Source organism: Impatiens glandulifera, unplaced genomic scaffold (genome assembly GCF_907164915.1).
Source record: "Impatiens glandulifera unplaced genomic scaffold, dImpGla2.1, whole genome shotgun sequence".
Classification (NCBI taxonomy): Eukaryota; Viridiplantae; Streptophyta; class Magnoliopsida; order Ericales; family Balsaminaceae; genus Impatiens; species Impatiens glandulifera.
Window position 1 is genome coordinate 50,363 of NW_025919457.1, and position 144,179 is coordinate 194,541.

Below are 144,179 nucleotides of genomic sequence, written 5' to 3' on the forward strand. Positions count from 1 at the left end.
AAAATATTATAATCTAATGAATATTATAGAATTTATAGGTGATTAATACTAATAATAGCACTATATTTACACTATTAAATTTTATTTTAATATAATAAGATGTTGTATTAAAATAAATTTTATCTTATTTAATAAATATATATAATCTATTATATAAGAATAAAATTAGAAACATAAAAAAAAAGTCTTGTACATTTTACTAAATAGAAACTTACATAGAAGATTAGATTGTATACAAATTAGAGTTATATGCAAGCAGGCCCAGCCCAAAGTTTGGGCCTAATTGATTTTTTTTTATATTTAACTTGTATAAAGTAATATAGTTTAGTTATTTGAATATTTTAACATCACCATTTATATAAAATATTTTTAATTTTTCTTAAAGGGTTCCGTGGAGGTAATGTTAATTTTATTACTAAATTATATTAAAATATTTATTAATTATTTTTTAAATAACAAAACACATTTCATTAATCCATTTAATTAGAAAAAAAAAGCAAAATCTAATAGTAAGATCAATAAAAACACCTTAACATTAATTGTCATATCTTATCCAAAATCTTATAAAAGATTGCAATCATTTATTTAAAAAAAAGAAAAGTTTGACCACATTTTTGGTGGCTTGTATTATTCTATATGAGCAAAATATTCACTCTTATAACTCCTTATTGAAATATATATATTTTTCTAATATGTGTCCACATAAAATTGACAAGTTAAATAAATAAATAATTTTATTAAAGATTGTCCTCTATATTCTCAATCGCCATCCCCATGATGCCAATGTCATCTCACATTTAACATTAACAACCCTAACATCATCATCGTACCCATCATATGGCCGTTTCAAGTTTAATTACAAAGCAGAAAAAAATACTATTTTAAATAGACCTTATTTGACTAATTTTTTTAAGTGTGAAAAGATATATTTTACTTCTCTTTCGGAGTGTAACTAATCACCGCGAGTCAAATACATAACTCGTAAACACACTTAACTAATTAACCAGGCAAATGAAACTTGTCGTCTTGCGGTTTCGAAACCAGGACAGAACCTCCAGAAATGATGTGATATTCCGCTCTTGTTGTTGCTAAGTTAGAAGAATGAATTATTTTTATTTAAAATTATGTATATGAAATTAGGAAGAGAGTATAATTGAACATGTTTTATTTAGGACTTATATATGTTCAAGTTGTGGTATAGAAATTGACTAATTAAGATAATCAATCAGATTGATCTTTTATGGATATTATTGTTAAATTGTTTAACCAATGTATATTATATTAATGATCTGCTTATCCAATTAAACGATTTTGATGACATTAGAATTGCATCATATAACTTTTTAATATGATAGAAAAAATATTGTTATTAATTATAAAGTTAAGTTAAATAAATTAAATTATAAAGCATTTATTACAAAATTAGTTAAATAAAATAAAATGAATAATAAAGATTAGATCTAAGTGAAATGTGGTATGGATACCAATTTTAAAAAGCTAACTAAAGTGTTTAACATGATTTTGTTTTGAAATTTCATTAATAAAAAAGAGAGAAGTATCTAGTGGTACTAAGAATCGGATAAGAGACTTGATAAGAGACTAGAGGTCATGCGGTTCAATTTCAACTAAAACGTTTTTGAATGAAAACTCGAAAACGAAGTCATTATTTTGACGTGTGCTTTTTAATTTAAAAAAATAAAAAAAAGAAGAGGTATACAGTTCATATCTAATTTAAAATAAAATAATTAAAAATAAATAAATTATATACTTCATTGCAATTTTTTTAAGTGAGTTAATATAGAGAGGGAGGGGACAGAGAGAAAAGAAAAAAAAAATTGTTATTTTTTTAACAAAATAAATTGTGTGTACGATTCGTTTTTGTTCAAAATTTTTTTTTCAAATTCTCTCTCAATCATTATCTATTATTGGAAGTTATATAACTAAAACATTAAAATTAATATTTTATAAAATGATTTTATAACATATATTTAAAGAATATTCAAAATAATTTTATAAAAACTCTTTTAAAAAAATAATTAAATAAAAGTGTGTATTGAATATCGAGACTTGTTTCGCTCACTCCACTAACATTAGTAACTATTATTCATAAATAATATTAATAGTTTTTTATGGTACCGATATGAAAAGACCAAATTAATTGTATTTAAATGGTGCACTGTTTTTTACTGCACTATTTGTATTAAGTAACACATATATATAATATTAAATAATTTGATTGTCCCTAATAAAGTGATAATGTGCATGTTTCCAAAATATGAAGTTTTATTTAGATCAAGACATGGAAGAATGGGGAAATGTGCTTCTTTTTCCTTGCTCCACCTTTCATTTAGCTAAAAAAAAATCTCCTTTCCTAACAAATTAAAATAAACATTGCAACAACTAATTGTGCATGCACACTTAAAAGTTGAGAATTTTAATAATTTAATCTAAAACTAATGAATAGTTTATATAATCACATTTGATGTAATAATGTGAAAAGGTTAGTTTGATAGTTTCCATGTGGTGTGAACATTTTACCATTTGTTTGTTAAGATGATTCCGTTGATTATCGTTGAAAGTAGGGTTTTGAGTCAAATATTTTATCAAATATCTCGTGTTTTTGAATAAAGAGCTATTAATGGTGGACTTCTTACGAATGATAAGTGTATTAATAAATGTTATATTATGTTGAGTCGTTGTCGTAATGTGACACGAGAAGGTTGAATCGACAATTCATTTACTGCATTGTCGATGAATGGTTAGTATCTGAAGTTTTTTGGTGAAGTACTATGCGTCTATGATTCATTAGGTGATGTTCGAGTCTGTGGGTAATTGTTGAGTAATTTAAATTGATGAATGATAGACCTACATATTTAGGTTATTATCTTAATCTTTTTCTGGTGGACTATTTAATTAAAAAAAAATTTATTAAATTTTTAATATTTGTAGTCATTTAGAGCTTAGTTAAAGGCTTTTTTTTAAATAAAACTTAGTTTTTATCTCAAAACTCATATATCTTATTAATCATCAAATAAAATAATTTTATAATTTTAAATATCAAAATTACCTCTAATTTTATCTCTTCTCTCTAAATTATTCTTCTCTCACTTACAATATATCCTCTAAAATTAAAAGGTAAATTAGTGTTCAAATTTTAAAAACCAATTTTTTTTTAATTTTTATCAAATAAGAGTTTTTAGGATAAAACTCAAATAAAATTAAAAAAATTATTTTCTCAAACAATCTCTTATAACGGTTTATTCATAATAATAATAATTCACCATTTTTTTATATTCTTCTAGAAAAACGGTTAAAGATAATTTTTTTTTATATTTTTTTACATACGAAGACTAAAAGTAAGTGAATGTAAAAATATAAATATATATAGTTATTTACGTCATCCGTGAATAAGCAAAAATAATAATTACAAAATGACAAAAATGGAAGAGATGCTGCTAGGAGAGAACGAAGCGGTGCGAGGATAATTTTTTTTTTTAATAAAACATATAGAGGAATTAGATTATAAATCCTGTTTTGTTCAATTATTATTGATCTTTGATTAATTATTATAATATATATATATATATATAATAAAATAACTTTTTTTTTACATATTATTGAATTTATATAGGAAAGTATCTAAGAAACTATAACTTACAAAAATAACATTAAATAATTATAATATATAAAGTTCCAATCTAATTTAATTGAACAAAAACAATAAATGCACATTTGATTTCTCATGCAACTTTACATCAAAATGCACATTATTGCATGGAAAGAAAAAAAATACAGGATGGGACTGATTTAGTGCATCTATTTCTTATGGGGACTACTTAATTTATTAATTATCAACCTTTCTCAAACATAAACCCCACCCTTTTAATTTCTTATCTACTTTATTTTACATCATAATTGTGTAAGTCCTAGATCGATACCAACTTGTCAAGTCCCAGATCGATCCCAACTTGTCAATAATCATAGTAGTTGTATTATTCGTATTATTCATATTTGATTTATTATGATTTTTTTTTCTTTCTATTTGTTCTAAAATGTTGGTGAAGTCGGTCGGAGAATTATTTGTTCTTTTTAAATATTTACAAGCTCGATCCGTTGAGTAACATGTTATTTTTTTTCTTATTTTTATATTTTTTTAGTATTTTTAAAGTCATATTTTGTCTATTTGTTTAAATAATTTGTATCATTTTTAATAAAATGAATTATTTTCAAATATATATAGATGGATTTAAAAAGTAGAGTTAGGTGGATTTGAATAAAATGAAAAGGAAATTATAGATAAACAAGTGGATCAATATTAGTCTGATTATTTTGAGAATTAAAAAAAGACTAAATAATGAATTAGATAGAAAAACGATGAATAATGTCACGTTTCTACCATTAAATCGTTTCTACTATTAAAAAGAATTGGTGACTATTAAAATGTTGCTTAGAAAATAGAGATTTTCACAAAAGTTAGAAACATTTTTTTTACATGATAAAAAACAGCATAAAGTATTAACATGGATAAATAAATTATTGAGTTTGGTACAAAGTGAAGTGGGGTTGCCCTAGTGGAGGGTGTATGTTGAGTGCCTTATCCCATGTAATGTTTGACTATAATTGTGTATATACATCCAGTTAGATCTCTCATCTAATTAATGCATCCTAATAAAAAAAAAAGGGTTCTTTATCAACTCTGTCTTCAATGTTTTTTTTGTAAAAAATGGATGAGAAAGTTAAGGTTTTGGTCCCTAAGTTCAAACTAATGTACATTTTAGGATCCAATTGTTGTACATATTTAAAATAAACAAGTTAATCTATAATAGATCCACCGATTATATTTAATTTTAAAAAATTAACACTACCCACTTCAATTTAAGTGGTTATTAGACTGTCCCTTCATCATAATATATAAATTAAATGTATATATAGAGATTTGGCAAGGTCAGGTTATTGCAGAAACTAGGTTAGTAGAAGACAAAAAAAAAAACAGAGAGCTGATAATAAAAGAGAAATATATAATGTTGGTTAGTGAAGACAATCAAACAATAAGCATCTACTAATATTGCTTCACAGATTTAGAAAGATTCGTCCAATTATTGCTACTTTTATAGGATAATTATGTACTTGTCAGATTACTACGAGAAAATCGGTAAATTTATTTACGCAAGATATAACAAAATTCAGTTAACAAATCTCCAAATCTCCGAAAAATAGTTAATTATATCGATTTTTAAATGAATAATGGTCAAATTAATTCTATGTTATAAAAACTTTGTTTATAGAAATACATAAAAAATTATAAACTAAATTATTAGTCTTAAACCTACTAAAACCTTCAAACAAATTAAAATATAAACAAAAACAAATAAATACCTGATTGGAAATAATTATAATTATCTCTTTTATATATTTTTTTAAAATAAAATAGAGTTAGTATGACAACCCCACAACCATGACCTCCGCTTAAACTTAAAGCGTTTTCAGATTGAATTGAATCCGTGATCTTTTTGTCTCTTAAACCTTAGTGGGTTTCTAGAAGAAAATGTATATTATATTTAGCTTATTTGATGACATTATACGTAAAGTTATTTGTAATATTGTTAGTTAAGTTTTCTTTTAATGTACGAAGATAACATTATTCATACAATTATGACCTTAACTTTAACTTAAAACATTCTAGGTAAGAATCGAACACATCACATATATTTTTATTTTATAAATTACTCTTGTCATTTGAGCTATTGAGTTAGTTAAATGTATTTTTTTTAAATATAAATTTGTCTATTAAGGACGATTTGATATTTAGTTAATTTTAGGTGACATGGATTAACTATTTTGTTTGTGATGGAATTATTGTTATTATATATAGTTATAGTGTATTTTTCTATTTAATTTAATATGAAATTAAAACATAATAAGATAATAAATAAATAGAATCATAATATATGTTTACATCTGAAACACTAAAGAAATAATGTTATCAGAATTGACATTGATTCTGTAGGCGATCCATAATTATATATATAAAAAATCAATGGAATATTTGAAGATTAGATTAGATTAGATTAATTAAGCATAAAATATAAATTAATTACTAATTAACAAAATTGTGTCATATATCTGAATCTGACCACCTAGAAGACCAAACCGATCATGCTATTTTTAATTTGTTTTTATTAATGAGTAATATATTATTAGTAAAATATCTCCTTTTATTATGTAATTAAACAAATCTAACGAGATTCACGGCCCCGATTAATTAATCCATTATTGTTCTTTTTCACAAACATGTTTTTTTCTTTTTAATTAATGATGCTAGTCGCATCAGACAGATAAAAATAGACAAAGAATGCTTGTCCCATGTTCTAATGTAACATATATATAAATAATATCATGCCCCAATCTTTCAAAAGTGGGATCTTAACTAATATACATTTTTTGTTTTTTTTATGGGCCTAATAATTTAGTCGCGGAATAAAATTTTGGATTATATTTATTAATTTGAGAATATTAAATCTTCTCTTTAAATAGTCCATAAAAAAAGAGTGCACTTAAAAAGAGTAATGAGATCATCCATCAAGTTCACATTCTTAACAGATATCACTTGAGACGATATCAGACTAATGGCGTTGTAAATAGTCATTATCGATTGTCTATAGTTGTCGAAAGTTCTCCGATTTTGTTTCAGCCAAATAATCCATAAAAAAGTAATGGAGATAAAAACTATCGTATTACCTCATCGAGACTTTCCAACAAATGCTAATAAAGATTGACATATTAAATTAGGGTCAATTTCTTATTATTCTAGTTGAGGCTAATCAAAGGTAAAACATACAAATAAAAAAATAATATAAAAAATGGATATGTATCTAAATGATTTGCTATGCATTATTATTCTTCCTTGTCCCATCTATTCAACTATATATTACAACAGTAAAAGCAAAAGTGGAAAAGTTGCCCTTTTAGTTCAAATTTAAATATCTTCTTGTTACAAAACATTATTATTATTATTATTATTATTATTATTATTAGATGTTGTCTCATATCTTCATTGGAGAGAAGAGGAGAAGAAAAAATATAAACTTTGTTATATTTACTTTATATTTAAATAATTTATTATTTTTAAATTGTAATCACACACATCACAAGGTAATACATTCATCAAATTAAGCATATAAATTATAAACGAGCCCTAAGTATATTTAATTTTATTTATTTATAAATGACATTATTTAATAGCTTATTACTACGTAATTGTTTAATATATATTATATTAAAAAAATTACTTGCTCGATTCATGGCGGGTGGGTCCTGCCCATAGTACTATAGCGGTGCTAAGAGAAATCCTTTTTATGGGGTCCAATTTTTATGATCATCACATGGTTTGATCATTTGCATCTTAGGGTTTGTTTGTTTCATGTCATTATTTTAGATATTTTTAAATAAAGTAATTATATCACCATGCTATATATTTAACCCAATATCAAACAAGGCCTTACATGTATTTTTAATACTTTACAAGTGGTGTTCATTACTCCACATTGAAAAAATGGGAATAATCGGCTTATATTAAAAAAAGGGGGAAATTTTAAGAGATATAAATAAATAAAATTATATAAATTTCATTTTAAAAGATTAAACTTTTTTCCCACCAATTGTTTTTTACCATCCTAATTAATTCAAACAAGCCCCACTTTTACCCTTCTTGATTCTTCTACCCTCTTCCATTTCTATTTAATTTCTTATTCAATTATACATTTAAATCTAAGAGCTCGTTTGATGTTTAATGTTTAAGGTTTGTTATTTAATATAACTTTGTAACAAATAATTATACTTTTTCTTTTAAAAATCATGTATATTAAAAATGGAAAAAAATCGTTTAAACACAACGACAAAACATGACATTAAATAAAAAAATATAAAAAAAGAAAAACAGTACTTAATCAGTTATCGAGCTCATAAATCCACGAGAATAACGATTAACTCCGCGACAGACTCTACGGACTTTCCAGAAGGAATATCAGAAAATATCATAATAAGAGTATTACGAATGATACGCATTAGACGACTACAATCATTGAAAATTCGACAATTTCTCTCTAACCAGATAGTCCACCAAAAAAAAATTAGGATGGTAACCCAAATATGTAGGTCTTTCATATCATCCGTATCAATCCAAACTTCTTAGCAACTACTTAAAGATTCGGACATCACCAATGAATCCTAATAATACTCCATAAAAAACTCCAATACTAGTCATTCATCGACAATGCAAAAATAAGTAAATTGCTGATTCAACATATTCTTGACACATACGACTAACCATAATACAATTTTTTTCATGCACATATCATCTGTTAAAATTCCACTATTAATAACGTTCCGTCCAAAGAACAAGATCTTGGATGAAATATTTGACTCCCAAAATTTTTCTCAACCAAAATTATATGGAATCATTTTATCGAACAATTTGTAGCAATGCCCCCACATGAAACTATTATATCTTGTCAACGCATAATGTTTTGTTCAGACGGTGACATTTGTTTGCGTCCTACCAAAAGTAAACTTTATTATGTGACAAAGTCTCCATAATGTTTAATCTCCTTTTATATCTAACTCGGTTAGCGAAACCACTAAATTGATTATCAAATTATTATACTATCATTAACTTAAATGATTTTTTTAATTGAGTTGAATGGTGTAGCTACCAAAATCCCTTTTAAATATCATCCAATTCTAAGTAAGAAATGCATTTTATATATATATATATGTAAGATCTTTACCACTTAAATACAAATCAAGATTCTAAAAGCATTGCAACCACAATTTATTAAAAATGTATAAAACATACATAATCTATTACAAAACAAGAATAATTTCAAATAATATTCTTTATAAGCCAAACAAAACTTAATAATTTTATTATGACCGACTTCTTCAATAGTCCCTTATCCATTTCATTCCAACAAGACAAACTCACATGGAACCGTCTCAATTTTCAAATACATTACCTTTTTCTTATTTGAAATTAGATGTAACACTTATTTAAACATGATCTAAGATATTATATATATAAAAAGTGGACTATCATCATTTTATTTATATAACAACTAAAATCTCCATTATCCCTTGATCCATTTCCACATTTTCCAACACAAGGTCTTGTTTGTTTCAATAATATTGCATGAGAAAACAAACCCTAAAAGCATATCTATATTCTATATATACCAAAGCTTGAACAGTCCAAAGAGTGGTCAAATTATCTTTCTATCATCATGCCCACTTTACACCTCCTCCTCCTCTCCCTTCTCTGCATTATTTCTGTCAATGCGGCGGCGCCGGCGCCGGCGAAAAAGATCGGCGACGGCTACCGTCTCACCTCCATAGAAAAACTGCCAGATGGAGCCCTAATTGCTCTTCTTCAAGTCAATAACAAGACCAATATCTACGGTCCAGATATCCCCAATTTACAACTCTATGTCAAGTAAGCAAAAAAATGATAAAAAAACTAATCTTTACATTCATTTTTCAAAAAATACAATTGTAATCTCAACCGTTGAATACAGGTACGAAACGAACGAGAGATTAAGGGTCCACGTCACCGATGCAGATAAACCCAGATGGGAAGTTCCATACGATCTTCTTCCCCGTGAACCACCGGTGCCGTTGAAGAAAACAATCGGACGGTCGATGAAAAAAACCCAACTTTTATCACCGTCGGATGAGTATTCAAGTTCGGAGTTAATATTCAGCTACGTACCAAACCCATTTGGATTCGCTGTGAAAAGGAAATCCGACGGTCAGATTTTGTTCAATTCGAGTGCGGAGAAATCAGACCCGTATAATAATCTCGTGTTTAAAGATCAATATCTCGAGATATCTACGAGATTACCAACTGATGCTTCTCTTTATGGACTTGGTGAAAATACACAACCGAATGGTATAAAGTTGAATCCAAACGATCCCTATACACTTTACACAACGGATGTTTCTGCCATTAATTTGAACACCGACTTATATGGGTCTCATCCTGTGTATATGGATTTAAGGATGGTGGGAAATGACGCTTTTGCCCATGCTGTTTTGTTGCTAAACAGTAATGGTATGGATGTTTTCTATAGAGGGAATTCATTGACTTATAAAGTTATTGGGGGTGTTTTCGACTTTTACTTCTTTTCGGGACCTACACCTTTGAATGTTGTTGATCAGTACACTTCTCTTATTGGCAGACCTGCCCCTATGCCTTATTGGTCCTTGGGTAAGTTTTTCATTTTTTTACTGTTTTGTTTTTACTTTTACAGTTACATGAAGTTTAATTATAGATAATTTACAACCATTTTCAAATAATCAAACTAGGCCTGATTTAGAGAGGTACAATGGGTTTTGTAGGGGTAGTAGAAAAAAAAAGTGTAAGAAAATGACCCACAAGACAAGAAACAGGGGAGGGTCATTGATTAGTTGGTATTGAATTATTAAAGAAAGTTAAGGGCATGACAGATGGTTGTAGGGTCATATGATGTTCCTAATATGGATTCTTGTTTAGTTGATGATCACTCAATTATTAAACCAAACATAATTAATAGTTACAATATTTAGATAATACAATAGATATTCTTAACTTAAGTTGAGATGTTTGCAATATTACAATTGTGTTGTATTGTTTTTGTACATTAGGTTTAAAAGATTATCATTTATATCATATTTCATTGACTAATCTTTCAAAATATTGCAGGATTCCATCAATGTAGGTGGGGATACCGTAATTTATCGGTGGTGGAAGATGTGGTCGAGAGTTACAAGAAAGCGAAGATCCCACTCGACGTTATATGGAACGACGACGATCACATGGATGCCCACAAGGATTTTAGTCTCAACGAGACCGCGTATCCTCGACCAAAACTCTTGGCTTTTCTAGACAAGATTCATGCACGAGGGATGAAGTATATTGTCATAATTGATCCCGGAATTGGTGTTAACAAAAACTATGGTGTCTACCAAAGGGGTCTTGCTAACGATGTTTTCATTAAGTATCAAGGAAAGCCTTTTCTAGCGCAAGTTTGGCCGGGGGCGGTTAATTTCCCTGATTTCCTCAATCCTAAGACGGTTGATTGGTGGGTAGATGAAATCAAGCGTTTTCATGAGCTTGTACCCGTGAATGGACTTTGGATTGACATGAACGAGGTTTCGAACTTTTGCGACGGTTTATGCACGATTCCAAAGGGAAGGCAATGCCCTACTGGTTACGGTCCAGGTTGGATTTGTTGTTTGGATTGCAAGAACATAACGAAAACACGATGGGACGATCCGCCTTACAAGATAAACGCTTCGGGTTCTCAAGTGTTAATTGGATACAAAACTATAGCCACTAGTGCCACACACTATAACGGGGTACTCGAATATGATGCTCATAGTATTTACGGGTTCTCGCAATCCGTTGCCACTCACAAAGGTCTTCTCGCTATCGAGGGAAAACGCCCTTTTATACTATCCCGATCCACATTTGTTGGTTCGGGTCACTATGTTGCTCATTGGACGGGTGATAACAAGGGTACTTGGAAGAATCTAAAGTACTCGATTCCCACTATGCTCAACTTTGGTATCTTCGGTGTACCGATGGTGGGATCGGATATATGCGGTTTCTATCCAGCCCCGACGGAAGAGCTATGCAACCGTTGGATCGAGCTAGGCGCTTTCTATCCATTCTCAAGGGATCATGCAAACTTCTTCTCGCCAAGACAAGAGCTTTATCAATGGAAATCCGTGGCCATATCGGCTAGAAACGCATTAGGTATGAGGTACAAGCTTCTCCCATACTTGTATACTTTGACATACGAGGCTCACGTCACGGGCGCGCCTATCGCTCGACCATTGTTCTTCTCGTTCCCAAACATAACCGAGGTTCACGGTCTAAGCACACAATTTCTATTGGGAAAAAGCCTCATGGTTTCCCCTGTTCTCAACAAGGCTAAAACGGTTGTCAAGGCATTGTTCCCTCCCGGGACATGGTATAGTCTATTCGACATGACGCAGGCTTTCATAACGAAAGAACCACACTACCTCACACTCGACGCGCCTCTACACGTGATCAATGTCCATCTTTATCAAAACACAATCCTCCCCATGCAGAGGGGAGGATTGATTTCGAAGGAAGCAAGAATGACACCTTTTAGCCTTGTGGTGACTTTCCCATCCGGAGCCACCTCGGGCGAGGCTAAAGGAAGCCTATATCTAGACGATGATGAACTTCCCGAGATGAAACTAGGAAATGGATACTCCACTTACATAAACTTCTACGCAGCCGCGGATAATGGGATGGTTAAGATATGGTCGGATGTTCAAGAGAGTAAATACGCGTTGGAGAAAGGGTGGATTATCGAGAAGGTGACGGTTTTGGGATTGAAGGGGATTGGAGGATCGGTTGGGATCGAGGTCGAGGGTGAGGAAGTTGTGGAGATGTCGGGATTGCAGTTAAGCGAGGAAGATCATATATTTCCGAGTAAACTTGAAGATGGTTCGGATAAGGTGAAGAGCAAGATGGTGGAGATAAAAGGTTTGGAATTGGCATTGGGCAAGAAGTTTACAATGTCATGGAAAATGGAATGATAGGTAAAGAGAGTGATGAGTGATTAAAGATTTGCTCATCCTTCTTTAACATGCTTTTGCTTTCATTGAGGGTTTAGGAGGGTTAGGGTTTATTACATTTTGTTGTTGTTGATGCTCATGTTTCTTCCTGTTTTTCAACATTAATAAACACTTTCTTCCATTCTAGTCTTGTTACAAATGCAAATCATAGTCATGTGTGATAATAGAATGTTCCTACCTTAATGAAACTTTAGGAAATGAATAACAACAAATATAACACTTTAATTAAAAAATAATCTCTGGAGTAGAATACATATGAGTAAAGCCAATTTGCTCGAATCGATTAAATTCGATTATGTATTTAAAGAATTTATAAATTTGAGCTCGATTCGAAAAATTGAACTAAAATTAAATTTTTTGAAGAAATTATTTATTATAAATTTTAAGTTTTAATTTAAAATAATATATTATTTATTATCCGGTTCGAAAAAATTCGATAAACCCTTGAACAAGTATTAATGAATTCGAGCTCGACTCGAACTTTGTTAATGTAAAACTCAAAGCCCTAAGTTGGAGTTATAATAGGGATTGTGCTAATTGTTTTCAAAATATAAATTTAGGTTTAAAATATATAATTATAAATTTAAGTGAACATTTGGAGATGAAAAAAAACACATCTTCCTAATGCCCTTATGTTTTGAGTCTTTTGACAAGTAAAAGAAGAAGAGGCTGATCTCTCTTAGTTGGGCCTTGTGCCTCATAAAAGATTGGGCCTTGAATAATAATTTTTTCAGCCTAAGGTCTAGTTATTTGATTTCCAAATTAAATATGATTGTTTAAAAGAAAAAGGCTCAAAGGTTTTCAAAGTTAGCAAAAAAAAAAACATATTATCACGGTTATATATAACACTTCTTATCTGATAATTTTTTAAAAAAAAAAAAAGTCTAACAAACTCTCACTTGTGATTTACAAAATTGTTTAACAAAGTTTAGTATTTGAATTTTTTTTTAAATAAAGATAGTTTCATATTTGATTTAATATTTTGAAAATTTTAATATAAAAAATTAAAGAATGGTAGAATAATGATTTATTTAAAAAAATAAAATAAAATAAATTACATTGAACAAGCTATTCATTTGATATGACAATTAACAACCATCACTGCTCCTAGGTTGATTGTGTTGCTTAGGGCTTGATTGATGTGAGGTTATTTTATGATAATATGATTTTCTTGAAAAATAAAATGTTTGGTTTTGATTTGATTTGGGATTATTTGAATAAAATCTGAATTATAATTTCAATTTTTTGTTTGATAAAAAAATGGTTAAATTTATTCAAATGTTATTTTATAAATTAAGTTTAAGTTTTATATATAAATATATTAAAGGTAATTTAGTGTTGTACCTTCAAATTGAGTTATTTGAAAAATTAGATTTCTGTGAAATTTTATTATTTGATATTATTTTTAAAAAATTATATATTTAAAAATTAATTTGATAAATATAAAGTAATAATATTTTAAACTTTTAATTGATAATTTAGATAATAAAAATATATATAATCTAAATATTTTTATTATTTAAATTGCTAAATATAAATAATTTAAATATATATAATCTAAAGTTGGATCTTGTTTGAGAAAGTTGTTTGTTGGGTTTATCAAATTTTCTTCTAAAAGATCTTGTTTGATAATATTTATAAAAAAATAGTATTTTTTGGTTAAAATAACAAATCATCTTTTTTAATTTTTCTCTCATTTATTTTGGGTTAATAAAGGTTAATTTTAATATTTTAATAGATAAAAAATTGATTGAATTTAAGGTAAAAAATTAAAAATAACTTAAAAACCTAAAGATGGTTTTATTTTTACCTGTTATCACATAATAATTATCATTAATATATCATATTGCATATACCTTTAAAAAAATTGAGTTTATGGATTATTGTTTTGAAGTTAAAAAGGAGCTAGGATTTTGGTAACAATTTATGAGGAAACTAAGGTGTTAAGCTTTAACTTAATGAATCTAGGAAGCACTTTTAGAATCATTTTGTTAGTAAAGGGAATTTAGGGTTTATACAAGTTATCCCTTCTTACATTATTACTTTATTAAAACTCAAAATATTTACTTTTTTATGCAATTATAATGGGTCAAATAACATTCAAAGAAAATTATCTAGATACAAAGAAACTAGAACAATGAGTTTTAAAGATTTTAAATTTCGTAACAAAACACCTTTTAACAAAACATCCATGTAGACTATTTAATGATAATGATAATTTGTGAACAAAATCTCTAGAAGGACTTTTTAATGGGGGAATCTATGTGCATTGCAACAAAAAAAAAATAATTTATAATATAATTTTATTGGGAAGAGACTTACATGTTAAAATTGACCTTGGAAAGTGGAGAATGGCAAATCGATTAAGGTCACGTGATTACCCTTCAAAAGTTGATTTAGCCTAAAAGATGACATGTTGATGCATCACTTCTTGTGAGTGATTTCATCAACAATAATAGTCAGAACCTAAAAGAGCTCATCTTGAACTTGTTTTTGGGTCGGAATCGAGTTGGTGGGTTGAGTTCATAGGTTAGCGAGTTCAGTGATATTAACTTAATTTATTTAGTAATTAGGGTCAAACTCTCTAACCTTAACCTAATAATGACTCGATGACCTAATTCAATTTAAACCTAACCCGATAAATTAACATAATAATTTTATTTCAGGTAAAATGACATAATCACAAAATAACCATCAAATTACATCATAAATCCATTTGAAAAAAAAAAATTGTTCTGAGTACGGGAGGGAAAACACAAAACCTTACCATGCATATATATAAAATAAAAATTGTAAACATGTTTACGATCTACTTTGAGTAATTTCATATTAATTTGATTTTGACATATTTATTAATTAGGTTAAACAAGTCGACCTAATTTCAACCCGAACTCAAACATACATTACTTTATCCTAATTTTTTAATTCAATTCGAGTCGTGTTTTCGCGTCAGATCAGAAAATGCTAACCTAGACATGTCATTCTTACAATGGAGGAGAAAAACATTCTTGTTTGGCACAATTTTATTCTTCTTCTTTTTCCAGGTGGATCCCAACTTTTAGAAGTTTTTCTAGAAAACTAAATATTAAAAAGGAAAGAAAAATTTATAGGAAAAACTTTGCCAAAATAGAATTATGAGCACAAAGAACTTGAGAAATGACATGTTTTGGATGATCCTAATTATTATTTCTATTATGGGGAGATTAAATCGTGTAGCATATTTGACATACCAAAAGAATAAGAGTCCTAATTTGTTTCCCCTATATCCTTTCAAACTATGTTGAACCCAATCTGAGAATGACAAAAAAAAGATAACAAAATATAATGGTGGGTGAATAAGCTAGGCAATTGACAAATATTTGCAGGGCTAAGCCAACAACACCTGGAATAATTTACAACTTAAATAACCAAGCCAAGCAAAGTGGAAAAATAAATGGAAGAAATTTAATTGTGATGTGACAATTAATCAATTATGAAAAGATACATTAGTTGCTTGTGTGCTAACACTATTGGGTGAGAATCATTTTAGGACAAATCTAAAAAATTGAAGTCATTTCTCAAGTTTGTGATGTAGCTTTGGCCATTTTTGATTGGGTAATTCTTGTAGTTAGCATAGAACTATAAAGTGTCATTTTTAAATTATTTTTTATTAAACTTTACAATTATAAAAGTGATACATATTTGCCCTGGTAAATTAGAAAAGATTTGTTATTATTCCTTTCTTAGTTGATTATAAATAAAATAATAATTTGAATTCAGCTTCAATTTTGTTATAAAAGAGTGTAATCCTCACGCCATTGTCAATCTAGTTGAAAGTAACTTTATCAACCCAATTAATCTACAGTAACCTCAATAAAGATTTATTTTGTATTATTTTAATTTGAATAAAATATAATATGCATCCTAATAAATAAGAGTTATTTAGATATTTAGGAAGATCCCAATATATTGTTACAACGTTACGTTTTAATCAAATTTGGTATTAAATTTAAAATATAAAGTGTTATTAGCCTAATTGGTTAAAGAGTTATACTTAAATTGTTAAGTTGCGAGTTCAAAATATACTTATAGCATTTTTAATTTAATTTTTAACCGTTTTATATTTATGGACGGGTCAACCCAGAATCCAACCCAAATATCTATTTACTCTTATATATTTCTAAATTAACTATATCTCTCGACCCCGGCAATCCGAAAACTTTCAAAATTAAGCATTATTATTATTATTATATATATATATATATATATATATATATATATTAATTTTTTGAATTTCAAATATCAAAATTTTATTATTAAAAAAAAGATTTAAAATTTATTATAATTAATTTCTTTTACAGAAAAAATATATAAAGAGGATTTTAATTAGTATTTCAGTTAATGTAATTGTTGAATGGAAAATAATCAAAATATGACATGATTTGAGTTTAGAGATTTTTTATTTATATCTTAGTTATTGGTCTCTTACATACTAATTATTGTCATTTTTGAATTACATTAGTTATTATTTAGTTAAAATAATTAAAATCTCATTAGTTAAAAAAAATGTTAAAGTTATTTGTTGTAGATGATTTTTTTAATAATATATAATTATTTAAAAATAAGTTAATTGCTTGTGATTTGGAAGAAGTTGAGTATTTTTGGTACTATATTAATATTTAATGATAAATATTTTTTTAATAAATATATATATATATATATTAATATTTTAATTAATAAATTAAGTTAATTAATCGATAAAAAAAAGTGAAATAATATTTAATTATTTTAGAACTATTTAAAAAATCTCAACTTAAATTTTACTAAAAATATGTTTAATTATAATTTAAAAAAAAAATAGTTTTTTTTATCGATTAAACATCAAAATACTCTTAAATTTATCTCTCGATAATTTATTTTAAAATAATTAAATAAAAAAATATATTTTTTTATTTTAATCGATAAAAATAATAATTAAATTAATTAATTTTTGATTAAGTTTTAAATAAAAATATTTTAAAAACCCAAAACTCAAACAAGCTCTAATAGATACTTGAAACTTAGGTTTTGGAGTGAGTGCTTTACAATTAAATATAATATATAACATTATTAAAGAGTAATTCAGTCCATTAATCTAAATAAATTATATATATTTTAATCTTCAAACTTGATTGACCTAAATTATTTAAAATTATTTTTAAATAATCCATATATCAAATATCATATATAAATATATAAACGCGGAACGTTATAACAATATATTTTTATTCGTGTGCATCGCACCACGATATAGGCGCAAACGGAATTATTGGTAAGATGGCTGATGAAAATATCAAAGAGAGTGGTGACAGATCCAAAGAGAAAAGCGATCAACTTAAACAAAGTAATAAAAAATTTGACCGGTGGTGATTGGTTGAAGCTCGAGTAGGTAACCACTCCCTTCTCAGGGAACCGCGTACATGAGACTTCCGCATCATACGACTCCGTTCCGAGCTTTCCTCGTCGGCCCTTGTCATTAGACCACTATCTCCTAGTTTCAATAATAACATTTAAACTTAACTAAAATAAATTTAAAATAAAGTGTATGTTAACAATTTGTTCTAAAATTTATAATAATATATTTGTAGTAGAGGAATTTAAAATGTAAATATTATTTCAGGATATCAAACATGTCCCTAGATATTGAGCCACATTGGGAGTCGGAAAGAAGTCAAATGGGGCCACAAAGAAAGAAGGGACAGGATGAGATGAGTCATGAATGGGAAAGTTACAGCTGTTCGACACTTGTCCTTCCCGCCCAATTACGTGTCTCAACCAACTTCTTTCTTTTTTCGCGGGAAATATTAATGTTATTGGCGGGAATTATAATCAGATCCTCCTCTTCCGGGTCCCACTTTCTATCTTTTCTTAGGACCCACCACACTCCAATTTTTTATTTTTTATTTTAAAGAAAAATCATGACCTTAGAGCTTAAAGCTTGTTTCATTCATTTATCAAATAAGGGCATATTAGTAATCTTGAATTTTCTAATTTATACTCTTTATTGGGATCGATTTGGATTTCGAATAATTTTTTTAACATTTACAATTTAGGACTCATTATTTAAAATTGGACAAAAACAATATTTTATTTTAACAGTTTCAAACACAATTAATTTAATAGTCATCTTTGTTTTGACCAACAGCTACAGAGCAGGAGTTGAGTTTTGACCGATATTTTTAAAATTTAATTCAAAATCCACCCATGTATCCCAGTTTAAATAGTCGGCTTAACAAAAAGTTATTAGTTCGATTCTATCTAAAAGGACGGACTCGAACCCATAAACTTAGGGTTAGTATCCACATCACCATTTATTGTCGTTAGGCTAGAATACGATATATATTTAAAATTTTAATAACATTTGTTCGGTCACTATAGTTCTATCCTAGCTCGAGACATTTTCAAAAGAGTCATTATTTATAGCGAAATGAGAATTTATTTGTTGAAATTGAGTAGAGTTTATTTATAAATGATATGTCGATAATTAATAAGTTGATGAGGTTTAAAACAAATAAGACAAAAATTCTTCATGTATATAAGTTACTAATTCATATATTTAAATAAATTATGAAATTATGAAATTTGAAATAAGAATTGAAATATCAACCAGCTATCCAATTTAATAATTTGGTCATAAACATGTATATAAGTTAGATTCTAAAATAATGAGATTAAACAAAAGGAAATCCAACAAATGATAATTAATTAATTAAACTATTTTTTTACTTAGTACTTATTATTAAATTATTATTATTTTTGTAAGCAGGAAGGGATGCGCATGGTCATGGTGTCACGTGACCATTGTCGTGATAACTGACAAAGCATCTTGTGGGAGGTGGAGGGACGACCAATGACCATACCATACATATAACTTTAAAATATTTAATTTCTTTATTTAAAAAAAATAATTTGATTCAATAAGTTACTAAATCATAAATTTAAATAAAACCCAAATGTCACTCAACTTCAAATATTTATTTGTTTTATTTAAAAAAGACAACAAAAAGTGAATATGATGTTTCATTGTCTAATAAATATATACAAACAATACTTTAAAACATTATTAAAACGTATCAAGGCATATATCTTTTGTGTTTTAATATCGATGACAAAACAGGCTTTGCAATAATATATAAGATTATTGATGTACTTATGTACTCTATAATAATAATAATTATTATTATAAAGTTATTTAAATTTGGTCATGTACGGATATTTGCTTGCACATGTATTGTCTAAAAAATAATAATCGTTTACTTATATATATAGCTCAAACCCTTGTCACGTGGTCTGCTATTCTTCATTTTTTTTCTGTATTGTTTAAGTTTCATTATTGCCCTAGATATATCTTCACTAAATCATAAAAAAATAAAAAAATAAAATTGATGCTATTGACTCATTCAGATAAAATTAATAAATTGATATCATTTTTTTATTCTTTCTAAAGATTTTTATGCAAATGGAATTACTAATGTTTTTTATTTGATGATTGACATTTCTTAGTTTATAAAGTTGATGAAACATTTTAAAATAATTTATTGGTATGTTTGGTGACCTAATAAAGTTATTTTTTTTCTTTACAATTATTATAATAAAGAGCAAAATATTGCTAACAAAATAAGACAGCAAAATATGTTTACATATTATACATGTAAAAATAAATGAATATTTTTGTTATTAAAAGTAATTAAAACCCTAATTCTTAAATGGAGCTATATTTAAACGGTCAAAACTACTAATGGGTATTTATAATTAGTGATAATAAATAAATGAATAAATATATAAAAAAAAACATACGTACGTGGGGACCAAGTATATCTTAGCGGTTACATAAAAAAAGGAATATTTATTATTTATCATTTTCCAATCCACGACCGTTTTGTTGAATAAATATTAATTATCTAATTTATTTACTTGAAGGCCAAGTATCATACTTCAGTGGCAAAACTGTAATTTCGGAATAAAAAATCTATTTCACACTCATATAATTTAAAAAAATAAATTATAACTCCAATGATTTATTACAAAACTTGATGAATAATAGAGAATAATAATTAATGGAAATAATTGAAATAAAAATTATTCACTTTTATGCTAATTTTATTTTAAAATAATATCATACATCCCGTGAGAGAGGACATGAATAATAAAAACTAATAATTTTTTTGCAGGTATATATATATGTTTTTTATATAAACAAATATTAAAAACAATAAAATAAAATCCAATTAACATGAAATATGCATGAGATGGTGGATGGGAGGGGCCAGAGACGGTATGGTGGTACTGCATGCCAGCTCAACTCATTACTTTTCACCAGCCGGATTTCAAATTAAAAATTAAATTAATTAATTTTTTTACCACACATGAAATCTTTCCAACCATGATAAATGCTGTCCCCTTCCCTTTAATGCGTTTTTTTGACCGTTCAGTAAAAAGTAAAAAAAAGAGGAGAGAGAAAGAGATGTGAAAGGACAGCCGTGAAAGAGTAGATGAGAGAGAGAAACGGCAAGGGAAAAGGTAAGCGACGAATTAATTGTTGCCCAACGAAATTTCCTTTTTCTTTTTTTCATTATTTATCTTTTAACTAAATCTTTCTTATTTTAAATCACGTTTTTTTTTAATATAAGTACATAGTAGAACTTTCACTATATATATATTTTTTAATTTTTTTTATCATTTAGTTTTGTGTGTGGGTAGGAAGTTATCCCAAGCTCATGACCTACACCTCAAGAGCTAGTTAATTTTACCATAAATTCAATTATCAATCAATCATTATATTAATTGAACAAAATACCATTATTTTTTATTTTTATAATTTCATTACTTAAAAAAAATAGTATTTTTTCAATTATGTCAGTCTGCACTTTTATAAAAATAACACATTAAACGAATTAAAACAACTTAAAACTGTTATAAATAAAAATAAAATTGTGACTATTAATGTTTTAAAAACAACTCTGATTAATGTAACTAAGTTGGTAGAAGTATATGGTCTTTTAACTTCTTTTTTTCAATATTTTTGTTGTCTTAAATACATACAATATTAATATTTTGAGATTATTTGAAAACTAAAATTTAGTCAATTTTTTTTTTAAAAAATACTAGCTCATTAGACTTATTTACTAAAATACCCAATAATCATGACTTGTAACTTAGAATTTTTAATAGTTTTTTTTATTTTTATTTTTTTGTCAAAAATTACTACGGTGTATATTTTAAAAATGGTTTTAAAATGATATTTGAGGTCCTGTTTTCGAGCTCGTTAAACGACAAATTCGGTTTGTCTAATTAAATTACTAAGGTAGATTTGGGCTATACTTGCGATGATTAGTCACATTTTAAAAACACATTTTTTTCATATAAATATGAATGAATGTTATTTTGTTAAAGATTATGTGATTGAAATAAATGAATTTTTTTTAATATATATATATATTTTTTTGTCTGAAAAATAAATAAGATGTAATAAAAATTGGTTAATAAATTCTTTATTCTCTCTATTTTTGAGATCTGCGTCCCTCTTCAACTGCTGCTGTAGCTCTTCTTGAGCAGTCTCTCTCTCTTTATTATTTCATTTTCTCTCTCTATATCTGTCTCTATTATTTATATCTATCTATATATATACACACGACTCCTCCATTCTCAGTCGGTTCGGTTGCAGTCTATATCACTGCTCTACGGAGTCGATATTAATATTAACTATAATCGCCAATCTTTGTCATCTTCTTCACTGAGAAATTGCAGCCGTAGATTCCTAATCCCTTTCTCTGTTCATCACTCTTCTTCTCCAGACTGCTTTTACCCCATTTCTAGGGTAGTAGATAGATCCGCTGGTTGAGGTATTTCAACATTTATGTCTGTGAAATCTCCCTTGAACCTCTGTTTTTCGATTAACACATCTTCTTCACCTGTTTCGATGCGTTTGAGGTAAGGCAGATTTCATTTTCTGATTTTTGTTCAATTGTTTTTGGTGGGTATTGATTGATTTGTTATGGGTATTCTTTATTTTGCAGGATTTCATCTGGATTCAAGTGTTTTGGTGGATTTCATCATATAAAGCGATTCTTCTATCTCTTCTTGTTCTTAAGAGGGCCTTTAATTTGACTCTCTATTTCAGTTTCTTTCCGATTTTTAGATCTCTTCTCTTCTATTCCATTTTGTTTATTCTCTTTCAAACTTACTGAAAATGCCTTTACCGTTGAAGCGTTGTAAATCTTCGAAAAAACCTAACAACATTCCATTTGGGGACGAAATGATGAGGAAAATAAGAGTGATTTGTTACGATCCATATGCTACTGATACGTCTGATATTGAAACTGATGCTAAGAGAATCGTTCGTGAGATTACAATCCCATTTCGTGGTGTTTTTAATCAGTGTAAATCTACTGATATTGAAACGTCTTCCCATGATAGTAACCATGATTTAAAAGCTTTATCTAATAAGAAGATGAAAAGGGTATCATCAGGGAAGAAGACGATGATGAATTCATCAAAATACAGAGGAGTTAGACAAAGGAGATGGGGAAAATGGGCTGCTGAAATACGAGACCCGATTCAAGGTAAGAGAGTATGGCTTGGAACTTATAACACTGCTGAAGATGCATCAAATGCTTACAATAAGAAACGCCTTGAGTTTGAATCAATGGTTTCTGCTGGAAACCGTCCCGGCTTATCTTCTCCGGCGACTATCTCCGACGATTCCTTTAACAGTAACAATATCTGGGTTTCTGCTTCCGAGACTGATAAGGATGATTTTGCAGAGGATCTTGCTCTAGAGCTAATGGGTTTTGATGATCTTGATCTGCCGAAATCTGTTAATGATTCTGCTTCTGCTGCTGCTGTTGTTGATGCTGATGGGTTCATTGAAGAACCTCTTGGTGTTCAATTTGGTGACGAAATGGGGTTCGATTCGATGCTGTTAACTGATTTCGGGCCTTTGTTTGATGATTTTGGAGATGTTTGTGACATGAATCTTGGTGGGTTTGAAGATTGTGATGAGGCGAATGATCTTCTTCCGGTTTTCGATTTTGAGATTGGGAATGATGAACTTTCATGGGCTGATTGTGAAAACTTGAATATCGCATGCCTTTAGAAGTTTTGGTAGTTATTATTATTATTATTATTATTAGGTTATATATATATTATATATATAGTTGTTGAAATAGATTTTGTGATCTCAAGAACATGATGAAATTTGTTGTTCTTGAGATTGGTAAGTTTTGTTTGGTGTTTTTTTGATAATGAGTCTGAAATTTCCGTTTTAGAAAGAAAGAGAGTCAAATATTTGTTCTAATTACTATTATAATTTCTATTAGTAAAAAGAAAAGTTAATGTTATTAATGAATGCAGTTATTTTTGTATGGAATTTACTTTTGTTATTTATATTGGTCTTAATTGGGTTAGATTCTTGTAAAAGTTATTTTTACTGGTATTTAACTGAAAAATCCGGTAATATAATTTAATGAAGCTATCAATCTAACACCATCTCTGAAATTCAGACAAGGTATTTAAAATATTAACAAAAAAGATAAAATATATATATATATATATATATATATATATATAATTAATTAAAAAGATTAAAATAATATAATTGACAAGGTCTTGTTTAGATTTTAATTATTTTAATAGTTTTGTTGGCTATGAAAAATTAAAATATTGAGGATATAAATTATATATGTTTTATAATTTTGTGTAAAAAAAAAATATATATATATATTTCATCCCTCCCTTGTATTTATATATATTATTTTAATATTTATTTTATTTTTTATTATTATTATTAATTAGATTTAAATTAATAAAAAACGTAATCACCATATAAATATTTTGTAATTAAATAATAATGCTATATAATTATATAAGTTTTTTATTTTTATATATATAATTTTACTTTAATGTATACACAAATATCCTATATCTGGAGTATTGTATATTTAACCAAACTAGACCAAACGTCCCCTTAGAGTTATTTATGTTGTAAAAATATTAATATTTAATTAAAAAAAAATCAATTTAAAATTTAAGAAAGAAAATGATAAGGTAGACACCATATTGGTTGGTGTAAGCAAAGTAATTATAGGAGTTAGGAGTGAGCTGTAGTTATTAAATTAAATAAATCCAAATAAATTTTATAACATAATTTTTTCGACACAATAAAAAACATTGGAATTATTATTAATTAAGAATTTCAACTAATCATTGTCTTATTAGAGTTTGTTTCATCTTGGATTATTTTGAATTTTGTCTTATTAAATTTATTTCTTATTTTTTATTAAATTAATAATTTCGTACCAATTCTTATTCTTAATGTATCTATTACATTAAAATAATACTCTCAATTGACGTGGTCATAAATTTTTGTAATATCTAATTTGACAAAAACATATTTATCGAATCTTAAATTAACTAAGTCTATGCACTAATTAAATATTAATACGAGGAGAATTTGATGAACGTCATCTAATTAATATACATGACCGTCTTTAACACCCTCTAAAACATGTTGACAAAATATTTTGCGACAATCTTATAGAAATACGAAAGTAGCCTAATAGACTTAAAATTTTTCACATCAATAGTACCTTAAGCTTTACGAATAAGACATATTAAAGTAGAGTTTCAAAACTCTGGTCAAATGATGAAAAACTATAAAAATGATCAATTACTTTCGTTATTCAAGTCTTAAAAAATGTCACGCCTTCTTAAAAAAAGTCAAAGTAAACTCGTTGTATCCCAACGTTTTATCACTTACGCACTCTTAATGGCCTCCAAACATATCATTTTGTTGTACTAATTGGATCAAAAGTAATATCATTCGATTTAGGTATGATCTTAAATGACTCCTAAACAAACCCTTATATAACTTAGTAATTCTCGTAGAGATTTTTAGTTCACTATCTTTAACTTTTTCCTTGATCGAGATCAAATTAATCACATTATTTATTTATTGATTGAGCGTTAGATATTCTATGGAAAAATTTGATATTTCTATCTCCAACTCTTAACTATGTACCTCTATTTCGCTGATTTGCCTCAATTTCTTCCTCAATACACATATCAAACAACATAAACAATGTGAATCCGAGAACTAACCTTCTAATTAGAGAATTCACAAATCCCCTCGATCTCATTAATGACATTAATTTTATTACACAAGTCATTTATTTTAACACAAAATAACTTAAGATTTCTCATAAACTAACTTTTAAACGTTTCCATAAATTCCTTAAACTTAAAAAAAATAAAAAAATAATGAGTATAATAATTTGTTTTTATAAAACTAAAAGAATCCAAGAAGAAACAAGCTGTAAACAAGTGCGACCTCTGATTTTTGTCCAAAATCTAGGCACATTTTGTAGGACCCAATTTAATTAGTCCAATGTTAGAAAACAGTCCCATCCATGGGAAATTTCGATATTTCAATATAAAAAAGTCACATAATTTAAAATTTTAAAGTTTAAATAAACAAATTTACATTGTTCAATTTGTCTCTTTTTAAATAACCCATAACTCATAATTAAATAACCCATAACCCTTTATCTCAAATTCCAATTGGGTAGACTAGATCTTGCTTCCTCTAATTTCCTATTAAATAGGAAACATTTTTTAACTCTAGTTTAACATGATATACACAATTGTACATACTTAAACTGCATTTTTATTAATTTTTCTATAATACATTGTTTTATTTAAAATTAAAAGAAATATAATAATTGAAATGATACATTGCTGAGATTTCACGAAAACGTGATAGGGGATAACAATTGTCTGCTCTGCTAAAGGGGACCCTATGCCAGTTGGAAATTTGACATAAATTTTCTCATGAATGCCAAACAAACATGTCTCATCAACCACTAATCTTTTCTTTCCATCACCAAATTCCCACATGTTGGATTATTTGAAAAAAAAAAAAATCAAATTTTGAATTATAAATTTGGACAGAATGGTTGTTTATACATTAAATTTGGGTTAATTTTTATCAAACAAGAACTTTGAATTGTGATATCTAAAATTTAAACTATCGTCATTTTAGTTAATTTAAACACATGAAACCGTTGGTCTTCTTAATTTATCTAAAACATTAGATCCAAAGCTAGAGCTGGTTTTGAGAAGAAAAAAATTAATTTACTTAAAAATTATATTTTAATAAATCTTAACGTGTTATTGTTAAATAAAATAATATTTTAAAATATATTTTAATTATATATATCAACAAATTTAATAATATTAGTTCGTTTCATCTCAACTCTCCACTCTAACTTAGAGTGTTTTCAAACAGAGATATCATGATTAGTTATAAGCAAAGTTATTTTGATTAATTTGTTGATTAAAAAGTCTAAATATTTGTTTAGAAATAATATAATAATCCAAGAGCAGTTTGGCTAGTTTTGTTCAAAATTTTACTAATCTAAACAAGAATAGCTTTAAATTCCTTTTTGTGTTGAAAATTTTGAGTTACTTGAAATTATTTATGTATACATTATATAAATATATAATAAAATACATTATTTCTTAAAATTATTTGAATTGACGATGGTGGGGTGGGTAAAATACATTATATCCGACCCTGAACTCGATGGATGTCTCTATTTATAACTCAATCCCCGATTCGTCGGATACTCAATCCCCGACGGACAACTCGTTACCCGAATAAAGTGTGAATTATATTTATTATTTTTTAAACCTACCAAATTTTAAATAATTATTATATTTCTTAAATATTAAATAATTATTATATTTATTATGATCATCTAAAATTTTATTTTATGAAAAAATTGATTAATTGAAATAATTTTGTTAAATTATTAAAATATATTTATGTATTAAAAATTTAAATTTTATAAAATAATAACATTTTGATATTTTTTGGATTGTTAAAATGATATTAATTAATAAATTGATTTTCTACAAATATTATTATTTTAAATTTTTTAATTTATATAAAAAATGATAAAAATCGTTTCAACACAACGAAAAAGCATGACATAAAAAAACGTTATTTAATATGTTATCGAGTTTAAATACTCGAGAAAAACGATTAACTACCCGACAAACTCTATTATTTTCCATAACAAATCTTATAAAGTACAATGATAATATCATAATTTAATATATCAAACATAATTTAATCTATTTTTGCATAAATAACGTTACTCAATTTAATAAAATATATTTATTAAATAAGTTGTTCAAATAATCCTATACCTAAGAAGTTCGAAATAATCAACCATTTATCAAACTAGTTCTAAAGCAATTATGTGATAATGTGAGAGAGACTACTTACATATTTTTAGTTCGACAATCAAAACATTTAATTGTTTCACCTAACACTAACAACTCACTTAAAAATGTAAGCTCAATCTCAAGATCAAATTTAAGAGCTATAAAGTCCTTATGGAAACAAACTATCCTAGAACAAGTACAAGTCATAACTCCTACCATACCATGTTTGGAAGAAAAACAACTATAAATCTACCATTCTTACTTTTATTTTAAAAATATTAAAAACATCAAATTTTAAAAACTAACTCATTTATCGAGGCAATGACAGTAAACAATTCAAGTCGAGCTCGAGCTCGGCTCGATTAAGTATTTTTTTAGTTCAACTCAAACTCAAGAATGAACAAGTTTATAAATTTGAGCTCGAGCTTAACTCAAATATTTACCTAAAAATTCGGCTAAATTCGAAAAGCTTGAACTAAAATTAAATTTTCAAATATTTGTGAAGAAAAAATATTTATCTTAAATTTTATGTTTTAATATTAAAATAAAAAAATATTATTTATTATCATGCTCGAAAAAGCTCGACAAGGCATCGAACAAGTATTATCAGGGTCGACCCCTTGGGCTAGGGCAGCCCATCCCTAGAGCAACCCATTTAATAAATAAAATATGATAGTTAGTTAAATTTATTGAATTTTTAATTATAAAATATTGTAGCATAATGGTCAAAAATAAAAATAATGAATTTTTATAAGGTTATGTGCCCAAATTTCACTCAAAACAATATTTTTTTTTGTCAATATTTTAAATTAGACCTTTGACAACAAATAAATTTCATTTTTTTTTCTAATAAGGGCTGGGCAGCCCAAAATTTAGAGCAGACTCTGAGTATTATATGAGCTCGAGCTCGACTCGAATTTGGTCAAAGTTAAACTTAAGTCGAGCTTTACTGAGAGGCTCACAAGCTCATTTGCAGCCCTAAACATATATATAAATAGATAAATAAATAAAGTTTGGAAATAATTAGACACAAAATTTGATTTTCTTTAATGATTATTTTTCTTCTGAGTATGTAATTTAAATTTTAATTTAGATGAGTTAATATAAAACGGAATATTTTCAATATTCTTTACTCTGTTTTTTTGTTTTTGTTTAAAACCTCATTAATAATTTAAATCAAATAATTATTGCAAATGATTAAATGTGATTCAAATCTGTACATAGAAAATTCTCATTTTATATATGCTCTATAATAAAGTATTATTGCTGCATACACTTTTGGTTTAGGTCTTCAAGGAACATGGATTTTATAAATGATTGTTAGGTTAAGATACCATTGACATTAGCTTGTGTGTGTCCCATCTGTAAATAAAATCTCCTAGATCGAAACATTGGTCAACATTAAATATATGCAATGAGAACCGTCCAATTAATTATAATATTAAAAAAAAAAAAGATGATTTTTTTTTTTTCATTTTAAATAATGTGAAAGTGGTTCAATACAATGAATGATTTGATTTTGATTTAGTCTTAATTGATCACTCGTGTCAAAGAGTGCACACAAAGTCTTCTCATGTTTTGGAATTTTAATTAGCACTTTCACAAGTTAATAAATTTATAAATCGTACATGAAATATATTTTATTATTATTTTGATTCATTCAAAACTTTTTGGAGGCATAGAATAATACTAGATAAACTGACTTCTTTTTTAACTCAGGTAGAATGTGAAAGAAAGATCAATCAGAACAAAAGGTTGTCTTCTCCAGTAGTTCCACAACTATTACCGTGGTTGTTGCCAACGGGGATCTTCCATTCCGAAAGGTTATTGGGTCGGCTCTGATGCTGAGAGCTAATGCAATGGTTTAAGGGTTCACGCCATATCGATATAAGGTTCTGATACAAAAAAAATTAAATTTAAATTGGATTACAAGTGAGATGAATGTATGCCTCTAAAATTAGGTTCACGCCGTATCGATCTAAGGTTATAAATATTATTCATTCAATAAATTATATTAGTTTAATCTAATTTCCTTGTTAGAACTGATCAATCAAATAGCTTTTATTTAATTTTAACACAATCAAACTAGAAGACGTTTAATAGTCTCTTATGGTACCATCATAATTACACATTGAATCTTATTAATAATAGAAGCCACCACCTTACAATGTCATTGAATCCCATTAATAATAGAAACCACCACCTTACAATGCAAAACAAGTTCGAATGTTGTATTGTCCGCCTCATAACGCATACGACCTCATAACGCATACGACCGACATTTGACATTTTGAACATAGACATCATATACGTTGGTATTAGGGGTTGGATTTATGTTTATATGTTAGAGCCCACTCTAAAATGTTATTTGTCACGACACCCTAATTTTATTTTTTATTTTTTAAATTTAATTTACTAATTTTTCTCTAATTCTAATAAGATGACAAAACTTACGTTCATCTACTGGTTTTATTCATAATTGTTTTTTAAGTCTATCTTGAAATCTAATTCCTAGATCCATCCCTAGTTGATATGGATTTAAGAACACTATTAATAAGGAATAATCATTTTTTTTTAAAACGATATCTCCTTCCACATATATAGACCACATCCTCAACATTTTGTGATAAACTCATCCCAGGGCTCCTTATTTATGCTTTTGGCTATGAACCGAAATAAAAAAATAAAACTATGTATTTAATGTAAAATATATATTAGACTTGTTTGAAAATAGGGAATTAAAGTGAAGCTGAATTTTAATGAACAAATGTTATTAAATTTGTTAATACAAATAATTATCTAAAAATCAAAACATTATTTCATCTAAATCAATATTTCAACCAGATATTCACTGTTTCAAACATAGTCAATATGTATTTATCATTCATCCTACATTAAACAAGTTTTAAATATGTGGTCAAATGAGAAATGTTTCATTTTCCAATTGTCACAATAACAAATTGAAACCTCTGAAGCCCATTATAACCAGTCCCACAACTCACAACGGTTCTTTAAGGATTGTAAGAAAGAAATTTAACTATAGGCCTTATTTGGATGATTCTATTTTTATTATAGAAGAAAACAATTTACCTGAAATTTGGATCAGCCATTAAAAGAAGCCCAATATTTTAAATTTTAAATTTGTACAATGGACTAAATGAGCCCAATATGTATAATTTTATACTGGGCTTATTCTTCTAAAATAATCTATAGTGGATAGGCCCAATAAAAAATGGTTTAATTTGCTGGCCATTATCTCCCATAAACTCCCAATAGTCTCTCATGGTACAATCATAATTACACATTGAATCCTATTAATAATAGAAGTTACCACCCCTTACAATGCCATTGAATCACATTAATATTAGAAACCACCACCTTACAATGCAAAACAAGTTAGAATGTTGTATTGTTCGCCTCGTAACACAAATGACATTTTGAACATAGACATCATATACGTCGCTACGTCACTATTAGAGACGTATCTATGTTAAGGCTCAGATGAGCTTCAACCCACCCCGAAAAGATTTTTTTTTGTGGTTGAAATGTGACATAACTTTATAATTTTTTATTTATTTTAATTTAATTCATTATTTATTTTTCTAGTTCTAGAAAAAAGATAAAATTTATGTTTATCTACTCGTTTATCCATAATTTCTTAAACCCAATTCAATTTTTTTCAAGCCCAACTAAACTCTAATTCATAGATTCAAGAACAATATTATTAAGGATCAACCATTTGGACAGCTATCTCTCCTTCCGAGTGAGGATATGTTGTCACCAAAGATTGTCCCATTTGTTGTCTTTGAGATCAAAACGATGTCATTTTGATAAATAAGACAAATAAAAAATTATATATAACATTTTATTTTAATATTCAATTTTCTCTTTTCTCCTTCCACTTTTTTTTTCTTCTTTTTAGCAAGTGAAACTGTCTCTTGGGATACAGGTCATTCTCTCCATTTTGTGATAAACTCATCCTAGGGAATCCTTATTTATGCTTTGCCTATGATCCCAAATAAAATAATAATAATTTTTTTTTTGTGTGTCCATAATGAAAAATACATATTATTGTCAAATAATCTTTACATTAAACAACCTTTAAATATGTGATCAAATAAGAAATGCTTAGTTTTCCATATCAAAATTTAAAACTTCTAAAGCCCATTATAACCAGTCCACAAACTCACCATGTTCCTTATTTGAATGATTCTATTTTCATTAATTAAGAAAACAATTGGTCTGAAATTTGGACCAGACATAAAAACCTAATATTATGTTTTACTTCTAGAATGATCTAAAGATTCATAGGCCCAATAAAACAATTCGCTGGCATATTCGAAAGCATAAGTTGGCACGTGTTAAGTTATCTGGCTTGTATACAAGGCCAATCCTTTTCTTTGTCAGAGTTTATCTCCTTCTTTCATCTTCATCTTCTTCTTTCAAGTTCATCATCATTTCTCACTAATTCATATATATGATCATCATGTATATTTATATCTAATCTAACCCATATCTCTCTGTATATATATATATGTTGTATATTTAGATCTGTATATGTATAGGTACTGTTGTAATCTTTACATTAACCCTAACCCTAGACTTGTGATTTCTTATTCTTCTCACTAGTTTCTCTGTTTATATATCTGATTTCTCTAGTACTAATCTATTATGAGGAAAGTTCGAGTTATCTGCAGCGATCCATATGCAACAGATTCCTCCTCTGACGAAGATTGCGAGAAACCCAATTCCAATCCCAATCGAATAGCTAAATTGCCGAAAAGAATTGTCTATCGCATCGATCTAGATCTATCCTCAAATGGGTCTGCTGAATCTGACAACAATATGAAGCGTAAGGAGCGGAAGAAGGTGGATCGGAGCGATGGCGATGGGAAGGGGATTAGAGGTGTTCGTCGTCGACCTTGGGGGAAATGGGCTGCGGAGATCCGTGATCCCTTTAAAAAGGTTCGACTTTGGTTGGGGACTTTCGATACGGCTGAGGAGGCGCAGAATGCTTATGTTGCTAAGGTGGTTGAATTTGCTGCTAGACGTAGGGCTGAAGCTGATTTGGATGAGAAGTCTCGAACTGCTGTATCGCCTTCGTCTGTTCTTGAAAACGCGGTGATTGATGGAGGAGATGAGGATGTGAAGATTGATAATAAGAAGAGCCATGAACAGATCAAATTTGAAGAGAATCCGTTATGGCAGCTTGGTTCAATTGTTTGCATGATTGACTTGTTGGGTGATTTTAACAACATTGATGATCTGACAATTCGCGATATTGAGAAGAATTTGGCGGCTAACAAAAGTGTTTGAATTGGGTAATTCGTGTACTGTGAATATCAATCAACGTAGCTAATGATGAAGGATTATTCAATTTCTTATCGGCTATTCAACTTTGTTAACTATCTTAGGATCCATTTTCATTTGATTTTAGGAAAATACAAAAAAAATTGTTTATCATGTTCTTGTTGTAGTTTTCATTTTTTATACTGTTGTTGAAGAAGAAGAACCTTTGTTCTCTTTTATGCAATTCATAGGTTTTAACTCCATTGATGCTTCTGAATTAGTTTGATTCATGATCTGATTTGCTTGTATACATACAATTTGCTGTTGTTGTTCTTTAATGATTGATGAATAATGAAATTCATGATTGTGTTTATTCTTGTATAGAAGATTATACCATAAATGTTGATCTCAAATAGGTTAGGTTATTCAGATTGAGCTATGAGGAAGAACTAACATGGGTTAGCTTTATTTTTTGTTTTTAGTTAAGGTTAGGTAGTTTGATTTGGTTATGTGGTTAATTGGATTCCTTTTCTATCTAAATAGTTAAAGTGTCGTAGATTTTTCATGACCTGTCATTGGCCAAACTTCGGGTTTGATTTTTTGTCGACCTAACTTTGAATCATGTTAGTTTGGCATTTCCAATTTTTGGTATGACAGGGTTTAAAGATCTTTATGTTTTGTTTCATGTCTTGTTCGATTATTACTAAGAATCGCGGTGAGTGGATCGTGTTAGCATTATCTCGAGATGTTTATCCTTATTTTGATTGGTTTAGAAAAAAGAGAAAAAATAATGAATTTGTGTAGAAGAGAAGATCATCACGTTCTTCCAACTTGATTTCCTATTTTACTTTGACACGGCCCATTTTTGAAGGCTTAGAACATATGTTTTGAATTTTGATTGTTTTATAATTTAAATGTTACTTCCACGCATTTACCTCCTAATATAACATAACATTTAGTACTTACCAAAGACTTGTCTGAAAATAAGGATTTGATTTTTTTATTGGTTAATTAAAAATATATTATTTAAAATTTAACAAAAAAATAAAGTAAGAATTTTAGTTGATAAATTAAATAATATTATAATAAAAATAGTTGTGATATGATAAATAAATAGTTTTTAAAAATTTGTGTAGAATCTGAATCGGAGAGGAGAATGCGTTTACAATCCCGTCCCATTTTTACTTCGTGGATATTTTAATAATATTCTTGCTTAGTTTGATTTCGAGTAGCATCATTTAAATAAAAATAAAAATTATACAATAAAATTATATAAACGATTTTTTAAATATAATATCTATTTTAATAATGTATATTGAAACTTTATATTATTATAAATAATAAACTTACAATTATTATAAAATATAATAAATAAATATATTAATGATTTTATATATTTAATTATGTTTATTGTGTTCGGGGCAGAATTATGTGAGATCGGGCATATGATACAAATATCATCACCGTTCCATCCCCGGTTAACTATCGGTTAAATCGGGGAAATTATACAATAAAATTATATAAACGATTTTTTTAATATAATATCTATTTTAATAATGTATATTGAAACTTTATATTATTATAAATAATAAACTTACAATTATTGTAAAATATAATAAATAAATATATTAATGATTTTATATATTTAATTATGTTTATTGTGTTCGGGGCAGAATTATGTGAGATCGGGCATATAATACAAATATCATCACCGTTCCATCCCCGGTTAACTATCGGTTAAATCGGGGAAAAATCGCCCCAACCGGAACAATTAAGTTTGATTACACATTGCGATTTCAAATTGTCATCCTTACCTACAAATCCCATATCAATTCAAATAACTTATTTCTTTTCAATCATCCAATCACACATTTATATATTAGTTTTATTCATAATTTTCCTATTATTTTTTAAAGCTTATTTTAATTGTTTTTTTAAATCCACCTTAACTCAAATTCTTAAATTTCATTCTTAATTTTTAAAATTTTTTTTTTTAGAGTTTATTGATATTTTATCTTTCAAGTATATAAGATAGAAAAAGAGAGAAAATATATTAAATAAAAAAAATATGAATAATGTGTTAAATTTTGAATAAAAAAAAAACAAAATAAAATTATTAAAGTGAATGGATATTAGATTTTTTATACTTTTTTATTATGTCAACAACCAACCAATCATGTTTTGTTTTATATTTTCTTATTCCTTGAAAATTTATATTAAACTATATATATTGCGTCATTTGACCAACATCTCTTTCGTCTTTATTATTGTGATCTCCTTATCCTTTTCTGGACCTTGTTTAATTACAAATTCAATAATATGTATACAAATAACATAATTTAATTATTCTATTGAGATGTTTTACTTTTTAAATAGCAGATAACAAATAAGGTTATTTAGACATAATTAGTTGATTTTTCTTAAAAAATTAATGATAATTGATGATTTTAAAGAGGTAATAATTTTTTTAAGTAAAAAGACGATGTAATAATTGATGAAATTAATAATAAAATGATGTTTGATTTGTTTGGAGTTATTTCGATAAGCTAAACGAAATAAAACCCTAATATACAAACATAAAATTACAAATTAGTTATTTTCAAGAAAAATAATTTTTTCCTATAATATATTTCAAATTAAATCCTCTAAAAAATAGTTGACCACTCCACCAATATCTAAAAAGTGAAATGTACGAACCTAGATCTCTAGATTGTCAATTGCTCTTATCTACTGATCCTAAACTGGATAATAAAACTATTAATAATATGAAGATTTTTTCTTAAAATTAAGCTAAAATATTTTAATAAAAACTGAACATATATAATTTACTATATAAGACTATTTTTTAGTTAATAGTATTAAAAATACTACTACCTTCCTAATCTCTTGGTGGACAAATTTTCAGTAAATATAAATTATCTCATCTTATTTATTTTAATTTATTTGTAATAGTTAAAAAAAAACATATATTTTTTATTTTTTTATTTTTTCTAGATAAAACTTTAATATTATCAAAGCATTTGTTTTCAATTGGTCATAGTCATAAGCATGGACCTCAATTTAACAAATAATTAATTAATGTGGCCATGAGCACAATAATAATAATAATAATAAATTAATAAAATAAAATAAAGGTCAATAATTGTATCCGATGGGTTGATATAACCTCCATTTTTCTGCCCTATACTTTTAAGAAACAATATCAATATACTTCATAAACAATAAGAGAACAACACAAATGAATAAATATTAAGTTAATTCAAAAATCTATTCCATATTTAATTAATCATTGGTAGAAGAAATCTAAGCAATGTAGCATTGATAATTAACAAATTGTTTTTTTTTTTCAAAAGCGAATTAAAATCTTGTCTTTCCATATGCCTGTTATTTTTCGTGTGATTATATTTTGACGATTTCAGGCACTTGAACAGGATAGCGATGGATACAATCGATCCAAGGGCTATCATCTTCTGGTTCGTCGATAGTTTTAATGCATTTCCATATGGCACTATTACACTTGAATCCACTCCCAAATCCTATTTGCCACACTCTATCTCCTTTCTTCATCCTCCCTTTAGCCTCGGTGTAGCTGAGCTCGTACCAAATGGAGGACGACGATGTATTTCCAAACCGATGCAAAGTCATTCTCGATGCCTCCACATCCTCCCCCGTCAACTTTAGTCTCGTTTGTAGCTCGTCGATAACTGCTCTCCCACCAGCATGGATGCAAAAATGCTCGAACGCCTTCTTGAAATTTGGTATGTAAGGCTTCACCTATATAGGTAAAATTTGCATATTATGTAAATGCATTTTGGACAAATGGGAGTGGAAACCACACATATAAAGAGTAAAATCTTAACCATGTTTGAAAAAAAAAAACATTACACCTTTTCACCATTATAAGTACAAACATTTCTTTTAAGTGTCACAAAAAGTATTAATTGTTCACACTAACATATTATATTATATTAAATGTATTTTGAACCATTTGCACTCATGCTATTATTATTTTTTAAATGAGATGCTTTTTCAGAGACTAATCCATACTAGTACAACAAATCTAAATAAATACAAATTCTAACCATGTTTGTAAAAATATTTCGCTTGGTTGTACTAACCTTTATCTTAAAAACCTTTCGACGTATAAGTGTGACCAAAAAGTATAATTGCTCCGATATCGGAAGGACCATTGGCCCGACTGTCGCAATATTACTCTTCAAAGCCTCACTAGCCATTTTCACCAAATCTTTCGATAGTGAAATTCCTAGTTTGCCCTCGTCATCTTCCTCCTCAAAGGCACATCGATACGCCCCGTCATGAGACCCTTTATGAGTCCGCACAAGCCGAGTCAACCTATACTTGGCTATGTTTAGCCCTGACGAACAATTCGTTAGGAGCAGAGCAGCACCGCCCAACCGAAATAAGCAGTTGGGCAGCATCATGGAACGGTCATTGCCCATGTAACAATTTGGTGTGATAATCTCAGTGCTAACAATCAAAGCATATGAATTGGGCCGAACCCGAAGTAAATCTTGGGCTAGGCCCACAGATATCAAGCCCGCACTACAGCCCATACCCGAAAGATCAAAACACTTAACATTACTTCTCATCTTATACCTATTAACCAACATCGAAGAGAACGATGGTATAGGATTAAAAAGGCTACAATTCACGATCAAAACGTCGATAATCTCGATCAAGATCCCGGTTTTCTTGATCAAAGAATCAACCGCGGAGAATATGACTAACTCTGTTTCTTCTCTGGCATAGACCATGTTTGGTTCGGGTGGAATGTAATGGATCGCGGGTGGTAAGGAAGTTTCCTCACCTAGACCGGATCTTTCGAGGATCTTGAGCTGAAAATCGATGGTTTGAGGTTGAGAATGCATTATCAAGTTGGCATGTTCCATGAAAGTTGCATAGGGGACACGACATGTCCATGGAGGTTTGAAACATGCGTGGTTTATGAGATAGACGGCGGATGATTGCCTTGTGATGAGGTGAATGGCGGCGGAGGAAATGAGGAGGAGGAGAGAAATGTTTTTGATGTTTTGGGTAAGGGATGATGTTAGAATGATGGATAGAAGAATGAAAAAGGAGGAAATTTGGTTGATGATTAAGAATTGGTAAATTTGTTTTGAGTAGTACTTGAGCTTGATGGAAATGGAGATTTCTGGCATTTTCTCTCTTTTGTGTATGAGAAAGGAAAACAGGGAGAGATTGCATGTGGAGAGTGATAATGAAGGAAAGGGGCAGAGCATTTAAAGTGGTAGAAGAGGAACCAATGGTATTAAATGAATATAGTAAATTTATATGAAAATGAAAACACTTGTTTTTCACAAATATACATATGGTAAAAAGTTGATTTAAATGAGATAAAATTTTAGAGTTTGTTATCTTTAGTGGGAAACAAATGGTTGAACTATCTTCGAGGATGCAATGCGATTAAAGGATATCGATCAATTGTTTGGAATGTGTTTTGTTAGGAGAAATTATATGAGTTTAACCAATAAAACTTCATTACTTTGTGTGGGGATGTGATTAATCATGTGATTTTAGTTCTAACTAATAATGGATTTCTTATAATGGTAAATCATGTTGGATGTTCTTCAATGAGGAGGAGACAGACCCCTTATATTGTTTGAATTGTAAGGGTGTTGCTGGTATTAGTAATTTTCTTTGAGCATGAATAATATGTCATATAGGGAACCATTTATTGTGTTAGAAATATATACCAGGTGACTAGACTTGTGAGTTTTAGACAATAAACTTATATATATACATTTTTTTTTAATTGAGACTGTTGTTGTCGCAAAACGAATCAACATTATGACTATGGTGGGTTTAAGCACATAAAAAAAATATTAAAGAAAAGAAGTTAAATTACTCTCTAATTTTATAGTTTCTTAAATCCAATGCTGATGAAATATTTATTTAATATTTACATTTTATTTTTAAGCACACCAACTATTTTATTAAGCTCACCATAAATATTTATAAGCCTATTCAAACTTCAAATCCTAATTTCGTTTCATTGATGAGATGATATGATAACCAACTTATTTGATGGAGAAACTCGATAATTTTTTTTTAGTAAGATCATAACAAAAACAATCGTATTATTATTTATCTTCTACATCCACATGGTCTTTGAAGGTTTGAATATAACAAATTTTATATTGATTTTTCATATTTACAAATATTTAAAGTTAAAAGCCATGAGAAAATGTTAGGGATTCATGCTAACTACTTGTAGCTAAAAAATTAAAATATAGTTGAAGTATAAATTATAAACACTTAATAAATGAAGAGGTTGTGAATATTTAAGCTCTGCCCGGGGGATTACAAAATAATGGAGTCACAACTACCTTTTAGAACTTATCACCAATTTGTTAAATTAAAATTCCAAAGTAATTTTCCTTTTCTCTTTTTTTGCAATGAAAAATATGATTAATATGAAAGTTACCATATTTGTTTGATTGGAATATAATTATTATTGGGATTCATTTTATATTTTTGTTGTAAAAATAATTTCGAATTATATTTATTCTCTTAAAAACCACCCTTATACTTTGACATATCTTAATTTGTTGTTTATATGTTAACTTTAATTTTATTTTTGATAGGATATTTTTTTGGCCCATATTCTTTTATGTGATGTAATTTGTTCTTTTTAAACAAATGATTTTGCTTTGAATATAATATAAAAACGAATGGCTTAGTTATATATAGGTCAAATTATGAATCATTTATTTAAAGTTCAATGAGCAATTGTGTTTTTACTTTTCTTAATTTTCTTTGTAATTGTTTTTGTTTTTGCTTCCTTTATTTATTTATTATTGTGATTTGAAAAAATATATAAAGATGGTCGAATTAAACATATTTAAATTTTAAAGTATAACTTGTTGCGAAGGTGACGTTTCTGTAACAAATTTAAAAAAATTATCAAAAACATTTAAATATTTTATTTGTTGAAAAACGAATTCAACGGTCAAATATTAATTATTGTGAAAACAGGAAGGGGGTCCATTTAGAGTCAGAGAAATCTATTTACTGAAGCAAAATTTATAGCGGTAGATTTAATATTATTGATTTTTCTGTCATTTTATTTTATTTTATTAATTTGTAATTATATTTAAGAAATAGATTGAATATACAAATTATAAAGTAAGTTAAAAGTCGAGTTAATTTAGTTCATGCATCCATCCAAAATAAAGAAAATCAATTATTTTCTGGCTAATCTTTAGGCCATTTCAATTAAAGGTGTGTTATAAAAATTATAAACAAGATAAAAACATGATTCTTTATCTAGTTAAAATTGGCTTAGAATGTATGATTTTAATATAGTCCATATTTAAAATATTGAGTTAATTTATAAAATTTTATGAATCTATAAATTAATTTGATTTTATACAAGCAAAGTGAATTTGTATTTATAAATTAAAAATTAAATTATTATTTATTTAAATATGATTTTTTTAATTATTATTTTTGTAATTTATTTTTTATTTTTTAAATTAATTATATATTAATAATAATTAATATTCTTTTGATATAAATATTTATAATTTAAAATAAATTTTTAATTTTACACGCTTACAAGTTAATAACATTTAAAAAAAAATATTAATTTTGAATGTATTGATTATGTCCATCATGATAGTTAAAATGTTAAGATTTCAAATATAGACTAATTAATTTAATTATGTAAATTCATAAATCAGTTAAAAAAATTATTTTTTTTAGAACGTTGTTCTGCAACTCCTTCGTAGTGCGATTAATGCCCTCGGGTTAAACACATAACCCACAAATCTACCCAACCAATTAATTAAATGAGCGAAACTTGTTGTTTGACGGACTCGAACCTAAGACTTCAGAGAGGCTACAAACATAGGTTAATGGTTAACCACCTTCTTTTGTCGCTAGGCGGGAATTTTATTTTAAATTTACAATCACACACATTACAATTTTATAAAGTAAAATAAATTTATAATTATAATTTCTTTTCAAAAATATTACAAATTGTTATTGTAACTATACTTTTTTTTTCTTTCTTAAAATATTTGTCAACCGAATTATTAGGAGGGACAATTTGGGTTAGTTTCGGGTTGACGAATTTGGTTCGGTTCAGTCGGTTTATTCGGTTTGCTCGGTTTAAAAAATAACTAACCTTATAATTTATAAAACAGTTCGAATTTTTTATAATTTTTAATTTATTAAAGACGTTGTCTTGGGTACTCTATTTAAAATAATGTTAGTTGGGCTTCGATTCTAAATCTCAAATTTAATTTTTATAATGAAATTTTTTAAAACCTTAACCACAAATAAAAGTAAGCGAAACCTCTCTACAAAACAACAACATAAATATAAAAAAATATTATTAGCTATTATTAACTTCAAATATTGTGATTTATTAGTGAAAAAAAAGTTTATATGCAAATAAATGAGGATGAGGAGCCTACTTCTCTCTCATCCACACAAAAAATTACCCCAAACCCAAAAATATAACTTATCGGTTCGGTCGGTGGTTCGATTTGACAAACAATAAACCGACAAACCGAACCGAAAGACTTCGGTTCAAGCTATTTCAAATCGTCGGTTTTTCGGTTGATCGGTTCAGTTTGTTTTCAGTTCGGTTTCAGGCAGTTTGGTTCAGTTCTAGGCGGTTCGGTTGGTTTATTTACATGCCTAGGTCTACTGGCTTCTAGGACAACAGGCCCATTCACACAGGCTATCATGTGTGAGGCCTACAGACTTTGGAACATCAGGCCCTTTCGTTCCTAAATATGTTAGATATTGTATGCAAGGACAATTTAGATGAATTGATCAATGATATTTTGTATTGATTCATTATAGACATGAGATTAATTTATATAATAATCAGTTTCAATCTTGTAAATTGGATTATCATATACTTCTTTTTTTAAAGGCTGGTAGTCTATAAGTTTATAAGTTTATGTTATTCTCCGGGTAATATATATGACAACTAAAGATTTCTTTTTTTAAAATAAAAAATTAACATATTATATAAATGAGTTCGAATCTTCACCTATAAATTATTTAAAAAATATATATTTATTTTGAAAATTAAAATAAGCCTATTATGTTTACTATTTCAAAGTTCGTGTTAAAACTTAATAGTTGTACAATTTCACCTTACAAAAATTTGAAAATTTGTGAATTCTTTTCAATAATTATTTTGATAAAGAATTGACAAGTTCTATTTATTTAAGATGACATGATTTTGATTGATGAATCTAGAGGTGTTTTTTATTTGTGATTTTTATATAATTTGCAATAAGGGACAAATTTATGTAGAATTACTATGTTTAAGCCCTGACAAAAGTAAAATGTAAAATTTATATTAAATATTGATGTATCTAATTTAATAGTGATTTTTAAGATAAATTGTATAAATTCAGCACTCATTTTGTTTCTCACCAAATACATTTTACTTAAAAAAAACTTATATAAAGTTATAGCCCTCCCATACAATATAAATATTTATTTATTTGTGATTGTTACACAAATAAGAGAATGCCTTGTGCTTGATGAATATGAGAAATAAGACATTTTCATTTAATAACAGTAAACACAATATACCATATATAAGATCCAAAACATACAATTCAATATTATTCAAACATTGACATGACAATTATAAGTGTCACTCAAATTTAAGAAGTCTTTAACTAAGAGGTGAATGTATATGGATCTAATAAAAATTATTTATCATATTAGACTATTTCAAAAAAATAAAACAAAATTCTTTTTAACATTATCTCTGAAGTAATTAATGAATATATTGCAAACACAAACCGACCTTAGCTCAGTTGGTAGAGCGGAGGACTGTAGTAGTTGTAAGCTGTTATCCTTAGGTCACTGGTTCGAATCCGGTAGGTCGGAATATATTTTGCAATTTGGATACTTGGGTCAGATTGTGGGTTGACCCGTTTTAAAATTTAAAATGGTTAAAAATAAAATTAAAAATGTTAGATGTATGTTTCGAACTTGCAACTTAACAAAAATAAATACAACCTTTTACTAACTAGACTACTAAGACTTTATATTTTAAATTCAACACTGATATAAATTCAATTTTTTAACTAACTAATATATAATGATGTTGAGTAAATGGATACTTGGGTCGGATTGTGGATTGACCCACCCATAAACTTAAAACGGTTAAAAATAAAATTAAAAATGTTATTCGTAATTTTTTTTCACGGTTTTTTATATTATTACTCGTGCAAATGCACGGGTTAAATGCTAGTTGATATTATAACTATATATTTTTTGTTTCTTTAATTATTTGTCAACCTAATTATTATGGGTGACAATTCGGGTCAGTTTTATGTTGGTGGGTTCGTTTTAACAGATTAACGTGTTGAACGATACTAACCTGAACTTGACTTGTTTAGTAGTTCGTGTCAAAATCTCTAACATAAACTTGACTTGTTTATTTGTGATTGACCTGAACCCGACCCGATTGTCCCGATTGTCCCGATTTAATTAACTCAATTCGAACTTAACTCGATGTAATTAATTCATGTCTCTCTGCTTTAAATTAAAATGACATCAACACAAAACAAAAACAAACTAAATCATCAATCCTATTAAAAAAAGCTTACAAAAAAATAAGTGAGTGAATACTAAGTAGAAAAGAAAAACACAAAATTAAACAAAAAAAACTTGTAAACGGATTATCGGATCTACTTTGAGTCATTTCAGGTCGACCCAGTTTTAAACTGTTTATTAGGTCGACTTAATTTTCACTAAAACAAAAAAGAAATACATGAACCTAACATGATTTTTTCGTATTCGATTTGGGTCGTGTTTTCGCGTCGAAATTCAAAATTATCAGGCCCATTCGTTTCCTAAATGTCTTAACTTGTTATTTTTGTTTATCTTGGTCAAAAAACAGTTTGCAGGTTAATTTAGTTAAACTCTTAAATTAGGTAAGTTTATGTGTGAAGATTCGAATCCACTTTTCTATCTTAGCGCCAATAAGAGGTGAATATTCCCAGTCTCCTTAAAAAATCTTGAGTTCGAACTCGTCATGCGACAAATTCTACAGCGAGTTAAATGGGTAAAAGTGTATCTGCAGGCTATGTGCTTAACTCTCTTGCGACCTCATTTTTTTTTAATTATGACTGTCTTAGTCAACATCCATTTATATCAATCCAAACATAACCTTATAAGTTTGACATGCACTAAGAAATGTGGATGCTTGTGTATGTTTTTGCACATACTTTTATTAGTTTGGTTGATTCATTCAAATCTATGAACTACATCTTGCAAAAAAAAAAAAAAATTAAAAACTTTGAAGATTTCTCATTAGAATTGAGATAAAACCAACATAGTTATAAAAATGAACACCCGTTTGTTTAAATGGTTAATCGATGTATCAATCCAACCATTAAGCAAACAAAGTGAATACTTTTCTTCAAAAATCCCATTCCATAGAATAGATACCCTATAAATTATAATAATACCCACATTTCCAATAACTAACCTTGGTCATAATTAATATATGCCTTGTAAATTTATACACGGCTAGACATTCCAATGTTGGAACTCATTCGATTCGATTTATGAGCTGCTGCTGCCTGCTGATTCGTAACCTTTGTGAAATACATGTAATAGTACACATTCAGAACCATCGTCGCAACCACAAACACCGCACCTGCTATAAATACACCCTTTCGTAATGTATCGCAAGAGAAATCGTGAGCGTAGATAATGTCCCTGTACTTTGTGTGGTACGCGTTCTTCTTTGCTCCTGCTATTAGACAAGCTTCCGCCACGATGAATGTGGCCCTGCCCAATATTGTACCCAATTTCGTTAAATTTTCATCAAATTGTCTTGTTCAAAAATAAACACATGAGAAACAAACCATCAATTTTTCTAGAAACAAAAAATCCAATAACCATGTTCTTGGAGATCAGGGTTTTATCCCCAGGGAGGCTAGCACAACCCCATAACCATGACACCCATTTAAATCAAAACATTTTTTTAGTAGGAATCGAACCTAAAATTGTCACTTTACTACTCTAATAGGTAATGAATTTCTCATTCTATGTCTATCTAAGTTTTGCTTCTAAACTTGATCTCACCTAGGATCCAAATCAAAGTGTTACAAAATTGGTATGTTATGTTTGGGCATTTTGTTGTTAGCCCAAACTTAACCTAGTTGATTTCCTATTGAAACAATGTAACCCTGATTTCTAATCAAGTTGAATGAAAGCTCTCTATATACATACATACACATAAACAATGATCACAAGATTTGTTCAATCATTAAAACTAAAAGCATTATCCAATCTCACCATGATGAAATGAAGTAGATAATGGTCCAAGCCCGGTTTCCCCCTGGAGCCAATGGTCTTCCAAAGCACATACACTTGGTTATGCCCATTACAAGTGATTCACTGCTCAGAAGGAAGAGGAATCCGCCTACGCCATATCCAGTTGCCACATCCGAGCTGTAAACGCAGTATGTGGTGTTTGTGCGCTCATCATTTCTCAATGTTCCCTGTTTCAAGCAAAATCTAAACTTAAGAATTAGATTATTATGCCCTATATATAATCCTATTATGCATCTTTCAATCAAACAGATATGTAAGATCTGATGAGGGTAGATACACAATTTGATTAACGAGAACATAAATCTAAACTGTTGCACTTAATCAATGAAGAGAATCGTTAACTCCTTGGAGAATTACTCAAATCATAACTAGTGAATTTCATAAATGATGAATGATTTCAATCAAATGTAAAGCAGAATCTAAGGAGAATTACTCAAATCATAACTAGTGAATTTCATAAATGATGAATGATTTCAATCAAATGTAAAGCAGAATCTAAACTTAAGAATTAGATGATTATAACCTATATATAATTTTATTATGCATCCTTTTAATCAAACAGATATATCTTCTAAATAGTTTGACTGATGAGGTAACAAGTAATTTAAAATCAGTATCTAAGAGACGAGATAGATACACAATTTCATTGTTAACTCCGTGGAGAATTACTAGAATTACATCTCATCATCTGTACAAGATGAACAATGAAGGAATAACGAGATCATGAATGCAAACTGATGAACTCAACCAATCAATGAAGAGACTTGTTAACTCCGTGGAGACTTACTAGCATTACATTTCATCATCAGTACAAGATGAACAACGAGGGAATAACGAGATCATGAATATAATCCTATATGCATCCTTTTAATCAAACAGATATGTAATATCTTCATCAGCTAAATAGAATTGTATGATGAGGTAACACGTAATTTAAAATCAGTATCTAAGAGACTGAGATAGATACACAATTTCATCGTTAACTCAGAGACTTACTAGCATTACAAGATGTAAAATGAAGGAATAACGAGATCATGAATGTATACTGTTGAACTCAATCAATCAATGAAGAGACTCGTTAACTCAGAGAATTACTAGCATTGCATTTCATTATCTGTATATGATGAACAATGAAGGAATAACTTGATCATGAATGTAAACTGTTGCACTCAATCAATTAAGAGAATCGTGGAGACTTACTAGAATTACATTTCATCAGTACAAGATGAACAATGAAGGAATAACGAGATCATGAATGCAAACTGTTGAACTCAATCAATCAATGAAGAGACTCGTTAACTCCGTGGAGAATTACTAGCATTACATTTCATCATCAGTACAAGATGAACAATGAAGGAATAACGAGATCATAAATGCAAACAGATACGTAAAATCTGCTGAGGTAACAACTAACAAGTAATTTAAAATCAGTATCTAAGAGATAACAAACGAGATATATACACAATTTGATTAACGAGATCATAAATGCAAACAAACAGTTGAACTCAATCAATAAACAGAATCGTTAACTCCTTGGTGAATTACTCAAATCATAACTCGTGAATTCATAAATAAACCAGATCTCAGAGGAAACTGACGACTGATTTCCATTTCAATCAAATGTAAAGCGAGATCGAAGAAGTTTAAGTAAGTTCCAGTGAATCAAATGAAGTGAAAGTGAAAGAGAAAGCGTGAGGGAGAGAGATAGTTACAATGCTTCGTCGGCGCTCGGCGGCGATGGAGAAACCGAAAGCGGTTAAGCTGAGAGCTATAACGAGAAGATGAACTAGAGTTGAACCTTTACCTTCCACCATTTCTTCCGGCGGTGTAGACAGATCGGAGAGTTCAGAACTAGAACTGGAAGAAGAGAGTAGTAGTAGTAGTGTGAACCAGAAGAGAGATAAAAAGTAGAAGATGAAGATGAAGAAGAATTCTTTTACATATATATATATATATATATATCCACGCTTTAAAAAGCACGTCTTAAGCACGCAATGGTCAACAAAAACGAAGACCTCTGTTCTAAATATATTTAATTAATTCAGTCTCCTTTTCAATTCACCGTTATTTTTTTTTCTTCTAACGGTTATTTTTAAAAGAGAACATTCAAATTAATATCTACTTTTGAACTTAAAAATATATAATTATAAGTTTATTTTTAAAAATTGTTATTATGTTTATATTTTTTTACTTTAATTAATTATTTTAAATTTATGTAGAAATATAAATTTGGATATCCACCTGTGTTTTATCTTAGGGTTTAATTGGGCTTAAGCCCAATATATATATATATATATATATATATATTAGAAACTTAGTCATATTACTTTAATCTAATAATCAAAATTGCATTATAGGATTTAACATCTTAATAGAGCATCAAAAAAAGTTAATGTTACTAGATAAAGATAAAGTAATTGAATTTAATTTAGGTAAACTCTTATATTAGTTAAATTTTTATTATTTGATATTTATGATAATAAAATTTTATTAATTTATAAATAATTTGAATTCTATGATTATATATGATTTTATTTTAAGAAAAAGTGAATTTATATTTATAAGTAAAAGAAAGTTATTATTATTCAAATAAATGAATTAATATAATTAATTTTGTAAATATATATAATATGATTTACTTTTATTATTACTTAATTAAATTTATATCTAATTATATATGTATTTTAAAATTAATCAATGCATACAAGTTATTAATTATATATATATATAATAATAATATATAATTTATTTTTTAAATTAACTCTTAATTTCAAAGTAAACTCTTGACTTTATAACTAACCACAAATTTTAGGTAAACTTTCTATTTTTACTTCTTATTACCAACCATATGTTAATTTAAACACCACAGGGAATTATTTGAAAAATGTTAAAAAACTATAAATAATACAAATTCATATGGGTATTTTTTTTATATAAATATATCTTTTTTATAATGTGATTTGTTTAAATATTTCTGGTTAATTATTGGGTCCAGTGGGCCTTGGGCTGTGGACTTTTCAGAAATATTTCACTCATTATCTTCATCTTTTTATACTATTTGGGCATCTATATGGCTCTTTTTGGAGAAAAAGAAAAAAATGTTTTGTTTAATAAAGCTCTTTTAGTGTAGGGTGAATATTTTTTTTACATAGTCAGCTTTGGCTGCCTGTTTTAATAGGGAACAAGATTTGATCTGTTGCTTTTTCTTTAAAATGTTTCAACAATTGGATGCTTTTGAATTACACACTATAAGGGAGCTAATATAGCAACTTATTTTGCTCAATTATTATGATAAAATATATTGTATTCAAGGAAAATTTAGATGAATTGATCAATGATATTTGTATTTGATTCATTATACATAAGATTAATTTATATAATAACCAGGTTCAATCTTTTAAATTGGATTGTCATATAATTCTTTCTGTTCGGACTTAGAGTCTATTATAAGTGTATGTTTTTGGAATTCGAACTCTGATTGTCATAATTATTACATAAAAGTAACATAAACAATTACATAAATTTATGTTACTATTCGAGTAATAATTACGACGACAACTAGAGAATTTTAAAAAAGAATAGACTATAAATGATTTTGATTTATTTAAGATATATGACCCTCTAACATGATTTTGATTGATGAATCTATAAGTATTTTTTATTTGTGATTTTTATATGATTTGCACTAAGGGACAAATTTATGTACAATTACTAGGTTTAAGCCCAGAAAAAAGTAAAATGTAAAATTTATATTAAATCTTTATGTATCTAATTTTATAGTGATTTTAAAGATAAATTGTATAAATTCAGCCCTCATTTTGTTTCTCCCCAAATACATTTAAAAAAAAAATATTCTTATAAAAAGTTATAGCCCTCCCATACAGTATAAATATTTATTTATTTGTGATTGTTTCCTACAAGAGAATGCCTTGAGCTTGATGAATATGAGAAATAAGACATTTTCATTGAATAACAGTAAAGAAAATATACCATTAAATATAAGATCCAAAACATACAATTCAATACTATTCAAAAATTGACATGACAATTATAAGAGTCCCTCAAATGTAAGAAGTTTTTAACTAAGAGATGAATGTATGGCTCTAATAAAAGTATTAATTATATTAGCCTATTTAAAAAAAATATATCCTTGTTGTATAGAAAATTCTTTTTACGATTATCGCTATTTAGTATCAATTAATATACTTCAAAACACAAGCCGACCTTAGCTCAGTTGGTAGAGCGGAGGACTGTAGTAGTATGCTTTTATCCTTAGGTCACTGGTTCGAATCCGGTAGGTCGGAATACTTTTTTTGTTAACCTTAGATCATTTGATAGAGTGGAAGACTTTAGCAGTTGTATGTTATTATCCTTAGGTCACTGGTTTGAATCCGGTAGGTCAGAATAATTTTATATTATGTTTTGTCGTTCGTTATATTACATACTTTTGAAGTTGTAATTAGCAAGTGGAAATGAAGCAAATTACACTTTAATAAACGATATGTTATATGTGGCAAACCACGTGACAGTATAAAATACAAACCGACCTTAGCTCAGTTGGGTTGGTAGAGTGGAGGAGTGTTGGAGAAATCGAATAATAGCACCTGTTTAGCAATTCAAAAATAAACAAGCTACAACAAGGCCTAACAATTCTTTTTCCCTTTTGTGTAATCAAATAGGCAGCCAAAACAATTGAGCATCAAACAATAAAAAAAACAGAGAGCAGGACACCAAGATTTTACGTGGAAAACCCAAATTAGGTAAAACCACGGGACACTTCGGCCACTTAAATCATCCACTATATCAAATGGGTATACAATGTAGTTCAATACAAGCCTAGAGGTAATCTAACAAAAGTTATCAATTGACCTCATCCTAACTTGTCATTCACATACATTATCATCATCACTAAAGATGGCTAACCAAATGGAGAAGAGATAAAGGAAATCAGAAGAAGAACCTGCTGCTTCAATGGAGGAATTGCTGCTTCAATGGAGGAAGAACTGCTGGAAGAGAAAGAGAGAAAGACAACCCAAAAACTGTTGTGTTTTTTTTTCCTTAATTAAATATGCCCTAATGGGCTTTATTAATTTGTTAGGCCCAATTGCCAAATGAGCTGACCCAATAAATCTCCCTGTCAGCGCAACTTCGCGGGCTCCAATAAACCCGTTCTCTCCCGACAATCTTCAAACTTGTCCTTAGGCAAGGATTTCGTAAACATATCGGCACCATTCTCACTTGTATGAATCTTCTCCAAGTTCAGCTCTTTTGCCTCAAGCACATCACGTATCCAATGATATCTCACGTCGATGTGTTTGGATCTCGAATGAAAAACTGAATTCTTTGAGAGATGAATGGCACTTTGACTGTCGTAAAACAAAGTGAACTTCTCTTGCTTTTGGCCCAACTCTTGTAGGAACTTCTTCATCCATAACACCTCTTTACATGCCTCAGTAGCTGCAATATACTCAGCTTCTGTAGTAGACAAAACAACACACTTTTGTAACCTTGACTGCCACGAAACAGCACCACCTGCAAAGGTAACCAAAAAACCTGATATAGATTTTCTTGAATCAACATCACCCTCCATAACAGAATCTGTAAAGCCTTCCAAAATAGGAGTATCACTTCCGAAGCATAAACGTGCTTTCGAAGAGCCTCGAAGATATCTGAGAATCCACTTAACAGCCAACCAATGTTCTTCTCCAGGGTTGGAGAGATACCGACTAACAACACCAACTGCGTGTGCTATGTCCGGTCTTGTATATACCATGGCATACATAAGACTACCAACTGCAGAGGCATAAAGTACATTCTTCATTTCATCTTTCTCTTTCTCACTTGTAGGACATTGTTTAGAATTCAACTTGAAATGACCTGCAAGTGAACTGAAACCGGTTTTGCATTTTTCATTGCAAACCTCTCAAGTACCTTCTCAATGTACTTCTCTTGTGATAGCCAAAGTGTTCTGTTCTTTCTGTCTCTTGTGATTTCCATGCCTAAGATCTGCTTCACTGAACCCAAATTCTTCATCGCAAAAGACTTGTTCAAATCCCTTTTGAGCTTCTCAATTTTTGCAATATCTTGCCCAACAATCAGCATATCATCAACATAGAGCAGAAGAATAACATAATCATCAACACCGTATCTCTTGATGAAAACACAATGACCAGAAGTAGTCTTACTGTACCATTTGCTTCCATGAAGGAGTCAAATTTCCTGTACCATTGTCTAGGCGCTTGCTTGAGCCCATACAAGCTTTTCCTCAACCTGCAGACAAGATCTTCTTTACCTTTAACTTTAAAACCCTCAGGTTGTTCCATATAGATCTCTTCCTCCAAGTCACCATGGAGAAATGCAGTCTTCACATCCAGTTGTTCAATTTCCAAATCTTGACTAGCAGTCAATGCTAATACAACTCTGATGGATGACCTCTTCACAACCGGTGAGAAGATCTCTTCAAAATCAATCCCCTTTTTCTGTCCAAAGCCCTTCACAACCAGTCTTACTTTGTATCGAGGTTGTGAGCTATTCTCTTGGTGCTTCAACTTGAATTCCCACTTGTTCTTCAAAGTCTTCTTTCCTTTTGGAAGTTTCACCAAGTCATAAGTTTCGTTCTCTTGCAAGGAATTTATCTCTTCTTGCATTGCCACCGACCACTTGTTCTTGTTTTCATGAGACAATACTTCTTGATAGGTTTCTGGTTCTCCCCTGTCAGTCAACATCACATACTCATTGGGAGGATACCTACTAGAAGGTTGTCTCTGCCTACTAGATCTTCTAATATGCTGATCATCAGGTGGCTCTAGAGAACTATCATCATCTTGTTCAGCTTCCTCTGTTGGCTCAGCATCAACTAGAGGAGTCTCATCAACTTCAACTTGGGCATTTTCCACATCATTGGGTTGTGATTGTGGTGTATGAATCCTTCCATTGTCAAGCAATTCATTCTTCGTAGACTTTGGCTTTTCTTTTTTCTCAAAATCTTCAATGGTCTGATCTTCAAAGAATACCACATCTCTGCTTCTAATGAGTTTCTTGTTAACCGGATCCCAACATCGGTACCCAAATTCTTCGTGACCATACCCAATAAAGATACACTGTCTCGTCTTGCTATCAAGCTTAGCTCTCTCATCTCGAGGAACATGAACAAACACTTTACAACCGAAAACTCTCAAGTGATCATAAGAGACGTCTTTACCTCTCCAAACTCTTTCTGGAATGTCTCCATCTAAAGGAGTTGAGGGTGAAAGGTTTATCAGATCAACCGCTGTCTTCATTGCCTCTCTCCAAAAGGATTTTGGCAACTTAGCATGAGACAACATACACAAAATTCTCTCATTAATAGACCTGTTCATCCTCTCTGCAACTCCATTCTGTTGAGGTGTTTTTGGCACAGTCTTCAAAAGCTTGATCCAATGACTTTTACAGTATTCCACAAATGGTCCTCTGTATTCGCCACCATTGTCCGAACGAACACATTTCAACTTCTTCCCAGTTTCTCTCTCCACTTCAGTATGAAACAACTTGAAGTAATCCAATGCTTGATCCTTAGTCTTCAAGCAATATGCCCACACCTTCCTTGAGCAATCATCGATAAAAGTGATGTAATAATGAGCACCACCTAAAGTCAAGGAATCCATAAAACATATGTCTGTGTGAACCATATCTAGGATATTGGGCTTCCTAGATGGAGAGAAACTTTTGAAGGAAACTCTATGTTGCTTACCAACTAAGCAATCTGTGCATGTCTTTAAATCTGTGGACTTTAAGCCCTGGAGATCGATTGTCTTGGAGAGAACTTGAATGCCATTCTGACTTAAGTGACCAAGTCTCTTATGCCAAAGTTGTGCTGAACAATCATTAACTGCATTTGCTTCTCCCCCGTAAGACTTAGTCTCTGTCACATAAAGAGAACCGACCTTCTTTCCTTTAGCTATCACCAAAGACCCCTTAGTGAGTTTCCATTTTCCTTCACCAAAGTAACTATGATAGCCCTCATCATCAAGAATACTAGTAGAGATCAAATTCATCCGAATATCAGGAACATGTCGAACATTCTTCAAAAGTAGCTTACACGAAGTGTTAGTATCCAAATAGACATCTCCTTTTCCAACAATCTTACACGTAATATGGTTTCCCAACGTCACTGAACCAAACTGTCCACTAGTGTAAGAAGCAAATATATCACAACGATTGGTGACATGATAAGAAGCACCTGAGTCTACCACCCATTGTGTATCTTGAGAAACAAGGTTGATACTATCATTGTCGTAAACAATATCGATGTCGTTACCACCCACATCTGCAACCTTACTACTTCCATCTTATTTATTCTCCTTTTGTTCCGCTTCAAAGATCTGCACTGATACTTCTTGTGTCCTGGTTTGCCACAATGATAACATGTAATCTCTTTTCTCGAGCTGGATGTTCCCCGTGACCTGTCTGAACTTCCACTGCGATTCTTTGCAGTTTTACTTTTACTTCTACCCCTTTTCTCAGTCACGAACACCTGACTTGGAGTCGAGAAGCCCTGTTCTTTTCTTTTAGCCTCTTCATTCAGCACGCTCTCTTTCATCATTTTCAAAGAGAGCTTACCTTGTGGAACAAAATTGGTAATTGAAACCACAAGTGTTTCCCAACTATCAGGCAGAGAATTAATCAAACACATAGAATGAAGCTCATCATCAAATTTCATTCCTATCGCAGCCAACTCATTTAGAATCCCCTGAAAAGCATTTAGATGCTCAGACATAGAAGACCCATCTTGATATTTCAACAAGCAAAGCTTCCTAAATAGAAATGCTATGTTTTGAGTGTTGTTCTTCTCATACAGTTCACTCAAAATAGTCCACACCTTATAAGCATTAACTTCAGTAGCCACATGCTGATACACACTGTTGTTAACCCATTGCCTGATTTTACCAACTGCCTTTCTGTTCAGCTTCTTCCAATCTGCATCTGTCATAGCCTCTGGTTTTCCTTTATCACCCAAAATAGTGTCTTCATAATCATAATTACACAATAAGTCATCCATCCGTGACTTTCAGATTGTGTAATTGGTAGCTGTGAGTTTGATCATCGTTCCATTACTGCTCAACGATTCTTCCATTTGAATTATACAAGAATCACCACCAAACGAACTCAGCTCTGATACCACTTGTTGGAGAAATCGAATAATAGCACCTGTTTAGCAATTCAGAAATAAATAAGCTACAACAAGGCCTAACAATTCTTTTTCCCTTTTGTGTAATCAAATAGGCAGCCAAAACAATTGAGCATCAAACAATCAAACAATCAAAGAAACAGAGAGCAGGACACCAAGATTTTACGTAGAAAACCCAAATTAGGTAAAAGCACGGGACACTTCGGCCACTTAAATCATCCACTATATCAAATGGGTATACAATGTAGTTCAATACAAGCCTAGAGGTAATCTAACAAAAGTTATCAATTGACCTCATCCTAACTTGTCATTCACATACATTATCATCATCACTAAAGATGGCTAACCAAATGGAGAAGAGATAAAGGAAATCAAAAGAAGAACCTGCTGTTTCAATGGAGGAATTGCTGCTTCAATAGAGGAAGAACTGCTGGAAGAGAGAGAGAGAAAGACAACCCAAAAACTGCTGTGTTTTTTTTTCCCTTAATTAAATATGCCCTAATGGGCTTTATTAATTTGTTAGGCCCAACTGTCAAATGAGCTGACCCAATAAATTGGTGAGTTGGGTTGGTAGAGTGGAGGACTTTAATATTTGTATGTGGTTATCTTTAGGTCACTCGTTTAAACTTGATAGGTTGGAATAATTTTTTAAATATTTTTTCTTTCTATTATCATGCTTTCCCGTTTGTCATACTACATACTTTTGAAGTTATAAACCCACCTTAGCTCATTTGGTTGAACAGAAGACTGCAACATCTGTATGCGATTATCCTTAGGTCACTAATTTGAATCCGGTAGGTCAGAATAATTATTTTTTCTAATATCATGTTTTTTCATTTGTTATATTACATACTTTTGAAGTTATAATTAGCATATGGAAATGAAGAAAATTACACTTTAATAAACGATATGTTATATGTGGCATAACCACGTGAGAATGTAAAATACAAATCAACCTTAGCTCAGTTGGTAGACTGTAGTAGTTGTATGTTGTTATCCTTAGGTCACTAATTCGAATTCGGTAGGTCGGAATACCGTTTGACATACTACATACAGTTGAAGTTATAAACCGACCTTAGCTCATTTGATAAAGCGGAAGACAATAGCAGCTGCATGCTGTTATTCTTTGGTCACTAGTTCGAATCCGGAAGGTCAGAATATTATTTTTTCTATTATCATGTTTTGCTGTTCGTTATACTACATACTTTTGAAATTATAAATCGACCTTAGCTCATTTGGTAGAGCGAAAAACTATAGTAGTTGTATGCTGTTATCCTTAGTTCACTAGTTTGAATTCGGTAAGTCAAAATAATTGTTTTTTCTAATATAATGTTTTTTTTGTTGTTCGTTATATTACATACTTTTGAAGTTATAAGTAGCAAGTGAAAATGAAACAAATTACACTTTTATAAACGATATGTTATATGTGGCATAACCACGTGATTTTAAAACACAAACCGACCTCTAGTTCAGTTAGTAGAGCATGTTAGTATGGTTGTATGTTGTTATCTTTAGGTCACTGGTTCAAATCTGGTAGGTTGGAATAATTTTTTTTTTATGTCATATTTTTTCGTTAATTTTATTTAAACGATTCTTATCATTTTTAATATTCCGGTACCGTTTAAAAAAAATGGTATATACTAATAATTTTGAAGATACAGTTATAATGAAGCAAATTACACCTTTAACAACGGATATGTTATTTGTTTGTCAATGTAAAATGAAGATGAATGACAAGAATAAAAAAACAAATATAACAAAAACCCTGTAAATTGCACCTTTAACAAAGGATATGTTATATGTGACATAGCAACTTGACAATGTAAAACAATAAGAATAGACAAAAGAAATGACAAAAAAATAAAAAAGGGACAAATATAACGAAACCCCATGATAATTCAGTCACCCTTTTCTCCCTCCTTCGGGACCTTTCCTCTTGTCCATCGACTCGAGATGAGAGATAAGGTAATGGGTTCCTGCCACGTGTCACTTCCTGACTAGGTATCCTTATCGATAAGGTCCCCCTATAATCATAAGGTCTAAAATGTCCCATAACCCATAAGGCAATTGTTCACCAATGAAATAGAAAAAAATATCACATAAGACTTTCACCTAACATCCCTTGTTATAAAATCCTCATCAGTCATCTCATTTCTCTCAACAAACCAAAACAAATCAAGTCAGCAAAGAAAAAAAAACATGGCTGCTTCTACTTCTATGGTCTCAGCTGCCGCGGCTGTTACCACCATTAACCGGGTCGCACCCTTCAATGGTTTGAAATCCTCGGCCGCTTTCCCAGCCATCAAGAAGTCCGAGAACGATTTCACCTCCATCTCCACCAACGGAGGAAGAGTGCAGTGCATTCAGGTACATATAATAATCAATTAAATGTCACGAGTTCAATTCTCACTTAAAAACGTCTTAAGTTTTAAATTTAATTAATTAATCATACTCATGTATATAATCTTTTATTTTTAATATTCAGGTGTGGCCAACAACTGGGTTGAAGAAATTCGAGACATTATCGTACTTGCCACCTCTGACCGAAGAACAATTGGCCAAGGAAGTGGATTACCTTCTTCGCAACAATTGGGTTCCTTGCCTTGAATTCCAATTGGAGGTTATAATATTTCACCCTATATTTCTTTTGACAAAATCATAAAACTATGGTAAAAACAGTTTAGTATAATAAAAAAAAAGTAAAAAAAAGAAATATAATGAATCTAAGAGGTTGTTAATAATTGATTTGTTTGAATAAATTTAGATATTTTAATCTTGATAGGTGTTAATTTGAAATTTTATTGGTAAAATGAATTAATGAAACTAGCACACCCGTTAAACTCTATCTAAGGCGTGAGTATAATGAAATGTTTTGGTTAATAAATTGAATAATAGATCATATAAACAAAGTTTGGGTAGTTAGTTGTTAGTGGTCTGACGAGAATGTTTATGTTTGTTAGGAGTTGAATGGATTCGTTCACAGAGAATACAACAGCTCTCCAGGGTACTATGATGGAAGATATTGGACAATGTGGAAGCTACCCATGTTCGGGTGCACTGACTCGAGTCAAGTTTTGAAGGAGTTGGCCGAGGCCAAGAAGGCTTACCCATCCGCATTTGTCCGTATCATTGGATTCGACAACAAGCGTCAAGTCCAGTGCATCTCCTTCATTGCAGCCAAGCCTGACGGTTACAAATAAATTTATATGCACTAGCTACAATCGAGGATTATTATGTTTTCAATAAAACTCGTCCCAACCAATTACCAAAAGGTCTTCCCTTTTTGTTATTTGAATCATTGTCATTAGTTTGATGATGATTTGTACTCTATTCTACGAGTTTTTGTATTTACCATTTTAAGTGAATTTCAATGTATGTTTGTTTGTTATTGTTACCATTGTTTTACTTTAATTGGTTCAAATTGCAATTCACAAACTCATTTAAACTTTTTTTTTTATTTTGTTTATTTAACAATAATTCATTAATAGCGAAGTTTACGAATTATTGACTTCTTAAAAAAAAAATGGAAGGTAAATAGTAAACACAGTAAGTGTGAAACCTTATTTAAGCGCTAAAAACTCGTAAACAAATTTTAACAAAATAAAAAAATGGGGTGAGTAAACTCACTATAAGACTTTGTTTGATGTGGGAGAAAATAGGCTTTGTCAGTTTTTAATTGCTTGAATTAGTATAACTAGCATGTATTTCGTGTATTTGCACGAGTAATAATATAAAAAATCGTGAAAAAATATTACGGTAAAAATGTGATAGCATTTTTAATTATATTTTTAACCGTTTTAAGTTTATGGGCGGGTCAACCCACAATCCGACTCAAAAATCCATTACTCTCATATTGCAGAACGATCTCTAAAACAATTGATACAATTTGATTCCTTAACTCAATTATTTTGACCTCTAGAGTCCACTTCTTCCCCATACTACGAGTGAAATGGAAAATGTAAAGACTACCATTAAAGTAGCCCAGGCGAGATTTACTGTATCCATATGAATTATGTCCTCTATCTCTATAAATATGACGGATTTTTTCCATTATTGCTCACTAATAATAGTGAAATCTTTAGCACATAGTCAAAAGAGAATTATGATTGATTAAAAACTATTGATGAACTACTGCGTTTATCAAATTTGGTGTTGAATTTAAAATATAAAGTGTAATTAGCATAGTTGTTTAAAAGTTGTATTTATTTTGTTATGTTGCAAATTCGAACCATACCTATAACATTTTTTATGTTATTTTTAACCGTTTTAAGTTCATGGACGGGTCATCCCACAATCCGACCTAAGTATACATTTACTCTCACATATATATCCAAATTAACTACAACTCTCAACCCGACAATCCAGACACTTTAAAAATTAAGCATCATTATATATATATATATATATATATATATATATATATATATATATATATATATATATATATATATATATATATATATATCTTGTTGTATTTGATTTTCTTTAAATAAAGTAAATGTATTTTTACATTTTAATTGATATATTGAGTGATTTGATGATGTTAAATAACAATTCAAAATCAAACAAGCTCTACAAGTAAATATCAAATAATAATATATAGAACATTGAATCAATTATGAGGATATTGGGTCATCACTCAAATCTAAACAAATACTATTAGACTATGTTGTATTAGTTGATATTCTATTATTATATATGATTAAATGGGACAGAGATACAACCCATTAGGTTATAGAATATTCATGTATATATATACTTTACACAAACCCTATTCAGGATGAGGAATGAAATTACATTTGACATGGTATCAGAGCCTATCTAAATATTAAACCCTACCCAATATTTTGTCCAATCACCGCCGATATGTCAAAAGGTGATGATATTTCTAGCATCTTCGACGCGGTGTTGCAGTCTTCCGGCGGCCCGACTAAGTATCATTTATCTTGGATTATTGATTTAGGGTTACCTTACATGCCACTAGGGTCCAAGACTGTTTAGTTGATTGCTTTGTGGGGACGGGGTGTCCCATTTCTCTACCCGATGGTAGCATTGTTACTGCTCATATACGGGGTTATGTGTACTTATCTTCTGAGATTACTCTGAAAAATGTTTTATTTGTCCCATCTTTGACCTGTAACTTGATTTCTGTTACTCAGTTGATTGATGATTATCATGGTGATATCTCATTCTCATTTAATTTATGTATTTTTCAAGACCGCAGTACTAGGAAGGTGATTGGAGTAGGTGAACGAAGGGGGGGGGGGGGTCTCTACTACTGGTGCAGTGTTCCGACATCACTTTTTGTCTACTCAACTGAGAGTCTAGGGATTTTGCATAGTAGGATGGGGAATCCTTCAGACAGTGTGCTGCAACATTTACCTGGTGTTAGTGTTACTTGTCGTTCTCCTAGTGTTAGCCCTTGTGATATCTATCATCAGGACAAACAGTCTAGGAGTGTTTTTTATGACAATGATTCATATGCTAGGAGTATTTTTGATTTAATACACTGTGATCTCTAGGGTCCTTATGATGTTCCCTCCTCTAATGGAGCACGTTATTTTATTACTTTGGTTGATGATTTTAGTCGAGCTGTGTGGGTAGTTCTTTTATCTGCTAAAACTGAAGTTTTCACTGTTTTTATCAAGTTTATTGCTATGGTCAAAAGACAATTTGGAGTTGATATTAGACACATGTAAGAAATGACAATGAAACATAATTTAATTGTTTGAAATCTTATTTTTCTGAGGCTGGTGTATTATTTCAAACTTTTTGTGTGCATACTCCTCAACAAAATGGTAGAGTAGAGAGGAAACATCGACATATCTTGAATGTTGCACGGGCTGTCATATTCTAGAGTTCTATTCCTATTGAGTATTGAGGGGAATGTGTTCTTACTATATGCTACTTGATAAATAGGACTCCTTCTCATGTTTGGGCTTTCGTACTCCTTATAAGGTGTTATATGGTACCGTTCCCACTCTATCTAACGTGCGTGTTTTTGGTTGCCTCTGTTATGCCTTTGATTTACACTCTCGTCGTGACAAGTTTGCTAGTCATAGTCGTAAGTGTGTGTTTTTGGGTTATTCCCTTGATAAGAAGGGGTGGATGTTATTGGATTGGGAAACTAAGGAGGTTTTGTGTCTCGTGATGTTGTTTTCTATGAAAATGAGTTTTCTTTTGCCCCTGTGGATTGTTTTGTCTCTGTTCCTCCCATTAGTATTGTGGAGGAGGCACTAGACCAGGTTTCAGTAGGAGAGTTCATGGTGTCTGATGAGCCAGAGAGGGCTTTGGGCAAAGAGGATGGTGCGTAGGATTCGATGAAGGAGACTAATGCGCAGGGCTCTACTGAGGAGCCTGGTTCGTCAGTTGTGCAACAGGAGAGCGAGTTTAGCGTTGAATAGCCACAGTCGAGTGTCAAGCAACCACAGTTGGGCAGATTATATTACCCCCCTTCGACATCATTCATCTGGCTCCGACCCTTCCTCAGGTACTCGGTATCCTCTTTCACATCATTTGAGTTATGATTTATTCTCTGTGAGACATTGGAATTTTTTGGCTTCCATTTCTATAGGCGTTGAGCCTAAATCTTACAGACAAGCCTCTCGTGATCCTAGATGGCGCGCAACCATACAGAGTGAGATACGAGCCTTGGAGGACAATGAAACGTGGAGTTTGGAGGATTTACCTCAAGGGAAGAAGGCATTGGGTAGTCGATGGGTCTATAAGATCAAGCACAATTCTAATGGGTCAATTGAGCGCTTAAAGGCATGTTTGGTTGTCTTTGGCAACCATCAGCTTGAGGGGATTGACTACTCTGAGACCTTTGCTCTAGTTGTCAAAATGAGTATTGTTCGGACCTTTCTTGCAGTTGCTGCTGTTCGGGGTTGACACTTGCACCAGATGGATGTGCATAATGCCTTTCTCCATGGTGATCTGAAAGAGGAAATATACATGCGCCTACCACCAGGTTTTGAGCTCGGTCATACCAACAAAGTGTGTCGCCTCTTAAATCTCTTTATGGACTGAAACAAGCGCCTCGTTGTTGGTTTGCCAAACTAACAACTGCCTTACTTTCTTATGGTTTTATTTAGTCTCGTTCAGATCATTCTCTATTTTCCTCTATGAGCAGTGATATTGTCTTACATGTCTTGATATATATGGATGACATGATAGTATCAGGGAGTAATTTGGGGACATTAGAGGCCTTCAAGCAATATTTATCATCATGTTTTCATATGAAGGACTTGGGGGATCTAAAGTACTTTCTGGGGGTTGAGGTTGCCAGGAGTGCTGATGGCATTTATTTGTGTCAACAAAAATACGTTCTAGATATTATTTCCGAGTGTGGTTTTCTGGGTGCTAAGCTTGCTGATTTTCCTATAGAGCAGAATCATAAGTTGAGGGAGTCAGTGAGTGCGCAGATGGAGGATCTAGAGAGCTATCGACGGTTGGTGGGGAGATTGATATATTTGTCTTTCACAAGACCTGATATAGATTACTTTGTACATATATTATCTCAATTTTTACATGACCCATTACAGGATCACTATCAGGCAACATTACGGGTTGTGAGATATCTGAAGAATGCTCTAGGACAGGGTATACTCTTGAGGAGTGATTGTGATATTTGGTTATTTGGATGGTGCGATTCGGACTAGGCATCCTGTCCCAAGTCTCGCAGATCCATTACTGGGTGGTTGATGTTTTTTGACTCGTCTCTCGTGTCCTGGAAGTCCAAAAAACATCAAATTGTGGCCTTATCTTCCGCTGAGGCTGAGTATCGATCTTTAGCAGCTTTGATTTGTGAGTTGAAGTGGCTACAAGGGTGATGGAAATGCACCACAACGATAAACAACAAATGCGGAATTTATCCTTCGTTTGACAACACGTTCCCAAACCGTTTAAACTTGTGAGGAAGATAACAAATAGGTATGCACAAATGCAATTAACACAGTCCCTAAAACAGTGAGTAACACACCAAACAAGTACACACAAACAACACAGAATTTTAGCGTGGAAAACCCCCTCAATGGGTAAAAACCACGGGACACCTAGTGCCGCTTAAAATTCACTATCACCAGCAAGAGAGCAATACAAAAGTCTTCTCTAGACAATACTAGAGGCATACAAATTCATAACACCCTTGGAAACATGCACATCAAGGATATAAAAATAATCAAAGAACAAGAAAGGAAGAATATCACCAAAAATAAATGCTACTGTTCCGGCAATGAAACCCCGACCTGCAAACTTCAGAATCAGATCTCCACTGTCCAAAATGTTGGCCCAGAAGTTGTGAAGCTGCTGTCCAAAAATAAGGACGATCCAATGATGCAAACTCTGATGATCATCAAAACACTAAGACTGCTGGAACTTGAAGTTTTTCCCTCTTTTTCTTTCTTGATTTTTCTCTCTCTTTCTCTTGCTCTTATTTTTTGCTAAAGAAGCCTTCTCCCCTTTTTATCTTGCTCCCAAATAAGTGAATTAAGTGGGGGCCCAAGATGGTCCTATTTGCTGGGCTTTTTCTCATGGACTAAGGAAAACAAAAAACCCAACAAATGGGTCATGGTGTTCCTTGGAGTACCTCAATCGGGTATGCATGTGTACTCAGACAGCCAATCAACTCTTCATATGACTCAGAATCCAATGTTTCATTAGCGTAGCAAACACATTGAAGTGGATTTACATTTCTTACGGGATCATATCCAGGATGGGACTATTGTTGCTTCCCATGTTCCCACGACTTCTCAATTGACTGATATTCTCACTAAGTCTCTTGGAAACAATTATTCAATCATTTTAGATCCAAGTTGGGCATTTGTGATTTGCATGCTCCAACTTGAGGAGGGGTGTTAGACTTTGTTATATTAGTTGACATTCTATTATTATATATGATTAAATGGGTCGGAGATACGGCTCATTAGGTTATAAAATGTTCATGTATATATATACTCTACACAAACTCTATTCAAGGTTAGGAATGAAATTACATTTGACAAATTAAAGTTCTATAACCACTCAAAGTGAAGATGAATTTTCTTTTCTTTTAACATACATCAATGCCATTTTTTGAGATGGGTGTTTTCCACTTTTAATATATTTTACTTTTGGCCATTTATTTTACTCAACTATGCAATCTACACTTTTGCCATATTTTGATATTAAGATTTTGTATATTTTTTTTAGCCACACTAAGTTAACTCTCTTTTCATATATTTTTACTTTTCTTTTAATAATCTAATTTTCACCAACAATGTAAATTGAGATAGAATATTTGAACACGGAAACTTGTCATCACTTCTCACAATACCTACTTATTTGTTAGGTAATGAATTGTTTTCTTAACCGTTACTGGTTAAAATCATAGGTTTTATTTTCTACTTTTTAGAAGGTTATTTCATCAAAGAAAATAAATAGCTGAGGAAGCATTGAGATGCAAGAAGGAATCATTCCAAACGAAGGACTGAAAGAGACTTAACAAACAAACAAAAACATCAAATTGAATTTGCTCACTCCAAAACATATTTCATAAATGGACATTGTATAATTAATCAATATTGTCCGAAGAGGTATCCTTACCGATAAGCCCCTTATATTCATAAGGTCTAAAATGTCCCATAACCCATAAGGCAATTGTACACCAATGAAATAGAAAGAAATATCACATAAGACTTTCACCTCCCTTGTTATAAAATCCTCACCAGTCATCTCATTTCTCTCAACAAACCAAAACAAATCAAGTCTAGCAAAGAAAAAAAACATGGCTGCTTCTACTTCTATGGTCTCAACTGCCGCGGCAGTTACCACCATTAACCGTGTCGCACCCTTCAATGGCTTGAAATCCTCGGCCGCTTTCCCAGCCATCAAGAAGTCCGAGAACGATTTCACCTCCATCTCCACCAACGGAGGAAGAGTGCAGTGCATTCAGGTACATATAATATAACGAGTTCAATTCTCACTTAAAAAACGTCTTAAATTTAAACTCTTTGGTCATCGTTTAATTAATTAATCATACTCATGTATGTAATCTTTTATTTTTAATATTCAGGTGTGGCCAACAACTGGGTTGAAGAAATTCGAGACATTATCGTACTTGCCACCTCTGACCGAAGAACAATTGGCCAAGGAAGTGGATTACCTTCTTCGCAACAATTGGGTTCCTTGCCTTGAATTCCAATTGGAGGTTATAATATTTCACCCTATATTTCTTTTGACAAAATCATAAAATTATGGTAAAAACAGTCTAGTATAATAAAAAATGTAAAAAAAGAATATAATGAATCTAAGGGGTTATTCATAATAGATTTGTTTGAATAAATTTGGATATTTTAATCTTGATCAGTTAAATTTTATTGGTAAAATGAATTAATGAAACTAGTACAACACATTAAACTCTATCATCTAAGACGTAAATATTAGAATATTTTAGTTAATAAATTAAATAATAGATCATATAAACAAAGTTTGGGTAGTTAGTCGCTAGTGGTCTCACACGAGAATGTTTATGTTGGTTAGGAGTTGAATGGATTCGTCCACAGAGAATACAACAGCTCTCCAGGGTACTATGATGGAAGATATTGGACAATGTGGAAGCTACCCATGTTCGGGTGCACTGACTCGAGTCAAGTTTTGAAGGAGTTGGCCGAGGCCAAGAAGGCTTACCCATCCGCATTCGTCCGTATCATTGGATTCGACAACAAGCGTCAAGTCCAGTGCATCTCATTCATTGCAGCCAAGCCCGACGGTTACAAATAAATTTATATACACTAGCTACCATCGAGGATTATTCTGTTTTCGATAAAACTCTTCCCAACCAATTACCAATATGTATTCTCCTTCTGTTATTTGAATCATTTTCATTAGTTTGTTAATGATTTGTACTCTATTCTACGTGTTTTTGTATTTAACATTTTAAGTGGATTTTAATGTATGTTTGTTTGTTATTGTTACCATTGTTCTATTTTAATTTGTTTAAGTTGCAATTCACAAACTCATTTAAACATTTATTTTATTTTGTGTTCTTACAATAATTCACTATCAGCCAAGTTTACGAAATAGACTTCTTAGAAAAATTCGAAGGTAAATAATAAACACAGTGATCATGACACCTTATTTAAACGCTAAAAACTCGTGAACAAATTTTAACAAATTAAAAATGGGGGTGAGTAAACGAAGAAGAAGCGTTAAACTATAACTCACTATAAGACTTTGTTCGATGCGGGAGAAAATAGGCTTGTGAATTTTTAATTGCTTGTATAGTATCTTGTTGTAATATATTGAGTGATTTGATGATATAAAATAACAATTCAAAATCAAATAAGCTCTACAAGTAATTATATCAAATAATAATATATAGATCATTGAATCAATTATGAGGATATTGGGTCCTTCATCACTCAAATCAAATGTCAAGACAAGAACAAATACTAAGAAGTTCAAATCAATCAAAGTTCTTATAACCACTCAAATTGAAGATGAATTTTCTTTTCTTTTAACATGCATCAATGTCAATTTTAAGATTGGTGTCTTCCACTTTTAATATATTTTCATTTTGGCCATTTATTTTACTCAACTATGTAATCTACACTTTGGTCATATTTTGATAACAAGGTTTTGTATATGTTTTTAGTATCACTAAGTTAACTCTTTTTTTTTTTTGTATTTTTTTTATTTTTCTTTTAATAATCTAATTTTCATCAACAATGTAAATCGAGATAAAATATTTTAACACGGAAACTTGTCATCACTTTGCACAATACCTACTCATTTGTTAGATAATGAATTCTATTATTCATAACTTATTTGTCTTAATATTTCTTAACTGTTACTTTAAAATCATAAGTTTTATTTTCTACTTTATAGAAGGTTATTTCATCAATGAAAATAAATAACTGAGGAAGTATCGAGATGCAAGAAGGAATCATTCCAAATGAAGGACTAAAAGAGACTTAACAAACAAAAAAAACATCAAATTGAAATTGCTCATTCCAAAACATATTTCATATATAAATGGACAATGTATAATTAAAGATATAGAATTTCTTCATGGAGAAAATACATACATACATGTGTTGACAATGACGACTGTCTTCTTTGTAAGATTCATGTATGATGAACCTGATGAATGGCACACTATTTGAAGTAAATAATATAGTATTTGAAGATTTTCAAAATAAAACAAAATAATGCCATGTCCTGATTTAAGACAAGATAACAATATAATGAACAAAAAATAGCTCATAAAATAGTAGTTATTATTTTGCAACATATATAACTAATAAAAAAAATGATGTTCTACATAATATACTTATTTCAAAATAGTATGTATTTATTTCGGCTTTTATTAATCCATATTGTCTGTATTTACTGTTATTGATAAATAAATCCAAAAGGGTAACAACTATATTTTTTTTTGTTAATTAATAAAGGCCGCAATAAATACGGTAGCTATTAGTTATTTATTAAAAAAAATCTATTTCAATGTTTATTAAAAGATATATAATAAATATTTATTATTTTAATATAATATAATTAAAATTTTATTTAGAAAATTTATTAATTTTTATATTTTAATATTCTTATATATTTAATTTATTAGTTAGAAAAGGAATACAAAATGTTTTAAATATACTTTATGATTAAAATATATAATAATAATAATTATTATTTTAATATAATTAAAATTTTATTTATAAATTTATTAATTCTTATATTTTAATATTATTATATATTTAATTTATTAGTTAGAGAATTAAATAAGAGAAAGAATACTAAAGGTTTTAAATGTATTTGTATGTTTATTAAGAGAAGGAATACAAAAGGTTTTAAATATATTTGAATGTTTAAAATATATAATAATAATTATTATTTTAATATAATATAATTAAATTATTATTTATAAAATTTATTAATTCTTGTATTGTTAATATTATTATATATTTAATTATTTTAATATAATATAATTAAAATTATTTTATTAATTTTTTTTTTAATTTTTACATTGTTAATGTTATTATATATTTAATATTTTAGTTAGAGAATTAAATGAGATAAGTAATTTTAAATATATAATAAATATTTATTAATTTAATATAATATAATTGAAATTTTATTTATAAAATTTATTAATTCTTATATTTTTAATGTTATTATATATTTAATTTATTGGTTAGAGAATTAAATAAGATAAAGAATACAAATTTTTTTAAATGTATTTGTATTTTTAAAATATATAATAAATATTATTATTTTAATATAATTTAATTATATTTTTATTTATAAAATTTATTAATTCTTGTATTGTATTGTTAAGATTATTATATATTTAATTAATTAAATTCTTTTTTAATATATATATATATATATATATATATATATATATATATATATATTACACTTCTAATATTATTAATTATTTAAATATATGTATTTTTATTTTTTTTAAATATATAATAAGTATTTATTATTTTAATACAATTAAATTCAATTTTTATTTTTAAAATTTATTAATTTTTGCATCGTTTGTATATTTAATTTAAGTTACATCTATTTAATTTTATATTATTAATTATTTAAATAATGTATCTGTATTTGTAAAAATATAATAAATATTTATTATTTTATTATAATATAATATAATTTAAATTATATTATATTTATAAATTTTATAAATTTATTATATATTTAATTTATTAGTTAAAAAATTAAATGGGTGAAAGAATATAAAAAGTTTTATCAGTTTTTTCTTATTCAAAACTGTTAGAGAATAAAGAAAAGAGAAATTAGAAATTATTATTGATAAATGATATGGAAATAGAAAACAATGAAATATATAAAAGTAAAGATTTAAAATGCTAATATCCCTCCGTCAAACTCATGATGCAGCAACAATAAGCATTAAGAGTTTGGTAACAAAAAAACGAAAATGAGAAGAGAATAGAGCTTTGGTGAACAAGTCGGCGATCTGCACAGAGGAAGAAACAAATGGCAATGTCATAGTACCGATTGCAAAGTGATGTCGAACAACATGACAATCAATCTCAATGTGTTTCGTCCTCTCATGAACACCGAATTACGAGCAATCTGGATGGCACTCTTATTATCACAGAACAACGGAGTAGGCTCATGAAGAAAGACTCCCATGTTGGCAAGTAACCATCGTAACCAAACAGTCTCACAGGTCGTAAAGGCCATAGTACGATACTCAGCTTCCGTGGAAGATCTAGAAATCACATCTTGCTTCTTGCTCTTCCATGAAATCAAAGAATCACCAAGAAAGATACAAAACCCTGTGGTGGACTTGCGATCGGAGGGATCACCAGCCCAATCAGCATCAGAGAACGCTAGAAGATCCAATGAAGAAGAGGTAGAAAGGAGAAGGCTCTGAAACTGAGTTCCCCGAAGATACCAGAGAATACGAAGAACATCACTCTAATGAACTGTAGTAGGCACAATAACAAGCTGACTAACAATGTGTACATCATGAGCAAAATTAGGACGGATGATGGTGAGGTAAACCAAGTTACCAACAATAGTACGATACAAGGATGGATCTGGCAAAGGTGAGCCATCGGTTAGGGAATACCGAGCATTGGTTTCAATTGGAGTATCCACAACCTTATTATCAGTAAGACGATCACGATCAAATATATCACATATATTTTTTGACTAAGATAAAATATACCCTTTTGGAGATGAAGCAACCGCATTCCCAAGGAAATAACGTAGCATCCCCAAATCTTTCATCGCAAAACAACGAGCCAACTCAGATTTCAAGAGCCCAATCCCGTCAATAACATCGCCTGTAATAATCATATCATCAACGTATAAAGATAAAAGAATACAGCCTCGATCTATACACTTGATGAACAATGTTGAATCATGATGACTACGATGAAATCCTATTGAAGTGATCACAATAGAGAATTTCTCAAACCAAGCGCGTGGTGCTTGTTTAAGCCCAGAGCTTTCCAGAGCTTACAAACTTCACCAGGTTTGTGAGGGAAACCAGGTGGAGGAACCATAAAAACCTCTTCTTGAAGATCTCCATTGAGGAAAGCATTCTTGACATCCATTTGAGTTATATTCCACCCACGAACGGAAGCAACGACAATAAGAGTGCGAACTGTTGTCATTTTCGTAACTGGGCAAAAGTTTCCTCGTAATCCATGCCATATTCTTGAGAAAAACCCCTCGCAATGACTCGAGCTTTATATCTCTCAATAGACCCATCAGACTTGGTTTTGATTTTGTATACCCATCGAGAACCAATAAGTCGTTTTCCTGATGGTAAAGAAAAAACAAATCTCAAGTATGTGTTTGATGTAGTGTTGCAAGTTCCTTAGCCATAACAAACTGCCAAAGATGATCAATAACAGCCTCTCAATCGGACAATGATTCATACAAACAATGAATAGATGCTAAAAAGGAAGCAAAAGATGTAGAGTAACATGAATAAGAAAAATCAGGAAGTTTGGTTGACTTACGTATACGGGTTGACTGACGAGGTGGAAGATCCACATAATCAGGAGGAGATTGAGAGACCGTGGAGGGAGGAAGATATGTGTCAGGAACTGTAGTACTAGAGTCTGTAGTAGGAGGTGTCACCTTTGTAGTACTAGAATCTGTAGTAAGAGGTGTCACCTCATCATCAACCGTAAAAGGATCAATACTAACAAAGTCTAGGTGAGTCATATCATGAGAACTTATAGGAATGAAAAAATATGGAATATGCTCAAGAAACGAAACATGACGGGAGACATATAATTTTTGACTGACGGGATCAAAACAACTATAACCTTTTTGTCCTATCCCGTACCCCAAGAAAACACACATTACGGATCGTGAAGTCAATTTGCTACGCTCAACGTGTGGACGTAATACAAAACAAGCGGAACCAAAGACACGTAATGAGGAATAAGTAGGAGCATATCCTTGAAACTTCCAAACGGTGACAAACCTGAGTTGTGAGATGTTGGAATCATATTAATAAGATGTACAGCAGTGAGGATGGCTTCACCCCAAAAGACACTAGGAACATTGGCAGACAATAAGAGAGAGCGAGTTGTTTCAACAATATGTCGATGTTTTCTTTCTATAACGCCATTTTGTTGAGGGGTGTCTGAACAAAAACTCTGATGAAGACTTTTGTCAAAAGCAAGTAACCTAGATAAATCATTAGAGGTGTATTCCCCACTCAAATCACAACGAAAGCATTTAATGGTAAACGAATACTGAGTTTTGACAAGAGTTCTAAAAGTATGAAATATACCTAAAAATTCAGAATGACGTTTCATAAGAAAAATCCAAGTATAACGAATACAATCATCAATAAACGAAACATAATAGCGGGAACTCCCTTTTGTAGGTAAAGGAGAAGGTCCCCACACATCAGAATGAATTAGATCAAATGGAGAAAACGATGAAGATAAACTTGTTTTAAAAGGCAAAGCCGAAAACTTAGTAAGTTTACAACCACTACAATCAGAAACATCATCAGTTTTCAAATCACCTAAAACTCCAGTAGAAGCCAAAATATTTAAACGTGATCCAAAAATATGTCCTAAAAGAGAATGCCATAAATAAAAGGTAGAAGAAGAGCGACTCAAATGAAAAGATGTCAAATCCACAGTAGAAGCAGCATTAGTAGCTATTTTTGGTACTTCAAGTTCATCCAACACATATAATACTTCTCTCCTATGGCCTGTCCCAATCAACTTCTGAAAATGTAGATCATGCACATAACAAGTTGAATTAGAAAAGAAGACTGAATATCTCAAGTCACACAATTGACTAACCGAGACAAAATTTATGGTAAGACTTGGAATATAATAGACATCTGAAAGAGTTAAATTGTGTGTATTAATATAACTGACTCCTACTAATGACATATGAGTACCATTGGCTGTTGCAACCGAGATAGACGAGTTTGGTGACAAAGAATTAAAAGAAGACAATTCAGGAGACATATGATGAGAGGCCCTAGAGTCTAGAACCCAATTAGAAGAATATATACCTGAGGGAGTAGATGTATTGGAAGAAGACAAACCGACATGAGAAGACGCTGACATGGCATGAGGTTTCGAAGAGAGAAACCTTTGGAACTGCTCAATCATCGATGGATCTATAGGAGGTGGAGTCAATACACTACTAGCTTGGAATGCTTGACTTGTAGGTTTCCATGGGGAAAATGAGATGATGATTGTGGAGGGCGTCTTTGTGATTGTTGTTGTGGTTGCGATTTTTGTTGTTGGTGCGATTGTTTACCTTTATTGATTAACAAAGGACATTGGCATTTCCAGTGACCCTTCTTCTTACAGAAAGCACATTCATCCATAGTCACTCGTGAGTTCAATCGATTTGGATGATTACTAGAGGGATTATGTGGAGTTGCAAGAACGAATGAAGTAGATGTTGGGTTATGCTCTTTGTCAGGTTGAGTCTTGATTCGTATCTCCTCAGCTATCAACTCATGGAAAACCAAATCAACTGAAGGCAAAGGGTTCCGATGCAAGATTGATCCACGCAAAGTCTCAAAATCAGATCGAAGAGCAACCAAAAATTGAACTAAGCGTTGTGGCTCTCGATGTGTGATGTAAGGTGCCAATACCTGTAACTCCTCAGACTCGGTAAGAGCCAACTGATGCCACAAACCAGACATGGCAGAATAAAAATCTTGGATACACAAATCATTCTGCTTGAGTGCACGAATGTCCGTTTCCAACTGAAATTATCGGGCAAAATTAGACTGTGTATAAAGACGAGCAAGATGGTCCCAAACGTGCTTGGATGTATCGTACTTTGCCAACTGAACCCCTATCGAATGTGTGACAGAATTGTTTATCCACGTGATAATCTTCGAGTTATCGGCCTCCCAAACATCGAGCATTGTTGCATAAGTCTTTGCAGCCTTATTGGTAGGTGGCATTTTCGTACCCGTAACATAACCCCACATCAATTTTCCCTATAAAAAAATTTTCATCACATAGCTCCAATACGAATAATTTTTCCCATCCAACTGTACACTAATAGACTGAAGAGAATCGTCTTTACGAACAGCCATAACGAACAAGCAAACGAGATCCAAGTGACAAAGGAACCAAACAAACAAAATCCCCAATTCACTAGCCAACAAACAAACCCTGGGAGCTGCAATCAATTAGTGCGGAAGCAAAACAAGAGACATACCGTAACAGATTAATCCTTCGGTGTAGAAGCATAAGAATCGTTGCAAAACCCTTGATCCCAACAAATCAAGCCTTATAAATGAATGGTGGCTCTGATACCATGTTAGAGAAATGAGAAATTAGGGTTGTATTATTGATAAATGATATGGAAATAAAAAATAATGAAAGACTTATATATAAGCCAACAAAGAGATTAAAAATAAAATATATAAAAGTAAAGGTCTAAAATGCTAATAAAAACGACCCCCACGATTTGACCCATACGGGCATATTCATTTTTACTCACGCAAAGATCCAAATTAACTAAGCATTATCCTATATAAAATTTAGTTTGAATTCGAGTTCGAGCTTGAAAATTTAATTTTAGTTCAAGCATTCGAGTCCGTCCAAGTTTGTAGATAAATAATTCAAGTTTTCGAATTAAAAAATTATACTCTCAATCTAATAAAATATTGAATCGAGTCCAAGCTCGAATTGAAAACTAAATTTTATTTTCTGAAGAGGTATTCTTACCGATAAGCCCCTATCATCATAAGGTCTAAAATGTCCCATAACCCATAAGGCAATTGTACACCAATGAAATAGAAAGAAATATCACATAAGACTTTCACCTCCCTTGTTATAAAATCCTCACCAGTCATCTCATTTCTCTCAACAAACCAAAACAAATCAAGTCTAGAAGAGAAAAAAAAAAACATGGCTGCTTCTACTTCTATGGTCTCAACTGCCGCGGCAGTTACCACCATTAACCGTGTCGCACCCTTCAATGGCTTGAAATCCTCGGCCGCTTTCCCAGCCATCAAGAAGTCCGAGAACGATTTCACCTCCATCTCTACCAACGGAGGAAGAGTGCAGTGCATTCAGGTACATATAATATAACGACTTCAATTCTCACTTAAAAACGTCTTAAATTTAAATTATTTGGGTCATCATTTAATTAATTAATCATACTCATGTATGTAATATTTTATTTTTAATATTCAGGTGTGGCCAACAACTGGGTTGAAGAAATTCGAGACATTATCGTACTTGCCACCTCTGACCGAAGAACAATTGGCCAAGGAAGTGGATTACCTTCTTCGCAACAATTGGGTTCCTTGCCTTGAATTCCAATTGGAGGTTATAATATTTCACCCTATATTTCTTTTGACAAAATCATAAAACTATGGTAAAAACAGTTTAGTATAATAAAAAATGTAAAAAAAGAATATAATGAATCTAAGGGGTTATTCATAATAGATTTGTTTGAATAAATTTGGATATTTTAATCTTGCTAAGTGAAATTCTATTGGTAAAATGAATTAATGAAACTAGTACATTAAACTCTATGTAAGGCGTGAGCATTTGAAATAGATCATATAAACAAAGTTGGGGTCTGACGAGAATGTTTATGTTTGTTAGGAGTTGAATGGATTCGTCCACAGAGAATACAACAGCTCTCCAGGGTACTATGATGGAAGATATTGGACAATGTGGAAGCTACCCATGTTCGGGTGCACTGACTCGAGTCAAGTTTTGAAGGAGTTGGCCGAGGCCAAGAAGGCTTACCCATCCGCATTCGTGCGTATCATTGGATTCGACAACAAGCGTCAAGTCCAGTGCATCTCCTTCATTGCAGCCAAGCCCGACGGTTACAAATAAATTTATATGCACTAGCTACAAACGAGAATTATTATGTTTTCGATAAGACTCGTCCCAACCAATTACCAATATGTATTCTCCTTCTGTTATTTGAATCATTGTCATTAGTTTGATGATGATTTGTACTCTATTCTACGTGATTTTGTATTTACCATTTTTAGTGAATTTGAATGTATGTTTGTTATTGTTATCATTGTTTTACTTTAAATTGTTCAAGTTGCAATTCACAAATCATTTAAACTTTTATTTTATTGTATTCTTACAATAATTCACTATAAGCAAAGTTTACGACTTCTTAGAAAAATTCGAAGGTAAATAGTAAATACAGTTTTTAATTGCTTGAATTAGTATAATATACTATTGTATTTAATTTTTTTAAAAATAAAGTAGATGTATTTTTGCATTTTAATTGATATATTGAGTGATTTGATGATATAAAATAACAATTCAAAATCAAACAAGCTCTACAAGTAAATATCAAATAATAATATATAGATAATTGAATCAATAATGAGGATATTGGGTCCTTCATATCACTCAAATCAAATGTCAAAGACAAGAAAAAATACTAAGAACTTCAAATCAATCAAAAGTTTTTATAACCACTCAAATTGAAGTTGAATTTTCTTTTAACATGCATCAATGTCAATTTTAAGATTGGTGCCTTCCACTTTTAATATATTTTCCTTATTGGCCATTTATTTTACTCAACTATGCGATCTACACTTTTGTCATATTTTGATATTAAGATTTTGTATATTTCTTTAGCCACACTAAGTTAATTCTCTTTTTGTATTTTTTAACTTTTTTTTAATAATCTAATTTTCGCCCGCAATATAAATTGAGATAAAATATTTTAACACGGAAACTTGTCATCACTTTTCACAATACCTACTCATTTGTTAGGTAATTTATTGTGTTTTTCATAACTTACTTGTCTTAATATTTCTTAACCGATACTGGTTAAAATCATAAGTTTTATTTTCTACTTTTAGAAGGTTATTTCATCAAAGAAAATAAATAGCTGAGGAAGCATCGAGATGCAAGAAGGAATCATTCCAAACGAAGGACTGAAAGAGACTTAACAAACAAAAAATTAAACATCAAATTGAAATTGCTCACTTCAAAACATATTTCATATATAAATGGACAATGTATAATTAAAGATATAAGAATTTCTTCATGGAAAAAATACATACATGTGTTGACAATGACGACTGTCTTCTTTGTAAGATTCATGTATGATAACCTGAGGAATGGCACACTATTTGAAGTAAATAATATAGTATTTCAAGATTTTCACAATAAAACAAAATAATGCCATGTCCTGATTTAAGACAAGATAACAATATAATGAACAAAAACCTAGCTCATACAATTGTAATTATTATTTTGTAACATATATCACTAGTAAAACTAGCATTTAACCCGTGGATTTGCACGAAATGCACGAGTAATAATATAAAAAACAGTGAAAAAAATTACGGATAACATTTTTAATTTTATTTTTAACCGTTTTAAGTTTATGAATGGGTCAACCCACAGTCCGACCCAAGTATCCAAATTAACCACATCTTTCGACCCGACAATCCGGACACTTTAAAAACTAAGCATCATTATATATATATATATATATAGATTAGTTAGTTAAAAAGTTAAACTTATATTAATATTAAAACGTCCTGCGTTTATCAAATTTGATGTTGAATTTAAAATATAAAGTCTTTGTAGCTTAGTTGGTTAAAGAGTTGTACTTGTTTTTGTTAGGTTGCAAGTTCAAAACATACCTCTAGCATTTTTAATTTTATTTTTAACCGTTTTAAATTTAAAAACGGGTCAAACCCACAATCCGACCCAAGTATCCAAATTAACCACAGCTCTCTACCCGGCAATCCGGACACTTTAAAAATTTAGCATCATTATACATATAGATATTTATTTCAGCCAATATTTATTTAAATATTGTATGTATTTACTATTATTGATAAAAAAAAATCCGGAATAAATATAGACGGATTAGTTAGTAACGGTAACCAGCTATATTTATTGTGAATTAATAAACGCCACAATAAATACGGTCATTATTAATTGTTTATTAAAAAATATATATTTTAATGTTTATTAAAAAATATATAATAAATATTTATTATTTTAATATAATATAATTAAAATTTTATTTATAAAATTTATTAATTCTTGTAATTTAATATTATTATATATTTAATTTATTAGTTAGAGAATTAAATAAGAGAAGGAATACAAAATGTTTTAAATGTATTTATATGTTTAAAATATATAATAATTATTATTATTATTATTTTAATATAATATAGTTAAAATTTTTATTTATAAAATTTATTAATTATTTTATTTTAATATTATTATATATTTAATTTATTAGTTAGAGAATTAAATAAGAGAAGGAATACAAAAAGTTTTAAATATATTTGTATGTTTAAAATATATAATAATTATTATTTTAATAAAATATAAATAAAATTTTATTTATAAAATTTATTAATTATTATGTTGTTAATATTATTATATATTTTATTATTTTAATATAATATAAATAAAATTATATTATTAAAATTTATTAATTCTTACATTGTTAATGTTATTATATATTTAATATTTTAGTTAGAGAAATAAATGAGATAAATAATTTTAAACATATAATAAATATTTATTAATTAACTATAATATAATTAAAATTTTATTTATAAAATTTATTAATTCTTGTATTATTAATATTATTACATATTTAATTTATTAGTTAGAGAATTAAATAAGATGAAGAATAAAAAAAAATAAATGTATTTGTATTTTTAAAATATATAATAGACATTATTATTTTAGTATAATGTAATTATATTATTATAATATAATTTAAATTTATTTATAAAATTTATTATATATTTAATTTAATAGTTAGAAAATTAAATGAGTGAAAGAATATAAAAAATTTTATTCGTTTTTTCTTATTCAAACCAACCCACGATTTGACCTATACAGCCATATCTAATTTTACTTACATAAATATCCAAATTAACTCATGCTTCAACTCGAGAATCTAAATTTAAGCATTATTTTATTTTTATATATAATATATATATTCCAATAAAATCATTAATTAATATTGTAAGTTATATATTCTCCAGTTTTCATGATAGTTCTACATATATGGTAATGGTCAGTTTTAAGATATTCAAACATAATTTAGGCAATGGAGTAGGTGGTACAGGACCACTAGGCCTTGCATCGGAGTTGAATTACCTAAGTATCGTAGCTTGATTAATTTTTGTTCATTTAAACAAGTTCAATTAATTAATATATATATATATAATGATACTTAATTTTGAAAGTATTTAGATTGCTAGATCGATAATTGTGACTAATTTGGATATATATGTAAAAGTAAATGAATATTTGGGTCGGATTCTGGGTTGACCCGCCTATAAACTTGAATCGGTTAAAAATAAAATTAAAAATGTTATAGGAATGTTTCGAACTCACAACCTAACAAAATAAAACAAGTAGACTCTTTAACCAACTAGGCTAATAACATTTTATATTTTAAATTCAATACCAAATTTGATGAACGCGGAACATTTTTATTTGAAAGTGTTCAAATTGCTGGGTCGAGAGTTGTGGTTAATTTGGATATATATGTAAGATTAAATGAGTACTTGGGTCGGATTCTGGGTTGACCCGCCCATAAACATAAAACGGTTAAAAATAAAATTAAAAATGCTATAGGTATATTTCGAACTCGCAACCTAACAAAACAAATACAACTCTTTAACCAACTAGGCTAATAACACTTTATATTTTAAAAATCAACACCAAATTTGATGAATGCGGGACATTTTTAACTAACTAATATATATATATATATATATATATATATATATAATGATGCTTAATTTTGAAAGTGTCTGGATTATCGAGTCGAGAGTTGTGGTTAATTTGGATATATATGTGAGAGTAAATGGATACTTGAGTCGAATTCTAGGTTGACCCCCCATAAACTTAAAACGGTTAAAACTAAAATTAAAATGTTATAGATATGTTTCAAACTCGCAGCTTAACAAAACAAATACAATTATTTAACCAACTAAACTAATAACACTTTATATTTTTAATTCAACACCAAATTTGATGAATGCGGGACATTTTTAACTAATCGGATTTCCGGGCCGAGAGTTGTGGTTAATTTGGATATATATTTGAGAGTAAATGGATACTTGGGTCGGATTCTAGGTTGACCCGCCCATAAACTTAAAACGGTTAAAAATAAAATTAAAAATGCTATAGATATGTTTCGAACTCGCATCCTAAAAAAACAAGTAAAATTCTTTAACCAACTAGGCTAATAACACTTTATATTTTAAAATCAACACCAAATTTGATGAACGCAGGACGTTGTAACAATATATTATTATTCATGTGCATCGCACGGGAATCTTCCTAGTTTTTTTTAAATCACTCTGTATTTGCATAAGGAAATTTGGCGACAAAAAAAATGAATTTTTTTATATATAATGTTTTGGAATTTTGAATAATTATGATAGTTTTATATTTTAATTTTAAACTATCATGTTTTGAGTATTTAATATGTATGAAAGTTTGAAATTTTTATTTTGAAAATAAAATTTAGTTTGAATTCGAGTTCGAGTTTTAAATGTAATTTTATTTAAGCTTTCGAGTCCATCCAAGTTTATAGATAAATAATTCAAGTTTTCGAATTAAAAAATTATAAACTCGTTCAAATTGGAGCTAATAAAATATTGAATCGAGTTCGAGCTTGAATTGAAAACTAAATTTTATTTTCTGAAGAGGTATCCTTACCGATAAGCCCCCTATCATCATAAGGTCTAAAATGTCCCATAACCCATAAGGCAATTGTACACCAATGAAATAGAAAGAAATATCACATAAGACTTTCACCTCCCTTATTATAAAATCCTCACCAGTCATCTCATTTCTCTCAACAAACCAAAACAAATCAAGTCTAGAAGAGAAAAAAAAAACATGGCTGCTTCTACTTCTATGGTCTCAACTGCCGCGGCAGTTACCACCATTAACCGTGTCGCACCCTTCAATGGCTTGAAATCCTCGGCCGCTTTCCCAGCCATCAAGAAGTCCGAGAACGATTTCACCTCCATCTCCACCAACGGAGGAAGAGTGCAGTGCATTCAGGTACATATAATATAACGAGTTCAATTCTCACTTAAAAAACGTCTTAAATTTAAACTCTTTGGTCATCGTTTAATTAATTAATCATACTCATGTATGTAATCTTTTATTTTTAATATTCAGGTGTGGCCAACAACTGGGTTGAAGAAATTCGAGACATTATCGTACTTGCCACCTCTGACCGAAGAACAATTGGCCAAGGAAGTGGATTACCTTCTTCGCAACAATTGGGTTCCTTGCCTTGAATTCCAATTGGAGGTTATAATATTTCACCCTATATTTCTTTTGACAAAATCATAAAATTATGGTAAAAACAGTTTAGTATAATAAAAAAAAAGTAAAAAATGAAATATAATGAATTGTTAATAATTGATTTCTTTGAATAAATTTGGATATTTTAATCTTGATCGGTGTTAATTTGAAATAATGTGTTTTATTGGTAAAATGAATCAAGGAAACTAGTACGACTCATTAAACTCTGTGTAAGGCATTAAGAAAGAAAAGAAAGAATATTGAAATGTTTTGGTTAATAAATTGAATGATAAGATTATATAATCAAAGTTTTGGTCGTTAGTTGCTAGTGGTTAATAATTGATGAAAATGTTTATGTTTGTTAGGAATTGAATGGATTCGTTCACAGAGAATACAACAGTTCCCCAGGATACTATGATGGAAGATATTGGACAATGTGGAAGCTACCCATGTTCGGGTGCACTGACTCGAGTCAAGTTTTGAAGGAGTTGGCCGAGGCCAAGAAGGCTTACCCATCCGCATTCGTCCGTATCATTGGATTCGACAACAAGCGTCAAGTCCAGTGCATCTCCTTCATTGCAGCCAAGCCCGACGGTTACAAATAAATTTATATGCACTAGCTACCAACGAGAATTATTATGTTTTCGATAAAACTCGTCCCAATCAATTACCCATATGTATTCTCCTTCTGTTATTTGAATCATTGTCATTAGTTTGATGATGATTTGTACTCTATTCTAAGTGTTTTTGTATTTACCATTTTAAGTGAAGTTCAATGTATGTTTGTTTGTTATTGTTATCATTGTTCTACTTTAATTTGTTCAAGTTGCAATTCATAAAATCATTTAAACTTTTTTATTTTGTTTTGTTTTCTTACAATAATTCATTAATATTAAAGTTTATGAAATATTGACTTCTTAGAAAATAAAAAATCAGGGTGAGTAAATGAAGAAGAAGAAGCATTGAACCATAACTCACTATAAGACCTTCTCAAATTTAATTGATATATTGAATGATTTGATGATATTAAAAACAATTCAAAATCAAACAAGATCTACAACTAAATATCAAATAAAAATATCTAGATCATTGAATCAATTATGAGGATATTGGGTCCTTCATCACTCAAATCAAATGTCAAGACAAGAACAAATACTAAGCTTCAAATCAATCAAAGTTCTTATAACCTCTCAAATTGAAGATGATTTTCCTTTTTCTTTTAACATGCATCAATATCACTTTCAAGCTTGGTGTCTTCCACTTTATATTTTGGCCATTCTTTTATTCAACTATGTAATCTACACTTTGGTCATATTTTGATAATAAGGTTTTGTATATGTTTTTAGTCTCCCTAAGTTAACTCTTTTTTCGTATTTTTTTTTACTTTTCTTTTAATAATCTAATTTTCATCAACAATGTGTTTTTCATATCTTACTTGTCTTAATATTTCTTAACCGTTAAGAAGTTTAATGTTCTACATTTTAGAAGGTTATTTCATCAAAAAAAAAAATAGTTGAGGAAGCATCGAGATACAAAAGGAGTCATACCAAACGAAGGAGAGAAAGAGATGTAACAAACAAAACAAATATCCAATTGAAATTGCTCACTCCAAAACATATTTCATAAATGGTCGACAATGTATAATTAAAGATATAAGAATTTCTTCATCGAAAAATACATACAACATGTGTTGACAATGACGACTGTCTTCTTTGTAAGAATCATGTATGATGAACCTGAAGGAATGGCACACTATTTGAAGAAAATAATATAGTATTTGAAGATTTTCACAATAAAACAAAATAATGCCATGTCCTGATTTAAGACAAGATAACAATATAATGAACAAAAACCTAGCTCATACAAAGTAGTTATTATTTCGCAATCACTAGTAAAAAATGATGTTCTACCGTCTGAAAATTCGGTCAGTATGACTCTGAGTTGTGCCAAGTGTGAAAGTGTAAACCAAAACCCTATATATATTACACATTCTAACAAATTCCCCCCAAAAAATATAATTTTGTATCAAATTAGAACTCTTTACCAATCCAAAATTTCACACTTCTTTTATCTGCTAAAAAAATGAGATCATCAGAAGTTTACAACTTTATTTTTTTTAAATTTTTTTGATGGGTTAACTATTTTTAGGGTATTTCTATCTGATACAAGTAGATCAGTAATTAAATGATACATTATCAGATAATACTAAAAGAAAGTAGGGTAGATTATAAAAAAAACGCACACATATCACAAAAATAACTCTACTCTATTTCGATGACAGAAGACGAGACAGATCACCCATAAATGCCACAGAAAATTAATACTGACGTTATTTCAAACCCGTCTGTATTTATTTCGGTCTTTATTAATCAATATCGTCTCGTACTGTTATTGATAAATAAATCCGAAATAAATACGACGGATTAAGTCAGTAGTAACTGTCATAGTAAATACATCGGTATTAATCAGTAACGTTTATATATATTTATTGCGGATTAATAAAGGCCACAATAAATACCGTCGCTATTAGTTGTTTATTAAAAAATATTATATATTTTATGTTTATTAAAAATTAAGTTTTTTTTAAAATTCTGAAACTGACATTTAAATTAAATAAGGTTATATATTCAAATATTAATAGATTATATATAATAGAATATATATATATATATATATATATTCCAAAAAAATATATCATTAATTAACATTGTAAATTTTATGTTGCTCCAGTTAATATATTCAAACATAATTTAGGCGATGGTGTAGGTGGTATTGGACGACTGGTGTAGGCCTTGCATCGGAGATGAATTACCGAAGTATAGTAATTGTATCATTTTCTCAATTAACCCTTTTCTTTATTAACTTTTCTTGAATTTCTTTTAGAATTAACCCTTTTCTTTATTAACTTTTCTTGAATTTCTTTTAGATCACTTTGTATTTGTTTATGACTATTTGTTACTTTTTTTTCCTGCATCTCTTATATAAGCGTTTTCTTGGCTAAGGGTTTTCTTCGATTAATCACCTCTAAATTTTGAATTTAACGCTATGTTCTCGTCTCAATCACATTTCTATGATTTTGAGGCTAAATACTTTTTATGTCAAATCTAAATTAGAAATGAAAGAATTTTCTTGTCTAATTTCACGCATCTTATTTTATAATAAGAAAGTTTATATTAATTTATAACATAAATCAAATATCATAAAAAAGAATAAAAAACGGGACGAATGTAAAATTTTGAGACGTTGCATCAAGAGTCTCAGGACAAAAAATTAACATTGAAAAATGAAATTAAACGGTTCATACATACGATTGGTGATAAATTGTACAGAATAACCTTGCAAATCTCAGGTTATGATGCTCTAAGAAAAAAATCTATATCATCTTGTATAAAATTTTCAAGTAACAAATTCAGTTGGATGTCTACAAAAAAAAATTGATTATCAACTCTCATATTCTTATGTCATCTTATAGAATGAGTAGTTTTGAACATAAATATAACCATGAAACCTTGGTGTTGGTGGAAAATAACATAAAACCTTGAATCCTTGTCATCTTATAGAACGAGTAGTTTTTTGAAAAGTTAGTGTTGGTGAAAAATAACATAAAACATTAATCAAGATCTTTTTTCATTGACTTTTTAAAGAGATTTTTCATACTTGCATTTTTCCATCTAGAAAATCCACATATTTTATAATATTGTATATTTTAAAGGTCTTTCTCTGATATAACATACCACTATTATTACAATCTACTTTTTTATAAGAAAAATTAATATCTCTAAGAAACTTTTTAGACTCGTAATATAAATTTTGGAGATGGACATTTTCCGATAATGTTTTTTCCTTCAATAATTTCAGCAACATGTTAAATGATATATGTGTCTATTGTCCAACATTTTTGAGATGAGGTAACTTTAATAATGTTGATGTTTTTTAAATCCTTGATTATTTTAACAAAAGGTTCATTCGAAATATTTAACATCTTATAAAAAATAAAACTTAGCATATTAATGTGGTTCTTCATTATTCCTAATATCGCGAAGGTTTGGAAACCTCTAAATCATCTTCAACATCATCATCTTCTTCTAAATTATTATCATAGTCATCTTTTACACAATTATTCATATCATCTTTTAAACTATAAAAAAATCATATTACCACATAACACACGGATAATCGTTTAAAACAGTTTGTGATTAAAATTTCGATTTTAAAACTGATTTGAGAAGAAATAAGCTATCAAATAGCTTCTTTATATTTTATATAATTGATTGATACTAAAACAAGAATACTAACAGTTCGTTTTTTTTAACCAAATCAAAACTTAAAATTTTAATTATTTTTAAAAATTTTGATTTTGATCAAACATGATTGAAATGGATCAAACATGATACAAACAGTTATCCAACATGATTACAATCATGTTGGAATGTGTTTTGGGTTGTAATTCAAGAGAATTAGCCCAATAACAGTAAATACGATTTTTTGGTTTTAAAAAATCAAATTTGAGTTTTTTCTGTTTTAGCTTAATTGATTGTTTGTAACTTATCCAAAAAGTTCATAATTATCCAAGGATGGATTTCCAACCATAAAATACCATAAACAACAAACATACAAGCTTACGCAATTTGAAAAATAAAACTTTCAAATTTAAACTGTAAATATGAATTAAAGGGTGATTGGAACCTTATCGATGATTGAAGAACACTCTTTGATCCTTAGGAAAACTTTTGGGATGCTCAGATCCAAATTTTAAGACCTTATACGAAATTTTCAAAAAATCAGAAACTTTGAGCTTCAATGACGGATTTTTGAAAACTTTATATTCAAGGCTTGACAAGTTATCTATTGGTTTCGGAATAACTTAGGGGATGTATTTATAACATCCCTGAGTCGGTGGAAGTTTCAAGTGGACTGAATTATCTAAAAGTATTAATGACGTTTTGGCTGTTCTTGAGTCAACTTGGAGATATATAGACAAATCACCCCTATATAAGTAGGAGAAATGATCACTGAAGTAAGGTGATCATTTCAACTTTTGAATCAACTAAAAATGTTGACTGAGGAGGAAGTTCCAAAAATGGAAAATCAAAGATGGGTCTTTGATCTTATCTCCCCGGCATCGCGATGAATAATGTTGCCATGTCGTTTCATGCGTGTTGGGTCCTTCCGTTGGTGGTCCGTCCAACGTCGTTGGCGTTTGGGCGTTCTAGTGGGAAAAATAACATTTTTTAAATTCTAATGGTACAATTTTCAATACAAAATCATAGCATTTCCATTCTAATTGAGACCCACAACTCAATTGTCTTCATTTCCAATCCAATGCCATTGGAAATGTAAGAAAATAATAATAATAATAATAATAATAATGGAAGGAACATATATATAATCTCTCATTAGAAAAAAAAATTGAATTCCTCACCGTTTTTCTATGCATTTGATGAATAGGTATTTAATCTAATTTATGTAAACATGTCACTTTTTAATATGGATTGAATCTGAAATTTGATAGTAGAAAAGAAAATGCATAATTCAAATTAAAACAAAAGCTTTGAGATGATTCTTGCAAACAACTATATTATTGTTTGAAATAACTAGTTATATATAAATATATGAAATTAATTTATAAATTATATTAAATAATTGAGAATTTATATATTAAATTATATTAGCCAAAATTTATGAAATTGTTGATCTTGTAGCAATATAGCATTTGATTCATCTAAACCAACTCACTAGGTATATTATTCAACATGCAAACTATTAAAGTAACTTTATTAAAAAAATACAAAATAACTAATCAAAATGGTATGATATCCCCTGTTTTCGGAAGATTCTCTCGGCATCGAGCTTTGGCATTTCCGTCAAAATGGTATTTTGAGAGAATGAACTAAGACATTAAGCCAAGAAGTCGTCCATTCCAAGGGCACAACAATTCTCTTGACGAAAAAAGTTGCATCTTTTGACTCTAGATAAGAGAAGTAAGCTAACATTCTTAAGTAACTCCAAACTCACATTTAGTAGTATAAATCTATCAACCTTCTCAATATTTTTATTAATCTACTTTATATTTTGAAATATATATGGATTTGGAATTCAAAATTTAAAATTTAAAATTCACATCATTCATTTTAAAATACATCCTTTGAAGTCTCGAGAAATAAGTTTTACATAATCATAATGGATATTACATGTATATGATAATAAAATAGGGAAAAACTAGTATAAATTATGAAAAGATAGTTATTCAAGTGTCCCTCTACGAGAAAACTCTTATTTCAAATAAGAAAAATAATTTTAGATTAGATTATTTTGCCTTATTTGATTCTAACAAAATCTCGAGACAATGAACAACATACGATCCATCTTTACAATCCACACTAAGGTTGAGTATTAGATAAAATATTTATAATGATAAATTTAATTTAAATAAATAATAAATCTAAATCAACTCAAATTTAAGTGATAAAAATAAGAACAAACAATCGGAAAAGATGATTCTTTGAAATTTTCATTCGATAAAAGTTACTAGAAATAGTTAAAAGTTTTGATTTTTCTCCATATTCTAGCTTACAAAAGAAACATAAGAGAAGTTCAAAGTTGAACCCATTCTTTTCTCCATATTACTAAAACATAAAGTCACATAATTAAAATTAACTACTAAATGATGGCCCCCAAACATCATAATCCCAAACAAGGTCATATGATCCTTCTTGTTCTTGATGATGATGATACCAATTGGTATTATTACTCATTGACATTTGTTCATCCACATTACCCCTCCATAAACACAACCTTTCATCCATTTCCATTTCCATGGCCGCCACCACCATTCCTCTCTTCTTGACCATCTCCATTTCAACCAATTCCTCCTCAGCTTTCTCCTTCGCCACCGCCGCATCATCCACCACCACCACCGCTTCTTTTGCCGGCGGCGATTTCTTCACGGCCGCTTTCCTTTTTCCCATGACAGCCTTTCTTTGTTTCTTCATAACTATCTTGGAACTCACTCAAAACCTTAAAATGGGTTTTTCTTTTTTAATATGAAATGGTAAGAAAGACTGTTTCTTTACTTATAAAGACATGCAATTCAAACCCTTTCACCAAGTGTAAAGGTTTTGGGTTTTTTCTTTGGGGGGGGGTTTTATCATTTATTTTTATTAGTTGGAAGTTGGACCGGATTTAATGCATGTATTTTACTGGGAATTGTTCTAGTTCGTCAGCTATAGCTACATATATTGATGATGAAACCGGTCTAGTGAAGCTAGTCTGTCACGTGGGACGTGGAAGCATGACAATGGACCGCTTAATGAGACTTTTGGACTGGACCAGACCGGACCGGACCGGATAGAATTTTACTGTTTAATTAGGCTTATAGGCTCAAAGATCGAGACATCGAAGGGCCAAGCTGCCCAACCTTTGAAAAGCAACAGAGACAAATCTGAAACGTTATTAATGACTCTTCACTAGATTCATGTAATTCCAAAGCACTTTATTTTAATTTTACAAATTTATGTAATATTACAGAAATAAAGTGAATAATTTATATTTACAAAATCATATAAAATATTATTATAATAATAAAGTCATTTCTTATCAATTTTCTTTTCTTTATATTTTACTTTTTATTATTTTAAATATTAATTCTCTTTAATTCAAAAGAAAATTTATTGAATCAAAACTTTCCAAAAACACTTTATTATTATAATTTTTTTAAATGTGTAGTGTATTATAAAAAAAATATTCAAAGAACTTGTTTGATAAGATTACAATGATTTTCAAATTATATTTTAATAATGTAGTCATATAATTCAATTATTTATAAGATAAAATAAACTCAATCATACAAGCCTTAAGAAATACTGCACTGCTTCCATCACTTTCTCTCTAGTCGGTGGTCATCTCTTTTTAGTAGTCTTATTTCACGGCTTATTAGTTTCTCCATTTTCCCCCATTTTTTTCTACTTTTAATAATTCAATATTTAATTTATATTAAGCAAATTGTGATGTCACAACTTTGTATGATTATTATATCTTTAAACATCATTTTCTTTCATCAAAAAGTAAGAACCCAAAATGGAATTTGAAAATATATATTGCAAAAAAAAGACCAAATATTTTCTATCTCATAATTACAAGTCTCAACATTGACAATTTTATTGATTTTCATTTGATTTGATTTTACTACTAATCTACTATTGATTAATCCATTTACAATAACAAACCCTTTTTCACAACTATACACAAACCCTCTTCTTCTTCCTCCTTTAATCTACTATTGTATTTACTATTTTCTTCTTTCTGGTCCTGATGGTTCTGGTTTTAGGGTTCTAAGCCAGGGTAGGGATGCTACAATTGCGTTGGCGATCCCTATCGAGACAGTCAAACCCTTCTACTCTCACAGTTGGATTGTTACCAAAATTCGTTATCATCATGCACCCTCCTTTCCTCGGCGACGACGACCCACCAACTTGAGTTGGTGGCGAGATTGGGGTGAACATCTCGTCCCTGAATCTTACATCCTGGATTAATGGGTTAGATACTCTGCTCGGCGGCGACCCACAAAAAAATGGGGGCGACGAACCTAACTGACTGTACAATTGATCTCCAACACCAACACCAACCCCGGCCTGTAAAAACCATAACCAGACATGAATGGATTGAACATATAGATAAAGATTTGAACTTGAACTTGAACATGAAAATGAAAATGATTTTACACACCTTGGAGGAGTTGGGGAGGATGATGTCCAACAGATCTATTCCTACTCTTGATTCACATGGTTCAACTTGATTACTGCTGTGAATTCAAAGAATCAAACATTAATAATTGAATGAAATAGTTAAAGAAGAAGAGGAAATCATCTTAGTTATTACCTTTGATACCATTTCAGTGGTCTGATCGGATCATTGACGGCCGAATTCGCAAGAGGGAAACGGCGTGGCTTAGGGCAGAAAACGCTTTCCCTTTCAACGCGGCGGTCAGATATGATTGAAACGGAACCGGAGAAAGAACTCTTAATCTCCTCATAGCTAGTACAGTTGTTCAGTTGAACTGCATATTGATTCATCTTCTTCGAACAGATCTGATCTTGTTCAAAACACTGCTTAATCTAATGATCATGATGATTCGAATATAACAAAAGTCATATTATATATATATATATATATATATCAAACCAACTCTCAACTAGAAGATTTCTTACAAGAAAACTAAAACTCAAACAGATCTACAAATTCAAACCTAATTCTACCAGTAGAAGAAACAGTTGAACACAACCTCAACCTCAACCTCGATCAAATCGTAAAACAAACTTCAGATCTACAGAAAACAATCAGATTACAATCTCATTTCCGGTAGATCTAAAGCGAGAAAAGCATGAATTCACTAAATAACCGTCAATCAAAACAACATACATCATCTAAAAACGCAATTTCTCACCAGATCAACATAAAAACACTCTAATTCGAACATTATTCATTCAGATCTACACATATCATCATAATTTCCACATCATGAACATCAAACGAAGCATAATCAACGAAACAAAAGCAAAATTCTCAAAACAACATCAAACAAGAGAGAGAGATTAGGTTAGTTACCTCACAAAAGAGCTCTTGAATGAATGAATCTCCTAGAAGAGGATGAGAAACTCGAACGAGCGAAGGCAATCAATAAGAGGATGGCTTGAATTTATACAAAGAAGAATTGAAGTTTTTAGAGAGAGAGAAGGAATCAAGGAAAAAAGGAGAGGAGAAGAGAGAGAGTAGCGAAAGTGTGGAGGAGACAAGGATACCTGCAAAAGCCAGCAGTAATATTTAATATTTATTATTTATTATTTATTTATTATTATTATTATTATTTATATTTTCTTGGCCAGACAAGACGGTGGCTTAGAATAACTAAATAAATGCAGAATGCGTGAATTTCCGTACTTATTATTATTTTATTTATATAAAGAAATAATAATAGTAACGGATATTTATTGTATTAAGAAGATAGGAATATATAGGTAATAAAAAAATAATATCTCTAACGGATGTGCAACCGACTTATATTACAGTTACCGACTCTAATTTATTGTGGAATACATATACTCTCATTCATTGTTACACAATTTGAAAATTCAAACTTTCAAATTTGTGTCTTATTTCATTATGAATTTATGATACTCGAGGAAAAAATAAAAATAAAAATAAAAACCGGGTAAACGACAAACAAACTAGTCGAGATACGACAATTCGATTTGTCGGATTAGAATTTTAACCTATCATTTGAATCAAATGATGTTAAAACGGATAAAACTACCATATAATGGAATTTGATAAATCGGGGGAAACGACAAACAAATTAATTATTTAGGAAACGACACACGAATACATTTATATAGGAAACGACAACCGAACTAATCAAGCTACAACATTTTAATTGGTCAGATTAGAATTTTAATCTATCATTTGAATCAAATGATGTTAAAATGGATAAAATTACCGTATAATGGGATTCGATAAATTGAGGAAAATATAAAAATAAAACCCGGGTAAACGACAAACAAATTATTTATTTATGAAACGACAAACGAATAAATTTATACAAGAAACGACAAACAAACTAATTAAGCTACGGAATTTCAATTTGTCAAATTAGAATTCTAACATATCATTCGAATTAAATTATGTTAAAACAGTTAAAACTACCTTATAATGAGATTAAAAAAAAATTGAATTGTGCTCGTAAATTATTTTTGACAAATAAAAATTAATGAAGAATGTACTAATATAAGATAATTAACATATAAATTACCTCTAATAACATGTATTATGGATCATTAGGAGAATTCTCGTGCGATATATATGGATAAAATAAATAAACAAAATTAATTTATAAAAAAATTATATTAATATGAATTCAAAATTTAATTTTTTTTAATAAATTACGAATAATATATTAAAATAAAAAATTACACACTCTCATTTTACATTTTATTCATTTCGGTAAAACAACTCATCTTCTCACATATCTCATTACATATTTTTTTTCCAATGAACATCTCATCTCGTGATCTTACACTTTCACTTTAGTTTATCAAATATCTTATTCATATTTTTTAATATTTAGCAACATGACCTCACATTTTGGTTAATTAAATATTTGATTTATATTTTTAGCCACTTTCAATTGTACCGACTTATTATTCATCGGCAAATCACATCTCATTTACACTTGGTTAAAGGGTTGTACTTATTTTGCTAAACTTCAAGTTCGAAACATACATAACCATTTTAAGTTTATGGGTGAGTCAACCCACAATCCGACTCAAGTATATTTCAATTTACTCTCACATATATATCCAAATTAACCACAACTCTCGACCCGACAATTCAGCACTTTGAAAATTAAACATCATTATATATATATATATATAATTATCAAATTTGGTGTTGAATTTAAATTATAAAGTTTTATTAGTCTATTTTGTTAAAGAGTTATTCTTATTTTTGTTAAGTTGTAAATTTAAAGTTTAAAATATATATATAATTAATGAGGTGGTTCATGCTGAGATCATATATGTTCAAAGTGGGTAGAAAAAGCTATCATTGCTTATTCAACCAAAACGTAATTGAGTTTATTTAAAAATTAGTATTTTATTAGGAATATAAAAAAAAGGAATAATTGTGTATATTTTGTTATGAAAAGTTAAAGAAAATATAATATTTTAATGAAAAGTTACCAAAATTTTGATGAAAAAAAGCTTTAAAGTTTTGCACAAGTTTTGAACTATATTTTTGTTTGATTCAAATATAGATTATTTTTTAGTTTTTCTTATGAGTCACAAAATACTTTTTAAAAAGTAGATAACATATTTTGTATATACATTTTTAATAATTATCATTACAACCACAATTATTTTTTTAAATGGTTAAAGTAAAACTGAAAATGATTTTTTTACACATGTTATAAAAAAAATGTAATTAAAATATTTAAAATTTAATTTGATATTCATTTATTTTACAATTACTTGTTTATTTTTTTTGGTCATATTTTGTATATCTTTTTTTTCTTGATTGTAACTTTTTTTCCAAATACAAATTAGTTTAAAATATAAAACTTAACAATTATTATTATTATTATTGAAATAGTTAAAAATAATGTAATAAAAATAATTATCAAATAAGATTTCAAATAATAATTATTTTTTATTACCCGGATTGTAACATATCTTTAGGTTCATACTTTTTTTGGTATGAATGTGATGTTTCATTATTTTCTTGATTTCTATGTATGGGTTTGTATTTTGTCTAAAATATTTTTTTCATTTTCATAACTTATGATAATAACTTTTTTTAAATTTTTTTTTAAGATAGGTTTCACCATTAGATTTCGATCTTCGCAATTCAATGGATTAATAAAAAAATATTTTACTTTTTTAAAATAAAATTAAGAAATTAATATTTTCTTGTATTGAAACAACTTGTGGCTTCTAAATTGTTTCAATTGCTATGATGGAACTTTTTTAAAAAAAAAAAATATATATATATATATATATATATATATATATTCCTAAGGAAGAGATGGAGAGATAAAGATCATGATGTTCTTAAATTAGAAATAAAATATGAAATTGTACATATTAATACATACAGTAGATATTAATATCAATGAAAATTATTGAAAGAATCAAAACTACGTACAGTAGAGAAGTTTCCTAATTTGGCCTTTGGAAATAAATAATAGTATAATTAAGAAGGAATTAGGTTGGAAGGACATTTAATTTAGATATTGTATGGGGGTTCTTTCACATCTCTAAAATGAACCAACCTACTATCATTCGTCACCATTAATTAAAAGATTATTTGAAAATGACAAATAAAATATATTTTAATTAAATAAATACTTTCAAATTAAAGGGTTAGCTAACCATACTTAATTTTCTAGTGTAACTTAGACAATGATAATATTGTTAGTTTTCTCTAATTTTTAGATAATGATCTTCTTTGAGCTAGATCGCGATCAATATATTTTTGTTCTAGTTAATTAATCATTCTATAATTCGTACAATTTCTTATACGGTAATGTTTGTTCATTTAAAAATAAATGAAATATGTAGAAATTAGGTAATTGGAATAATATAGTTCAATATATGTCCCAACACTACATGAGATATATTAAATATATAAATGAGAGATGTCTAGTTTTTGATTAATTAATTAGTTAGGACAAAGACATCATCCGACCAGTCCAACCTAGTTCTTGCGTCCACGACATCACTCTCCATAATCCACGAAAGAAGTGTTTTTTTCTTTTCTTTTTGTTAATATTTTATTGTAACTTTTAATTAAGAGGAAACATCAACTTTTTCTTAGAGAAGTTTTAAAATCTTAGAAGATTTTGAAGATCTTGTTTAATTATGTGATGTGAAAGTTACAAATTATCCTATTATGGGCAGGCATGATGTTTGGGCCTAATCGAAAAACAATTAATAATTTTTTATTTAACTTGTTTGTTATATTGAAGAATGTGAAATTTGAAAAGTTGATTATAGACACCCATATTTTACAACTTAAGATTATAATTAAATTTTTGGTATTATTTAAATAAAATAAAAATCTTACAAATTAAAATGGACTTCAAATAAATTTTAACTTTGTTAACTAATTTATCTTGGACTTTTATTTTGCAAATTATTTTATATAGTAATCAATTGATGTGAGATGGGTAAATTCACAGGTTATCCAAATCTAAAATATAAGATCAAACATAACATCAAATTTACGTAGAAAGCCCTCTCAACTTGGAGGGTAAAAATGTAAGGAGATCGCTATTGCCTCCTTCTCTTCTTCTTCCTTTATTTCTTCTTCTCCATTTCTTCTCTTCTTAGCTGAATCTTATCTCTCTCTTTAGTAGTGATTGAATGACTAACATTCTTAGGGTTTGCTTGTTTAATTAAATGCTTGTTTGGGCTGGACTCAAAGGCCCAACAATCCCCCCCCTCCAGCCCACGGAGAGAGGCACATCGATCTTCAAGTCATCACTTGGTATTCATGTCGACAAACTAACAATAGAGCTTGAGCTTGTCTTTTGGAACAATCTTTGTAAACATGTCTAACGGATTCTTATTCATGTGGATTTTCTTCAGCTTCATATGTTGGTTTTCTATTACATCTCTTAACCAATGGAATCTCACATCAATATTTTTAGTTCCAGGGCCGGCCCATTGGCTGTGCAAGATGTGCACTTGCACAGGGCCACAAAAAATGTAGGGCCACCAAAAAAATTATATACATATATGTAAAAAAAAATTAAATACATATATGATATATATTAAAAAAATGAGGCTCAATCCTAGGGCCGGCTAGCTAAATCCATCCACTCCAACACCACACACTCAAGCGGCAAGCACCTAATTTGTGAATTGTGACCAACCAAAGGTTATCTCCAAAGTCCAACCCCGTCCTCTCTCCAAACTTCGACGTTCGTCCATCGTCTCATCTCCTCAATTATTGGTAATCTCTACATCTTGGATTTTAGATTTAATCATTGCAATTTTAAAAATCAATTCATTATTCTTCCATCACAATTTATTTTATTGTCATTGTCATTAGTCAACTATGTTTATTAATGTGATGAAATTTGAAATGTTAGAATGGCTCCTATAACTATAAGAAAGCATGAATCGGGTAGTTCCAAACGCAAAAGAATAAAGGAACGAGACAAATTTATTCAAAGTCAATTAGGGGATATGGATAAATTTGTTTTCAATAAAGGGAACGAAACACAATGTTCAGGGGATATAGGGGTAGATGTAGACATTAATGTTGGTGTAGAAGAAAATGTGGAGCAATCAATGGAGACTCAAACACCTTCCGAGGAAGATGTTGATATTGGTCTAAAAGAAAATATAGAGAATCAAATGGAGGAACCTTTTGAAGTAGATATTGATGTTAATGTAGAAGAAACTATGGAGCCTGGTTTGGAAGGGAATGATGATATTCCTAACATCTTTGATCCTAAAAATTGGAAAAATCTTGCTCCTAAATTGAGGGATTTATTGGTGAAAAAAGGTCCTCTAAGAGATGTGTTGACAGGAAAATGTCCGAAAAATGGATCAAATAACAGGCGTTTCACATCTGAATTCTATACTATGCACTTATCAAATGGGCAGAAGCATCATCGAGATTGTCTTGTGTATTGTAAGGATCTTGGCAGAGTATTATGCTTCTGCTGTAAAGTCTTCAAGACTAAATGACAACTTTCTTAGTTAACACATGATGGAATAAGGCATTGGGGGCACCTTTCTCACAGTTTGATGCAACATGAACGAAGTTCAGACCATATAACTTTATACTTGATTTGGGTTGAGTTACATGAACGACTAAAAACTAATCAAGTAATAGATAAAGTTTTGCAGGATCAAATTAAATTAGAGACTGAACATTGACGAAAGGTACTACAAAGATTGTTTGCAGTCGTGAAATATTTAGCTAAACAAAGATTGATGTTTCGTGGAACTAATGAGAAGATTTATGATGAAAGCAATGGAAATTTTATGGCTTTAGTTGAAATGGTTACTGAATGGGATTCGACCTTGAAGGAGCATTTACGAAGAAAACAAAATCATGAAAATTCAGTTTCATTATCTCAGTTACAAAATTCAAAACGAGTTGATACTCTTGATAGTTGCTAAAATCAAAGGTACAATCCTGAAAAGAATAAAAGAAGTCAAGTATTTTTTCAGTAATACTCGATTGTACTCCTGACATAAGTAAGAAAGAACAAATGACATTTATAATAAGGTGTGTTGATTCAAATTGGTAAAATTCTAGTAGAATTGTATTGCATGTCGTGTCTGTGTAATAGATTCAGACTTTTGGTCATTCCTTTTGAAGACAATGTAACAAGAACATTTGTTATTGAAGTAAATTCAATAAGCTTTATCATAAAATTTTCCTTAATTTTTTTTTATCTTTTTGTTGTTGTGATCTTAATTGTTGGTATGCGTAGATATTTATTTATGATATTATGTTTGTAGTTTTGGTATTTTTCTGTTTTTGGAGTACTTAGGGTCGTATTTGATATCTCGCACAAGGCCTTTAAACATATTGGGTCGGCACTGTTTAGTTCTATATTGATATGTATCATTCTTGCTCAAATCTATGGCACTCTAGCTATCATAGAAAACAATTGCATCTTCTTGTTGCAAACTAAACTCCAGGAGAAATCTAATTACCCACAATAACTCCTTACCAGCTTCAGTTGTTGCAATGTATTACGCTTCTGTTGTTGACAAAGACACACATTTCTGCAACTTGGATTGCCATGACACGGTCCCCCCTGCAAAAGTAACATATAACCCGAAGTGGATTTTTTGTGATCCAGAGATCTCCAGCCATTCCAGCATCTGTGTAACCTTCTAACACAATTTCACCATTTCTAAAACTCAAACACAAACTAGAAGTGCCTCTTAAATATCTAAGAACCCACTTCACTACTTACCAATATGGTTTTCCTAGATTAGAGAAGAATATACTTACCACACCGACTGCATGCGCTATATCTCGCCTAGTGCAAACCATTGCATACATCAGACTCCCTACAACTGAGGAGTATGACACACTTGATATTTCATTATTTTCTTTATCTGTTGATGGACACATCTTCTTGCTCAATTTCAAATGGCTAAGAAGTGGACAACTTACTTCATTTTCTCCTTGCATGTTGAATCTCTCAAGCACCCTTTCAATGTACTTCTCTTGTGACAACCAAAGTCTCTTAGCCTTTCTGTCATGAGTAATTTGCATTCCCAATATCTGACGTGCTTGACCCATGTTCTTCATGTTAAATGTATTGGACATATCCTTCTTCAACATGACTATTATCTGAGCATCATGTCCTATAATCAACATAAAGTAAAATAATTAGAAACTTTACATTAAAAATTCTTTTGAAGTAAACACACGGATCCACCTTGGTTCTCTAGTACCCATGACTCATCATAAAAGAGTCAAATTTCTTGTACCACTGTCTCGTAGATTGTTTTAAACTGTATAGACTCTTCTTAAATTTGCAAACCAAGTTCTCCTTTTTTTCACTTCAAATCCCTCTGGTTGCACCATGTAGATCTCTTCTTCTAAGTTACCATAAAGAAAAACAGTTTTTACATCAAGTTGCCAAAGCTCAAGGCATAAGTTAGCTACTAGACCTAACAATGTACGAATGGAAGTCATCTTTACTAGTGGTGAGAAAATCTCCTCATAGTCGATGTCATGTTTATGTCCAAAACCCTTTACAACCAGTCAAACTTTGTACTTTATAATTTCTCCATTTTCATCTCTCTTTAGCTTGAACATCCATTTATTTTTCAATGCCTTACGACCCTTAAGAAGCTCAACTAGCTCATATGTGCCCATTTCTTGCAATGACTTCATCTCATCTTTCATTGCATTCTTCCACTTAGCTTTGTCTTTATTACTTGTGCCTTCTGAAAACTTTTTGGCTCTCCTTCTTCTGTCAATAGGATATACTCTGAAGAAGGGTACCTTTTAGAAGGTTGATGCTCTATTTCAGACCTTCTTAATGGGGACTCTTATGGTTCCTCTTGATGATGTTGCTCCCCTGCTCAGGAGCATCATAAACAATCTTATCATCATTACTATCATCCATGTTAGAGGTTTCCTTAGTGACTTCTTCATTATGTTCATTTTCATTTGTTACTGTTGATTGTACATGTGAAGGAATTGGTATGAGTTCTATGGACTCATCAACTTTCTCTAACTTCTCATTGATTTCTGGATTTATCCCATTCTAACCTTCGAAGAACACACAACATCTCTACATCTAACAATTCTCTTCTTTTCTGGGTCCCATAATCTGTACCTAAATTCCTTATTTATATATCCAAAGAAAATACATGGAATTTCTTTATCATCCAACTTGAATATTTGTTCCTTTAAAATATGCACATACGCTTTGCATCCAAACACCCTTAGATGCGAGTATGAAATATTCTTCTTAGACCATACTCTTTCTTGTATTTCAAACTTCAAAAGAACAGAGGGTGACATATTTATGAGATAGCAAGCTGTGCGAACTGCTTCTGCCCAAAACTGTTTTGGCAACTTTGTCATCTTCAACATGCATCTCACCTTTTCTACAATGGTGCGATTCATTCTCTCGGCCACACCATTGTGTTGTGGAGTTCCAAACACTATTTTCTCATGTCGAATTCTATATTTTACACAATATGTTTTAAACTCCTTGGAGGTATACTCTCCCCCGTTATCAGAGCGAAGACATTTTAGCTTATTGTCTGTCTCTCTTTCTACCATGATATGAAACTCTTGAAATTAATTAAATACATGGTCTTTCGTTATCATAAAATAAACATACACCTTTCTAGATGCATCATCAATAAATGTTAAAAAGCATCGATAGACACCCAATAACTCCTCCTTAAAAGGACCACACACATTATAATAAACCAAGTTCAGCACATTATGTTTCCTTTATGATGTTTGACTAAAAGAAACTTTGTGTTGCTTATCAAATGGGCAGTAGTCGCATAGATCCAGAACCTCGTCTTTAGTTGAGGGGATGTGAAGCTTCCTCACCAGAATTCGTAGTCCTTTCTCACTCATGTGGCCGAGACGTTGATGTCACAGATTTAAAGGGTTTTCAGCTTGTATTGCATTCAACTCATTCTTGAGTATCTTCACATGTGTTCGGTATAAAGAGTGCCACGACTTTCCTTTTGCTACAATCATTGATCCCTTACTGAACTTTTATTCTCCACTACCAAGGTAATGCTTGAATCCATCTTTGTCCAATGCATCACCTGATATCAAGTTTAGACGCAAATCAGGAATATGTTGCACATCTTTCAGTGTTAACCGATGTCCCAACTCTATTTGCAAACAAATATCACCAATACCCATAATGTTCAAGTGACTAGTATTACCCATCTTCAATGTACCAAGATCTCCATCCTTGTAAGTCGTGAAGAAATCTCTATTTAGTGTAGCATGATTGCAAGAACCTGTATCAACTATCCACTCAACTCCTTGGTGACTTTCTACATGTAGATATTGTTCTTTTTCACAAGAAAGAATCACTACATCATCTACATTTAATGTGGCTGTGGTATTTCTATTCTCATCATCTTTATTCTGATTTATATCTTCATTCTGTAGTCTTTTCTAGGCTCTACAATTTTTCTTCATGTGACCTTCTTTACCACAGTGATAACATTGTCTTCCCTCGGATTTTGATCTGCCTCTCGACTTACTATGGCCTCTTGATTGTTGTTGATATTCATCTTTTTCCCTATTCCTGTGACAAGGGTCTGTGCACTATTTGTATTAGTTGACTTCCTTCTTGTCTCCTCATTGAACAGGTTTCTAGTAACTATACCCATAGTAAGAGCACCATTCAGAGCTGTATTACTCACTGTCACAACCAATGTCTCCCAACTGTCGGGCAATGATCCCAATAGCAATAAGGCTTGCAACTCAACTTATAAGGTCATTTCCATCACTAACAATTGATTAATCAAGCTCTGGAACTCATTTAAATACTCAACAACACATGCACATTCTCTAAATTTCAGATTTACTAACTTTCGAATCAGAAACGCTTTGTTACCTACTATTTTTTGCTCATACAATGACTCCAACTTCTTCCACAACTCATGTGCACTCTTCTCACTTTCTACATGGTGGTACATGCTATCATCAAGCCACTATCTGATTGTGTCTGTTGCTTTTTGGTTCAATTTTGTCCAATCACCGTCAAACATATCTTTTGGCTTCGCACTATCTCATTCAACTAGCTCATACAAGTCTTTACAATAAAAGATATCCTCCATTTTGGATTTCCAAATCTGTTAGTTATTATTTGTCAATCTAATCATTGTGCTATTGTCTTCCATCTCAACCTACAAAAGTACTCTTCAAAAATAAACCTAAAAGCTTTGATATCACTTGTTGGGAATTTTGAAACGAAGAATATTTTTATACTGTAATCAATCGATGTGAGATGGGTAAATGCACATGTTATTCAAATCTAAAATAGGAGATCAAACATAACAACACCAGATTTACGTAGAAAACCCTCTCAACCTGGAGGGTAAAAATGTAAGGAGATCGTTACTGCCTCATTCTCTTCTTCTTCCTCTATTTCTTCTTCTCTGTTTTTTTCTTCTTAGCTGAATATTATCTCTCTCTAACATTGATAGAATGACCAACATTCTTAGGGTTTACTTGTTTAATTAAATGTCTGTTTGAGCTGGAACCAAAGACCCAACAGTACTAGCATTTTATTTTATTTTATTACGTTTTAGATTTAGGATCATGACATAGACGTATGCCCTATGAACAAAATGATACAAAATTAGACACATGTTTAGGTTTGAATTATCTTTGAACGCATGTTCTATGATTGGATAAATAAATAAGGTGTAGAATAATATTTTTTAAATGGTTAAAAGTTTAAAAGTTTAAATTAGAGACTATAATGTGACAGGTATGTGAGACATATCACGATAGCTTTTTTCATGTGTAACCAAATACCAAACAAAAAACAGAATATCTAAAATGCGTTTAAACACGTAAAATATTTTCCTTTCCTAATTTGTCGAGAAGTAAATTAGATGACGACTCTAAAAAAAGTCAAATATAGTAAAATCGACGTTTTTTAATGCACTCTAGTCAAGTTTACCAGTTTGGTTCCTTGTCTCACTCGAGAGGAAGGTGAGTTATTGGGTGTGACAATTGAGTAACGAAATCCTTTCTCGGGAAGGACGATTTTTTACGTTGCAACTTTTTTGGCGACTCTACTATGAGTTGTCAATGCTTAACTTGAAATAAACTTTTGGTCATTTTAAATATAATGTTTTACACCTTCAATCAAAAAAATCTAAAAACTAAAAAAATTTAAAATCTTTTTTTATAAATAATTGCGTAAAAGGATACATCACCAAACTTTGCCTTTCTACGTGCATTGATTCTAATCTTGGGCACATCGCTCTTTAGTACATGATGTGTGTTGTGCGCCGTCATTTGTACACATATAATATTATGTGCATTGATTAACTAATGAGGAATGACGATTTGTTCTAAATGATTGAGTGATATTCCGTGAGTTTGACTTAGGTCCTGGGATTGATCCCCTTTTCCACATTTTTAGTGTGTTTTCCTTTTAGAGGCAACACTAAAATGCGGGAAAATTTTCCCGATTGAGGGTATTCTCTCTTACATTGACGACTTGACTTGATATATCGAGGACTAACTCTCTCTTATGATTTTACCTGGACACAAAAATCGGACACTACTCTCATGAGTCGTCGATCGTCGTTCCAACCGATAGAACCACATCAGAAGCCTTTATGTGTCTACTATATTTATGTAAATACGTGTATGCATATAGTTAGATAGACGCTCACGAGTACATTCTAACTTTTCAAAAACAAAAAATATCATGTTTGTTTGTCTTATAGGTAGGTCTACACTTGGGCGTCAAGATTCTTGGCGATTTGGGCCATCCATCATGAGCACTTTGGGCTGGACAACGACATGTTAAGGCTAAACAGTATAACGCCCTTTGTGGAAATGACTTAGCCACAAAGTTCATGATCAACCACAAGCCATAAGCCTCTTACTCTTTTGAGCGGAACAACACAAGACGACGATAGTCTCAACAAGAAAGAGATTTGACATTTATGACTGAGTTTCTACAAGAGGAATGCAAAGCAAATGAAGAAGATGAAATATCAAATGATGAGGAAAGAGGAGGTCGAAGAAGACTCGATTTTATTTTTATATCCATTGAACGTAAACCTTTTCTTATACTACTATGCAAAACATTGTGTGCATTCATAAGGTGAGGACGATGTTGAATACTTGTGACAATTGATCTTGTTTACTACTAACCCCCACATTTAAATACTTTCATTTTAATAAAAATGATGAGTTGGAAAGTGTGCGCATATTTCTTCTTAGGATACGTACATGCATAAATGACTACACGGGTTGTCATATAATTGGTGTGACTTCTCTTCTTAACCAACTTTCTAGATCTACAAGTTTTTATGACGAACCAAAAACAAGATCCATTTATTGGAATCATCATAAAAGTCACATAGTTGATTAGGCTTCACATGCACAACATTTGCATTGCATATAGACATTGAAGGGTCATCACTCCATAAGACGTGTTCATGCCATTTTGACTTTTCCTTGCTTCGAGACAAGGACAGTCATGTTATCTAGGCGAAGATATTTCTCGATCCACACAACGATCATGAGAAACGCAAAATGGAAACAGTTTCCTCAAAGTTCTATACATATGTATGCTGATCAACATCATGGACGTAAGTTCATTTTATCATTTTGAAGAATTTTTTATTTAATTCAAACAAATGATGTAACTAAAAAAGCTAACCATGTGTCAATGCATTGCATTATGAATATACAAGCATGTGAAAAATGTTATATCGATGTAAAAATTTAGAGATGATGCACTCCTTGATGGAAGACCTATTTTAGTTTGATGAAGCTATCACATACTACCATATATAAACATTGACATCTCGAAACAACTCAAGTATGCGAAGATGTTAAGGACAAATACGTGACTCGGGATGGTCACACTTATTCACCATCTTTCAATTCATGACAAGATCTCTTGATCGTAACCCACAACTTCAAATATCTAGAGCTTAAATGAAGATCAAATACAAGGACAAGAATGGATAACACTCCTCAAATGTCTTATACATTTGCTACGTTAAACAAACTTGAAGTGACCTCGTTATATCTTTTTGAAGATTTTTTATTATATTCGAAAAAATGAGGTAGCTAGAACAACCTACCATGTAAATGGAGCAATGCATTGCGGATAAACAAGCATACGAGAAATGCTAACTCGGTGTAAAACCAAGAAATGATGGACTCCATCAATGAGAAGCCTATTATAATTTTGATGTGGCCCTAAGAAGTTATTTGTAAGACATCTCAAAGCGGCTCAAGCAAGTGACAATGTCCGATATAAATATGAAGTTGACAATAATTGTGATCGTTTTATTGGGCTTCAACTAAGACACACGATGTCCAATATAAATATCCAATATAAATATGAAAAATAAATTGATTAGACTAAAAATAAGCTTCAACACAAAATAAAAATGATAATAAAAAAAATAGAAAACAAATATCTTCTGCTCTTTTTACAATAATCAAAATTACATATTTATAGATAAAATTATTTAAATATAGCTAAACACAAACTTATTTAAAACATTTCAAAGCATATTTTTAATATGTAATTGGATCTAAACCGGATCTGAATATAGTGGGATGCCGTGAATTTGAATTTATTTATGTGAAATACTTTATCTAAATATAAATTTAGATAAGATCTCATTTAAAATCATGAGCTCCTCATGATAAAATAATATATTAGGGAAGACTTATACATCAAGAAGATGAGAAATAATTAACCTTCTTCCTTGTCTATCAAGCAGATGTGCATTGTCAATATTTTAAATTATTAATTTATTAATTAAAATATTAAAATACTTCATTTTTATAAATTCAATTCTAAATATAATAAAGCCTATTAATTATAAAAATCAAATAACTCCAAAATAACTCAATTTTTTTTTATTATATGTTTTTGAAACTACTTAAAATAAAATAAAAAAAAAAACTCAAAGATCAAGTTCCTAAAATTGAAAATGCATTAAAAGAGAAACTTAGGCCTTTTGGTCTATTTAAATAATTTTTAAAATTTGAAAGAAAAATTAAATTATTAAATAAAAAGATTTAAAATATATAAATAATAAAAATAATAAATATTCTAATTGATATAGTTAAAATATGTAAAAATATATTTTTTTTATAATATTATTCAAATTTAAAGTTATCATTATGAGAGAGAAGATCGATCTAATGTGTTTGGGAGTAAGATTATAGTATCAACTCATAATTTAATAATCACCAGTGATAGTTTAAGTGAATATAATATTAACTAAGAGTGTGTGTTTGATTTGTGTTTAATTTGGATTATAAGTTTAATAACTTGTTAAAGTAATTTTTGCATAATATACACAAAATTTGTTAATTAAACATATATATTTTTTTTAAATGAAATTTATTTTTAACCTTCCTCTAACGAATAAGTTGGAACGAATAAGCTAAATTCTATTAAACGCGTACATAAGAATAAATTGAATAAGATAAAGCAAATAAGTTGATTCAAACTTACCCTAAAAATTTATTTAGTATTTTAATTACTAAATTATGTAATGTAAAACCGAACCTGTATTAAATAATATTTGATTATAATTAAATGTAAAATCGAACCAGTAAACTACACAGAATTTAATTTAAACTTCTTTCAACTTAACCCGTTACCCACTAATGTCAAGATTTATTCATAATTAGAGACCAAATATTACGAGTTCGATTCTCACTTAGTTGAAATGAATGTTATGACCGTGAAAGATTATGTTCTACATTAAAAAAAATATTATTATTTCAAATAACTCAATTATTAATAACTCAAAATAAATTGAATTATTAAAAATACCAACTAATTATATAATAAACAATTCATTTTAATCCATTCAAATAACTGAAATAAAAAAAAATTTTGAATTTGATTCTCACTTCTTAAATGAAGTGAGTAGTGAATTTATATCCAAATTTAGGTAATACTTTCCTATAGACAGAAATTCTATGTAATATTTAGTTGGCTTTTACAAAATTTACAAATCTAAATTGGATTTGTCAATACATGAATTAATTAGCCTGGTCAACCTAACATTGTGTTATTTTTTTAATATGTAAGACATTATATTATTTTTTTTTTCTGGGTACATTAGAGATAACACACCATGAAGAAAAAAATTCAAATCTAAAATCAAAATAGTTAGTCAATCCTTGAACCACATATCTTTAGAAAGCACGAGCACGATCAAGAATCGTATTAATTTAAAAACACAAAATAAGAATATTTATATAACATATAAAAGAATGAAAAAGAGTTTTTGAAATAAATAATGAAATTAGTCAATTCTTAAAAGAGACTGATTCATATTTCAAAGTAGAAATGGATTCCCACTGCTTGATGTATTCGCTTTCATTTGCACGATAGCGATTTTAGGTATCCAACCAATGCGTCATTTATTACTTTTTTTTTCTAATCTCCAAATGCACGTGCTTTGTTTTTAGGTCAACCATATTTAATTTATTTATTCCATGTTGGTTTTCTTAATTGTTAATTATATTTTTAGAGATAATATGTTCATTAAATAAAACCCATTCAACCTTTTTTCCCAACATCTCATTTAATAAGATAAATATGGTTAGAATATAGATTCTTAATAAGAAGGTTTTCTAGACAAGCATGTGCCAATCCTCACAACCTTAATCTCAATTCAAATTTAAAATATTTTAACAAAAATTAAACTTTACTCTAACAAGAAAAACGGAAAGAAGGGTCCAAAGGGGAACTTTGTTTATCTAGATTAATTACCGAGTTTGAATTATTTGTAAATATTTTGGTTTCTTAATCTGAATTCAAATTTGAATATTGAATAAAATAAATTCTCAAATCTAGTTTACTAAAATTGAATATCTTTTTGTAAATCATGAGTATCTCAAAATGATTTTATATTGGGCTTAAGCAAATAATTTCTTGGCGAAATAGATGAGGTTTATCAAGGGTCGACCATGAGTAAGCCCAGCAAGCCCACAGGCTAGGGCAGCAAGCCCACAGGCTAGGGCAGCAAGCCCACAGGTTAGGGCAGCCAATTTCATAAAAAAATTATGATTTTAGTGAAATTTAATAGATTTAACGTAAGACTGAGTAGGCCAGTGGTCCAGTGGTTTAAGATGAAAATAAAATATATTTTATTTGGTTATTTGTTCAAATCTCAAAATAAAAAATTTATTTTTTTAATAATTTTTTAAAACTAAAATTAAGGTATCAAAATAATTTTTTTCGTTATTTTACATTGGGATAAAACAACCCAATTCTCGGGGAACTAGTTTATGGCTACCAAATGTTTAACCCTAGGAAGAAGTGTTAAGGAAGAATGGAAGCTTTACATTTATTTCTCCATCCCAATAATCTCACATAAAAAATATTAATATATAGCTTGTTTTGTCAAAGGTTTATTTGATTGATATTGATTTTATTTTTATAAAATTACTTACAAAGAATTGATATATAATGATAATATAGTTATTTGAAAATATTTGACTATATATTTTGATTACTGACCCCTCATTCAAAATCCACAGCTTCCTCCTTGTCCTGCTGAAATTCCTCTACCCATTTTGTATCCACCTAAAGGATATGCTCACAATTTCCTTGAATTAATCAAGAAATGTGTCCATTCCAATATCATAGTTTATTTAAAATATCGAAAACTAAGTTTAAGGCCGATAAAAATAATTCGATACCGAAACAAGGAAATAACTTATTAAGAATTCAAAGATTACATAAAAAAAAATTAAACACAAACTACTAAAGATAGATCAGGATGATTTATGAAAATTGAAACCATCAAAAATGTGATTTGAACATGAATTGATAGATCTTAGGACTTACACATGCCATATTCATCTTTATTAGTTAAAAAAGAACCTAAGATTAAGAATATTAAAAATTATTTACAATTATAATTTCAAAATCAGAGTGGCGCAGCGGAAGCGTGGTGGGCCCATAACCCACAGGTCCCAGGATCGAAACCTGGCTCTGATATATATTTTTCTTCATTTTTTTTAGAATTGTTTCTTCTTTATTAGTTGATATTTTTCATCTTTGAAATTATTTCTAAATAATCCAATGAATAGATGTTGATCATGATCAATACTAATGGACTAGGTTTCTAGATAGTCATCATTAGAGAACACATATTCATTTGGATGGATAAAGGCACCATAATTGATCTTTATCCACACACTTTATTATGTTGTGACTTGTGAGGGATCAAAACACCCATACTTTTTAATAAATTAAATACTACAATATGTATATATTTAGTTCAATATGATTATGTTTTAATTCTTTAATATATATAGGCTCATGCAGTTTTCTATGGTTACTAATGAGTAATTTGATCACACAAGGAATCAAATTTTAGTTATGGGTCAACTTCTTCCATCAACAAAACATGATCTATGAAAACCAAAAAAGATGTCCATGTTCATTTTTTTTGGTTAGAAAGTCTCAATGTTTCTAATAGAGGCAACTAAGAATATGTACAAATGTTATGAAATATATTTCTTGTTTAAAGTCTATTCATATAAAGTATTTATTAGTAAAGAGGTTATTTTCTATGAAAATGAATTTACTTTCTAAGGTCAACATGATGATTTGCCTAAAAATTCTCTACTAATAACAGATTGGTCAAGTATAACATTATCTACTTGTATACATTTTCTCCAAATATACTATACCCATATATCCTTATGTTATGTCATCATGTATGTAAGCTTCTAAAAGGAAATGGACAATAGATTCCAAATGGCTATTGAAAACTAAATTCAAGGCATATGAGAGATTAGACAAATGGGTATTGAAAACTAAGTTCAAAGGTTTCAAATTGGGTATTGACAAAACATGGTTCAAGACATATGAGAGTTTAGACCAGTTAATAAGTATAGGAAATTAACTTCAAATTTCAATATATACACATCAAAATCTGCATTTACTCATAACATAATAATAAACATTTAACACCACAATAATAATAAAAAATATCATGAGAAACAACAAAGAGTAACACCAATTATGATGAAAATTGAAACAAAAAAATATAATTTTAAATACGAATGGATTTATATATATATATATATAATCACAACCGATATCACGATCATTATTATTAGTTAGAAAGAAATTCAAAATCTGCTGGTCTTTTAAGAAAAAGGAATAATTTATAATATTTACAACTATAAAATCAAAATCAGAGTGGCGCAGCGGAAGCGTGGTGGGCCCATAACCCACAGGTCCCAGGATCGAATCCTGGCTCTGATATTATTTTTTTTTAAATTTTTTGTTTTGTTATTCTTATGTTATGAAAGTCATTATTTATGTACCATCTTATACTATATTGTTTTTAACCTTACAACATATTACAAGGAGTGATGTTATTATTGAAAATGAAAGAAACTTTGATAATGTATAATATGAGAGTCTTCTATCTTCTAGCTGGACTTAAAAGGCCTTTGATGTTAATGTCAGCCTATATTATCAGGCTTGGGCCTTCTTTGAACAAAATTTATTGGGCTTGACCTAAATTGTTTTCTAGTCCAAACATACAAGGTTCAAATCAGTTGTCAACTCTTGACTTTTTTGTTTGTTAAAGAAATTTAAATGCTTAAAGACATACTTATGACAAGTCTTTGTTTAAGAAAGATACTAGATGTGTGAATGTTTGAATTGAAAGAGTTAACATGACTTCGCAATGAATTACTTTCAACTAGCGTTTTTAGTAAGAGTATAATTCGTGATCAAATTATTGAAATGACCACAAGTCATTTGTTATTTCTTGATTTGGTCATCGTTTTATTTAGGACGGCAACCATAAATTAAAGTTAGAGCTTCAATAAAAAAAAAAAATGCACTTGAGAGAATATATTTTTATTTTCAAATGACAATACTACTAATTTATAAACAAAAAATGGACATAAAAGTTTAGTGGGTAATAAAAAAGATATTGGGCTTATAAGTGTAGTTAGGGATGATAATGGATAATCGTAAACTTCTTATTTGTGGATATTCGATGGTTATGTTCAAGTATTTTAAATTGGGCCTGGATTTGGAGATTAGAGAGAGAAGAAGGTACCCGATCAAGTTCAAAGTCGGGAATAAGGAGTGGAGTGTGCATAACCCAAAATCGATACCAACTATATTAATATTTAATTTTTTTTTCTAATGCTTAATATGACTTTTCATATGCTAAATCATATCAATCATCCCAATTAATATAAAAATATACCTCATTTAGTACTCTTATGCACTACACATGTTATCTTATTTATTTTAACCATTTTTTTTTAATTAATTCTCTTGGGTAGACCCATTCCTAGGTAGAACATTTTTAACTTAAAAGGTCCAATTTCTACTTAATTCAAATTAAGTGTATATATATTAACAACTTATTATCAGGAAATTATTACTTATATTAAATAAGTGTAACTAGTCAATGTGGAAAAATATAAGTGTTTTTTTTTCTTCTAAACTTGAGGAATGGGTTTATACAAAGTAAATGCCACAATCTTACTCATCTTCAATTTATCTTTTTCTAACATTTATCATATAACTTATTATTAGACTCCACTAACCACAAAATTATCATTTTTTTAACTTTTACAACATAAATACGTAGTTAAGTAATATTTTTATTCGTCAAGTTCAGATTTGTCTAGTAAAATAAAAATGGAATTCAGATACAAGATATTTTAATAAACAACCAAAATAGATACCATTGCTATCCTAAAGCCCTGCAAGTTGCAACCCCTACAATCCGCCAATAATTCTTCCTACATTTCAACCCTCTTAAGCTTCATTTTACTCATCTATTTCTTAAAAAAATAGGTTATTCTTTGGTTGATTTAATTGATCCTCTAAATTAGGAAAGAGAACAAGTCTATTTAATCTTTATCCTCATCTCATTTATAGTGTAACACATATTTTCTTAATTTCATTCATCCATAAATATTAAAGTTTTAAGCAAATAAAAGTTCTAAAGTTTTATCTGAATTGAATTGAAAGGAAAAACACAAACTTACTTTATTTGGAACATATTAGGTATTGATTGGTTTGATTAATTAAATAAATTAATTAAAAAAACATTATCTTATTCTCATTCTATCACACCACATAATTTATTAATCAAAATAATAATAATAAACTCTCTGTTTTAACTTTTTTTATTTTGTTAAGAAATATTTATTTTAAGTAATTAAGCTTTTTTAAAAACTTCAATTCCAACCAAACCTTAATATCTAGCTAATAAAATATTGTCTTAAATTTTGTAGGGTTAATAGAGGTGCCACGAAAGTGTGTCAAATAAGTTGGTCATAAAAGATTAATAAAGAAATGTATAAACCTAATAATTATTTGAAAACTAGGTAAGATGCATGTGTCATGTTTTGACATAAATATATCAACAATTTGACGAAAACAAACATTATTAATTAATTAATTTATTTATTTATTATAATTCAAATATTCAATATTACTCTTCCAACTTCCATTAGTCAATCAAACAAATACCTCCTCCCGCCGGCAGCCGCCATTGCAGCCGACCAACCCCTTCACAACTTGCACCTCTCACTCTCTCTCCTCTTTCTCTCTCTCCTTTTCAAAAATGTCAATGGTCAGAAATCTCTCTCTATCTCTCTCCTTCCCATCGCCTTCCATGTCCCCATTCTCTCTCTAGATTCTTTATAATATATATCTTCATCTTCATCAGAAAATCAATAGTTGACATTTCAATCCAACAACATGCCTGCAAAATATCAATTAGGTGAAGAACATAGGAAAGGATCAATCATGATCAACGGTCTTCGTCCTTCTCCATTGATGATCAACAATCAATCAAAACCCATCAAGAAACAGCCGCCTCCGGCGGCAGAACATCATCGGCGGCGTCAAGAAGGGCCAGTTATAATCTATACTGAATCTCCAAAAATCATTCATACTAAGCCTCATGAATTCATGGCTCTTGTTCAGAGGTTAACGGGTCATCGAGAAAATGCTGAACGGCGGCAGGTAAGCGTCGCCGGCGGAGATGAATCTGAAGATGAAGAAGGATCTGGTACTAGCCCTACGGCGGCGGCGGAGGAGGAGGAGAATGGACCGAATGAATTTTTGGCTGATTTTCCTTTGTTTACTCCGACTTCGAATAATCTGTTTTTGTCTCCGGCAGCTCAACAACCTCATCCTCTTCATAGATATGGTGATTTTCTTTCACTTTCTCCAAGCGTGGGAAAGATGGAATCATCATCATCATCTTCTTCTTCAATATTTAATGTCAAGAGGGAATTCATTGATGTTATGAAATGATCCAGAGTGATGTATACAGTTTGTTGCAAATCCATCATTTTTCTATTTCAATCCTTTGGTTTCATCTCATTTATTGTTTTTATTTTAAATAATCTTTCTTTGATTCTAATCTTAGGTTTATTCATTTTATTTTATTTAACTTTTGACATTTTATATGTAAAAAAAACAATTACTATTATTTTGTGTTTATTTATAATTATTCAAATATTTAAAATCAATCTAACTGTCTAAATTGAACCGAAGTGAAAATTGGAATGATTAATGGTATATAAAATTGTTAAACTAAACAAAATAATTTTTTTAAACGCTAGTTTTGTAACTCTTGTGTAGTGTGTTTAATTCTCGCAGATTAAGCATATAGCCCGCAAAACACTCAACAAATTAAATTAGATTAGATGTTAACTAGATGGATCGTATAATGAACTCGAGTTTATATTAGATAGAGGTATCCACATTTTTTTTTTGTTAATCTAAAATAGAGGAATATTTAGTTTGTAGGTTTAGGGAAGTCGAAACCTGACCACTTAATTCTAATTAAAATTAAATATATAAAATTTAATTACAAGTTATATTTACAACTACAATTATTTATGATATTTGTTTTTTAAAATAATTTTGGAGTATAATTGTATTATTTAGTAAATAAATTTGGAATCAAATTAACCTATCAAACCGATAAAGATGATTTTTTTAACCCGATCAAACCAAACGATAAACATCTATCCATATCGACAACTCATCTACCTCGTCATACCACTTCTAGAACCCTTGGTTGCTAGAGCAACCCTTCAATTCATACTATATTAACTAGCTAGTCATCAAATAAGATTCTCAAGATATTCAAATACCGGAGCCAGTTAAGACTAGGAGAACATAAGAAAAATAGTTTATGTAAACCTGTTTATATGTATCCATTTTAAAATTATAATAAATGAAGATAAGTGATTATATCAACTCTCATGTTCTAGTGCCTCCCCAATATTGTTGGATTGGATTGGATTGATAAGAAAATGGATCAAGTTAATAAAGATAGTTACACAAATAAAGTTTAAAACAAACAATATAACCAAAAAAAACAACCCATAACAAAAATAACAATTATTTAAGATAAAATATATAAAAGCACATTACAAAACGAGCCGACACAAAATATAGTTAAACAAATATAGTATATATATATATATATATATATATATATGAGTGACAAAAAAAATATCAAGAAACACCCTCAAAATAAAAGGAATAATTAACAATAGAAAAAACAACATACTCACTAATTAAGTGGTTATGAACACTATCTAGCTTAAACAACAAAAAGCATAAATAAACTAAAAAAGAAAAATTCAAGAGAAAACTCTAAGTAATTTATAATATTATAGTAGAGTAAACTTTATTGAATTGATTGAACACAATAATAATATTTCTAAATACTTATTCAAATAGGATTTCAAATCTTAATCAAACTAAGAATTGAATCTTTCAAATAATATTAAAAAAATAATAATATATATATAAATTGAGATTAATCTAGGCTTATGTTTGGTTGAGTCATTAATTAAAAAAACTATCCGTCTGTTTATATTTGACTTTAAAATATATATTTAAAGAAGTTAGCCTGATCCTAAGAATCAAGTTTTTCACTTAACTTATAATATTATATATTATTTGAAATATTCTAATTAGTTTATTTTAAATAAATAATTAAAATTTGTAATTAATATATATATAATATTTGGAACTTCAAATTTTATTTTCTTAATTTAAAATTATAATTTTTCTAAAGATAAAAATTGAAGGATAATTCAATTCTAATTCTAGTAAGATTAAATATTTGTAATTCTAATCCTAATTCTTGTAAAATTCAAATTATAGTTATATTTATAATTTCAATCCTAATTATACCTTAGAACAAAAAAAGGTACTCTATATGCTCTACCTCATCTAAGTTTAGCCTTAGAGAGATTCAAATTTTCAAATAACCTAAACCAAGCAACCCACCTCTTAATTAATGTTGCAAAATCATTATATATATTTACCATTTTTTTGAAAAAAAATTATTATATAAAAATATACCATGTAGAACAAGAAAATAATTTACACATTCTTTTTTTGAGAAAAAAAAAAATAATTATATTAGACACCAAAAATATTGAACCTTGGCTAGCTTTCAATAATTTTGGGACCATATATATGTGTCATTGAGACCATTTTTATAATTAAAGTAGTCATTTCCCCCTTTCTTATCAAGTTGTGGAATTAGGTTTGAGTGGGACTAGGTAATAAATTCTACTTAATTAAGTGAAAAAAATAGTTTAGAATATTTTATTTTAGAAGAAAGAATAGACCCATTATTTATTTATATTTATATATGATATTTTTCAGCAATTAAATAATCAAGTTTGTTTGTTTGTTAAAACTCATAAATAAAAACAAAATTTTGAAAGTAAGAATTAGTTTACATATCTTGAAATCCTAACTTGCATTTCAATATATATTTTTTTAATTTAGAAATTATTCACTTTGGACTTTCATACATTAATTATTGTGCAAATATATGAATTAGTAAAACTGTGTTCTCTTTAAAAAATTATCTCTCTTAAAATAATAATAAAAAAGGCTAAAGCAAATATTTATGTATCTAATTCAATTTTTATTCTCACATCAAATCAAATTTTGCATCTAAACTTTAAGTTGTTTTTAAATGTGATAAAAATAATTAAAGAGTAAAATAAATTCCATACCCTAGTGAAATTACTCATATTAATAAAATGTTTGAAGCAAGTAATGATATAGAGATATAATTTTCTCTCTAAGTTTTTATAACTTTTTTATTTTCCTGAAACTAAAATAACAAAATTAAACGTGATTTTATTGTTGACTTCTTAACATTACTAAAGATATAGATATTATCGAAATATTTAAAATTAGCATTGTTACAACTTTACTAATTCTAACATTAAATATTAATAATTTTCAATAATTGTGTATCCCCACTTAATCATTTCACAAGAGCCGACGAAAGATTCTAATTAGGTGTATATAGGACATTACATGTATGTCACACCTCCTTTTTATTTTAAGTATCTTATTCTTCAACTACTATGATAATGATATATATTTTTTTAAAGTGTAAATATTTTTTTTATAACTTAAAAGTGCAAAATTGATCTAAAGGACATGAAATTAGTGTAATTATTGTTGAAACAAAATGTCTCTAATATTTTTTAATGTGACATTTTATATAATATTAGTCAGTTGACATTTATTTTTTGTAATAGCAAAAGCTACAAAAATAGAAGTGCAATACTAAATAAATATTATTTTAAAAAAAGTTAAAAGATATTCTGTCCAGGGATGGCCGATAAAACTCTACTCACAAGTCTCACTCAGATCCCTCTCTTTCTCTTATAGCTCCCAAAAGAGCAAATTTTTATGTTATTTTACAAAGATTTGTAATTATTTAAAATACAAGTTCAAACACAAAAACCTTAATTATATGAACTCAAATTGATAGGGAAAAAAGTATAGAAAGAGAAACCAAATTATTTAAAAAACTTATTCAATTTATTAATGACAAAATGAGTAGAGAAACCATTTTTTTTTTCTTTCATAAGGCTTTGTACGGATTCGGATTTTTAGAGAAGGTAAACTATTTGTTTACGCTTCTTTATTGTCTCACACTCTTTGTGAAACTGACGACGATGTAGAAAGCTTTAGTATAATCGCTGTTCATCGCATTCGGTTAAGACATATTCGTCTTCATATTCACAGATTTAGTGACCAGACTACTAGCTAGTAAGTTGATTTTAGATGTCGATGTTTGTAATTGAAAATTTCTAGATCATGTTTTGATTCGGTGTAATTCCCTTGTGCGCAGCTTTGGCGACTGACCGATGAGATTGCTTACATAAAATAAACAAAAAATAAACTTATAAACAACCTCATTTGTTTTCTCTTGCTTCATACTATAACCCCATGATTTTCCTTCTGCAGCTTATCACGTGTGTACGACGCGTAGCAATACGGGGATCGCGGGAATGACTCAGATTCGATGCTTTACAACTTTGGTTTGCGTGTCGACAGTTTTCTTAAAGAAAAAATATTATTTTAAAATAATTGGAAACTTTAAAAATTAATTATGTACAAATAATTAATTTTATTCAAATTTTAATAATATATGATCGCCCAATTTAAATTAATCAAACATAATTAACTTAAAATATTATTTATTTGAAAACAAAGGCGTCAAATAATTTTTAAAAAATCAGTAAAATGTACGCGTGTAAACATACTTTATACCAGAGTTTCTATAAAGGTTCGATTTTTTGTTATGCTCGAGAAAGAGTTTCCGCACTATGTCATTCGGGCCCGTCAAATGACAGTTTTATTTTTTAAAGCAAAGTTTGTCTATTACAAGATTTATTTATAACATTTATTTTCTTTAATTAGTAGTCCAAGGGTTCTAAACAAAGATATATTTAAATTACATAAATAATTGTACAAAATTATTTAAAAGGGTGTACATGTGATTGCATTGATTTAAAATTGAGTACAAACTCTGAAAAATATCAGAAAAGTGTTATAATTTAAAAATAAATTCCAAACGGGGTCTTATCCAAAATATTTGTTTAGGAAATATTCTAAACATTTAAATATTATTTTTTGACTTTTCGAGATTATTTAAAAACCGATTGGGGTTCCAAATTACAAAAATAATTTAGATTTTAAAAAGTGGAACCAAACAGGCCTAGGACCGGAGTCCTAGGGTCTGGGTCCGGTCATACCGATTTGGGCTCGAACGGGCTCGATCTAGACCGGGAAGGTGTGAATCAGGGCTTGGGATACTCGGTCGAGGGACTAGAGGGCTCAGTCCTAGGGTTCAAGAGGTTCGGTCTTGAACTCAGGCTGTTCGATCTTAGGTTTGGGAGGCTCGGTCTTAGGTCTAGCTTCCTCGGTCGTGGACCTAGGAGGCTCAGTCCCAGGTCAGACCTCTCGGTTCGAGGTTAGAAACCTCAGCCGGATTCCTTAGTCCTTGCTCAAGAACATCGGTCTTAAGTCTCGGTCCTAACTCAAGAACATCGATCATTGGTCTCGGTCCTGACTCAAGAACACTAGTCCTTGGTCTCGGTCCTATGTCAATTTTCTCGGTCCATGGTTTCGGTCAGGACCAAGGATTCTCGGTCATATTTCTTGGTCCCAGTCCTACATGACTCGGTCGCCGGGGACCGAGTGTTATTGAATTGGTCAAGAATTGCATATCTTGTATCTTTTGATACAGATCATGAAATCATGATCTCTAAGCAATCAACTCATGTAATTGTAGGGATTAAAAATCCTAACCCTAATCACGATCAATCGATTTATACAAAGATCAATTTCTCAAAACCGTTTTTAGGTCAAAATTTTGGATCTTTTGAATTTAGGTCATCTCAATGCATAATTTTTGTTCCATTAGCTTTGAAATGATGAACATAGTGGGGCACAACCAAAACAAGAACATCATTCAAGCTCTCTGTAATAACTTTTGAAAACAAAATTCAAATTCATTTTTTTCAAAATTTTAGTTGGATCAAACATGATGGGGATGTTGTTATAATTATCTTGAAACATCCTAACATGTTTAGCAGCTATTTGAATAAAAAAATTCAAGCTTAAAGCTTAAGAACATCAAATTCAAAAAATCCATATTTTCAAACCAATTTTTAGTTTTTTTGTTTGTTTTAGGTTGATTTTTATCAAATCTCTTTCAACAGAAAGTTCAAATATCATCTAGGGAATGATCTAAACAAAGAAAACATCGATCAAACTTAAAAAAAAAAAAAATCAATTTTCAATCACAATTTAAAATATAGATGATCTACAAGTTTACTAACAATTGGAGAACACTCCAATGATGTAGCTCTCCTGAAGTTTAGGTCGTCGGAGCAACTTCTACAATTATGTTTGAAATTTTGGAATTTCTTCAATTATGTTGTAAGATTGGGATTTTGTTTGATAGATTGGAACAGGAGGACTTAGAGAGTATTTATACTTAACTAGGTCAGTTATCCTAACCTAATTCAACTTCAATTTGATCACTAATCAAAATGATGTCGTTTTGATTGCGAAAAAGACGACTAAAACGACGTCGTTTTGATTAGTCAAAATGCGTCGTTGGAAGTCTGTTAGTGTTCCAATGGCGTTTGGTGTTTGGGATAACGGGGTTAGGTGTCCCGTTAGTCAATCTAGTGTGGCCCCAAGCGTGCGCGTGTTGTATTACATCCGAATGCGTTGTGTGTTTTTGGGTGCTAAATGAAATTTCAGCGCTGATCCGATGCTCTGAATCCTGTTGTAACAATTAAACATAATTTTGGCTACACATGATTATCATTTTATATTTTTAATAAAAGAATTATTTGAAATCGAATTTTAATCTCTTTCTTGCGTTTTTTCTCACCAAAAATTCCACAAAAAAATATTTTTGGAAACATAATAAAAATTATGTTCATTATTTTTATTTTTGGATATTTTGGAATATTTATTTAATTGTATTAAGCCATAAATTATACATAATTTATGTTTAAATCGCAATTAAATAATTTCAAATCCCTTTTAATTTAATTTGGGTAAAATAAATACAATATTAACCTCAAATTATTTTTAGATTTTGATTTAATTTTTTTAATTAAGATTTAATTATCACAATAATTAATCTTAATTTAATTTTTAATCTCTTTTTGTTATAAAATATTATTATTATTATTATTATTATAATTTAAAGTATATCAAATTTTCATGTTTATAAATAAAGATATGTATATTCAATATAAAGTTGAACTAAACTATTCAAAATAAAAATGTATGGACTTATTTTGTATATCTATTATTATTTATTAACAGTAAATTTAATAAAAAAAATAATAAATATTTATTTTATAATATAAATATAACTTAATATAATATATAAAAATAATTATATATTTAAAATTTCAAAAATGTTAAAAAATAAAATAAAGAAATTAAATATAATTAAAATTATAATAATAATTATATTATATAAAAATAATAATTTAAATATATAAATAATTGAATTTAGTTTTTTTTAATAATAAATCATATTAATAATAAAAAAATTAAAATATAAAAAGAAAAAAATAATAATAACTACGTTCCAACCGTAAATTAAGTTTATTTAAAAAACAATAACAAAATAATTTAGTTTTAAAAAGTCTGAACTCAATTTTAATCAATTTAAAACACTAGTGTTGAAACTAATGTGTCAACCCTTTATGATGTAGCCAGTAGGAAAAATTAAGACCAAGGCAAATATGAACTATTTTTGGCATTTATTTTTTTTATTTTTAAATAATATAACAATTTCATCTATCCACCTTTATTGTAATTGTCCCAAAAAATATAAAAAGAACCCAACAAAAATTAATTGAGTAGAAGCTATTACTTTATAAGTTACCATCAAGAAAAAAAAGTCTCAAATTATGATAGAAAACATAAACACAACCTCTTCCATAAAGAAACATTAACAAAATTATCATATTAATATTAAAATTTATATTAAGAAAGTTATCATAATAATGTGATTACTTTCAAAGTTTTGACCCATATATAATTTTTAGTCAAAAGCCCATAAAAATCAAAGTCTTTACAATCTCCAAATAAATGTTCATATGGGAATGGAATAGAAGACTATAAATATGTCAAAAAAATAATAAAATAAAAAGTAATCATAATTTTGGTTCTCATTTTCTTTAGCTTTTACACTAAACTACCTAAGACTTGAAGATAATTTAACCAATTGATACATTGAACTTTCCCTTTCTTATAATTCACAAGAAACAATAATTTTTCAATAATCATTATGTTTCTATTGTGTTCCCCATGCTTGCTAACTGCCTTTAAAGGATTTACCTAACACTAGTAATTAGTTACATTATTGTGTTATTTTAAATCTTTGTACTTCTAATGTTATCATTAAATTAATTTTAAATTTTTAAATCACATTTCTTCTTTTATTAAATAGAAGTTTAATTAAATCAAATATAATATGCTGTTTAATCAATTATCACTTCTTTAATCATATCATTAAATATTCAATATATATATATAATATACATTTGTGATTTTATTTATAATCCATTTTATATCAAATGATATATTTTTTAAATAACCCAAAGATCAAATAAAGCCTAGACATATCACTTTCTTTATAATTTAAGTTTCAATAATAGTGTTGTTGACGTTTGATTTGGCCGGTGCAGCTGGAGCTGGTCCGAAACATATATTAAAATAACAAGCAAATAATTGTCTTTGCAGTACTCTAAAGTTCATATTTATAAATATAAAATATAAGAGAAAGGAAATAAATTAATGAATGATTGAAATTGTCTATTAAACATCATTAATGTAGTAGATACAAGACATAAATTGATTTAATGAAGATATCCTTAGAAATCCATTAAACAACCATATAACTAAACCAAACAATAAAATTACTATTCATTAACTCAATAGGTTAATTATTTATATATATATACACAAGCTTAAATTTGTTAGAATCTGATTTATCACTTCAATTTAAGACAATCTGATTTATCACTTCAATTTAAGACGTTTTTAATAAGAATGAAAATTAAAATATTTAATATTACATATAAAACTCTTATAAATTATTTTTATCACTTAAACTATTGTAATATATTATAAATTACTCAATAATAATAATTTATCAATAAAAATTTAATTTGAATGAAAATGGTGTTAATATATTATATAATAATATTTAATTTTAAATTAAAAGGAGTGATAAAGAGAGAGAACTTGAGGGAGAGAATGATGTGTCACTACATCACTAGTTGAAAAAAAGATAAAAGGTGAGGAAAAAGAGAAGAGAGAGAAATTTTGTTATTTTTTTTTTGACATCAAATTGCACCACATCATTTCCTCCCTCAATATTTCTTTCCCAATCATTTTCTCTTAAATTAATATTTAAATAATATATTTTAAAAAATAAAATAATTACATGATTTTAATTTTGTTTTTGTTAGAAAATAATTTATTTGATTAGCTTTTATTAAATTTATTTAGAATTTTATTTTGATTATTCAAAAAGTATTAAATGAGTCAATATAATTTGGTCAAGATACATTTAAAAAAGCCACTTTTCTATTATAATAAAATATGACTTGTACACAACACTTTTACAGAAAAATCCTTCAAAATAAGTTTAAATACTTTTTAATTTATTTATTTTAGGAACTAATAAATAAAAATAAATACACAAAACAGACAAAGAAAAAAATATGAAAAGTAAAAGACGTGATTATAATAATAGTAATAACATAATAAAGAAGTATTTACATTGCCTTGTCTGTTTTAACAACAGTAAAATGAATTTCCTAATTATTTAAATTGACAATTTTACCCTCCAGTCAACTGTCAACATTAATTTAACAGCGCCACCAATTTTCCCCGTCAGATTCCGTCAATTTCATTAACGGCGACTTAACGTTTCTCATATCGCTTACATTTAACGCAGAATCCTTCTCACCAATCCCACCCACCTTGCTCCGCCGCCGAAGTGACGGCGCCGCCGTCGACGTCACCGTCGCCTTCGCCGGCGACCACTCAGCCAATATTGATGAAGTATTCAGTCCCATCCGTCTATCGTATGAAGAACCCGAAAGAATCAAATCCGGCGCCGCCATCGACGTCGCCGGAATCTGCAATCTTTTCCGGCTATTATCAATTTTATTCAGATCCCAAACCGAAACAACATTATCAGAGAAATCATCATCTTCAAAATCAAGTCCTAACCCTAAACTATCCCAAAATCTCACAACCCCTTTGCTAGAAGCTAAATCTGATAACGAGAATCGATCCCAGACAGAGAAATCTTCATCAGATGGCACACGATAGAAAGAGTTGATGTCGTCGTCTGAATCCTCACCAGAATCATCACCGGAATCATCATCATCGCCGGAGTCAGAATCAAAATCGTCTCCAAAAAGCTGGATCGGAGGTTGAGAAGCAGCAAAGAGTTTAACTTTGTTTGAGATAGCTATTATTAAAAACTTTATTCTAAAGATTATACATCTGAAACTTGCTAATAATGCAAGAATAAGTGCTCCCCATTTCCAAAAACTATAACTTTCTGGAAATGATTGAAAACGAGAAAAAAGAGATGGGTTTTGTAAACAATTAACACCCGCTTCAAAATTGCTTATTAGGTTAAGCTCAGGAATTTCCATAGTTGAAAATTTGGCAAAATCAAGAACAAGAGAGAGAGAGAGGGGAAGAAGAGGAGAGAGAGAATGAAGTGTATTTATAATGGTGGTGGTATGGTGAAAGGTTGAAGATGAGGGTAATAAAGTAAATACATAAGTTTAAGTTTAGATATATTACGTGAAGTTTATTATTGGCTGCTTTCCTTAACATTACCTATACACGTCACTAATTGCTGGAATTGGAAAAGATTATTTATTTATTTAAGAAATTAATTAATTAATTTTTTTTTTTTAAGATTTGGGTGGGATTGGTGAGTCAGCACTCTTCGTGTATCCAATCATAAGACAAATTGCTCTGTATACAATAATTAAAATTATTTTTTATATATGTTTTCATGTTTTTTAATTGTAAGGCCTTGTTTGAAGTGAGTTAATATTGAGTCTTAATTTATGGGTTTCTCAAAATATACATAACAAAATTTGAGTTGAAGTTATGAATGTTTGATGTTGGGTTAAACTAGTCTAATGAATAAATTCTTATAACATATGTCAATCAAGGATTAAGATATTTTATGTGGACTTAACTTTTTATATATAAAATAGTTAGTTTTAAAAAACAAATATGAATATTAGTGTTTTTAATAAATTTAGTTTAGAAAACGAAGAAAAAAAAGAGATTACATTACAAATACTAATGAATTAATTAAGTTGATTCATAGATAATAATTTAATTGTATTTTTGTTGTTCGTTGGGTTATCACGTAAGAGATATCTCATCTCAAAGTCCTAACTAATCATGAAGAGTAAAAGTGGGAGAAGATAAGATTTTGTTAGAAATATATTTTATATTAATACAATTTATTATTTATTATAAAAAATTGATATAAAAGAAAAAAATATTACGAGTTTAATTCTCACTAAAAGCGTTTTGAATGAAAATGAAATGTTATCATTATGTGCGTCATGTTAATTCTCTATAATTGAAAAAATAAGTTTTGGTATAATATTTATATGATGAGTCTCTATTCTTATAATTTTCTAATTGACTATCTAGTTGAAAAAAATCGAAGAACTTTTAACAACGAAAATAGGCCGTTAAGGAATTCACAATGTCATTGTCACGACGATGTCGGAAATTAGATACGAAAAACTTGTGGATTCGTATAGAGATCTTACTAGTTTTCTTAAATATCTTAAGATTTTTGAATCAATTAATTATTTTATTGTATTCAATTTGTACATATTTTTTTAAATTAATTTTTTACTTAAAACGAATTAAATTAAAGAGAAAAATATAATTATGAGATTATGTTAACTTTAAACATTAAATAAAAAAAATTATACACGTAAATAATTACACATTTACTATATAATATATATAATAATTTAAATGATTATCAATAAAATAATATAGTATATTAAGCTTATAAAATTATTTGTAATTTTAATTTTTGAAAATTTCTTAATTATGAATAAAAAAAATACTCTTAATTATTAAAAATAAAGAAACCCATTGTTTGTTTTTATTATTATAATTGATTAAAATGAATGAGTGGATGATAAATCTTTCGAAATAAATAAAAATAGAAAGACGACGAGGACGGTGTGTGATCGATAAAATCCTAAATGAATCAAAGTAATTGTTTGTGGTAATCGGTTTGTAGAAGAATGAACGACCACTCAGATGTGTACACGTGGAGGATTAATTTTATATATTTATTGTGGAGAAAGACCTTTATTTTGATGGTCCATCCATCCCTTATACGACTGCCGTGACATATTTTTGTACGCAATAAATATATTTCTAGAATCATGGCCAATTCTCTATCACACATTTAGGACACAAATAACGTTATCGTGACTATTTTAAAATGTCTCTTTTATCTTTATCATCGACATTTATCTAATAATTATTTATTCCATGTCATTGTTGTTATGTATTTTCTTAAAAAAAATTAAACAAATGTCCAATTTATATGTATACATGAAAAATGGGGAGTCCTCAAACTCTGACTTTGTCACAAAAATTTTCAAATAATACAAATGGAAGAACTTTAATAAAGATATCGGTAATTTGAGAACGTGATAGGACATGTAACACCTGAACTTGAACACAAGCCACTTTTTCGCGAATGAAATGAATATCAATCTTAATATACTTAGTACGTAGATGTTTATTTAAGTTTCCATCAAGATACACCGCACTAACATTTTCACGATAAACAAAAAGTAGACTTCTAGATTAGATAATTAAGTTTCCATAGAAGGTTTCTCAATTAACATGATTCTGAAACCATATTGATTACCCTTTACTCAACCACTTTCATTAGAATGAGATAAGATTGTATGACATCGAGTGAATCAAAAGAGGCTAAATTATCTCCTAGAAACACACAATAACCCGAATTAGGACCGTTTGGTATCCGGACATTCACCATAATCAAAATTGGTATACGAACCTAGAGTGACTATAGATGATGAATAAAAGTGGAGACCATGGTCAAGATTGATCAAGAGTACCATGAATGTAACGTTATGCACATCTTTCGGGCAATACATGAATAAACACATATGTCACACAACATATGTGATATCGATTTTGTGACAACACTAATATTAAAATTATTTAAGAGATCATATATCTAAGGTTCAAGAATTTAACTATGATTTTGGTTCTTTGCACAACTACTATCATACATTCCCTTTAAGTCAATAATTTTACAATTAAATAGGAGGTTATATTAATTCATTAATTATAATTAACAGTCCATTGAGCATACAAAATTAATTAGAGTTCAAAACACCTCAATTATATGAAGTAACATGAATCCCTTCTCCTACCTAATTATTAGGCTAGAAACTTGAAAGTCCAACCCCACTAAAACAACAAAGGAAAAAGTTAATATTTTTTTGTAACCAATGGAGTTTAAAATACTTTAACTAGCAACGTGGCTTCATGGCCTTCTTTTATAAATATCCAATGTTACAAATCTTTTTTATAATCACAATGCTTTTATTTATTTATTTCCTTCAAAAGTGTGATTGATCTTATCCCCAATCCAAATCATCCACCAAACCACATGTTCCATGTTTTTAACACCCAAAATAACACTTTACTAAGAAATCATGTTCTTTACAAATTATTTAAAGACTTTTTCTTTACCCTTATAAAGAAACTTGTGCATGGATGTGATAACACCTAAATAAACTGATTTAAACTGATTGGATCAACAAATGAATAATAATCAAAGCGACAAACTAAATGGATTATGTTGGTTGATTTAGTGACAGTCAAATCGTTAAAAATTATATTGTTATTTTTTCACATTGCTTAATTAATTTAGAGCAAATAATTAATATTTAGAACTCTCTCAATAATTAAGTTATTCAATTATTAAATTAAAATATATTTTAAAAATATAATAATAATAGTAAAAAAAACTTTCTTTTTTTAAAATGACTTTCTTTTATACTAAACCAATTAATATACAGCTTTTGATTATTACTCTTCTTGCTAAGCAGATTATATATATATTATTTAGTAATACTTTTTTTTATCGATGAAACCAATTTTTTAATCAACTAATAAACTTAAATCCGGGTTGAGAACTCAAACCTAAGTCAATAGTTTGATTATGCATTTTAGTGTACAAACAAATTGAATTCAACTATTTAGACTCTTAATTTTAGTGCTACACATTTCTAGTAAAGAAAATGGAGTACTTTCTCACAATTTAATTTAAAGACTACACCTTAATGCCATATCAATTCCTTTGTTTTGATCATTGTCCATAAAATAGCTTTGACCTTACAAATAATCAATTCATCTATTGGAAGAATGTGAAGATCAAATCTAATTAAACTATTGTCATACTTGAAATCTTAAGTTTAATTTTGACTGAAAACATATCCACATTGATGTGAAAGGGCAAAACGGTCGATAATATGATAATCTAGTCTAAATAAGTGCCAGTACAAACTAAATAAAACTGTGAGCGACAGAAATTGTCCACAAAATGCAATTGATAAGGTTCTCAATCATCCCATATAAACAACTTAAACAATACGATATAATTGTCCAAACAAATGTCAAGTAATCTGAATCGACACCAAATGAGTACAAAAATATCCAAACAAACACCAAGTAATCAAAATTATACAATCCAAAATTCTTTATTAAGAAAAATCTCTTGAAACAATAGTTCATGTAATTCCAATTTTAGACTTTTTCATCATCATCATATTTTTTTTACCCAAATTTATTCCTCAAGTGGTCATCATGCATTATCCCTTTTAAATCATATAAGAGAGTCTTATTAAAAATGAGAAATTTGATGTTTTAGGTAAAAGACTTATAACTTGCCAAATTTATCTAAGACTGTATAATAATAAATAATCTAATCAATATCATTGATCCTCTAAATTTGTATCCTTAGGTTTCTGAATTGGTTTATACTCCAAAAAATATATTCCCTAGCCATTTCTTTGCAATTTATTGCAAACCCAAATGATCTTCAACATGCGTCACAATAATTAAAACCCAATTTAATCAAATGATCATTGCTTAAACCAGAAACCGATACAAAAACAAACAGGTCCCATATTAGAGAACTAAATCAAGACAATATAATCAGATTCTCAATATCCAGATAAATATCACATATCTTTTGTAATCCTATTGTTTTACAAGTAATTATCTCTTCTACTTAGGTTTAATTCTCTTTATAATCCTAATGAAGATAATGTTATTTTGAAATCTTTCAGTCCTAATACAATGAAATTAATAACATAGCTCTTTTTCCAGTATGCAGATGTTAGTTTTAGTTGGATTGATCCTCTTGTCGAATAAGCTTGACGAATTTGGACCTAAAATCTGCAGGGAATCGGACAGGTCGATAGTTCTTGCCAAGCCAAACTACAGTTGTTTTCGCTTCAAGAATAGGCTGTTGTTTAACAAGAAAAGAAACAAATTAAGCATGATTCATGTTATTGAACAAAAGATGTTAATCAACAAATTAACATGTATTGAAGAAATTAAACCTCATAATCTGGCAACTTGAAGATGGAGTTTTCAATGTATAATCGGGCTGCTGATGAATTCCATATTCTCACCTTGATAACAAACCTGTCTCCACTCTAGATAACATATACATTGATTAAGGGTCATTCAGATTACTTTTCAATTTTCGAAAAATCCCCATCATATATAGTTCTTACTCTTAGTGGATTGAGGAATTTTAGTGTCATCTCAGAGAAAGCTAGGGCCTCGCCTGAATTAGCAACATCATTTGGGTTTATTCCTATCAGATCCAGCAATTCGTGATTACCTTTAGGAAGAGGGAATAACAAACCATTTATATTATATACATGAAAACACAGCATATTTTATTAGATTGATTGAACAATGATAGTTGTTACCATGTTGAATATAACTTGAATAGACAGAATTGTTTACGACACCAAATTGATCGAGTTCGTAGTCTCGCACTTGCAGCTCAATTTCATGGAATCCATGCACACTGAAAACCCTTCCATTCAGGTAAATTGCAGAAGAAAAAAACGAAAGCTAATTAATTTAGGAAGAAAATACAAGTACCTTTGACCACTCTTGAATTCGAAAGTTAGATTGTTACTACAGCAGACTGGAGGAAGAAAGGGCCGGAGAACTTTCCGGGATAGCGGCTGCATTATGTGGCGAGTAGGTAAAGACGGATTGGGATTTCCAAAAGAACGGCAGTCACCGATCAACCACTTTCCCGTTGAAGATGAACTCGGAACTGTAGTCGGCAGAGCAAATAAAAGACTTTTTGACATTTTTCTTCTTCTATCTGTTAGGATTTATATCTCCCAAATCCGACCAGCTTGAAACAATCTGTAAAAAACACAGGAAAGAAGAATACAAGAACACACAGATTTATAGTGTTTCACTCAAATTGAGCTAAATTCACTCCAACTACCACAGAATTTCACTGTAAAGAAAAATGAATACAATGTTTTTGCCTCACACTTTATCTCTCTAAAATTCCGTCTTAACAATGTAAACCCTTAATAATCACATATTTATAAGGTAAACATTCATGTAATAAACCTAAATAACTTTGATCAGGCCCAAGCCCAAAAACAAAAAAAACCCAATAAACTCTAATTAACAATGTAGGGTTTATTATAAGTATAAACTCCATCCATAACTCAACAATCTCCCACTTGGAGACTAACTTCATCATCCCTCGATCAATAGTGACTTTCTATTCGGTGTTTTAACTAAGAAAACCAACTGAAGTTGCACACAATTTCAGTTTCTCATTTGTCACAGCTTTCGTCAATATATCAGCTGAATTCTCACTCCCAGGAATCTTCTTAAGAGCTAATACTCCATCTTCTAAAACTGACCGGATGAAATGATAACGAACCTGTATATGTTTTGTCCTGCCATGATAAACATGATTTTTTGCCAAATGAATGACATTTTGACTGTCGCATTGCAACACACTTCCCTCATAGTCTTGACCCAATTCTCGCAAAAAGGGTTGTAACCACATCATCTCCTTAGTAGCCTATGTCACATCAATATACTCTGCCTCACAACTAGACAAATCAACAATGTTCTACAATTTTGAAACCCAACCGATTGCAGTATCTCCCAGAGTATAAATGTACCCTGTTGTGCTCTTCCTACTATCAACATCACCACCATTGTCAGCATCAACATATCCTTCCAAACCCATATTAGACTTTCAAAAACACAAAGCGAGACCCGTACTTCCTCTTAAGTATCATAGTATCCACTTTACTGCTTCCCAATATTGTCTACCCGGATTACTCATGAATCTGCTAACAACTTCCACTGCATTTTTATAATCACAATGTTTTTATTTATTTATTTTCTTCAAAAGTGTGATTGATCTTATCCCCAATCCAAATCATCCACCAAAACACATGTTCCATGTTTTTAACCCCCAAAATAACACTTTACTAAGAAATCATGTTCTTTACAAATTATTTAAAGACTTTTCTTTACATTTATAAAGAAACTTGTGCAAGGATGTGCCAACACCTAAATAAACTGATTGGATCGTCAAATTGAAAAATAATCAAAGCGACAAACTAAACAGGTTATGTTGGTTGATTTAGTCGTTAAACATCATTTTGTTAGTTTTTTACATTGCTTAACTAATTCAGAACCAATAATTAATATTTAGAACTCGATTTCTTAATAATTAAGTTATTCAATTATTAAATTAAAATATATTTTAAAAATATAAATAATAATAGTAAAAAAAACTTTCTTTTTTTAAAATGACTTTCTTTTATACTAAACCAATCTATATACAGTTTTTGATTATTACTTTTCTTTCTAGAGTAGATTATATATATATATATATATATATATTATTTAGTAATATTTTTTTATGGATGAAACCATTTTTTTAATCGACTAATAAACTGAAGCAGTCGGGTTGAGAACTCAAACCTAAGTCAATAGTTTGATTATACATTTTAGTGTACAAACAAATTGAATTCAACTATTTAGACTTATTTTTAGTGCTACACCTTTCTATAAATGAAAATGGAGTACTTTCTCACAATCTAATTTAAAGACTACACCTTAATGCCATATCAATTCCTTTGTTTTGATAAATGTCCATAAAATAGCTTTGACCTTACAAATAATCAATTCATCTATTGGAAGAATGTGAAGATCAAATCTAATTAAACTATTGTCATACTTGAAATCGTAAGTTTAATTTTGACTGAAAACATCCACATTGATGTGAAAGGGTAAAACGGTCGATAATTCGATAATCTAGTTAAATAAGTGTAGGTACAAAACTAAATAAAACTGTGAGTGACATAAATTGTCCACAAAATGCATTTGATAAGGTTCTCAACCATCCCATATAAACAATCTAAACAATACGATATAATTATCCAAACAAATGTCAAGTAATCTAAATCCACACCAAATGAGTACCAAAATATCCAAACAAACACCAAGTAATCAAAATTATACCATCCAAAATTCTTTATTACGAAAATTCTCTTGAAACAATAGTTCATGTAATTCCGATTTAAGACTTTTTCATCATCATCAGATTTTTTTTTACCCAGATTTATTCCTTAGAGGTCATCATTATCCCTTTTAAATCATACAAGAGAGTTCTTATTAAAAATGAGAAATTTGATGTTTTAGGTAAAAGAGTTATAACTTGCCAAATTTATCTAAGACTGTATGATAATAAATAATCTAAACAATATCATTGATTGATTGTTGAAAGAAGAATACAGAAAGATCATTGTATTATTGTGTAAAAGATTATGTTATTGTATTTACACATAAGATATTATTAATAAGCAATTAAGATTTAGCTGTTAAGACATAAACATTTGAGCTTCCTAACTGTTGAGCTTATCTATGAGTTACAACGACTAATAAATATAAATTAATATATTACATATTTTTAACACTCCCCCTCAAGTTAGGAGTAAAGAGATTGATTACTCCTAACTTGTCGATGATGCTATCAAAGTTCCTTTTATCTAGAGCCTTCGTGAAAATATCAGCAAGTTGATCTTTACTAAGTACAAATGGAGTTTCAATCTCACCAGATTGAACCTTCTCACGAACAAAGTGACAATCAACTTTAATGTGCTTTGTGCGTTCATGGAATACTGGATTTGATGCAATATATCTAGCAGCATTGTTGTCGCAATACATTTTTATGGTTTTGAGCTCAACTCCCAAGTCTTTAAAAATATATTTAATCCAAATGAGTTCTTCGGTAGTGGCTGCCATAACACGATATTCAGCTTCGGCGCTTGAACGGGTGACAGTATTTTGCTTCTTACTTCTCCACGTCACCAGATTTCCTCCAACGAATGTACAAAAGTCGGTAGTCGACTTTCTGTCAAAGCTGCCTGCCTAATCAGCATCGGTATAGCCAATGACGTCCATGCGGTTGTTTCTTTTCATCCATATGCCTACTCCAGGAGTAGTTTTAAGATAATGTAGAATCCTGTAAACAGCAGAAATGTGTGAAGTTCTTGGAGCATGCATGAATTGACTTACATTACTAACTGCAAAGTTTATTTCAGGACGAGTAATTGTTAGGTAGATAAGTTTACCTACAAGTCTTTGATACATACCAATGTCATGAAGAGGTGTACCTTCTTCAGTGTTTAATTTAATAGTTGTTTCAATGGGAGTCTTTACGGGTTTTGCAGCAGCTTACCAATTTCTTTTAATAAGTCCAAGACATATTTTCTTTAAGAAATAAATAAACCTTTCTTAGAATGAGCAATTTCTATCCCAAGGAAATATTTGAGAGTGCCAAGGTCTTTAATGTCAAATTGCTCCTGCAGATACTTTTTAACCTTAAGGATATCACTTGAGCTATTACCTGTTACTATAATATCATCCACATACACAAGTACAATAGTAGTAGTATTGCCAATAGTTTTAATAAAAAGAGAAGAATCGACAGAACTTTTTCGAAAGTTGTGATGAACAAGGGCGCTACTAAGTTTAGCACACCATGCCCTTGGAGATTGTTTGAGTCCGTAAATAGCTTTATTCAACCTACAAACAGATTTTGAGTTAAGATTTTCCTCATAGCCTTGTGGGATAGACATATATACTTCTTCTTGCAGATCGCCTTGAAGAAATGCATTTTTTTACATCCATTTGATGTAAATCCCAATTTTGATTCGCAACAATAGATAATAATATCCTTACAATGCTCATTTTTGCTACGGGTGCAAAGGTTTCTTCATAGTCTAATCCATAAGTTTGGGTGTATCCTTTGGCAACAAGTCGGGCTTTGTATCTTTCAATTTTTCCTAAACTATCATACTTAATTTTGTATATCCATTTACAACCAACCACTTTCTTACCTTTAGGAAGAGGGACAAGTGTCTATGTATTATTTTTTCTAGAGCCTCTAATTCGTTATTCATGGCAACACACCAATTAGGGTTGGACTTGGCTTCTTGAAATGTATTCGGCTCTATTTGATTAAGAGATGTGATAAAATCATTATATTCATTAGAGACATTTTCATAAGATAAGTATTTTTCAATAGGATACTTTACCGAATAAAGATGATAATCTTTAAGCTTTTTTGATGGTTGAACAACCCTTGTGGACCTTCGAACATTATCATCCCTTGTAGTTGTTTCTGAAATATCTTCGGAGATAGATCCATTGTTATATTCTCCCCCTGAAAGTGTACATAATGTCTCAAGAATAGTGTCTGAATTTTCATTTTGAGTTTCATTGTCATTATTTAAGACTGAATCATTGTAACTTTCTTCTTGTGGGATATCACATGGTGCCCCTTTTTCTGCTTCTTTATCTGGAACAGTATTTGAATTGCTATCAAAAGGAATATTCCTGCAAGAACAATTCATATCCAAGGGCAATACATGATCTTGCCAATCAAACTCATTGAGATTATCACTATTATCCTCCTTATTTTTGTAGTAAAATTCATCTTCATTAAAGATGACATTACGGGAAATATAGAGTTTTTTAGAAATAGAATCATAACATTTATATCCCTTTTGGGAAGTAGAATAACCAAGAAAAATAACTTTATCTGATTGAGGACTTAATTTATCAGTATGGTTTATATGCACATAACATACACAACCAAAAACACAAATATGATTAAGGTTACTTTTCTTGTTTTTTAATTTTTCCAAATGACTCGAATTATTAAGAACGCTGCTAGAAATATGATTAATGAGATGAGTAGCAGTAAGTAAAGCATCAGACCAAAATCTTTTTGGGACGTTGGATTGAAATAATAGAGAGCGAGTAACCTCAAGAAGATGATGATTTTTTCTTTCCGCCGTACCATTCTGGGCCGGAGTATGGACACAAAAGGTTTGATGCATTATACCTTTTGTTTTGAGAAAAGAGGAAATTTTTTTATTGACATATTTAGTCCTGTTGTCAGTTCTAAATAATTTTATTGAAGCTTGAAATTGGTTTTCAATAAAGGAAACGAACTCTAGAAATTTTGAAAATACTTCTGATTTATCATGGATTAAAAAAATCTAGGTGGTTCTTGAAAAATTATCGATGAATGAAACATAATATTTAAAATTAGTATATGAAGTAGTAGGTGCTGGACCCCAAACATCAGAATGAATTAATTCAAAAGGAGCTTTAGATAAACTATTTGAATTATGAAACGGAAGTCTGACTTGTTTAGAAAAATGACATACATCACAATCTAAAAACTCAAACTTCGATTGAAATAATTTTTTAAGCACATGCTTTGATGGATGTCCTAAACGACGATGCCATAGAAAATGAGAATTATTCTTGGAATGTAAAGCATAACTAGAAAGTTTAATAATATAAAGGTTATTTACAAGTCTTCCTTTACCAATCGTGATCCCGGTCGACCTGTCCTGAAACACAACATCAACGTCAGGAAAAATAACTAAGCAATTAAGGTCCTTTGTGATTTTATTAACCGAGATTAAATTTGGTGATAAGTCAGGAACATACAAGACATTATCAATTTGTTTTGAGAAAAGTTTAATTGATCCAATTCCATGAATGGGAATACTAGAATCATTAGCTACTTTAACATTTTGATTAAGTTTTTCTAAATTTAAATTTTCAAAATATTCTTTATTTTTAGTCATGTGATCTGTGGCGCCAGAATCAATAATTCAATAGTTTGAAGAGGAATTGAAATTAGAAGAATGAGTCGATATACCTAGGTCCACTTGATTAGTGGACTTCTCTTATTGAGTTTTCATGACATTAGAGAATTGGAGAAAGAGTTTGAAGTTGTCTGGATCCACACCACACACTTCATTATGATTGAGTTTTGAAGTATTCCCTTCAGCTTGGGCATGCATGTTTGAAGGGAGATCCCAATCTGAAGAACTATCCACCTTAAAGACGTTAGAAGCCCTAACTTCATTTGACCCAATTGGACTCCAGTCTCTCACCGTACTGCCGTTTCCATCTCCATGGGTGAGAAATCCTCTACGACCAGTTCCCCTTTGTTGCCTCTTTGTCGGCCGTCTTCTCCACGCATCTGTGGCTTGAGATGAGGGTGGAGGTGGTAGTAGTAGTCTTTGATATGACCAATTTTGTCACAGTGATCACACTTGAGGTTTGGATTTGTCCCTTTGCCTCGATTCGAGAGAGTTCCCCGGCCAGAGAAGTAAGCTTGATTATCTCCGGTGTCTTCGAGACCTTTAGAGTTATCCCGACGAGTATCCTCTTCCTCAAGTCTTGAAATTACATCTATGAGCGAGGGAAGCTCCGGGGCGAGAAGAATTTGGGACTTTACATTGTCCCAGCTTGAATCCAATCCAGCCAAAATTTGGTAAATCTTTTCTTGTTCATTTCTTTGGGCTATGGTGACTGGGTCTGTTGTTGGTGGGAGATAAATTTCTAACTCAGCCCACCTTCTGGTAAGTTCTCCGATGAAGTCTGTGATGCTTGATCCTCTCTTTGAGATGGAAGAAATATCTTTTTTCAGTTGAAATATATGAGAGAATTGTTTGGACTTACCGTAGAGTTTTATTGCAGAATCCCATAAGTCTTTGGAAGTTTTGGTATTGATGAAAATGGCAGCAATGTCTGGTTTCATAGAATGAAGGAGCCAAGACATGATTTGACTATCTTGGGTTTCCCATTCTTCTACTTTCTAAATATCTTCTTATGTGCTTTTGCCTGATTCTGAGATTTTTGGTTTGCCGTTGTTGGTAATAAATTTTGTTTTGGCCATTGACTTTAGAAATAAAGTTGCAGATCTTGCCTAATGAAGATAATTCTTTCCATTTAGGAGGACAGAGGTAATCCTCTGGGTAGGTTGTACTTCGTAAGAGTAGCCGCCTCCGGTGGCCATTGTTGTTCTCTCCAATCCGATGAAGAAAAAAAAAAGATTCAGAGAGCCACTTGGGCTTGAAGAAAAAAGAAGAAATAATATGAGGAGTCTCGAGAGAATAGATTGAGTCGGATTAACCGCGCTCTGATACCATGTTGAAAGAAGAATATAGAAAGATCCTTGTATTATTGTGTAAAAGATCATGTTAGTGTATTTAAACTAATATATTACATATTTTTAACATTGATCCCCTGAATTTGTATCCTTAGGTTTCTGAATTGGTTTATACTCCAAAAAAATATATTCCCCATCCACTTCTTTGCAATTTATTGCAAACCCAAATGATCTTCAACATGCGTCACAATAATTCAAACCCAATTTAATCAAATGATCATTGCTTAAACCAGAAGACAATACAAAAACAAACAGGTCCATATTAGAGAACTAAATCAAGACAATATCTCCAGATTCTCAATATCCAGATAACACATATCTTGTGTAATCATATTGTTTTAAGTAATTATCTCTTCTACTTAGGTTTAATTCTCTTTATAATCTTAATGAAGATGATGTTATTTTGAAATCTTTCAGTCCTAGTACAATGAAATAACATAGCTCTTTTTCCAGTATGCAGATGTTAGTTTTAGTTGGATTGATCCTCTTGTCGAATAAACTTGACAAATTTGGACCTAAAATCTGTTGGTAATGTTGGTAATCGGACAGGTCGATAGTTCCTGCCAAGCCAAACTACAGTTGTTTTCGCTTCAAGGATAGGCTTTTGTTTAACAAGAAAAGAAACAAATTAAGCATGATTCATGTTCCTGAACAAAAGATGTTAATCAACAAACATGCATTGAAGAAATTAAACCTCATAATCTGGCAACTTGAAGATGGAGTTTTCAAAGTATAATTGGGCTGCTGATGAATTTCATATTCCCACCTTGATAACAAACCTGTCTCCACTGTAGATAACATATACATTGATTAAGGGTCATTCAGAATCATCAGATTACTTTTCAATTTAAAAGAAAACCCCATCATATATAGTTCTTACTCTTAGTAGATTGAGGAATTTTAGTGTCATCTCAGAGAAAGCTAGGGCCTCGCCTGAATTAGCAAACATCATTTGGGTTTATTCCTATCAGGTTCCACCAATTCGTGTTGTCCTTTAGATGGAGAGAATAACAGAGCATTTATATACATGAAAACACAGCAATATCTTATTAGATTGATTGAACAATGATAGTTACCACGTTGACAATAACTTTAATCAAGAAATCAAACAAGAATCCAAAAAGATGAAGAACAGTTATGTATATTGATTGATATCCAATGTCTTTATTACATTATTAATTTGAGAATTGGGAATAGGCACATATTCGATCCTCATATGGTAAAAAATACAAATGAGTCCTTGAACTAATATTACAACTTAAAGAAAGTGAATAAACTTTATAAAGTCTGGTTTGAAACGGTAAATATTAAATCTGTAATTATAAGCAAATAAAGATTATTAGTATAAACTAATATTTAAATAAATAAATATAACTCTCAATACTCATCCCTCAAGATGAATATCTTGAAGAAATAAACGTAATCGAATGTCTTGAAATTGAGCAAAATCCAATGCTTTTGTGAAAATAACTGCAACTTATTTCTTTGTTTGAACATGAAATGTTGAATAAAACCAGTCAAATATTGATTTTTAACTGCATGACAATCTATGTTAATATGCTCCGTTCTTTCGTAAAAACTGGATTCTCAGATATGTGCATGGCAACTTTATTATCACAATATAAAATATTTATATTGGTAACTTTAATTTGAAATTTAGGTCATTAAGAATATAAGAAATCCATTGAAGTTCACAAAATGTAGCAGCAATGCTACGATATTCAGATTCAGCTGAAGATCTAGAAATAGTTGCTTATTTCTTGGCATTCCAAGATATGATTGATTTACCAAAACATATACTATAACCTGTTATAGATTTTCTTGTTTCTACACAAGAGCCCTAATCAGAATCAGAATATGCAATTATGGAAGAATCATTTTCATATGGATAAAAAATACTCAATGATGTTGTACCTTTTAGGTATTTAACTAAGTACAAAGCTGCATTCCAATGACATAAGAGAAGTTTTTGCATGAATTGAGATAATTGTTAAACAACACATGCAATATCTGGTCTAGTGTAGTTTAATTATAGAAGTCTCCCAATTATCCTTTTATACTTAGAAGGATCAGATAATATATCTTGAGTTTCATCTTCAAACTTTATACCTTTAATCATTGGCGTGTTTGTGGGTTTACAACCCATTAGACCCGTATCATGTAATAAATCTATAATATATTTCTTTTGGTTTACATAAATACCAAGATCATTTTGTACAATTTCAAGACCCAAAAAATCTTTGCATTTCCAAGATCTTTGATAGGAAATTTAGTATCAATCATATGTTTGATCTTTTTGATCTCTTCATAGTCATTCCCTATTATTAACAAGTCATGAACATATATTACTAGACCAATCATATTCACACCATTTTGTTTAAAATATAAACAATGATCATTATGTGATTTTGTGAAACCAACATCAATCAAAAAATTATATATTTTATTATACCATTGTCTTGATGATTGTTTCAAACCATAAAGAACTTTTCTTAATTTGCAGACTATGTTTGTGTTATCAACATTGTTTAGACCTTGCGGAAATTTCATAAAAATATCTTCTTCTAAGTTTCCATAAAGAAATGCATTATTTATGTTAATGTGATTCAAGATTCATCTATTTGAGGCTGTTAAGGCAATTAACAATCTTACAGTTACACTCTTAGCCAATGGTGCAAAACAATGATGGAAATCGATACCATCCTTTTGATTAAAACCTTTTGCAACTAAACGCGCTTTGCATTTGTTTAAAGTACCATCATAATTAAGTTTGTTTTTATAGACCCATTTATAACAATAGCTTTCATGCATTTGAGTAATTTAGTTATTTCCCATGTTTTATTCAATTCAAGCGCATTAAATTCATCATTCATTGCTTTTATCCACTTTGGATCTTGAGATGCCTATTTGAAATCAAGTGGAGTTGTGGTTAGATCAAAGTTAGATAAAGAGTTTGTATATACTCTTGATCTTTGTACAAATAATGAAAAGGATAAATTTATGGAGTGTAATCTAGATCAAAATTTTCTTTTGATTTAACATGATTTGCAATAAAATCTTGCATTCAATTTTGAGAATATTTAGTTCTTGTTACTTTTTTTTGAATTATTTCAGATAAATTATTATTTTGAACATTTTGTCAAGGTTAATATTTTTTCTTGTAATTTCTATAATATTATTGAGTTTTGATTGATCATTGATATCTTTTTTGAAAGGTAAAATATTCTCAAAGAAAACAACATCTCTTGAAACTACAATACCATTTGATTCAATCTGATAAAGAGTATACCCTTTCTGATTTGAAGGATATCCAATAAAGACACATTTTATGCCTCTATCTTCAAATTTTGATTTTTATGGAAAATAATTTGTCATGTAACATAAGCAACCAAAAACTTTCAAATCATCATATTTAGCTTCACACTTATTAAGCATGAAGAATGGTGACTTCCAATTCAAAACTTTTATTGACATTCTATTTATTAGATAGGTTGTAGTAAGAATAGAAAAATGCCAAAATTTGATCGGTAGGTTAGAATGTTTTAAAAGAGATATTGCTACTTCAATTTGATGTCTATGCTTTCTTTCTACAACTCCATTTTGTTGTGGAGAATATACACAATTCTTTTGATGTATTATGTCCATTTGTTCAAAGAACATATTGCATTTTGAATTCACAAATTCAGTTCCATTATCACTTCTAATGATTTTAATGTTCTTTGAATATTGAGTTTTGACCATTAAATAAAAATTTTGAATTTTTTCAAAAACAACAGTTTTATCAGAAATTAGAAAAGTTCAAGTGTATCTAGAGTATCATTCTTCTTTACAAGGTCCCCAAATATCAATATGAACAATATCAAATTTGTCTTTAGAAGATGAAGTACTATTATGAAAAGGTAAACACAATGTGATTTACAAATTTGACAAGTTTCACAATGATCCATATTATTGATAAGAGAGGAAACAATATTCTAAGAACTTCATTAGAAGGGTGTCCACATTTATAATGCACAATTTTACAATCTAAGGTAAAAAATGAAGTTTCAACATCACTATTAGAATCTTTAATAAGGAAATCAGTAACTATGGAATATTAATACAAGTTTCCTACACGTTTTCTAAGCTCAAGGATATCATCTAATTTAGGACCTTGCATCAAAGATCCATTTTCAGAAAATATGCATATAATTTTATCATCTGCAATTAATCTTGTAACTGATATTAGATTATACTTAAAATCTGGTGCAACTAACACATGCTTAAGAATCAATTTATCATTTAATTTGAGACTACCAGATTCATTTATTGTCTTCTTAGATCCATTAGCTAAATATAAATTAACTTCTTATTCTATTTTCTTTATATCAAAAAGCAATTTTCTATTATTGCAAATATGTGTACTAACCCATGAATCTATTAACCATAATTGTTTTGAACTATTTAAACCTTATTGTAAATTCTATATCAGTTATAAAATAAAGATTGAGTCTAGAAAACTTACCTGCTTCAAAGTTGATTTCTTTATTTTTAGCATACAGGTTAGCTTTAGGTCTAGTGTTCTCTTCAATTAAGCTTTTCATCATGTCTTGCATCATCTTAATTTGATCTTGTAAAGAGACTGTTTTTTCATTGTTGTCAAATGATACTGAATTCACAACATTTTTCTTTTTGTTGTTATCCCACCAATCTGAAAAACCAATTATTCTATAACATCCCTCCTTAGAATGACCCTTCATATTGCAGTGAGTACATGAGAGATTTATTCTTTTGTCATTGTTGTAGGCCCTGCCATGATTTCCCTTGAATCTTTTTGAACTACCTTCTTTGAAATCTCTTACTGTCACGGCAAATTACAAGCTGGATTGTTGATGTTGTCGATTTATCAGATTCTTTGATTCAACATTCAAGAACATCGTGAAAGCTTTGTATACACTCGGTAAAAGATCCATAACTAGAATACTATCCTTTAGATTTTCATAAGAATCATTCAGACCCATCAAGAACATCAACACATTATGTTTTTCATACCTAGTCAAATCTTGTTTTTCCAGTTTGCATCCCACACAATTTTCAATTTGAGATTTATCACAAGAACATACATGATGAGGTTCAAGATGTAACAATTCATCCCAGTTTAGACGTACCTTAGAATAATATTATTCTAAATCAAGATTGTCCTGCTTTGTTGTACATATATCCTTTTTAACTCGATATAAGGTTGGACCATTGTTACCTTTATTCCTCTCTTTCACTTCATTCGATAGATCTAAAGAGGTAGTTGTGCTCTGAAAGTGAATTCTCTTCTTTTTATTGATTGTGTTCATTATCCATGATCGGACCATTGCATCAATTATTTTCCAACGAATAGCATCTTGAGGTGCAGTTGTGTATATTGATTGATAAAATCCAATGTCTTTATGTAAGTTTGTTTGAAACTATAATATATTAAATATGTAATTATGAGAAAATAAAGATTATTAGAATAAACTAATAATTAAACAAATAAATATATCTTATTTCAATAGTTACCACGAGTTGAAAATAACTTGAATAAACGAAATTGATTACAACATCATGTTGATCGAGTTCGCAGTCTCGCACTTGCAGCTCAATTTCATAGAACCCACGCATACTGAAAACCCTTTATTTTAGGTAAATTGCAGAAGAAAAAGGAAAGCTAATTAATTTAGGAAGAAAATACAAGTAACTTTGACCACTCTTTGTTGAGAAAAAATCTAATCTAAACACACGATAAAAAAAGATATAGAGATAAAGTGGTAAAGAATAATAAAGAACACAAAATATAACGAGGTTCGGCCAATAATGCCTACATCCTCGGAGAGTCGTCTATTTTATTGATTTTCCATTGAATAATGGTCAATGTAACCCTAGGTTACAATGTCTCTATTTATAGGAGTACAACAAAACTAAAAGACTAAACTATTACTCCTAAGCCCAATAAAGGTTTAAAGTCCATTACAATATATAAACTCTAATAAAATATGAGCCCAAAACCCAACAATCTCCACCTTGGGCGAATACTGTATTTATTGAGATTTGATGAATAAATTACAAATTCAACAATTTCCACCTTGACGAATTTCACGCCCCTTAGGAAATACACGAGTCGTACCCATCCATCTCCACCATCACAAAAGTCAAGCCAACAAAAATAAGTGGGTTCAACACTTCAATCTTCACCTATGCTCGAGTCATTATTAGATAAATTTTCGTATCTCCACTTCCACTCAAGAGCCCTTAGAAGAATAAAAATCTCCACCATCATGTATATCACGCCATAAAAATGTTATGAGCCACACATCAATCTTCACTGCATGACCCATTCACGAGATAAATTATTATACCTCCACTTCTGCTCAAAAGCCCCTTAGAAGATAAAATCATAGAGTTTATAATACCAAGTAATTTTGGCAACTACCTACTTCAGTGACTAGAGACATTCAACAACTTTTCCCAATCTTTGTTCATACCCGTTGACATATGCGGAAACTAGAATTAACAATTCTTTATTATGTCAAAATAATCTTTACCTTTTTTTGCCACAAACCGAGTGTATTATTTTCAAGTTCAACAATCGACTGAATTAAAATACCGAATAGACCCAATACGAACTTTCATCATCTACTTTTTCAAAATCAGATATCTATTAAAAACTGAGGACACCCAAAACGAACTTCCATCGTCTACTTCCTCAAAATAAGACATCGATCGAAAAACGAGAAGACCCAAGACGAACCTTTATCATCTACTTCATCACAAATAAATTATTCTATCACGACATCTCTTTTCTCTAGCTCAAGACTTGACAAAGCATTTGTCACCCTCTTGCCTTGAACGTTGCTTACCCAACCAACTTGAACCTCATACTTCTCCTTAAACAAATTAGCTTGCAATTTGTTAGTTTCTTAAATCCAAAAATGCCTAGAAATTCAAGAATATTATTTTGAGATTCATTATCTCTCTTCGATTGTCTTGACCAATGCTTCAAATGATCATATATAGTTTCACCAAAAGAAATTGCGAATATCCTTCCATTTGAATTGATCGGACCTCTCATCTAGCCCCTTTTCATGAATAGGAATCTCATTCAAGGTCTCAATCATCTAATCTATGATCCACAATGTATAGATAATTAAGATAGAAAAAAAGAAGTAAAAAAAATCATAACCTTCAAATTTCTGAGTCTCCCATCTAGATCTATTTTTTTCATGACTAGAAATCCCACTCAAGGTTTTATTTATCTTCTCACATTAGAAGATAATGTAATGATTTTTTATTGGTTCGTTTGAAAGCTACTCTCAAGATGTCTCCACCTCAACTTATAAGTGTCTTTCACTAGTCTTCCTCTTCTTGGTCTTTCATTCGTATTGTGTGTTAACTGGAATTGTGTCAATCCTTAATCACCTGCCAATTCAATGCAATCTTGTAATTTGGCCCAAAGGATTGCCATATCAGCATGTCGACAATGTTGTCATTGGTAAACACCATTTTGATAACAACTATCCATACTCGATCATATTTTTGTCAAGTGTAAAGCACATAATTTGACCACCGTATTCATCTTGATTTGCTCTTCTAATAAGATAAGGTCATAACAAAAAAAGATACAAACTTTTTGATCATAAACAAGTCAAATAAAACTAAAATTAGGCAGACACTTTAATCACCAGAAAAAAACTTCGAGATGTTCAAACCTTGATCCGACCATTGAAAATGTAGAGGAATGAGTTACCAACCTCTCGACAAAATCTCAGCGCAATTGGATTCCGTTTGAATCTCCGATTGTCAGTTTGATGAATCCTGCGCGTGTGTATGCGAAAATCTACTGCTAGATTTTCTCTTTACCTCTCTTTTAATTTGACTTCATCAATAACCGTTTTCCAAAGAAAAATCTCTCCAAACTCATTTTAGCCAAGAATTTCTTCAACTCAAATCCCTCAACATAGTGAAAAAATGTCACTCAAGTATACCAAGACAACAATCAGTTATAATAAAACCTCAAAGTAATTTTCAACAAGCGTGAAGATGTATCATTTCTTCTCCACATTTTTTAGCCAAATCATGCATAGAAAGAATCTAACAAACCATGTATATGATTAGTGCACCCTCAACTCATACCTTAGAAATTATCATTTTTGGTATAATCCTTGAGGCATCAACACCCACTTGAAAACTTTGCACCAGCACTTACCAGGATTGCCAATCAAAACCTACTCACAAGGTTTGATGCAAATCCAAAATCCGATCCTTATACTCACATATCAAAAACACACGCTTGCAAACAAACATTAAAGCCACATACTTTAATCTGAACACCCCTTACATGTTGCATCAAATGTCTTCCACAACCTGCAACATTGAATAAGCACTCCACCTTCTTTTTCCAACTCCAATTTTCAATCTCCATATTGACGAATATCAAATCTCTTAGCAAATAAATCACAAATCTCCATCTTTGAGAAATTCAAGTCAAACAAGCCTCAATACAAATCTAAGATCAAAGCATACAAAGCTTTGAGAATTTGATTAAAATCAAACAAGACTTTACTTGTGAAAATTAGAAACAAATAGGTTTTAAACTTATTTTATGAAATCAAACGAAACTTAAAAAAAGAGTCTTAGTTGAAAAAAGTCTTAGTTGTTGACCGTTTCAAAGATTCTTATCTCCTCTCTATATATTATATTATATAATAATATAATATCTATATAGAGATATATATGGAGATATATATTTTTCCCTTTTTATATTTTAATAGACTATATGTCCCAAATTAAAATAAGTCAAAAGAATATACCTCATCTTCTTCATTCTGGTGTTGCTGCCTACACGACGACTTTTCATCACCTGCACCCAATGGCGCCTTCGAGAAGAACAAAAGACCCATTGTCTTCTTCTCTTTTCTTCTCAAGAAATCGTCACCAAAAACTAAGAAATATTTTAAAAACCATTGACATCTCCTTAGAAATTGAAGATTTCGACTCAAATCTTCACAGCGGCTAATTCTTTTACAACCAATGTCGTTTTCTCAAACAACTAACAATCTTCAACAAAAACACAAATATCCAACAACTTCTTCCATGATGGTAAGAGTTTCTATCATATCTTCATAAATAGATTAAGATAAATATTTTCAAAACATACTCTAATACCACTTGTTGAGAAACGATCTAATCTAAACACACGATAAAAGAAAATATAGAGATAAAGTGATAATAATAATAAAGAACACAAGATATAAAGAGGTTCGACTAACAATGCCTACATCCTCGGGGAGTCGTCCATTTTATTGATTTTCCATGGAATAATGGTCCAAATAACCATATGTTACAATGTCTCTATTTATAAGAGTACAACAAAGATTAAACTATTACTTCTAAGACCATCTCCAACCCTCACCCCCATTTTCATCTCCAAAATGCAGTAAACGTCACATCAAACAGTAATTCATCTCCAACCCAAAAACCCATTTCCAAACTCAAAAGAATATTCTCAGAATATTCTTTTTTACACCAACTTTTTAACTTTACTAATATTATCTATATATTTATCAACTTTATAAATTTAACCCCAATCTTTTCTAATTTGTTTATGATTTTTTTTTTATAAATTAATAATTCATACACATAAATATAATTTAATAATATTTTAAACAAACAAAAATTATAATAATATTTTTATACTAGTATTGTTTTAGTAATTTAAGTGTGTTTTTTAAATTTTATAACATATAACGAATTATTATTTTATATTTTTTGAAAATTGTTAATTTTTTTATCAATATTATTTATAATTATAAATTTATAATATAAATAAATAAAATTATTAAATAC

The 144,179-nt window shown here is 29.6% G+C and overlaps 15 protein-coding genes and 4 non-coding genes across 23 annotated transcripts; 13 read left to right on the forward strand and 6 right to left on the reverse strand.

Moving 5' to 3' along the window:
• Positions 1 to 9,127: 9,127 nt before the first annotated feature.
• Positions 9,128 to 12,771, forward strand: LOC124917972 (alpha-xylosidase 1-like). The gene is made up of 3 exons (XM_047458236.1): positions 9,128 to 9,487; positions 9,570 to 10,261; positions 10,736 to 12,771. The coding sequence occupies exons 1-3, from the start codon at positions 9,279 to 9,281 to the stop codon at positions 12,604 to 12,606; spliced, it is 2,772 nt and encodes a 923-aa protein (XP_047314192.1). The 5' UTR covers positions 9,128 to 9,278; the 3' UTR covers positions 12,607 to 12,771.
• A 9,438-nt stretch (positions 12,772 to 22,209) lies between these two features.
• On the forward strand, positions 22,210 to 24,046 carry LOC124917988 (ethylene-responsive transcription factor ERF118-like). Its single transcript, XM_047458254.1, has 2 exons — positions 22,210 to 22,593; positions 22,680 to 24,046. Exon 2 carries the CDS (start codon positions 22,853 to 22,855, stop codon positions 23,756 to 23,758), a length of 906 nt encoding a protein of 301 aa, XP_047314210.1. The 5' UTR covers positions 22,210 to 22,593; positions 22,680 to 22,852; the 3' UTR covers positions 23,759 to 24,046.
• Positions 24,047 to 32,323: 8,277 nt separating this feature from the next.
• Positions 32,324 to 33,443, forward strand: LOC124917989 (ethylene-responsive transcription factor ERF118-like). Its single transcript, XM_047458255.1, has one exon. The coding sequence runs from the start codon at positions 32,563 to 32,565 to the stop codon at positions 33,205 to 33,207; it is 645 nt and encodes a 214-aa protein (XP_047314211.1). The 5' UTR covers positions 32,324 to 32,562; the 3' UTR covers positions 33,208 to 33,443.
• A 3,126-nt stretch (positions 33,444 to 36,569) lies between these two features.
• LOC124917984 (3-ketoacyl-CoA synthase 6-like) lies at positions 36,570 to 38,490 on the reverse strand. The gene is made up of 2 exons (XM_047458245.1): positions 37,299 to 38,490; positions 36,570 to 36,954 (listed from the first exon to the last, which is right to left on the reverse strand). The coding sequence occupies exons 1-2, from the start codon at positions 38,439 to 38,441 to the stop codon at positions 36,580 to 36,582; spliced, it is 1,518 nt and encodes a 505-aa protein (XP_047314201.1). The 5' UTR covers positions 38,442 to 38,490; the 3' UTR covers positions 36,570 to 36,579.
• A 4,508-nt stretch (positions 38,491 to 42,998) lies between these two features.
• On the forward strand, positions 42,999 to 43,086 carry TRNAY-GUA. Its single transcript is given in 2 exon segments — positions 42,999 to 43,035; positions 43,051 to 43,086. It is a non-coding gene; the product is annotated as a tRNA-Tyr (tRNA).
• Positions 43,087 to 44,479: 1,393 nt separating this feature from the next.
• Positions 44,480 to 47,466, reverse strand: LOC124917974. Its single transcript, XM_047458239.1, has 3 exons — positions 47,262 to 47,466; positions 45,511 to 45,716; positions 44,480 to 45,000 (listed from the first exon to the last, which is right to left on the reverse strand). The coding sequence occupies exons 1-3, from the start codon at positions 47,361 to 47,363 to the stop codon at positions 44,727 to 44,729; spliced, it is 582 nt and encodes a 193-aa protein (XP_047314195.1). The 5' UTR covers positions 47,364 to 47,466; the 3' UTR covers positions 44,480 to 44,726.
• Positions 47,467 to 49,768: 2,302 nt separating this feature from the next.
• On the forward strand, positions 49,769 to 49,853 carry TRNAY-GUA. The gene is given in 2 exon segments: positions 49,769 to 49,805; positions 49,818 to 49,853. It is a non-coding gene; the product is annotated as a tRNA-Tyr (tRNA).
• Positions 49,854 to 56,851: 6,998 nt separating this feature from the next.
• Positions 56,852 to 58,108, forward strand: LOC124917973 (ribulose bisphosphate carboxylase small subunit, chloroplastic-like). Its single transcript, XM_047458237.1, has 3 exons — positions 56,852 to 57,082; positions 57,201 to 57,335; positions 57,676 to 58,108. Exons 1-3 carry the CDS (start codon positions 56,915 to 56,917, stop codon positions 57,913 to 57,915), a joined length of 543 nt encoding a protein of 180 aa, XP_047314193.1. The 5' UTR covers positions 56,852 to 56,914; the 3' UTR covers positions 57,916 to 58,108.
• Positions 58,109 to 64,427: 6,319 nt separating this feature from the next.
• LOC124917981 (ribulose bisphosphate carboxylase small subunit, chloroplastic-like) lies at positions 64,428 to 65,667 on the forward strand. Its single transcript, XM_047458244.1, has 3 exons — positions 64,428 to 64,646; positions 64,767 to 64,901; positions 65,234 to 65,667. Exons 1-3 carry the CDS (start codon positions 64,479 to 64,481, stop codon positions 65,471 to 65,473), a joined length of 543 nt encoding a protein of 180 aa, XP_047314200.1. The 5' UTR covers positions 64,428 to 64,478; the 3' UTR covers positions 65,474 to 65,667.
• Positions 65,668 to 68,591: 2,924 nt separating this feature from the next.
• LOC124917977 (uncharacterized mitochondrial protein AtMg00810-like) lies at positions 68,592 to 69,852 on the reverse strand. The gene is made up of 5 exons (XM_047458240.1): positions 69,654 to 69,852; positions 69,422 to 69,519; positions 69,188 to 69,334; positions 68,786 to 69,106; positions 68,592 to 68,681 (listed from the first exon to the last, which is right to left on the reverse strand). Exons 1-5 carry the CDS (start codon positions 69,850 to 69,852, stop codon positions 68,592 to 68,594), a joined length of 855 nt encoding a protein of 284 aa, XP_047314196.1.
• A 3,690-nt stretch (positions 69,853 to 73,542) lies between these two features.
• LOC124917986 (ribulose bisphosphate carboxylase small subunit, chloroplastic-like) lies at positions 73,543 to 74,734 on the forward strand. The gene is made up of 3 exons (XM_047458252.1): positions 73,543 to 73,767; positions 73,888 to 74,022; positions 74,305 to 74,734. The coding sequence occupies exons 1-3, from the start codon at positions 73,600 to 73,602 to the stop codon at positions 74,542 to 74,544; spliced, it is 543 nt and encodes a 180-aa protein (XP_047314208.1). The 5' UTR covers positions 73,543 to 73,599; the 3' UTR covers positions 74,545 to 74,734.
• Positions 74,735 to 79,529: 4,795 nt separating this feature from the next.
• LOC124917971 (ribulose bisphosphate carboxylase small subunit, chloroplastic-like) lies at positions 79,530 to 80,793 on the forward strand. The gene is made up of 3 exons (XM_047458235.1): positions 79,530 to 79,746; positions 79,867 to 80,001; positions 80,361 to 80,793. The coding sequence occupies exons 1-3, from the start codon at positions 79,579 to 79,581 to the stop codon at positions 80,598 to 80,600; spliced, it is 543 nt and encodes a 180-aa protein (XP_047314191.1). The 5' UTR covers positions 79,530 to 79,578; the 3' UTR covers positions 80,601 to 80,793.
• Positions 80,794 to 88,134: 7,341 nt separating this feature from the next.
• Positions 88,135 to 89,787, reverse strand: LOC124917985. 5 transcript variants are annotated; one of them, XM_047458247.1, is made up of 4 exons: positions 89,599 to 89,787; positions 88,873 to 89,081; positions 88,720 to 88,795; positions 88,135 to 88,625 (listed from the first exon to the last, which is right to left on the reverse strand). In XM_047458247.1, the coding sequence occupies exons 2-4, from the start codon at positions 89,064 to 89,066 to the stop codon at positions 88,326 to 88,328; spliced, it is 570 nt and encodes a 189-aa protein (XP_047314203.1). In that variant the 5' UTR covers positions 89,067 to 89,081; positions 89,599 to 89,787; the 3' UTR covers positions 88,135 to 88,325. The 5 variants fall into 5 exon arrangements, with proteins under 5 accessions (XP_047314203.1, XP_047314206.1, XP_047314207.1 ...); XM_047458250.1 differs by having other exon boundaries at positions 88,873 to 89,099; XM_047458251.1 differs by having other exon boundaries at positions 88,720 to 88,792; positions 88,873 to 89,108.
• Positions 89,788 to 94,640: 4,853 nt separating this feature from the next.
• LOC124917978 (zinc finger MYM-type protein 5-like) lies at positions 94,641 to 95,243 on the forward strand. Its single transcript, XM_047458241.1, has one exon. It carries the CDS (start codon positions 94,641 to 94,643, stop codon positions 95,241 to 95,243), a length of 603 nt encoding a protein of 200 aa, XP_047314197.1.
• An 11,444-nt stretch (positions 95,244 to 106,687) lies between these two features.
• TRNAM-CAU lies at positions 106,688 to 106,759 on the forward strand. The gene has a single exon. It is a non-coding gene; the product is annotated as a tRNA-Met (tRNA).
• A 1,206-nt stretch (positions 106,760 to 107,965) lies between these two features.
• Positions 107,966 to 108,037, forward strand: TRNAM-CAU. The gene has a single exon. It is a non-coding gene; the product is annotated as a tRNA-Met (tRNA).
• Positions 108,038 to 110,475: 2,438 nt separating this feature from the next.
• LOC124917997 (VQ motif-containing protein 8, chloroplastic-like) lies at positions 110,476 to 111,101 on the forward strand. Its single transcript, XM_047458265.1, has one exon. The coding sequence runs from the start codon at positions 110,513 to 110,515 to the stop codon at positions 111,071 to 111,073; it is 561 nt and encodes a 186-aa protein (XP_047314221.1). The 5' UTR covers positions 110,476 to 110,512; the 3' UTR covers positions 111,074 to 111,101.
• A 9,271-nt stretch (positions 111,102 to 120,372) lies between these two features.
• LOC124917992 lies at positions 120,373 to 121,346 on the reverse strand. Its single transcript, XM_047458258.1, has one exon. The coding sequence runs from the start codon at positions 121,315 to 121,317 to the stop codon at positions 120,517 to 120,519; it is 801 nt and encodes a 266-aa protein (XP_047314214.1). The 5' UTR covers positions 121,318 to 121,346; the 3' UTR covers positions 120,373 to 120,516.
• Positions 121,347 to 126,113: 4,767 nt separating this feature from the next.
• On the reverse strand, positions 126,114 to 127,107 carry LOC124917979 (acyl-acyl carrier protein thioesterase ATL3, chloroplastic-like). The gene is made up of 5 exons (XM_047458242.1): positions 126,890 to 127,107; positions 126,712 to 126,821; positions 126,511 to 126,620; positions 126,334 to 126,429; positions 126,114 to 126,236 (listed from the first exon to the last, which is right to left on the reverse strand). The coding sequence occupies exons 1-5, from the start codon at positions 127,105 to 127,107 to the stop codon at positions 126,114 to 126,116; spliced, it is 657 nt and encodes a 218-aa protein (XP_047314198.1).
• Positions 127,108 to 144,179: the final 17,072 nt, after the last annotated feature.

Coding starts and splice junctions, on each gene's coding strand:
- LOC124917972 (XM_047458236.1), top strand. CDS start 9,279: ATGCCCACTTTACACCTCCTCCTCCTCTCCCTTCTCTGCATTATTTCT. Junction 9,488..9,569: donor AATTTACAACTCTATGTCAA/GTAAGCAAAAAA, acceptor CGTTGAATACAG/GTACGAAACGAACGAGAGAT. Junction 10,262..10,735: donor TATGCCTTATTGGTCCTTGG/GTAAGTTTTTCA, acceptor AAAATATTGCAG/GATTCCATCAATGTAGGTGG.
- LOC124917988 (XM_047458254.1), top strand. CDS start 22,853: ATGCCTTTACCGTTGAAGCGTTGTAAATCTTCGAAAAAACCTAACAAC.
- LOC124917989 (XM_047458255.1), top strand. CDS start 32,563: ATGAGGAAAGTTCGAGTTATCTGCAGCGATCCATATGCAACAGATTCC.
- LOC124917984 (XM_047458245.1), bottom strand. CDS start 38,441: ATGCTCTGCCCCTTTCCTTCATTATCACTCTCCACATGCAATCTCTCC. Junction 36,955..37,298: donor GAAAGGTTTTTAAGATAAAG/GTTAGTACAACC, acceptor TTACCTATATAG/GTGAAGCCTTACATACCAAA.
- LOC124917974 (XM_047458239.1), bottom strand. CDS start 47,363: ATGGTGGAAGGTAAAGGTTCAACTCTAGTTCATCTTCTCGTTATAGCT. Junction 45,717..47,261: donor CCGAGCGCCGACGAAGCATT/GTAACTATCTCT, acceptor TGCTTGAAACAG/GGAACATTGAGAAATGATGA. Junction 45,001..45,510: donor ATCTACTTCATTTCATCATG/GTGAGATTGGAT, acceptor AATATTGGGCAG/GGCCACATTCATCGTGGCGG.
- LOC124917973 (XM_047458237.1), top strand. CDS start 56,915: ATGGCTGCTTCTACTTCTATGGTCTCAGCTGCCGCGGCTGTTACCACC. Junction 57,083..57,200: donor GAAGAGTGCAGTGCATTCAG/GTACATATAATA, acceptor TTTAATATTCAG/GTGTGGCCAACAACTGGGTT. Junction 57,336..57,675: donor GCCTTGAATTCCAATTGGAG/GTTATAATATTT, acceptor TATGTTTGTTAG/GAGTTGAATGGATTCGTTCA.
- LOC124917981 (XM_047458244.1), top strand. CDS start 64,479: ATGGCTGCTTCTACTTCTATGGTCTCAACTGCCGCGGCAGTTACCACC. Junction 64,647..64,766: donor GAAGAGTGCAGTGCATTCAG/GTACATATAATA, acceptor TTTAATATTCAG/GTGTGGCCAACAACTGGGTT. Junction 64,902..65,233: donor GCCTTGAATTCCAATTGGAG/GTTATAATATTT, acceptor TATGTTGGTTAG/GAGTTGAATGGATTCGTCCA.
- LOC124917977 (XM_047458240.1), bottom strand. CDS start 69,852: ATGACAACAGTTCGCACTCTTATTGTCGTTGCTTCCGTTCGTGGGTGG. Junction 69,520..69,653: donor AAACAAGCACCACGCGCTTG/GTTTGAGAAATT, acceptor TGATTATTACAG/GCGATGTTATTGACGGGATT. Junction 69,335..69,421: donor GTTATTTCCTTGGGAATGCG/GTTGCTTCATCT, acceptor ACTGATAATAAG/GTTGTGGATACTCCAATTGA.
- LOC124917986 (XM_047458252.1), top strand. CDS start 73,600: ATGGCTGCTTCTACTTCTATGGTCTCAACTGCCGCGGCAGTTACCACC. Junction 73,768..73,887: donor GAAGAGTGCAGTGCATTCAG/GTACATATAATA, acceptor TTTAATATTCAG/GTGTGGCCAACAACTGGGTT. Junction 74,023..74,304: donor GCCTTGAATTCCAATTGGAG/GTTATAATATTT, acceptor TATGTTTGTTAG/GAGTTGAATGGATTCGTCCA.
- LOC124917971 (XM_047458235.1), top strand. CDS start 79,579: ATGGCTGCTTCTACTTCTATGGTCTCAACTGCCGCGGCAGTTACCACC. Junction 79,747..79,866: donor GAAGAGTGCAGTGCATTCAG/GTACATATAATA, acceptor TTTAATATTCAG/GTGTGGCCAACAACTGGGTT. Junction 80,002..80,360: donor GCCTTGAATTCCAATTGGAG/GTTATAATATTT, acceptor TATGTTTGTTAG/GAATTGAATGGATTCGTTCA.
- LOC124917985 (XM_047458247.1), bottom strand. CDS start 89,066: ATGAATCAATATGCAGTTCAACTGAACAACTGTACTAGCTATGAGGAG. Junction 88,796..88,872: donor CCACTGAAATGGTATCAAAG/GTAATAACTAAG, acceptor TTGAATTCACAG/CAGTAATCAAGTTGAACCAT. Junction 88,626..88,719: donor TCCTCCCCAACTCCTCCAAG/GTGTGTAAAATC, acceptor TGGTTTTTACAG/GCCGGGGTTGGTGTTGGTGT.
- LOC124917978 (XM_047458241.1), top strand. CDS start 94,641: ATGGCTCCTATAACTATAAGAAAGCATGAATCGGGTAGTTCCAAACGC.
- LOC124917997 (XM_047458265.1), top strand. CDS start 110,513: ATGCCTGCAAAATATCAATTAGGTGAAGAACATAGGAAAGGATCAATC.
- LOC124917992 (XM_047458258.1), bottom strand. CDS start 121,317: ATGGAAATTCCTGAGCTTAACCTAATAAGCAATTTTGAAGCGGGTGTT.
- LOC124917979 (XM_047458242.1), bottom strand. CDS start 127,107: ATGTCAAAAAGTCTTTTATTTGCTCTGCCGACTACAGTTCCGAGTTCA. Junction 126,621..126,711: donor TTCAAGTTATATTCAACATG/GTAACAACTATC, acceptor CTCTTCCTAAAG/GTAATCACGAATTGCTGGAT. Junction 126,237..126,333: donor TCAAGTTGCCAGATTATGAG/GTTTAATTTCTT, acceptor GTTAAACAACAG/CCTATTCTTGAAGCGAAAAC.